General features: G+C 33.4%; 6 protein-coding genes, 1 long non-coding RNA gene and 1 other non-coding gene across 12 annotated transcripts; 5 read left to right on the top strand and 3 right to left on the bottom strand.

Moving 5' to 3' along the window:
* The first annotated feature begins 8232 nt into the window (after positions 1–8232).
* On the top strand, positions 8233–8305 carry TRNAM-CAU (transfer RNA methionine (anticodon CAU)). Its single transcript has one exon. It is a non-coding gene; the product is annotated as a tRNA-Met (tRNA).
* A 562-nt stretch (positions 8306–8867) lies between these two features.
* LOC137928967 (piggyBac transposable element-derived protein 3-like) lies at positions 8868–10202 on the bottom strand. Its single transcript, XM_068771974.1, has 2 exons — positions 10160–10202; positions 8868–9859 (listed from the first exon to the last, which is right to left on the bottom strand). Exons 1-2 carry the CDS (start codon positions 10200–10202, stop codon positions 8868–8870), a joined length of 1035 nt encoding a protein of 344 aa, XP_068628075.1.
* Positions 10203–15372: 5170 nt separating this feature from the next.
* LOC137928747 (paired mesoderm homeobox protein 2A-like) lies at positions 15373–56310 on the top strand. Of its 2 annotated transcripts, XM_068771701.1 has the most exons (4): positions 15373–15601; positions 26903–27099; positions 50414–50624; positions 55753–56310. In XM_068771701.1, the coding sequence occupies exons 1-4, from the start codon at positions 15373–15375 to the stop codon at positions 55956–55958; spliced, it is 843 nt and encodes a 280-aa protein (XP_068627802.1). In that variant the 3' UTR covers positions 55959–56310. The 2 variants fall into 2 exon arrangements, 1 of the variants encoding a protein (XP_068627802.1); XR_011108662.1 differs by lacking the exons at positions 15373–15601; positions 26903–27099; positions 50414–50624 and adding an exon at positions 53901–53998 and having other exon boundaries at positions 55753–55836.
* A 5215-nt stretch (positions 56311–61525) lies between these two features.
* Positions 61526–63167, top strand: Mp20 (Muscle protein 20). The gene is made up of 4 exons (XM_068771523.1): positions 61526–61633; positions 61753–61964; positions 62176–62296; positions 62646–63167. Exons 1-4 carry the CDS (start codon positions 61604–61606, stop codon positions 62835–62837), a joined length of 555 nt encoding a protein of 184 aa, XP_068627624.1. The 5' UTR covers positions 61526–61603; the 3' UTR covers positions 62838–63167.
* A 4429-nt stretch (positions 63168–67596) lies between these two features.
* LOC137928721 (uncharacterized) lies at positions 67597–81391 on the top strand. Of its 2 annotated transcripts, none has more exons than XR_011108660.1 (3): positions 67597–67738; positions 70842–70934; positions 81312–81391. It is a non-coding gene; the product is annotated as an uncharacterized lncRNA (long non-coding RNA). The 2 variants fall into 2 exon arrangements; XR_011108661.1 differs by lacking the exon at positions 67597–67738 and adding an exon at positions 68844–68930.
* An 80-nt stretch (positions 81392–81471) lies between these two features.
* On the top strand, positions 81472–89123 carry LOC137928719 (muscle LIM protein 1-like). Of its 3 annotated transcripts, none has more exons than XM_068771666.1 (11): positions 81472–81559; positions 82324–82457; positions 82854–83019; positions 84007–84130; positions 84535–84631; positions 84793–84877; positions 85536–85832; positions 86129–86261; positions 86618–86805; positions 86993–87146; positions 88311–89123. In XM_068771666.1, the coding sequence occupies exons 2-11, from the start codon at positions 82343–82345 to the stop codon at positions 88431–88433; spliced, it is 1482 nt and encodes a 493-aa protein (XP_068627767.1). In that variant the 5' UTR covers positions 81472–81559; positions 82324–82342; the 3' UTR covers positions 88434–89123. The 3 variants fall into 3 exon arrangements, with proteins under 3 accessions (XP_068627767.1, XP_068627769.1, XP_068627768.1); XM_068771667.1 differs by lacking the exon at positions 81472–81559 and adding an exon at positions 81696–81798; XM_068771668.1 differs by lacking the exons at positions 84007–84130; positions 84535–84631; positions 84793–84877; ... (3 more) ...; positions 86993–87146; positions 88311–89123 and adding an exon at positions 83225–83423.
* Positions 86887–87800, bottom strand: LOC137928720 (selenoprotein F). Its single transcript, XM_068771669.1, has one exon. It carries the CDS (start codon positions 87711–87713, stop codon positions 87207–87209), a length of 507 nt encoding a protein of 168 aa, XP_068627770.1. The 5' UTR covers positions 87714–87800; the 3' UTR covers positions 86887–87206.
* A 617-nt stretch (positions 89124–89740) lies between the features above and the next one.
* Positions 89741–98250, bottom strand: Xpc (DNA repair protein complementing XP-C cells homolog). Its single transcript, XM_068771665.1, has 10 exons — positions 97794–98250; positions 97606–97724; positions 96446–96716; positions 94768–96291; positions 94145–94416; positions 93400–93641; positions 92701–92926; positions 91966–92134; positions 91605–91759; positions 89741–90459 (listed from the first exon to the last, which is right to left on the bottom strand). Exons 1-10 carry the CDS (start codon positions 98158–98160, stop codon positions 90268–90270), a joined length of 3537 nt encoding a protein of 1178 aa, XP_068627766.1. The 5' UTR covers positions 98161–98250; the 3' UTR covers positions 89741–90267.
* Positions 98251–112928: the final 14678 nt, after the last annotated feature.

Here is a 112928-nt window from a genome sequence, read left to right as displayed (position 1 = left end):
CGTTATATTAATGTACGTTATATTAATGTTGGTTATCGAAAAATCCTCATACATATTTTCTAAGCATTTCTACACCCTATATTTCACCTATACGAATAGATCTTAAGGATTTTTTTAAGGTAACACAGGCTTAATCTTTCAGCAAAGTAGATAAATTTCATTGAAAAGATTTTTTTGCAATAATTTTTAAGTCCATAGAAAACGCACGTGTATCTCACACGTGTTTACGCTTCCTGTTCAACAACATGATAGGAAAGCTTATTCATGTAAAAAAACTTTATCAAATTATCGATTACTTCTCTTGTATTTAAATATACAGAGGAAATAGTATGAGTGTATAAATTTTTTATGTAACTTACAATAAAGAAAGTTTTGTAAAGACTCGATTTTGGCGGATTAAAATTTATTTCACTGTGACTACATTTTCTAAGGACCACAGTGATATTTTAATCAAATACAATTAAAAACAAATTAAATTGTACGAAACGCTAGAATAAACTATTTTACCATTTTGTATATAGCAGATAAGAAAACAGTTTCATTAAAAGGGCAAAAAGCAGCTAAAACTAAAATCATAACATAAAATAAATATGAAAAATTATTTTAAACTAAACTAAACCATTTGTCAAATGTGTACTTAATATTAAATTGTGGTCTACAAAAATGTGCTTTCGCTTCGCATTGAATATTTAAAAACTATTCTACGAATGCTGAACAGCTCCATCTTTATAATATTTAGTCAACTATAATATAAATTCAACGCTTAATATTACATATTCCATGACGTTTTAAATACTGCTCGTAAAAACAGATGGCGCTTTGCTTAATTTATTTTTGAAAGAAGTACCAAAATTAAAAATAATCTAAATAAAGGTTTAAATAATTTTCATTCAAATAATTAGTAAATAAAGAGCGCTATCTTATTAATTCAATATAATCTTAAAGGATTTATGATAATATTATCAATGAAATATTTCACTTTTACTCTTTAAATTACATAACGCCATCTAGAAGACAAGTTAGAAACTAATTAAAAAAGAACATGACTTTTTCGGAAATAAAATTTGTTACCGATTGTGCGGCGTGTAAAATTTAAATTAAAGGTAACGGGGATGGTCATCCAGAAATGTCAAACTTTTAAACTTTCTAAACAACAATCCTGATTTATCCGCATTTAAATAACCATTTTACAAAATAAAAACATGTAACCAAGTAGTTCTGCTTAAACATTATTGATTTAAAGTATTACTAGACGAATTTTGTTATGTTTTAGGATGATAAGCAGGATTTGGATACCATGAGAGATTTTATATTTTATGGCTTCTTCATTAATCACACTGCCATATTTCTTATGATTGTGACAATCAGAAGAAATATGGCAGTGTGATTAATTTACCATCATGTGAAATTCATGTTCAGTGCTCATTTTGGAGTATTGAAAGATTTGATCTTTAGATATTATTCATCATCATTTTAGTCGGAGGACGTTCACGGCTGAACATAAGCCATAGATTTCTAATGAGACCGATTGGAGGCGGCCTACAACTGGCGTCTTCCGACGACCTTTAAGAATGTGAAATATCATAATTTTAAAAATGTTAATATATACGCATGGCACCAAATGTCTATAAGAATATTGTAAAAGTTTTTGATCATCATCATTTTAGTCGTAATACGTCTACTGTTGGACATAGGCCTCTGTTATAGATATATAATAGGACCGATTGGAAGTGATCTGCATTTTTGGGCGACCGTGACAAATTCTGTCCACTTTGTGGGTGGACGGATCTCTTACGCTAAGCTTGCAGGTCCAAAGTATACACTTTAGAACCTCAAGGCGCCAGCGACCATCATACATGGTTACATAATAATATCAATCCAAAATTGACCGGTTGGAAGTGGCCTATATAGGCCGTTGTTCCTACCGGTGGTTGGCCTGCGTCCAACGTTATCCTTATTAAGGTCGTCTATCTACCTTGACAGTGGACATACTACGCTGCGCTTGCTGTTCCGTTGTCTCCACTCCAGAACTATAAGGCCTAAGGATCAAGTTTGTAATCATATTGTAATAATTTCAATCAAAATATAAAAGTAACTCAATTTAAAAGATATGTTTCCTTTGAAATATCTGAGTATACATCAACGCGATTTCGGCGGTTCGTAAGGTTTGTCTAAAATTTTCCAATTTGCACTCGAAAGTCCGATACGACACAGAGTGGGAAGCAAACAGAGACCGTGGCGAGGTCGAGAACTGGGAGGGGGTGTGCAAACCCGAACGTTCGAAAAAGCTGGCTCCGGGCACAGGGGGCGGCGCGCAAACACGCCGTCTCCGGGGATCCGCTCATTAGTCGTGCAAACACGCCGGCGGCCACTTTGACAAGCAGGACTCGCCTAAGACCGAGGTCCGTTCGCTTCACAAGCTCGCGACCGATCTTCCCCTTCGCCGCTTTAGCGTTAGCTACAAAGAGCGAACAGAACTGCACATGCTAAATAAAAGCGGTCCTGTTATTTATTGAACTTGGGCAAGTTGTACGAATTTTGTGGATTCCTACCAAGTGACTATTAAAGGTTATTTAAATGAGATTTCACGAAATTACCAACTTTATTACCATGTATGCTATAGAATTTTAACTGCTTGTTTTAATGTAACACAATTAAAACAACCAATAACTTATATACTCGTATCAGTTTTTCTGCCAAATTTCAAGACTAACCAAATTTTAAAAGCCCCATTAGTATTAAATGGAAATCAAATTTTTTAGAAAACGCTGGACGTAGGTAGTTTTCGACTGATCCTATTGGAAATGTATAGGAGAGGTTTATGTCGAGTATTAGATGTATATTACATAGTAGTAACATAGTACAAACATTGGTAATGCATTGTTAGTTACAAATGATCTGTCTTTGATTTTGTTTCATGTATATAAGGGGTCTTTCATGATTTAAGAGTTTTCCGTGAAGTTTGCATTATGGCGGCAAAATGCTCACAATCATAACGATGGCGGGACCGTCATCAATCATTGGCTCAGGTGCACTACTGTCTGAGCTTTCCCCGCTACCCTCTCCGCCCTACTTCACTGTCCTTAGAGTGTTGCTTGCTTCGTACTATACACGGTGACTGCAATTTTAAATAAAGACAATCTATTAAGGCAATTAAACTAATAGTTCATTTTAAATATAATTTTTAAATTATTGTTACAGAGTTATCTAATATTTTTCCGGGAGTTTAAAGTTAACGAAGTTTGTGATGGACGCTTTGCTTTTATTAAAAGAAGCTTTGGTAATGACGTTTTGGGATAAATGAGGCGTTCCTGTATTATTTATACGACTAATACTTTATGTTTACTTTTATATATATAAAAAAACTCATTTCATCTACAGTTCATTTTGAAAGAATGTTATTACTTTACAAGTATTAAGCTAGTTCACTTGATGCCTCAATTAATCCCTTTTACAAAGTTCAATGAAGATCGTAATGTTAAGTGTGAATTTATTTAAACCTATTATATTCTTTTGTGGAATTAATTTTCAATATCATTAAGCGGTAGTAATTGTATTGCAATTGAAAATTGCAACACAGAGGCACGCGAGCTGTCAAAAAGGAAGACGAAAGCCGGTTTTAATTACTTACAAAAATTAAACGAGAATTCTTCAAAAATGATGAAACGTTTATTTTAACGATCCCGGAGCAATACTAAATAAGTATATACATAGATGGTATTATCTCTGGCACTAAAAATTAACATAAAAAGAAAAAACTTTCCAATTAATTAAAAAAATAACTGAGACTTCTATCCATGCATTTGATTTTTAAATAAAAGTTGTGCGGCCACTTATAGATCGTTGAAAGTGCTCTATTCATGTCTAATTCTGTCACTTCCTTTCGCAAGGGTGACTACCAGTTCTTCAGATTTTTGTAAGGTCTCACACACATTTTAGCCTCTCCGCTAAAGCATTGTGTTAAAAATGGAGACAGATACTTTGAATGAATTTTGACTAAAATAAATGTTATATATATATAATTTATTTTTTAAAATGAAACGCCTTTGTTTTAGTTTATTGGTAATTATTTTAACGGATGTCGTATGTCGTATTTAAAGACCAACAACGTGTATATAGTAATCATCTACCGTGAAAGAATTTCTATATATTCGTTAATTAAAAACAGCGAACAACCGTGGGGCACAGCAGAGATGCGCGCGGCATGTGGCCTCGAAGGGCGCAAATTGAATTAGCAAGGGCGAGAGACCGGCACACGCACGCCGCCATAACCGCCGCATTATCAGATTAGATGGCTCCGCTGCATCTCGCAACGATGCATTACTTCATTAATTGCTGTTATCATAACAACACATTAATGTTTCTCTTATTCTTAATTAATATTTCACAGATTTTTTTAAAAAAATAATTCTTTGTTAGATTGAATAATTTAAAAATTTATCATCTGCCAGAATATGAACATTGTACTTTTGTGAAAAAAAAGTTTGTATATTAAAGTGGAGATAAATTTACAATTTTTAGAAATAACACATTTTAGGTTATTTTTAAAACGATTAATATATTCATAAATTCAAACACTCGGTAGTGTAAGGGATAAATGAACCAGAAAGATTCCAACCTTCCAACATTTACATCATTTGACACATAGGACGTCCACTGCTGAACAGAAGCATCCCTCGTAGATTTCCAGTAGGACCGGTCAGCAACTGCATGCACCAAGCGTTTTCTGACAGAGTCAACAAGATCGTCTGTCCATTTTGTGGGTGAACATTCTACGCTATGCTTGTGGCTCTGTGGTCATCAAACTAGAATCTTAAGGCCCCAGCGGCTATCTGTTTTGTTCGCATTGTGATACACTGCCCGTTGCCAATCCGCTGGCCTCAGACGATTATTTTAATTCGGAAATATCTTGTCCAACGGCAGCCTCTGGATAGAACCTTCGCTGTGTTCACCGGGATGCCTCCTAAACGATGTAATTATTGGGAAGATTTTATAAGGAGTTTATGTAATACAAACACAGTCTTTAGCAACTCGCTGTTAGTAGCTTAGGGTACAGTTAAACGAAATTAAAAAGATGATAAGCTGAGAGCGTCTATAATTCACGGAGTATAATCAACTCTAAACCTATTTCAACTGCAAAACACGAGCCTCTCCATAGATTCCCGCTTCCGACGTCCTAAGCTGGGTTCGCCGGTCCGCCATTTTCATTCTAGTCAAAAAAGGACGGATGACAAAGTTATTAAACTAAGCTATGCTGCGAACAAAAAAAAAACTGTGGCTGACGGATACTTAGATACTTACTACTACATTAATAAGAGATAGAGAGTGAGCCCTTACTAAATATATTTGAGAATTCTAAATCTGATGGTAATACGGTCGTCTGACACATGTGAACTTCCTCCGCTGTGCTTGCCAGTCTGTGGTCTCCGTTCTAGAACTGCAAGTCCACAGCGGCCATATCTTCTGTGCTTTGACTTACACAATGACATTTCAACTTGCCAATCGTCTACGGACCTTGCATTCTTTATTCGATCTTGTAGAAAAGCCCTGAGCATAGCCATCTACATGGCTCGTTAAGCGACTGTGACTGCTATAGTATTATTTACTATAGCATAAATAATAACAAAATACCTTCAGTAAGCAGATAACCAAAACCGTAGTAATCGATACTGAAGTTCTTTTAGCAGATAATAAATTGTGGTTCTGAAAGTATAACGCCAGAAGATTAGTACGGAAACTAGACGGTTATCTTTAGTAAAAGTGCTCACTTATAGCTGTAGAAATAAAGACTCATTTTGTTGCTGAGGCATGTACTTTCGTCTGTGTTATCCTCGGAAGCTAATAGCGTGGGCAAACTGAGATTGTATTCGGATCCCTTCTCGGCTCGCATGTGCTCCATGCTGCCGTCCCAAGCCGCATACACATAACACTAACACTGCACAGCTCTACTCGGGTAGAGCGCTATACTACTTGCAAACGTCTTTCGTCGAACGTCCCGAGCAACTTCTTTTATTTTAAAATTTTTAAGTTCACGGACCCTTACGCTCTGTGAGCTTGGCTCCGATGAAATTGTAAAAGCCCTCGGGCTAACAACAACAACGTCAACAGAGAATAAGTAAGTCTCGAGAGTCACCCAAAAAAGCTACTTAGACAGTTTCAAGTTTCATATCAAGCAGTTTTATTAAAGACAGTGCTAAAGCATTTTGTTAGGTTTTTTAATAATTTTATATGAAATACACCGACTTACATATGGCGATATTTAAGTTATAGACTCGTTTAATAAAATAAATTGTTTAATATCACACAGTAAAGAAATCTTACTCTAAACGGTACACGGAAGTTTACTGATGCGTTTATAGAGATAATCAGCTAATACATAACAATATTAACACAACTAACATAATTTAACTTTTAACTATATATATACTTATAAATTTCTTTTTTTACAATATATATTTGTTTTATTTAAACATTCAAGGGATCTAAGTATATTTTTAAAATCTTTCAATTATATGACTATTCATTAAACTATGACATATGTTTAAGATTATTTATTAACTTCCGACAATATTTAAAAATATTTAAATAACTAGGTAAAGACTGAGTCAAATCACAAAAAAGGGAAGCGACTCGAGTGCTACAAAGCTGTTTGATTGCAGGTTGCTAAGTGAAGTCATATTTCACCGCTGCGACTTGTTTTCGTTCGAAGTTGTTGTAGTGAATAAGGTATTTACTTTGCGACGGAGTTTTGTTTTTTCCTCTTGTTTTGATAATTTTTCTGTGCAAAGGTTAAATAAATTAAGTATAAAATAAGATATAAATAAACGACTTCTTTAAGACTTATTTCTGTTTATGAGGTGAAATAATTTTCGACTAGAATAATGTATAAAGTTATCATTTTATGTATGATCATTCTAGATGAGTTAGCAAAAGATATCGTGCCAATTCAAAATAAAATAGGTTTAAAATTAAAAAAGGTTCAACATAAAATTGATAACATCACTTATTGACGTCAAGAAAACTCAGACATCAGAAGAATAGACGAAAGAAACTAAACGGCACAGTTTAAACCATAAACGCAACTCAAGTGGGTTGGCGATCACGAAGTGGTGTTATGGTACGCAGAGGACGCTCCTGCCCCTCCTCTGGAATGGAATGCTAATTAGCAGTGAAAATCTTATATAATTAATGCACAAAGTGTGAATAATATCCTTTGAATTGAACCCTTGACCTACATCACAAGTTTCAGGCCTTTACTGCTGGGATACCACTGATCTAATTTTTTTAGAGAAGATAACGTACTTATTTAGTTAGCTTTCAAATAGCCTTGGGGCTGTTAGTTCAAGTCATTCCCAGGGTATGCTATCTTTTATGAAGTCATTTACTGTATAGTAGCCCCTAACACACAAATGTTACATGTTTAAATATATTTTTAAGCCTTTTTTCTTTTAATCTAGTGTAGTCTAGTGGCAACTCTGAATATTTTCTGGGATTCAATTGTAGCTACAATGCGCTTAAAAAGACTTATTAATTTGATGAAGTCGAATTTTAGGTATATAAAATCTGTTTTTGCATATGGTATTTACATTTTGTACTTTCTGAATATATTTTTTGCACATATATTATGTGTAATACATTTTCTTACATGTATAATGTGTTGGAAGTATGGGCATATAATCTTTCTTAAGGTTTGTTTGCTTTCCATAACGTGGTTGTAAAACATTAAACATTCAATGAATTACATTAATATGAAAAAATATATTTAAGTTGTAATGGCCGTCGGTGTATATAAGCGAAAGTGTAACGATCTATCTATCGATATTTCTGGAATTATTAGATGCAGACACTTGAATTTTAGTAGGAATATTTCTTTCGACGAATAGACGTCAGCAAAGAACGAAATTTACAAGAATTTACCAACAAGGTGGCTTGTGAATTGAAGAGTAAATAAAACGCACGTTTTAGAACATTAAAAAAACAAAACATTTTTTTGTTAAAAATTATTAAAAATGGTCGCGCAGCACGAACTAGTTAGTTATATATTAACTAGCTCCACCCGCACAATTATATTTCTCATATTTCACATATGACGGCTTTATTTTTCAATGTTTTAAAGTTAGTTAAATGAAATTAAATGTTATGTGTAAAAAGTTATTATTAAATAACATAATTATTATATTAAAAATCTAGTGCATATAATAATTATTTAGAAATTTTGTCACTAACAGCATAGCCTCGGTAGCGCAGTAGGCAGCGCGTAAGTCTCATAATCTTAAGGTCGTGAGTTCGATCCTCACCCGGGGCAAATTTTTTTATTTAGTTGAAATTAAATCTTAACTTGTTAAAATATAATTTTATTTAGAACAACATTGAAATAAGACAAGACAATATACACAAAGTAAGATATACGTCTTTTTGTACGAATACTTAATCGATGCATTAAATATTAACCTATGAAAATTTTCAATTTAATTTAAAAGAAATATAGAATGATACATCGTGTTTTTGATATAGAGTCAAAAGTGATATTTTTCTTTTAGATTTATGTCACAATATCATATAAATTTGTTTAACCTCCTCAGTCCCGAGTATATTTTTGTTCGTATTTTTTGTAAAAAGTGGTAACCATGGACAATATATATATTTCTAGATTTGTTAAGACCCAAGGAAAATAAAAATTATGCGGAAAATGCTCTTCCAATATGTCGCCATACGGCGACATCAGGTCTCAATGCTTTAAAAAGTTGAAAAAACTCCATATATTTTCCGAAATCTTTTATTCAAAAAGTAATTACTGTAAGCAACTGAAATAAAAAACAATGTTATTGGTTGGGACAAAGAATCGTTACTTTCATTCGTGGTAGTTTTTATAGCAGTTTCTCCCCGAAATCTCCCATAAAAATGGAACAACCTGGAGGTAATCGGGCGGACAGGCGCATTATTACTTTACCACCTATATCTAAAGATTGGAATCTATCATCTTCAATTACGCTGTCCCCTTTACCTTCGTAAAGAAAAAAATCAAGTCGCAATCCTTTAGGACAGGCTAAGACAAAATTTTTCAACCCCACTGGATTGAGTTTTCCTTTTATCATCTGCCTTGCCTGATGTTTCCCATAAAAAGGTATCATCTGCTCGTCAATGCAAACATCTGCCGACGGGGAATTCAGAAGACACCCATTGCGAACACAAGAAATCAAGGGCTGGACCTTCCAGAACTTGGTGCTACTTTTTATTTCCTCCGGAATTTCGAAATCATTTAGAAGTTTCAATGAGGCCCTCAGTTTGAAGTACCGATCTCTAGTTATTCTGTCTGCAATTGCTGGAATTCTGGACTTCTGATCCCAATACATCCTGATCCTAGGAAATCGAAGGTATGACATCATGATAGTTACACCAAAGAATGTTCTGATTTCTTTATCAGATGTGTTCAAATTAGTGCCCGTCTTACTAAGGTACGTTTGGTTACTATGAAATGCAATTTGTTCGTAAATGTCGCTCGTTAAATACTTTGCCACATAGTCGTGAGGAGGCAAATTGATTGCCACAGTGTTCGGTAATTCGAATCGTGGGGCTGGTGGCAATGGATCGAAATTATCTGATGACTTCCAAAATACACGTCTTTCGGAAGTACTTGCTGTGGAAGGGACATGACTCGATGTCGACTGATGAGAGCGAACCATTGTAGAAAGGCTGTTATCCTCTTCCTCATTTTCTTCTTCATCTTCCTCGTCATCTTCTTCAGTAATTTCGGGAACATAGGCCGGATCATCCGCGATATCCTCATCACCAAAATCATAGTCTAAATCAGAGTCCTCCCCAGTGATTACGTCGTATAGGGCATCCTCCAGTTCCTTATCTGGAAAAAGTATATTATCTAAGATCCAAATAAATAAAAATTTCGTGGAAATATAACCAAAATATCTAAATTAGGGGGAAAAAAGGAGGTACGAAATTATATGGCAAAAATGTACTTTTTTACAGGTTAAAACCCAGAGTCTCCAAAAGGCGACATACACGTTTCTATGTGTGCGTGTAACAGGAATGAACAAGTTCGTTTGTTTTTTTTCGCGCAATAGTTAGTCTAACTATTGAGAAATATGATAACTAATTTGATTTCAATATGAAACATAAAATAATGTACACAGTTTGCACTTACCTTGGCCGGAATCGTCAATTATGAATTTTTTTCGCGCACTCATTTTCAATCACTTGCATAAAATTAGCGGTGCAATTTTATGACAAAACTTATAAATGAGCGGTAGCGGCATATATCGGAGAGCAAGAAACTACTACAACGTACTGCCGCTGCTTCAAAATACAAGGCTTTTACCTACCTTTCCTCGATGGCGTTGTATGTCGCCTTATGGCGACGTTTGGACTGAGGAGGTTAAAGAAGAAGTTTTATAGTGTTAACGCTGTGCTACGAGTGTAACGAATCTTCTGAGCTTTCTTCTGAGATGTACCATGAGGTTCTCTTTCTTTGATGCTCGTGAGCCGAAGCCAAGACTTGTTAAGGCAACTCTCAATTTAGATTTAAATAAAAAACATATAAATAATTACCTTATTTTAGACGTCCAAAGGATTCTTAAATATTTTGAGATGTTTACAGAGTGATTGGTTTTAGGCGTAATTGCCGTAAATGACTGTTCGTATAGCCCTTTTTTTGTCTTCTAATATAATAAATAACGTAATGATGATCTGGTAAGAAAAAGCTATTTCAAAACTGTGATCACTACCTATTTAAATTAATTATTGTTTACGAATTATTCCTGCGGACTTTGTACTTCCAGAAATTGTAGGCCTGTTCAATTCTAATAGAAAAAATAAATTAAGGTTGCATATTCAAAACTGATCATTTTATACAAGGTGATTGGAAATAGGTGCGTACGTTTTAAAGCTTTTTACATACAAATGAGCTATACTTTCGCTTCTTTAAAGCTTTCACATCTATTTCCAGTCACTCTGTATAAAATCTTTAACGCTTTTACAACAGCAATTCACCTGTATAATCGGAATTAAGGTATATTAACGGTGAACGTCACGTTTTCTGAAACCGCCCGTCTCCGTGTGTCACGTCTTGTGATTAAATGATGTTGACTACTAATAGTACTATTGATTAACTATTTGTACTAAGAGTATTTTATAAATGGCTTTCTTATACGATATTTGTTCGCGTAATTGGAATAATTTTATATAAAGTCATATATCTATAGATATTATTAAAAAAAGTGTTGCAGCATAATGAATAATAAATAAGGCATGCGACATCGCGAGCGGCGTAGGAGCGTCGCCGCCGCTCCCGCGGGACGGCCGCAGTAATTCCGATATTGTGAATATTATACGCGCTGTTTTCTCACGTACCCTTTATGCATTTGCCCCCCGTGGCTTACGCGTGCACTTCCATCGAAATTATTTCTTTTATTTTTTTCAGTTTAATGTCGTTTCTAGTAGTCTTCATATTTTTTCACACACCCCGATAGGCGTCTAAAGACCATCATCGCCATCACCATCATCATGTCAGCTGGTAGGCGCCCACTGCAATGAATAGGTCTCCTCCAATATCGCCACAATGACCAGTCTTGTCCTACCCGCATCCAAAACCTTTACGCGACCTTGAATAGGAGGTCAGTTCATTTAGTGGGGCCTATCCACACTGCATCTACCGACTTGTTGGGACCGAAAGATTCTAGATCGGCGAAAAAGCCTTCGGTTGCACTGCCACTTTACACGATCAACTCTTTGGTATACGACAGAAACGTCAGTTTTGCGTTCTCCTTCATTTCTGATTCGATCTCGCAGCTGAACTCCAAGCATAGCCCTCTCTATATCTATGTATGTATTATTAAGAATAGTTAACTTTTAAATATATGATTAATTGGTGTTATTTACAATACTTATTACATGAAAATTTTTTACCTAAAGTATTTTGATCTTTGAAAATGGACTCTCATATATTATGAATTAAATTATATGGATCTGGATGAATGGATAAGAGATAAATAAATAATCAAATGTATTTTTAATATCAATTTTGCTAACTTTTTCTCTAAATGAAAACGTATAATATCGAGGAGCAATCGTTTTTTTTTTCGTGTGAGATTGCAATTCATTAAATTATCTACTAAATATCCTGCTAGCATTAGGTTTTTTTTATAGATCTTGTCAAGGCTAAAAATTATATAAGGAATTTTGTAATGTAATTCTCTTACTTTGTGCTTTCATTGTCTTAATTTGTATCTCTTACCTATTTTTTTTCACTACTTACGGTACCATCAACAGAAACGCCTCGCTCTACCATAGTCTAGAAAGACGACCAATTACAAAAAGTACGTACCATGAGCAAATGTCTTTTATCATACCAAAAATCCAAAAAATGTCTTTAAAATATTCATTTAGTTTGTACAGTATTATTTATATTAACTATACAATTTAGATGGTCAATGCGTATTTTTGACACCTCAATGTACTAACGTGATTCGTTTAGAGCCCTATGGACAATAAAGTGCTTTTGCTTACGATTTATATAAATTTTGAAATGAATGGTACGTAGGCGATGCTAAGTAGAAGTGCGTAAGTCGTGAGTTCTTCTACATTATAGCATTCTATCAATATTAATAAATGAGTACGGGTGTCTGATGGCCGGTTTATGTTATTAAATATGATTATTTCAAAAAGTAACATACGGAGCGATGGAGGGTGATTGGCATCAGAAGGAAATTAATTTTTAAGCCAAGATGTTGCTGTCGGGTTGCATCATGAGTTTGCTATCGAGACATTTTTTAAGAATAATCATTCTTACGTAACTGCTCGTCAACAATTTTGTTAACACTTCGGTATTTGATGGATAAGTGATGGACCAGTTCCATGGTACAGATATTCCCCGCAACTGCCTATTAATACCCCACGGTCAGTGCTCAGTCGATCTTTAAAGACTCTCGAAAACAAAGAAGTCGACCCGAATTGAACAATACGGAAAATAGCAGCTTCACTGAGATAACCCCAAGATTAATATATGATACTTCCAAAAAAAGATTTAAAGTTCTATCCTTTTATAATGCAAGAACTAAGAGAATTTGACTTTGTTTCAGGCAAAAACAATTGTCAAACAATGTTGGAGCGTTTCCGCATTTCCCATTTTGCTGTGACGAGGCTCAGTTTCTCTTAAACGACCATGCCAACAAGCAAAATTGCCGTTACTGGTCCAAGAACCTGCAACCGTTGAAAAAAACAATTGCATTGCCACAGGATAAATGTTTGATGCGCATTAATCCAATGGATTAATGCGCTATAATTATTGCGCTTTATGGGACTACTAGAGAGAATTTATAACAACAATCCCGAACTCGTATATTAAAAAAAAAATCATCTAAAAACCAGGTAAATTAAACCAAGCGTACTGCAGCGTGTAGCGCAGAACACAAGGTTCTGTTCTGAACAGTGTGCGGAAGTCAACAGAAGATATTTGGATTTGGACACTTTAAAAAATAAATTTTGCATTCATGTTTTATTATTAAATGCATTTATTCAAATCAAATAAATCTGCCATAAGACATCCTGTGCGTTGGTAAATTCATGTATGTTTTACCACTAATTGATCTTTGTGTAAATTAGATGAAATCATTAAAAAAACTTCCGTTGTATAGAATGCATGATTTAAAATTATCTGTGTGGAGCCCCAAAACATAAAAATTGTTAATAGTTTTATGTGGACATTTAATGGCTCGCTTTTGGGATCTTCATATATTTTTAAATGAGACATATTAGTACAAGGTGGTATAATCGTTTTCTATGAAGATGGGTCATTTCTAATAGAAGGCGAAGTAATTTGTGATACAAATATTAATTAGCTGTCATAATGATTTCATATATGTTTCGATAAATTTATTATAATTATTCAATAGTTATTACTTATGAGCATATGAAGAAAGATTAAAGTCTACGGCTAATGCGTGCGCCTAACTAGTGATGACTTACGGCATTGAAACCTGGTCTGCCACTTGCTGCCCTGCCTTATTGGTATTATATATTATATACTCAAGGTCTTCATGGCTTCTCATGGCTTTACTAGCTATGGAGAGGGCTATGATCAGGATTTTTACGAGGTTTTGTTCTTTAAATGAGTAGACCCATGAACAAACGAAAGACAAACAAAATTACAAATTGAAGTAGCATTGGTTAGGCCAGATAACGCGCAGAATAGAAGGCCACTGGAGCCTGCTTCCAGGGTTTGCAGGCCGCTTCCAACAGATCCTATGGGAAATTTGCTAGGGTGGCCTATGTCCAACAGTCTACTGTTACCTACGGCGTTAATCATAATAATCATAGATATGTCTGTGGATAATTATGTGAATAGTATAAAGATTTTAAAAGTTTATGAAATTACCGTTTGTATAATAACTTTATTTGTCATTCTAATTTTTTTTAAACACAGTTATTTCGTTGTTGATGCACTCGATATGCTGTCGGTATTAACGTACGTAAGATGACGAAAATAAATAGTAATTCGTTAGTTTAATGTACTGCACAGAAATTAATGAGGCATGCACGCGATGTTCAATTATAAATATAATGATGATTGTGATGACTGCAAGAGTACTTAGTCGCGTTTGCACTAAGTAACAAAATTCAAAGCCAAGAGTTGTATCAAGTTTTTAGTGTATCCAATTCTTAATTATTACAAGTTTTTACAAATAAACAAATCCTATTTTTAACTCAGTGTGTTACTTACTTATACTATATTCGATTATAATTTTTTTATCCATGGAACTGGCTGCACCTGAATAAATAAAGTTTTGTTTAAAATGTTTAGTTTATCAATTGTGGTTAGTATTGTTGTATACTCTAGTATTTAAATTTTTGTTTATGTAAACGAAAAACATTAAATAATTTCAATGAGTGCATATCGGGTGCAATAGTAATTGCGATTAAATAGCAACATCCATTCATTAAGCGGGTACCTGGATCGTTAATTACAAGTTTTTTTTTTATTTTCCTCAATGACAAAGGAACTGTCGGCGAAAAGAAAAGTAGACAAGTGTCGTGACACGCATCCCCGAGCGAGCGAGCTAGCGAACGAGCGGCCAATGGCAGTGGCGCGCCGAGGAGAACTCGCGGCCATTGGGCTTCCAGGGGGTGAGCGAACCGCCCCGCCCTCCAGCCTCGCCCTTATTGAATTAGGCTTATCATTCGATTTCGAGTGGGGCAAGCGCACGGACCTCCGCGGTCGAAACTCTCCGATATCGTCTCCAATCGGCGTAATTCGATAGCGTCACCGCTGATCTAATTACGCGAATGTGAGCTTCTACGAGTAGTTCTCGGAAGCCGACGGTGTGGATGTTAGGTAGTGCGTCGCCAAGATAATCACTGAAGATGGAGTACGGGTACTTGAGCGGCGCCGGTGGCGGCTTCGACGGTGGCTGTCTAGGTTCGGGCGGTGGTGAGCTGGCTTGGGGCGAGTTGGCGTCGTGCGGGCAGATGTCTCAGGCTGCCTACCGCTACCAGGGCATGCGCTACCAGCCTCCGCCGCCACAGTGCGCGCGCCCACAGGATGCTGCCATCAGGAACCATCATATATTCCCGCCGGCGATGAATCTGCAACGTAAGTATTTATTGTTGCATAAAAGTAAAAAATACACGTGCTGATTTCTGTCCATTGATGACTCGCGCTGAACTCGATATGAATAGGTGTTGCTGCTATCAAGGTAGATTAAAGTTGTTTCAAAGAAAATGTACGGACAACTCATTAAGGTGGAGTGTGTGGTATTAGTAATATTATCGGAGGAATACCAGCATAACTAACGTTAAAAAAAACTGATGAAAACATTCTATTCTTTTTCTCTGTCGTTTAAAACGTACGCGTTTCCTTATATGAAGAATAATTTTTATCTTATAAAATATTGTTGCGCATTGTGCTTTTTTCGTAGCATGTAAACTTAATACGCGTAGACATCAAAATACGCCGCGGCCGTAGCGCTACGGAGATGTCGTTTATAAGCCCATTCGACATTTGTAGATATTAGCGCAAATTGATATTGTCCCAAAAAGTTAAAAAGAAATTAAAATATGTTTTTTTACGTAATATGAAAACAGTGAACTTGAACTTATAAAAGGCAATGCTATACTATTTATTTTATAAAGAGATATGAGGTACACCATTTAACGGTGACAATTTTACTTGCAAGATCAATTATAAGTAAAATAAGTACTATATAAGTTTTAATATTACAAAGCAAAAACAAAACTTAATATAATCTGGTTATAATAACGTACAGATAAAAATTATACACATGCGTACCTAAAATGTAATTAAAACGTATTGTTAGTTATTACAAAGTTAAAAATAAAAATATATTTTTATTAGTAACAATACCTCATGTTGAAATGTAGCAGCATATGCATGGTTTTTTACAAGAAAAATATAAAAAAAGCTATGGTGAAACAAGCTAATTTTAGCTTTAAATATACAGACGGCTGTATAACTAATTAAACTATCTATTAGTCCGTTATTTTAACGAATTTGTTGCCTTGTCAATACTTGATTTTATTCATTTATATATTTTTATAGCCTGTTTCGGATACGGTTATTTCTAAAATCATTATTTTCAATTCGACTTCTGTACACGTTTATTTTATTATTTTTGACATTATTATAAACAGCCACTATAATACGGTAAATTGTAAAAAAGTTACAATTAAGTTTCATAACATTTTACAGGAAAAACAAATTCATTAACTTTATTCTTCGTTATTGTTTCTGTTCTATTAGAAATCTACAGCCGAGGAGTGACTAACAGTGAACATCCTACAGCGGAAATCATAATAATTATTTTTCGCATAGTAGCGGACGTAGATTTTTTAAAATGTAAATTTTAACCTATTAAACTAACTTTTTTATTACAACTATTAATGCATATGAATTATTGTTTGATTTAAGAGCACAGATTGTAATAAATATTTAAAAATGCACATTTTTTAAGCATCATGATTTTTAATATATTTGCAAAATGAATAGGTATAAATATAAAGAGATTAAAAGAAAACTGATTGAAAAGAAACAACATCCTTAGAAACTCGAATATAAACAATACTTTATTAACAGGAAAAAAACCTAAAACGTGATATTTAAATATAGGTATAAATTATATACACAAAATACAAAAAAAAATTTAAAGGAGAACCTAAAAATTTGTACCCAGCAGCTTGCTACGCACGCTCCTTTCTTGCAAATATTGAAACCGGATCCGTTTTTACCGTTAGACGCCTACATTTTAAACAATCTTTTTTTTTATTTTCATCACGCTAATGTTGTGTTTCCTACTTTCTGTAAGTTCTAGGATAGGCGTATGTTTTAATAGGAATCTGACTCCTTAAATTATATGTTTAATCTTTGCAGGTCTCGAGTTAAGAACCTTCGTGGTTTTGTTCGTAAAACGTATTTAAGTTTTTATAATAATTACGTCAATTTTCTGCGCGCAAAATAATAAAAAATGGTTTAAATGCATCGTTAATTTTGTATAATAAAAAGCGTTATATGTTCATAATATTGGATTCTAGAAGCTTGGAGTTCTAAGATTAACTAAATTAACTCTCATTAATCTGATTAATTTTAAAACAAAATATTTTAAAGCGCCAAGAAATTCGACTTATTTATATGCTGGAAAACTAAAAGTGGTTGCAGTAAGAGTTATATAATTATTATTTATTTTATTTATTACAGTAACTTTTTTAGATAAAATAATAAAAAAAGAAACAAAGAATTATTAGTGTTTTAGTCAGTTTACTGATACATGCAGGGTTGTAGTTATAGGTGTAAAAGCTATGAAGGGGTGAACCTGTAGCTCATTGTTAGTAAAGGGCTTTAAAAATTTTACACCTATTTTCAATATCAGTGAACTCTGAAATGTGTTACATTAGTTTATTCTTCCTATTGGAATGAGCCTGGCCAATAACTGCTGGCTGTACAAAGTCTGTGGGAATAGATAATAAACAAGTAATTAATTTTGACATGTATGTCCTTACTAGATTATTATTTCGTTATTCACTATTTTTGAAGCCGTTGACTTTTGGATACGAAGGTATCGTACTTTCATTGACAGCTAATGAAATATGCATTCCTACTTTAAACCTTTAACATGCATAACCAATTAATCTGAATGCAATTATATTTATAATAAAAATCCCTTCGAAAATCAACGGCACTCTTTCTGCAGATTCCGTGTTATTAAAATTTTCTTGCAAGTTTTAAATAATTTAAATTTAATACTTCAGTATTGTAATCAGAACGTCTATTTTGTGAAATGATAATTAATGTTAATTGATAATCAATGTGATAATTGATAGATTTTTTTTATTTTATTGTTAATTGTAAACATTTGTGTTGTTTTTTTTGTTGTTAAATATACCGAGTTGAGAGCAAAATTTTTAATCTTAGTCAAATGTGCTTAATCCATAAAAAATGAGAGAATTTCAACGTTTAAATAGTTAGTTTAAGATCTTTTTAAAAATCAATATGGTACAAGATATTTAAAGGCAACGGAAGCAATTGAAAGTCTTAAACAATTATCGTTTTCTTACGGAACGCCAAAGTGAAATCGTTTTCATTTAGAGCGAGCGCTGGGATAGGAGGTTGCGGCGGTCATGGAACAAAGAGCGGTGTAGAGGCATAGCTGGGCGGAGTGCTGAGGGGAGAGGGAACGGCCTCGCCGCGTGAGCGATTGCGCCTCTAATTGGCAGCGGCGTTCGCGAGAATCTTAAGGGGAGGACACGGACTCGAGTCTCTGCGCCTTGCAGTTCTTGTGTATATAATAGTGATGGGGTCATTTCTACCACGACATCGATGTATCGATTAATAATATTCATTTATATTTTTAATTTACTTCGTATTAATTATTGGTCTGTATAAATAGATTAATTATATTTGAGGTATATGGACCCATAATATTCATAATGTAGTTGTTTTCGTATTCGATTTTATTAAATTATTGGCATGGTTTTATTAAAAATTAAAGGATATACTTAATTAGACCGAAATGCTCATGTAACGTTATATATTTTTTTGATTATTTCGCGTAAATGATTGCAAAAGCAAAAAATAGTTAAAATAGTCGAAAAATTTGAACTGTATATTTATCGATTGATATATTACATATTGATTGCTCATTTATTGTGAATAAATGTACCGTAAACTCTTTTTAAAAATCAACGGTATAATAAACAACGTAATGATAATATAGTAAGAAAAAGCGTTTTCAAAATTTAGACTACTATATCTTATAATTATTACTTGTTTACTATCTGTCTTTGTTTTGTATTGCCAGAAGACACTGGCTACTCGCAGTCCAAAAGTAGTTTTTTGCTGACAAAGGAGCATATACATTCAACCCCTTAAAGCATTTACACTTACAACCAATCATCATGTATAGCCGATGAATCTTCAGCTGTGAGGCGCTTTTTTATAATTTTTTGTGCCCTAAATTGTGCGATAATATTATGTTGTTTACGTACTTATTAACGTTTTTTTCTCTGACCTACACTTTTTAAATTTGTAGTATTTCCAAGATATATTAATACTAATGAATTAAAAGTATTCCAAAACAAAAAAAGTTATTAAAATGTCATTTGAATTTCAAGCAAAAAAAGTTACATAGTAGTAAATTTAAAGGATCAGAACATCGATATACTTACTGCCGACTGTGTTAGCAAGGCGTCCGCTTCCCCCCAGTCGTGCCCCCTCCCTGTGCGACGTCCATGCAATACAATAACTTACCTAAGGCGGTATCTCACGTAATCTCGAGTAAGCCCGGATTATGGCCGTTAATCATGCGGAAATTAATTACAAGTTTGCGTATTAATTGTTGTACAATTACAAGAATTCCTGGCCTGGGTGATATTAAGATGTTCCAAGATTTGCGACAAATTGAATAAATTAAGGTTGGCGAGGTTTTGTAAGTCAAGGTCTGGAAATTTATTGCTGTTGTAACGGAACGGCAATATTTCCTAATTCTATCTATTCGTACAAATAAGTCGAACATTACGCATGTTTAGTTTCGTAAATTGTAATGTTCCTTGAATAGATGACTTTGTTTACAAGATTAAATCGATATAAGTAAAGAATGTTTTAATTAATTTATAACTGGTATATTGAATTATTTACTGACTTATTAGTAATTCTAGGTAAGATTAAACTTTCGTACAGATTTAAAAAAATTTAAAACATTCTTTAATCTAAAGCGGAACGTTTTCAAGAGTATAATTTTTAAAATGGTGTTTTTAAACTCATAATTTTAATTGAAATATATTTTATTTTTTAGGTGTATGTTACTTTATAACATTGATATAGGATCGACTATGAAATAATATTTATTGAAGAATTATAATAAATCTAACATAATGTACTACGTTTCAATTTATTACATATCATCACTATAGAAGTTGACTTATTCGGAAAGAAATGAAGTAGTTATAAAAATATTAACTTTTTCGATCAATGTAAATAGTGAACGTACTTGATTTTGTATAGGACGCGTAACGGAGAGGGAAAACACAAATAGTTCCGGAATCCTAAACCAATAACGCCATTTCTATGCTCATGTCGCCTTCGCATGCAAGTGGACGGGTTAATTCGATTTGTAGGCAGGATCGGGGGCAATATTTTATCGCATCATGTGATCTATTCTGTCCCAGCAAAGTATAGTATGGTGGAGTGGGCCATAAAAAAGGTAATATCTCACAGTTGAACAGCGCCGTGAGCTGTGATCGTAACTTCTACAATGTTACAGCTCCACATTCGAATGGAGAATTGACGTTTATTTCATTTTTTGGTTAAAGAAAGTTTTTTCTTACCTAGCTGAAAATAGAGGACAATATTACTTTCAGTTGATACAACTTGAAAATCCCTTTTAATGGTAAAGGTTTTTTTTCTTTTCTTGTTTATTTACAAATTACAGCTATACAAATTCCTAACTATACTCAGTTTTGTAGCAAAAATGGGCGCTCTAAACTAAGTAACATGCAACTGAGTAATAAAAGTCAGTTATCTTAATGAATACGTTACATTATTATAACTAACGACAAACAATAGTAAACTATGTACCTACATTATACACACGTATGTAATTTCATCACCGTAATCATTTTAGTTGTGTGACGTCTACTGCTGAACACACACCACCTAGATTTTCAAAAGTAGGATGCGGCCTTCATCCAGCGTCTTTTAACTGCCTTAAGTAAGGTCGTCTGACTGCCTTTTCCTGTGATGCGCTTGTTGGCTGTTGGTCTGCACTCCAGAACCCTTCAGATCCAAAAAAAGAATTTTTTCATCATACATTTAGGTTCAATGAATTATTTCTTATTAGCGTAATTTTGTACGTAACACACTTAAGAAATACTTATTGTATTTCTTAAGAGTGTTTTTCAGAATTTTTCGGAACAGTTTCGATGTTTCGTTACAGGACTACGGAAGTCTATTTTGTGATGACTGAAATGATTTGGTTAATGCAAGGCGAAATAGATTTTCTTGTTAATGATAAATTTTGAGCTGTCATTCCTAACTTTGACCAAATTATATTCAAGCAAACTTTTTAGGCTATGTTATATAATATGCTTTTTAGAACTGTTACTATTTGGTGTGTGCATTTGCATTAGACGTCAAGGAATATGTAGAAGCGCTTCTGATACTTCTGATAGATTTAGTTTGTCTTTTAGTAGAGTACTAACTACCGAATTAATTCATCTGTTAAAATAACTTCTAAATAAACATTAATGGCAATAAATTTGTTTAATTAATAGCGTGGTTGTTTTTGAGTAAAATTGAATGAAGTATAATGCAAGTCACAATAAAACCTATTCCATTATCCTTATTTTTACGAGTACCTAGAGCTCGCCGCTGGTACAATTTAACTCCAACATCCGAATGCTCGTGTTTTACGGCAGCCATTACGTAAATTTACCCACATGTTTATTCGCAAATATAAAATATATTGGCAATGTGCACTACGCTTATAAGCTTTTTATATTCGTGCGAGTTCGTATACACTATCGGTAATGGTATGCCGGATGTAAAAAATTTACAGCGACATAAACAATACTTTTTATAAAATATTACATCGAATGTTATTTAACTTAAAGTTTACAAAAATTAACTTGAAATACGAAGTAACAGTTTCAATAATGATAAAAGTCGAATGAATTGTACGTTCTCCTAATTAAATTTAAAAAGAGCTCCAGAGATATTTTTGGATTTTGTTCGTGTCAAACCTTGGTCAATTTTTAATGTTTTTTTTTAATTTTGAACAAATTGAAAAAAAAAATAATAATATTGAAATGTTATATAAATATATAATCTCGAGCATACTATTGAATACAATTTAAATGCGTTAAATCAAATACACGTATGAATAATTTGTTATAAATATTAGCGTTTAAATAAATTAGTACACGTAACTAAAATTATACTGTAGCTCTCTTCGTTTTTATATACATCGTTAGAAAATGGGACACATGACATTGTTTTATAGTTTTTGTGTCGAAATTGTAATACGACCAGAGCGTTCTGGAGGTAAACGATGTCTTCCTACTAGTATCGTAATGTAGAAATGCAAAATCTTACAAGCGCGTCCGCATTTTATCACTTTTAGACAGTTTTTTTTTCTTAAGAATGATTGCTTTCTCTCAATTTATTCGTGGTAATTCGATTTTATTATACGCCTTTTGTGTTTACCGAGCAGTGCTTACTGTTGAGGCAATCACTGCGATAATAACGAGTGTACACGAAAATGTGTCGAGGAGTAATAAAATCATCATCATAATTTCCGCTGTAAGACGTCCATCGCTGATCACAGGCTGCCAGAGACTTCTAATGAGCATGGTTAGAAGCGCCTTGCATTCAGTGTCTTCCGTCGACTTTAAGCATGAAGTCTGTTCACCTTGTAGGTGTTGACGGTGTGACATTTTACGTTGCGCTTATTAGTAACTTAGAACTTTAAGGCCCAACGGCTATAAGTTTTTCGCGATATGTGGCCTGCCCATTGCCAATTTAACTTGCCAATCTGCTGAGTTATGTCATTTATTTGCGTTCGTCCTCCGGAAGTCCTCATTCCAGATTCGATGTCCTAATCATTTATCTGTATGATAACTTGTAACTATTTTTAATACAGAGAGGCAGAGTAGCTTTAATATGTTATTTATATTTTTGTAAATACATAACAATTTACATCTAAATTAGAAGAAATCAGTGAAATTTTATTTATCGTTCTTACTTTAATACTTTACGTTATAACTAAATCAGTATTAAATAACTGATTTAGTTATAACAGATGTTAGAATATATTTTGGTCGTGTACTTGGAGCTGAAGTGAGTCGATGTACGCAAAGTGTTGGTCCATTAATCTACGCGTAACCCTTGCCGCGGCGTGGGAGGCGCAATATGCCGCGATGACGCGCCGACAACGTTTGCATTATGGATGCCGGGGAAGTTTTCGCGTGACGCGAGAAAAATGAACCGAGGCCCACCTAGATGGATGGCGAAACAATTTACTACGATTTTCAGCCGCGCCGAAAGTCCCCGGTTGTAGCGCAAGCCTTTCAAGTCTTTGCCTTTTATATTTTACTTTGGTTGCTATTTATGCCTTTTTTGGCTGAAAAGATCTTTTACATGCATAAATAAATCGAAGTTGGTAGCATGGCATATACTCAATACTTCGACGGATCTCGTGCTATCAAAAGTTACTGGCTTGTCGCAGTATAATAGAAAAAAATATATAAAACTTATAGCAGAGTGATTATTTCATTTATCAATTTAATTCTTTTAATAACAAACAAAACCAGGTTTTTTATTTTGTACACAACAAGAATATACGTGTTTTCGTTTCAGTACTTCTTAACAAATGTTTTTGTTTTGGTCGATGTGAAATGTTTGACATATATATATATATTCACTGTGTGGTTTCTACTGAAGAAAATAGTTTTTTTTTTTTAATTACTTGCGCGCATTTATACGGACATTTCATTTGACAATACATTTTGATTAAACAGAATATCCACAATTTAAAAATATTAATGCTTTGGGTTGGTTATATCTAAAGATTCGGCGCAAACATTTCCTGAACGCGCCGTCACATCACTCAGTAATTAAGACTAGGAGGCGAGGCGCCTACAGGGGGCCACGGATCATATCACCTGCGAATTAATCGGCCTCTGACGATTAATTAACGCCACGTGCTCCCGCTTGTGCCTTATTTACCAACACACCGGTTTACATACAGCGTTTGCCGCGATCGAAAGATAAATCGAATGTAAGCGCTGTTTGTTATACTCTATTACTCTTACTGTATAACACATATATTATCGTATAATTATTATAAATTCTTTTAACACTACTTAAATAAACAGTAAGTGATAAGTTGAAAAGGATAGTTAATTAAAACATTTACTAGCAAAAATTGAATTGCCATAACATATATAAAATAAATTTTTAAAGTGGTCAAGCTATTCTTAGGGTCCGATGAAAGAGAAGTTTTAATATTATTTTCTCTGTGTACTCGTACATTAGGTTCTAAGGCTTTAAGTATCTGAAGTGGAGACCACGGACTAACAAGCGCAGTGGTCAGAAGACCCTGAAACACTGGATGGTCAAAATGGTCAAAACAAATTGTCGTATTTTAAATATATCGGGAGGTCTAGGTCAAGCAGTGAAAGTCCTACAGCTGAAATTATGATGATTCGTAACAAGAAAGTTATTCTTGCACCATGTGGTTCATCTACAAGGTGAAAGGGTTAACCTCTTCCTACCGGTCTTATTAAAATGCTTTGGTGGAGAACTATGCCCAGCTGTGGACACCCTATGGCTAAAATGATGGTGATTAGTTTCTTATTTATTATTAAAGATCACGGTCAACACTAGGTCCTATCATCGAACATATCTAACAATGATCTCAGTTACATCTACACAGTGGACCAATTGGTTAGACAGAATCCGATTCGATTTTATATAAAAACAGAGGGAAAAAGTGAAACATGTTTTATAAGACACCTACACAATCCTTTTTCGTGTGCTCAGCCAGTAGTCAAATTACTAATTCATGGTTTTTTGTTTGTGTTACAAATACTATACTATTGAGTTGGATGAATTCGAGAGGTATTAAATGTCAGCAGTAATTCTGAAAATGTTTGCAGTAAACTTATTTATTTGTCACACTTCGACAAAACGGTTCCACCCGCTCCGTTAGATATTAATGGTATTATTTGTATCTGGCTTATAAAGGAAAAAATAAACATAATAAATATATATAAAAAATACAGAAGCAGACTGATATAATTCATCGATTTCGGTTAATGATGCCAGAATCCAAAGCGATCCTTCGCACAGGGTTCGATAAAATTATACGGCCGTAATAACAATGAGCGCGCCATCCGCATGACCCACGAACTGCAAACTCAAATTAAACATCATAAGAACAGAAACATCTTGCCAAGATCCTCTTCATTAGGTCCCGCAAATTGCATGGGGCGTAGGGGAGTCGAGGGGGGGGGTCGCCAGCCTCCCCGCCGTCCCCATCTCGTGTCTCTCCCATCTATTAATAATGCAAATGAGACCGCAGCGTGGCCAAGAAGCGAGTCTCGCTTAATTCCGGTTCATTTGAGGTAATTGTCGTTGCTATCTGCGGTCTGCGGTCCGGACCGGGCCACGCTACGTCCGGACATCTAATGCTTATAAAGCTAAGCTTAATGGAGATACTCATGACTGTAATGAAACCAGTATTTTCCCGTTGTGTGTTTTAGTTAGTTATTCTAGTTCACGAACCAATGGTTAGCGATAACTTTAATTATATAACTAGCTGAAATTTAATCTTACTCGTTAATGATAACGTTTTATTTGTGTACAAATGAATAATAACAATACAAAATAGCAATAGTAATTTTTTTATGGGCTTATAATACGTAAAGAAAATGTTTAAGTTTTATTATTATAATGACTACTAGGACATTTATGTTATAGATTATATATACTTATATAACTTCGGGATATATAATTTTATGCAACGTTATAAAAATATGCTACTTTGTCGATATATGAAAATGTACAGTTAAACAAGTTTCAAATATTTACCAAGACAATTACTAAGGGATTTTTTTTATTCAAAATTTGTAATAAGCGAAGTATTAAGAGGACAATCAATTGTACAAAGGCACATCTGAGGCGTAGCTCACGGCTACGATCGATACTTGCTCTCTGCCGCATTTCAACGCTACTTTTCCGTAGCGTAAAGAAATTCATTTATTTCTTAATGCTAGTTTTAGTTATATTTCATTACCTCCTGGTTTTAACTGCAAATAGTTAAAATAATTATAATGTACTTTAATTTATAGATCCTACAAGTGCGATTTTAACTATTTACTGTGCTATTACAACAAAAATTACGATTTTACAATGCATTACAAGAAATCGTATTGAAACAGCTTTCGAATATTAAAATTTTGTGTTTTATTAGCGGAAATCGTCGAACCCTGTATTGTTAGAACCATAAAATTTTAAAAAAAAACCTTTGTACAGTATTTGATAAAAAAGCGGCTAATTAAAACGACTTTGTTTACACACGAAGATAAATAAGAGGCGTAGGTATAAAACTCATTTTATTGCAGGCCTGTAGGTACATAAGCGGCGAGGGTGCGACATGCCGGAAGGGAGGTAAAAATGGCCGCTCGGAGAAACCTGCGTTATTCTACGTTCAACGTTTACTCGTGCTTATATATTAATTAATTTAATAATAACATTTTTGTATACCTTATTTAAATTATTACATACTATTAACAGATAAGCTTGTATTTCCTTAATAGTGATAGTTTATTGTTAAAATTAATAGTTTTTTTTTAACTCTGAATTAATATCACCTATTTTTTGCAGCTGGACTTCCGTACAAGATGTACGGAGGCAATGAGGGGTCGTTGACAGAAAAAAGGAAGCAACGGCGTATACGTACCACGTTTACATCAGCTCAGTTGAAAGAGTTGGAGCGTGCTTTTCAAGAGACGCACTATCCGGATATTTACACGAGGGAAGAAATCGCAATGAAGATTGACCTCACAGAAGCGAGGGTGCAGGTGTGTTTTTTATTTTAAATAATCGTAGCTATTTCAAATGTATATAAGTCGCAGCACACCAGTGATATATAGGATATGCTATTAAAAAAATGTCGGTTCAATTTCACTTTTTGTTTACGGGGTCGAAACAGAAATATACAAACCGTACAAACAAAAGTAATCGACATGGCCGAGCGTATTGGTAAGTTAAAGTGACAGTGGGCACATAGCTACAAAACAATAAATTGCTTTGACGTTAAGGTTTTCCTTAAGATCGTTGGACAACGCTGGATGCAGAACGCTTTTAGCCGGTCTTTTTGGAAATTAATAAAGGAGGCTTAAGTTGCAGCAGTGAACTTCCTACGGCTGTAATGATGTTGATTGGTGTACTTTATAACTAATTTTTTTAAACTCACTAATTTTTATAGAAAATATATATATTATCATGATGAATAATTAATAATTACATTACATTTTGTTGTTGTTAATTTGGTAATTGAATTATATGAACAAGAGAATAATTCACACAGACCATATATTTTTTAATTAATTTGGGACCAGTAGGAAATGTACTTAACTAAAAATATATTTGAGTTTTATTTAAAATACGTGTATTAAATCACATATTTTACTCTTTCTATTAATGTCATGGTCACGAACCTCAATGACACGTAGAATAGGATTAGAATTCCTTACTAATATGTTGTGAGCTCTAAGAGATGTCTGTTTTTATTGCATTTTCGTAGTCAAATTAACGTCCTGTAATTTGGCAACGGATGGCACGAAGCCGCCAAAAAATGTTCAGCGGATAACACTGGTAATTACATAAAAGGTGCTCATTTTTATGTTAACCGTGTGTGCGACGTGCGCTTGTAAATGTTTAATACGATCTCGGTACGGGGGCGTCGTCGAACCGAAGTTAGAACTGATCACGTATAGAACTCAGGAGTGACTCGGCCGTGACTCGATGTCGCTTATTTAATATTCTGAAAGACGCGACCCGCGGTAATATGAAATTCCCTGTTTGTTACATTAAAATTTGTCACGTGTGCTATGAATTATTGAAATCTTGATATAAAATATATTGGTAATTTTTGTTATATTTTTGGTTCAGATTTAGATTCAATAAATGTTTTTGAGAAAAATACTCTCATTTCGATTATTAGATTATTTTGAATGTAATTACGTTGCAAAAACGTATGTTAAATAAAAAACATAAAAAATATTTGATTAAATCAGGAATGAGGAGATCTGGAGAGACGGGTGAAAGTAATCGGTATAACCTAAAGGATTAGCTAGTTGAAGTAGCAATGGGTAGGCCACATAAAGCACAGAGCAGTTGACCGCTGAGGCCTTGAGGCTTTGGTGTAGAGGCCACGGACCTGTTAGTGCAGCGTAGAAAGTCCACGCATAAGCTTGACGGACGACCCTATTAAACTCGTTGGGCGCCGGAAGATGCTAAACGGTAGTCGCTTTCAAGCGGTCCTATTGTAAATCTATGAAAAAAGTCTAAGTCCAACAGTGCATGTCCTACGGCTGCAATGATTATGACGATCATGATTTAAAACATAACTCAAGAAAGTTACCAATATTTAAGAACTTTAAAAAATATGGCATTAAGTCTGTCGTTACATAAATTGTAAAAAGAGTAAATAACATAGATGACTTCCGTGGGTCTATATGTATATTAAAAATTCGAAAAAGAAATTAATACATAAAAGAGAATATGGCAACATAGCCACTCCGCATGGCAACAAACGCTCATTACATTAAAAAGTGTATCGGAACGGCGCGAGCCCGCCATAAATATCAAGGGCGGTCGCGTAATTCAGGCGCGCGCGACTACGATAATTAAAACTCGCCTGGAAAATGCGAATTCACATATTACAATTAAAATTGGGCAAAAGCCCGCGGTGGATATTGTATTTATTCAGCTTGTTTGGTATATGCAGGGAAAAGACATGTTCATTGCTTTGTTGCTATAGCTGCTGATATTATTGGCTTTTTTACATAAAAGATATTCATCGCCGTTATATATATCACTTATAATAATAATAATAATAAATCTTTAATTCAGACCATATTTTCAGTCCATATTTATGTTAGTACAATATTCTTACACTATGTTAGTTGTTTACAAACATACAAACATACAGAACAGCACATGGGTTAGTAATAAGATAAACTTAGCCTATGTTAGTATTAAAATTAAGTATAAAAGAAAACTTACATACTAAATACACATACGCTTATTGGCGAGTGTATGTGCACCATTCCAGCAGGCCCAGAGAGGGCTGTCTAACTTATACGCCAATGTGCTGAGGAGGGTGTTAGTGCTCTCCGCCGCCCGTCTCATCATCGACGCTACACGCTTGCGGATGATCGCGTAGAAGTCGTCCACCCTCGCCTCCGCAAACATGGCAGATGCACTACAGTAGCGCGGCTTGCCCAGCACCGCCCTCAGCACATTGTTGTACTGCACGCGAAGGGCTCTGACGGTCCGCTGCTTATAGTCCGCCCACAGACTGCACGTGTAAAAAGTCTGACAGTATGCTCTAAACAGTGACAACTTTACCTGTTTATTACATCGCGCAAATCTGCGAGCCAACATATTGCCCCGGACCGACAACGCCCGCCGTTCCCTCTCTATGTCGCCGTCGTCCTTGAGGTGCTCGTCAACTATGTGCCCGAGGTACCTGAACTCAGCCACCTGTTTCAGGGGGGATCCACAAAGCATGAAAGTAGGTTTAAAGTTCGAAGGTTTATTATTCCCCCTAAAAACAAGGATCTCGCTCTTTTTCGCGTTGTAGCTGAGTCCATTCACCCCGGCATACTCCTCACATATTTTCAACAGTTTTCGGAGGCCACTGACTGAGGGGCTCAGCAGGACCATGTCATCAGCATAGCTGATGTTGTTTATAAAAACTCCATCAATCGAGCATCCGACACCCGCCCTACTGAGCCTCTCTATCAGCTGGTTGACGTAGAGGTTGAAAAGCCTCGGCGACGTCAGCCCTCCCTGCCTTACTCCACAATTCAGTTTGTACGGGTCGCTCATTGCGTCTCCCCACCTCACTACATTTAATTGATTGCCATACCAGTACTGAAGAAGTGATAGCAGTTCCGGCCTTAAGTTGGTCTCGGTTCTAAGCTTGTGCCATAGAATTTTATATGACACCAAGTCAAATGCTTTGGACAGATCCAAAAAGCACGCATAAACCGGAGTTTTTCTGTCTGTGTAGTAGCGGACAGTTTGCTTGAGACACTGTATTGCGCTCTCAGTTGACAACTCGGGTTTAAAACCAAATTGCGCGTCATTGATCTTCGCGGATTTACTTAATTGCGTATCAAGCAAACTGTCCAGAACCTTAGCTACTATCGTCGCGAGGGATATGGGCCTGTAATTGGATCTGTCTGCTGCATCACCCGTCCTATTTTTTACCAAAGGTACCACCACTGTCTTCATCATTGCTTCCGGCAAGTAACTATGGTCAATACTGATATTGTAGAGCATGGCTAGGACCCCGGATAGGTGCACCCCAGCATAACGTAGATGCTCAACACTCAGGCCATCGTGTCCCGGAGATCTACCACGCTTCATACGCTTTACAGCACTACTAACCTCGCTTGCTGAGAAGCGTACCCGATCCTCCCTTACATCCACGATGTCCCGAGCTACGTCCTCGAATTGATGAGATGTACTCGGTGACTCAACTTTAAGATGAGACATAAACATATTAGCTATATTTCGGCATCCACTCGTGCCTCCCACCTCAACGGGAAGGCTCGCCCGAACATTTAATTTATTTGTCTGTCTTATAAAAGACGCATATTAAGTTAAAAAGGTATTCAAATAGTGATGTTTTTTTTACCTCAGATCAGATATTCTGTATTGAGTTAGCTTTTCAAGCGGTTTATAATGGAAGTGATTAGCTTCTGGTAGTTACTGGGACCCCTGCTCCTACTCAGAAATATTTTAATCTAAAAAGTTTTAAAAATATTGACACTACTAACCGACAGATTTTAAATATTTTGAATGAGTACTAAATTACAATGCAGTATATTTTAATTCGTTCGTGTCATAAGTATATCCTTTTTTAAATTTATATATAGTAGCCAATTATAACTGTATTAATCTGATCTTATAGGTGACCTCAATGTTAGAAAAGTAATAAATAAATTAATTGAAGGGCATTGATTCGTCTAGTAACGTTTCAATTCGCAAGATATAAAACCTATTTTAATAATTAAACTTTTTGGTACTAAGACCAAATATTAAATCTATATGGATGCATAAATATGAGTATATGGATATTGGCTTTTTGGTGACAGGATTAATTTTTAGTTTTACGACAATTACAACTATTTTTGATGTACAATCAATAAAATATAATGCCGTAAAAAATTAAATCAAAACTTGAATAACGCACTAACAGAAATTCGCAAAAAACAATTCGACAGCACTTGAGCTATATTACTCGTCGATCGGCCACCTGCAACCTCGCAAAGCAAAAGGAATCACTTGAAAAATGACCAGCTGTTTTGCACTGAACGTATTTTTTCCGTGCCCACGTTGTCATAGGGATGGGGCAATTTAATCCATCAAGCTGCGTTGCACGGTAGTGTCTGACTCAATAAATTCTATATAATCGCAGACGATTTTGGTTTTATTGTTGTACCAGAACCACGGGAGAGATTAGAACGCCGTAAAAGAATGATAACATTCATTCTTTTTACGGACGAACTTATGTTTCTATATTTATAAAGTAAAATTATAATTTAACATCGTAGTTTAATGAATTTATCATAAAAGATATAAAGCATAGAGATATAAAGCATAGATTTTTTTAACATATGACTAAAACCGATCCATATCGTCGTAGCAAAAAAAAAAAATTAAAAGTAAAGTTAATAATTGCCGTGAAATATTATAAAATCTTATATATCTTTTGGTTGATTACTACTAATCGGGTCACATAAAGCGCGCAGACTTTTGGCGCTGGATTATGGAGGGAAGTCCACGGACCACGGGCAATCGCAGCGTAAACTGACCACTAATACGGTGAACAGATGACCTTGTCAAGGTTATTAAAGATTTTGGATGCACAAACAGGTACAGGAAGCGGTTTTTAAATTGACTCCAGTACCGTACGCACAACTACAAAAAATAAATAAAATGATTAAATATAAGGTTTGATTGTCACAGGACATAGTGTAATTGCTTAAGATTTTGGTTTATTCTATAACACCAAAATTACACCTACTTTAGTACTGTTTATTAAAATTGAAGGTACAACCAGTCTTTTAGACCGTTATAACGATAAAGATCAAGGTACAGACTATTAAAAACATTTTAGGCAACAGTAATGTAAAAAAAATTGAAGGGCTTCGATAACATAGTAATCTCATGATTTTTATACATTTTCTATATGTATGTAGAACTAATTTATCAATTAATTTTCTGACTAATTAATATCTTGCTTTTTATATGAATAAGGTTATACAAAAAATTTGAAGCGAGTAGCGAAAACTGATCAGAGAGACACTATTACAGCGGCAAAGTTCTTTTTTGTTGGAATTTTGTTTTTGAAGGAATTTTTTTTGCAAATAATTACGGCTGGATAATTAGTAAAAGTAGTTCTGGAAATTATGGCGCAGTTAAAAGGAGTAGTAGTACAGCTATCAATATAAGTATATAGTATAGTACTAAAGCTATCAATTGTCACAAGTGAGTGTGTGGCTGAAGACAGTCGTTATGATGAGGCTGAGGATGCCATTTTATGAAAGCAGTTTTAGGTACTATTAATATTAAATTTGCCGGGTAATCTCATTAGTGATGGTTGTGTTTTAAACATATATTCTGGGCGTATGCTGTTTGCTTATTTATTTACAATTCCTTACAAAATAGTCTCGTTACATAGTAAGATACCTGTTGTACTAATCATACAACTGCACAATAAAGATTGACGGGCGGCCGTAAGGGAGACGTCAGCAAATTTCTATTCATTTTCTGATCTTATACCTCTAGCTCCATCCACAGGGGACGTAGGAGGTTAAAATCGTTACTTGTGTTCAAACACTTGTGTAATGATGTAATGATATTTATGCGGCTCAATAAATCAAAAAACATAAATCAACTTACTGTCAATTAAAAGGCAGTAAATAATAAGCATCGTGCCAAAGTCGCGTCGGTCACACGGTGGGAACATAGGATTTTCATCCAAAAGATTCACACTTTGGAATAAACGTTCGCAACTTTATTAAGCGACTTAGTTCTATTTTATGTCGTTGGTCCATCCACGCTGTGTTTACCAGTTCGTGGTCGCAAATCGAGAAATGTTCGGTTCGATCGATGGCAGTCGGCCGGCAATCGATTTATTAGGTCATATATATATATAAACGAATAGACAGATGAATTCTATTTTTTAGTGAAATACATATTGTTGTCTTATGTTTAGGGATATTAATAAGTCAGGAGATAATGTATGACAGATATAATGTATTACATATACAATGTCATCCCCTTAAGTTTGTGTCGCGCGCAGGTGTGGGTCGCGTGCCGCCACGTGCCACACACGCGCGCACCAATGTTCACTTCGTGTTTGATTGGATGCACTTGCCACAATTATCTGCTGCTTGAGTTTTACTAGGGTATAACGTTAGTCAATGTTCTTTTATTGGGGTTATTTATCGTCTCATTCTCTCGAATTGTTTTTACTACAATCAGTGTAAATAATAATGGTCGTACATTCAGGTATATAATGACCGATATGTTTAATATTTATACAGTATTATTGAATGCAGACGTATAATTTATATTTATATATTTTTTAAATAAATTGAACGAGTCTTTGGAACCTTTGTAGAATATCGTGTTTTACATGACAGTCAACTTATTGATTATCTTGTCGATTTGTACTTCAAAAGTTATAGCGAGTTATTTAGAGAGATTCCTTTGTCGTCTGGCCGTCTATAATAAATTCCATTTTTAAAAGAAGTTATTGAATATTTTACTTTTTTCGATAACATTCAAAAAACTGAAAACGGTAAAAGATGAGAACTATATATTACTAGTAATATAAACATATTGAAGACAAGTTCGCTCAATCATATCTGTGGCGCAATTTGAATTCAGCGAGTTATGTAATATGCTATATGCGTTTTATATAGCACGAAATTACAGATTATATAAGAAAAAGATTTTTAAATGAAGCAAAAATCTTAAAAATGGTTACTGCTGTAAATATTAGAATTATTAGTAATTATCGTAGAAACTGTAGGTGTAACATTTGTTGTAGGTGTAATCCGATTTTTGAAAATGGTTTTTTTACTGTATTATCATTACATACTTTATTGATTATTTGTGAAATTGTTTTTGGATAGAGTGTACCGTGAAGTAATTAACAACTAATGAGCTATACATTCATCTCTTTAAAACTTTTACATCTATAATCAATCATACTAAATGTTTGTACTATAAGAAATGATAGACTCAGAATACTTTTGTACTATATAAAGTATTATCTGAATAAAAAATATATCTTTATTGACGTCTAACGTCAACTGAAAATATACGTACAATATACCTTTTCTAAATGTTGTTATGAATAGTTAGTTCGTATATTCGCACACTGTCAAGAAGTTATTAACCGAATGAAATTAACAGAACACAAATGCATTTTCACTACTAAATCGTATGAGTGTTTATGAGAGAAAATTGTCACATCAACGTTTAATCTGCACGACTAATCGGACTGTAGGGCGTGACATTTGATATGGTGTGATAAATTTGGCACCAAAGACTCCACGCTATGGGAAGTAGTAGGAGAGACGGCCGATTGAGCGCACGCACCGTGTCGTGCATGTCCCACGGGATACTACTGGTACCTACCGTCCAAAGATCAAACGATAATTCGCTGTGAGAAATCGATTAACTTCGTTTGTATTTTCTCACATTAATACCGACCCTAAGCTTATATCAATTTGGTTGTTTTCTTTATAAAACCAAAAATATCTCCCTAATTTATATTTTCTTTCTCCGTTATCCCAATCATTAGTGTAATATGCTATAAATTTAAAATAAACTCTCATTCTTTAGTTATGTGCTATATAATAGTGTTACAAATCGCAGTAAGCACTTAAGATGATTAAAAAGTGATGTCGAAATTGGTATAGGGCTCCGAGAGCACTGCGCGGTGGTTTTCGTAGACGGCAGGATATTGTGAATAAAGGAAAAACGTTCACACCAAATTATAAATGATAAGAAAAAAAAAATAATTTGGAAGCAATATATGTATTTTCGCAATACATACTGTATTACAATTAAATAAAAATAAAAGTATTACAAAAAAGATTTTTTTTAATTACAAAAAATATTTTAGTATTTCGTTGATTTGGAATTTCCGTTTGATATATATATTTTTTCTCTTATGAACCAATACTATTGATTTTGCATACATTGTTAAAGTTCAAAACAGTTCATTAACTAAATGATTTTAAGCCAGTATAAATTCATACTATTACATTCTAATTAAGAGGAAATATAGTCACTTAAAGAGTGGTGTGTTCCGAGCTTGCTATGTAAGTTATGGGAACATAACACAAAAAAGGAAATTATCGGTTCTTAAGTATATACTTGAAGCGACAGTGATCATTAGATGTGGTTATAAAGAGTATAGCTTTACTTGAAAAGTAGATATATCAATACTTATAAATACGTACGAAACGGTTTAAACTTTTTTTATCTCAGGCTTTTATTTTAAAAAAAATCATGTATTCCGTACGTCATCTTAAGACATGACAGCGATAATATGGTGTTGTATACCTTTATATCCCTGCAATTTTATTTGCTGCGAGACCCTTAGTCGCATCTCTATTTTAGTCGGCAGTAATAGATGTAGTGTAGTTACCTATTACCGGCATGCTAAAGATAAGTACTATATATAGTACACTACAAGCTTCTTATTTTAAATTAAATCTGAATAAAATATTTTATTTTTTTTAGAATATATGCATTAAATCTTCTACGTCAATGCATACACTCTCACGCAATTATTTTTCATTTAACCCTGCACAAGTGCTGTCCCACGAGACATGCGATCAAGTATGCCGACGCCCCCAAAAACAGAACTACTATTTGAATGTGAGAAAGTTACTCTGAGCAATTTCGGTCGTGTTGACGCTGTGTCTAGGGATTTGTAATTTTCATTTTCGCAAGATAAAAACGTAGGGTTTTATTATACTCTCTGATTAATGATATTTACTTGACATAAATAATTTCTGAGAATATTCGTGGGGATAATAAAAATATTGTTTCTTCGCGGATGATATTTAAAAATAACATCTGATTTGAAGATCATTTCTCTAATAATCTGAAAACTTATTTTCTTATAGAAAATTCTATAAAACACAGTTAATAATTAAAAAAAAATTAATAGCGGTAATAATTTAAAGAAAATAGGGTATAATGTCAATAGTTGTTTTTGTTGGGATTCAAAATTAAATAACAGATTATTTTGTTATAATTGAATTTAATTATTATGTTAAAGAGCTATTAAATGTTTACGTAATTTAAATTTTTTTTATTATTAACTTGTTTAAAATATTGATTTAAAAATTTTATCATCTCAAATATGACTAATAAATTACAAAAAAGTAGAAACGATTCTGTTAGTACCGAATATAAACAACATATAAGAGCATTCCTTTTTAGACGAGTACATTTATTTCACGGGGGAGCATAGGCGACCTGTCAAAAACTATGAGACAAATCGAATATATGGATATCATAACTGTAGCGCTCCACCGTCCCACACGACGCCAAACGCCGAGTCACAATTTATGAAACGCTTTAATGATACTGCGATGATATTGTTATTACATCAACTTCTCCAAAAACGATATGAAAACCAAATCAAGAATATTACCATGAGTAGTTGTTTAGAAAAATAATATTTATTGAAAACTAAGTTATGTATTAATGTTTTTATAACAGTCACATGCATATACTGTGATTGGTTATAAGTGAAAGCTTTTAGGGATGAATGTATAGCTCATTGGCAGCCAAAAGCCTTAATGTTTTTACACCTATTTCACCAACTAATCTGTATAAGGTAATTACTATGAAATATACCGTACTGTACTGTTTCGAAGATGTGTGTTATGTGATGTTAGCCCTAAGGCTTTTACAGCTTGGTCGGATATGAGTTACCGCAGCGGAAGAGTCCGTGAACTATACTCTATAAAATATGTTATATGATCTATTTTTTATCGGAACGCGACAGGCCAATAACTTGTGACTGTACAGGAACTTAAGGGACAGACCGTAAACACTCATAAAGTTTTAACATGTTGTAATTTGAATTTGGAGAACGCTTTTGTACTTAATTTATTTATTATTTCTGAACCCATTTATTTTGGATTTTGATTCATACGTATTATTCAAATGGTCTATACCTTTTATATTTATACACTTATAACTAATTCACAATGCCAATAAACATGATTATTTTATCGTATGTATACTTTAAAAACAATAATAAAAACATAAAAGTAAAGAATACATCCTGATAAAACGAGGGCAGTCAGGGGCAGTCCCGCATTCGTTCGACACAAAACGATTCTCGTGCAAGCCATTTAACAGCAAGACACAAGTGCCGATATTGTGCATGCGTTAAATATATTTCACTTTAGTTCCCCGCATCACATTTATAATACATCGCGGCTCATTTAATGCTCACTCCGATAATAAAGACTAACATTTAGCGTTAGTAAATCAAAATGTACCTCACACATCTGTTATATGAAATCCAATAGCTTTATGATTACAGTGATTCTAAAACAAGTTATTACCAAAAAAACTTAAAATTTCTTTTCATAAATAAAACGTTATAATTTACGACACAATTTAAATTGATGTATATAAAAATTAACTATATCGTCGGTCCATCTAACGAGGAGGTTACCTACACCGCGTCTACCAGCTTCTGGTTGCGACCACCGAGATTTTTTAGCCACAAAGGTTGTACGAGTAATATGCCCCGCCTACTGCCACTTCAGACAATCAATTCTTCGAGCTATGCCGATGGATGCGAGCAGCACAAAACCTTTAGGGAAAGCCTGTTCCTTGCAGTGGGCATCTGTCGATGAAGATGATATATATAATGAAGTGATATATAAGTTTAATCGTTTACGTTTAGTTTTAAATTAAAAGTACATAAAAAGAATTTACGTTATATGGGAAAAAAATAAGTGAAGTACAAAGGGCATATTTTTTAACAAAAAGCAATTTCTTCCGGCCATCAAAAACGGAAGGTCTTGGAAATAAATGCACATACATACATGTCAAACATTGCCTTTAATACAAAGTATCTATTTTACCTACATCTTGATAATAATCACACACCATTATAATAAACAAACTGTTCGGTTAAAACACAAAATATTTATTATACACAATGATAAGTAAACTTTCCTAGCCTTTTGAATTGGCAGTGATTAAGTTTTTCTCTTTCATTCTACAATTTTTCTATCTTTCTCTTCTTTCCTTTTTCATTCATTCATCTTCAATCACTGGAGTTAGCCTATTTATTTACAATATATCACAGATTTTATTTTAGTTCTTTCACTTATACATATGTGTATCGCAGTTTGTTTAATATCACAATTACAATATTTTATTTTTTTGCATTATATTTGTTTTCTACAATATTTTAATTCTGATTGTATTTTATTTTCACACTATTTTGCTTACTTATTTCTATTTATTGTTACTTTAATTATCTTCCTGCAGAATCTGAGGAAGGATTCTCTTCCTTCCTTGTCTGTCATGATGGAGGCGATAGTCGCCTCCTCAATCCTTTTCCTCAGCCGGCATTCGCTGACCAGTCGAATGCGGGACAGTCGGCGATCAGATGGATCACGGTCTGGCCCACGCTCGGTTCACAGAAGCACGAGGGATCCTCCTTGAGCTTAAACCAGAAAATCTCCTGTGCCCCGTGAAGAGCTGGACCAAGATCGCGTCTACCTCCATACTGCGGAGCGCGCTGTAGACGGCTTCCGGTCGGTGCTATCGTTCCTTCAATTTACCTCCTTTTCCATTCGTAAAGCGTTCCCGGCCTAAGATGTCGCTTGACGAATGAGATAGGGCATTCGTCGTAGTCCGGTCTTCTTTTGCACTTCAGGGCCGCGTCCTTGGCAAGTTGGTCCGCCCTCTCATTCCCCTTAATTTCCGCGTGGGCTTTCACCCAGTATAACCTTACGTCTAGCAGCTATAATTTACAAGACTGAACCATTGGCTGAAAAGGCCCAAAGTATCAATGAGCAAAAGTAGCAATAGTTACAACGAACAATTAAACGAATACTGTCGTAAGTATATAATTTTATCGTTACATTAGGAAGTAAGATTTAATATTTATTACAGTACACAATAAACCACCTGCGTTTATACATACGTTTTCATAGTTGACTTTAAATAAATATTTATAATAACTAAAAAATAAATTAAAATTTAAACAAATTATGGGTAAACAACTATTAGTAATGTTTTAATTATAAATTATACTTTTTTTCGTAATCTATTTTGACGATTTCAGATTTTTAGACATTCTCTTCATCTGATAGATGCCCATCGCAAGGCACAGGTCTGCTCCAAAAATTGCCACAATTAGCGGTCTTGCGCTTCCTGAATCCAGCGACTCCCGCTACCTTAACTATGACACCAGCCCACATATAGTGGGGCCCACCTTCTCCGCGTCTACAAGCTTGTGGTGGCCACTCTGGAACCTATTGACTCCAACGACCATCGATCATACCAGCGATGTCTCCACCTACTGGCATTTTAGACGACCAATTCTTTGAACTCGTCGGTGACTTTGGTTCTTCGGCGGATTCAGAGCACAAGCAAAGTTCATTTTCTCGTTCACCTATTAAAACCATAATTAATTAATTAAAAATTGTTACAAAGATCAAAGAAATAAAAGAAGGTTTAAATATTTCCTGTACTCTCTGAGCACGCGACTAAATAATTTCGTACCATCTGTCGATCTCTATCGCCTATTTGTCGCGTCACGTGCCTGTGATCTTGTGATAACGAGCCATTGTATTGCGGAAGCATCCAGCGGACCAATCACGGTGATGCGTCAAAATTGATTCAAATCTGTTCCATTTTTAATTGAACTACCGCATAGAGATGTGTCAGATGAATCTAGCCGATTGATTAATCGGTTTGTTAACAAGTCATATTCAATTAAAATCGATTGAAAAGCTCTCTAAATTTGGAAATATTACCAAATAGTTTAAATAGCATATTGTATGAAGAGTTATTGGGGACTTGAAAGTTCTTTGGACATGCTGATTGGACCATGCTAATTAGTATACAGCGCTATGACAAAGTTCTTAACTGCACGATATTAGGATTACGATTATTATCAGGTTATGAAGACGATGTAAAGAAAATTGAATTAATATGATTACCTACTCATAATAAATGGGCGCTTTCGATAACATTAAAGAAATATATTAAATAGATGGTACAACGTAGCAGACTACTATTATGTATTTTTTAATTTCAGTGTTGTTTTAAAAATGACGCTTATATTTTTAACATCATTTTTATCAGAGTAGGGTAGTGCAATACAGAGGAGGTAATGGAGCGCAAACGCTGGTATTGTCGCATCTGTTCGGGTCGTCGCTAGTAGCCGTAACTTTTTGTCGTGTCAGATTGCCATCATTAGAAATTCATTGACTCGGTGTAATAAATAACAGCTAGCAAGTTAATCTAATATTTTTTTCATCTTGTGTTCATATGCGATGACAAGATAAAATAGCAGACTTTTATTTTTATGTTTATTATTCATCAATATTATGAAAAGAGGTAAGTTCGAACAGTGGTGAATGTAACACTGCATAGATGTTTTAGTGACGAAACTTTCGTTTGTGGTATTATTTCTATGAAGTAGTCTCTAATATCTCCAAAAAAACAAAGTTTATGTTGCGAATTAAAGCCAAATACTTATTTACTTATATAAAACAGAATTCTCTATAAATATATCATTATAGTTCGAATACCATTACAAGATTTCTATTGGCAAAACCGCAAGTATTAATGTATAAACAACCCAAAAATAATTAATTCATACTGTTGACAGCCGACAAAGTCCAAATCAAACACGCAGTGGCGATGACACACCTGTCGTGTGCTAAACGCCGTCAAATTACGACATACGGACTAAATAAACTATGCATTCATCTCTTTATTATGATGTGTTAATCCCGGATTATCAGCAAATGTTAACACATGTTACTAGTTAGTAAAAAAATGTGAAAGCGTTTAATACATCTTAACAACCCTTTTAAAGACATCATAAAATCAACTTTAAGGTTATACATGCAAGTTATATTTCCGAAAGGCGGTATCGTTATTCCAAAATTGGGTGGATTATTGAAGGGTAGCTAATATTATTCCGGGGCGTTTGGTGTTGCCTTTTCATCCGCTAAGTATAAACAGGGGGGTGTGTTCGTGTTTGATCGCGCTCGACCGCTTCATCGGCGATTGATTAACTTTGTATTACTTGGTAACTAGCTCGATTGCTTTAAAAACATTGGAAATATTCCGAGTATGAAAAATAAATTTACTTTTTTTAACTTTCATGATATATTTATTACTTTAGACGTTGTACCGTAGGTGAGTAATGAATAAAAAGTTCAATCTTGACTAAAAGTTAGTTAGTTTTATTTATTTATTGACTTATTCAACCTTTTTACAATTTGTGTGATGGCGGATTTCGTGCCTAATGGGCGTTCTCTTACAGTAAATCCAAGATGGTGTGGAGGTAGTTTGTAGAAAGGTGTATAAATATTAAACAAATTTTAGATAATTACATAAATATATATTTTATGCTATGTGTAGATGATTCTTCTATTCTTCTATCTTATTATCTAATTAGTAATAAATAGATTATGGTTTGAGTCGAGGAATTGCAAGTATTACTCACCCAGAATTATTACCTTTTTTAGTAACCATTAATAGTGGGTTCTTATGTTTGTGTATGTATGTATATGTTAATAAATGTAGTATATATGTATATTTATACGTATATGTATATGTAGTATCAAAATACTACATATATACATTCTCAAAAGAAACAACGGCTGATGGCAAGCGGTATTAGAAAGCGTTAGTTTTCAAGTAATTAATGTGAGAACAATAGTACTGAGCAGATCGAGCATTGCCTAATATAAACCAAATGAAAGGTGAATCTAGTTTTGTTCTTTCATAGGATATTTTTCGTAATAAAAACCCCCGTCGGCTTAAAAGTAGTTATTGAAAGATTATCATTAATTTAATTTTTGCCTTTACCCTAATCAAAATATACCTCAGCAATAAAATTGCGCTTTTTAATATAAATCTCTTATATATTTGTTGATGTTTATTATAAATATAAAAAAAACATTTTTTTATTTAAAAAATTTGGATATGATCGGTTGATGAATTCATTCATTCGATTCACATTCGTTTGTCACACCTCTTTTGATTAATATTTTCATATATAGTATAGTTCAGAGTTTTAAATATAGCGTACGTTCTTCTTTGTAAGCTCTATCTCCCGAGCTAGTTAATGCTGTGTTACGCAATCATTTATCACTAGTCGTTTACGGCTGCTATATAATATACATTTTATGAAGATTAATAATCAAAAAGAAAATGTTACTAAACGTCGCATTTATTGAGCGTGTAAAGTGGCGGGGTATGTTTGTAGTGGAGCCGCGGAGAGGATCAAAGTGACGTCGCAGGAGCCAAGCGGCCCCGGCCCGAGGCGAGCCGTGCTTGCGTCAATATTTGCCCGCCACGGCCCAGCTAATGAATACAATTAGATCATTCCACGCGGCCTCACGCTCTCACCGTACGCCTCGCTGCCTTTCTGTGATGTGACAAGATGTCGCTTTTCTTGTCCATGTATGTCTAAATCAACAAACAAAACAAAACTATTACATATTGTGATTTTTTACTAAGAGGTCTCATAACTTTTCTAGTTTCTATCACCATGATTCAAGTGATCACTCTTATATATGTTACATCAATTTATTTTTTCCTTTAGATTGCGACAGTATTGTATCGTACCATACGTACATTAATTGACAGGAAATGCAGAATACACACCTTTAAGACTTTCACATGTATATCTTTAGTAATCAATCACTGTATATCTGTAAGCAAATTATTAACTCTGTAATATTTATTTAATTTTCAATAAAGGTTGCAAAAATGCAGTGGTCTCTTTATCACGCGATAATATAAAAAAAAAATATTATAATCATTTCAGCCGAAGGATGATTGATTTTGAATTTGAAATCCGCAATCTGATTTGATTTGATTTGATTAAAACAATGATGATTCATGTGGTTGGTGTGTTTAATTTAGGATGTCGAACAATGTGTCGATTTTATCAAACGGTTAATTAAAAATTACTTAAATAACTTCGAAGTGCTCCTTCTTTTATCCCATCAAGGTTTAGTTTTATCGATATATAAAAAAGAAATATTTTTATTTGGGTCTTTTGTAACTGAATTTTATAATATATGTTCGAATAGATATAAGTAAAATTTAAACGTTTCCCTTTTCCGTAAGCTTTCATTGTACTAAGACTTTTTAAAACTTTTTCTATTCTAATGACATTTTTATTGTAGCATCCAAGAACTACTTGTTTTTGGGATATTATAACGTATATCAGGCTATTAACTCACCGCTATGTGATAATAGCTTTGAAACTACGGTAGTTTGGGAAGGCGTTTCTGTAGTTTTAACCAAAGGCGTCAAAAAAGACCTTTGTGTGTCCAGTAAGAGACCGGCATCTTATATAGGATTTCCCCAGGAGAAAACAAAATTGACTATTTAGTCAGATCACAAATGTAGCGCTTATCTGATATAATTAGTATTTATGTATACACTTAGCTGCTATTTGTCATTTGTTGTATTCGTCGAATTGGTCCGCGGCGTGGCTACGTGCCCGCTGCGAGCATATTTGCTGTTTGCCCGCCGCGCAGCGCCACATGGCGGCGTTTGTTTATTTTAATACTCAAGCATTGTTGCTCCGTGTTTGCAGAGGGAACTGTATTAAACTACCCCTGTGGATTTGTTCAAGGTAGACGGTAGACGTGCCGCGGGATCTAATGTTTTGGTCAAATTGTTTATATACGTAACTTAATCCTGTTATAGTTTCTTTGTTTTCGTGTCATTTATTTTTATTAGTTTATTTATTTATTTGTTTTCCTTGATGGTTAATAGTGATCACTTGTGAACGTTATAAGAAGCATGCCAGAAGAGCTTAAATTTCTAGATATTCGAAGCTATTGCAACTCCCTTTTAAATGCATCCTTAAAATATGAAACTACGAGGGTTCTACACGCATCTTAATCCAAATAAAGGCCTCAACGAACTACGTAGGGATCTTTTTTGTGATCTCTTTCACAAATGCCCTATAATATAGTGGAGCAATTGTGTTTAAAAAAGACTTTATTATGAAGGATAATTTTTGTTGTTATTGACAGATATTTTTAAAATTTATTAAAGAATAATTCAGAGGTATTGATTGAAAAATTTAAAAAAACGAATCCGCTATGTTGTGGTACGAAAATAACTTCGTACCATTTGTATTAGCATTTTTGTGCAATGAATTATATTCTAATTCGCTACAAATTTTATGTACTTGGCATCGACGTTGAGTGATCCCATTACACTGTCGTGATCATGAAAATGTGCAAAGAAATAAATTACCCGCGTTGAATCGTTTTCTAAGTCTGTGTATTCATCGTGCAAACATTTTGTAAAAGCTGGTAAAATCTTTACTTATAGATCTATTTATATTACGAGAACATTAAATTTTCGTTTGCTATTAATATCAATTCATGAGTTTTAGATATTTACATATATTATTTAAATTGAATATTTGTTATGAAAAATAATTATCCTGGTTTTTACATTTTCATAAATTAATTGGTGATAATTCCACTTGTATTAAAAGTGGACTATTACAAAAACAATCACTTTAAATAATTAACAATAATACATCATTTAATTTGGAAAATCCCTTATCTAACAGTTATCGTTATCCAGTAGGGAGTATAGGTCAGAGGTGGCATCTGCAGAGCGTGTGCATCTCTTGGTTAATTACATTTGACGACCCCCTCTCCCGGCCCGCCTCAACACCCGTTCGCGCCCTCCAGCGCCCGTCCGTCCAATTCGGTTCATTTGCAAAGTGCATTTCGATGCTGTGCTCGATTGTTCCGACCCGAGCTTAATTGCCCGATGCCGGCCCGTTATTTATTATTGACATTCGCTTGTATATTTACCAGTGTTTATCGAACGCCATTCATTTGCGATTCCGCTAAAATAGATCGTTAAATCGGCACAATATCTGGATGCTCGTAAAAATGGAACCACAATTGTGTAGTACGCTAATAAAGACATATTCTGTTGTTCAAAAATAGACGAGTATGTTTGTTTTTGAACATTAATTTACTGATCCTTGGGGTTTACAATTAATCAAGAAGCTGTTGATGTTTAGCGTCAATTATTCTGATGGAGAACACCTTTAAGCGTTAAGAAGTTCTTTCGTCTTGAGTCAAGAATGTTTTAAAATAAAATTCATGTAGTCAATAATAATCTAATCTGTTCAGTTATGTTTCGTGTATTTAAATAAAATTTCCATACACACTTTAACGTTAACTTTGATGCATATTATTATTTTTAATTTAAACGATTAAAAAATATTTGGTATTTGATATCATATTTCATTTTGGCAGTAAAAGAGTTAAACATATGGAACTACAATCATAAGTACCGGAGGCAGAGAGTCAAACTAGGTAAGTCCAGCTAAGAGAAATAGGTCAATAATAGAATTCAACTCGGTCAGGCAGCGTTCGAAAGACTACAAAACATCTTCTGTTCCAATATCCCTCAATGCATAAAGGTGAAAATTTACGATCAACATGTGTTACCGGTGATAACTTATGGCACTTGGTATTTTACTGGCTTCTATGGTCACTGGCGGTCGCTCAACTAGCCATGGTGAAAGCTATGCTCGGACCCGTAGAAGAACCGGTAAGCGTACACCACCTTGTGATGGTCGTTGTAAGATAGGCTATGCAAGTCCGCTTAAAATCTATACTATTGAAAATATATGGAATAGACTTTGAGAGATTGTCCAGCGGACGACGTCCTGCGGATGAAAATATGATGATGATCTATTTCTAATCTGAATAAAGGCACCACAACTTTTCGCATTAAATTTATGTAGGCGGACGTTATAAAAAATGTATTTGCATTGCGAACACGACGCGAGTACGATAAACATCGGTAGGAATCCGTACAAACAAATCGACGGACGTTTATTTACGTCGAACGCACGCTCGGTTCGATGTAAGTTCGCATTCGGTTCGGCATCGGATCGCTCCTCATTTGTATTGCCTTTACATTATTTGTTTGTTTGCGGATGCCTCGTACGTTGAGCTTTGATTTTTTTCGATTCCGATATAATGCGGGAGGCGTGGCGCCCGGGGCCAGCGACTCCGCTCTCTGCTCGTGCCAATCAGACGAGACGTTCGTTCGTTAGGCGAGCCACGACGCTTGGTTAAACTGGGCACGTACGTGGGACCTTTCCACTCGAAAGCTCTGATTTTCTCTTAGATTCTACGTTAAAGTTTTGCACTCTTTACATGACTTTTATGTATCGAATACTATAAACAATTGTGTTCGTAATAATTTCAAAGATTTGCAGAAATTTTACTCTTGAAATAAAAAGAAATTAAAACTGGATTTTAAGGAATTACGTCGCGGTTTTTTTTGTCCTTGTCGTTTCGAACGTTTAGCTACGTTCTTGATCATGGCAGGGCTGAGGTGTTGAGCGACTTTATTGCATAATCATTTCGATATACCTTTAAAAATGTTATACGCGCACTGTTTTTCACAAACATTTAAAGAAGAAAAGCCTTGGTCGAGGATTCAACGAGTTGCCTCCTTTGTCTTCTTTTTTCTCAGTGCTTCCATTATTGTAAGGCTCGTCAGCACTCGCACAGAGTCCGCCCATCAGGTTGGTGATCGCCTCGTTGGTCTCTTTTCGTCTACTTTTTCAACGACAAACAACTTGTCGAGATTCTCTGGTTGCCTCCGACCTATGGGGCCGAAGTAACCCAAAATCCGCTTATAGCAGATAGGGAGAGCCTGGTCTTTATTCGAAGCTGAACGATAAAAGATCTGTTGGTTCACTTGGTAGTTCATGGTATGCATAGCATCTTTCGCCAGCATCGCATTTCAAAAGCGACTATCTTGCTTCAGTCTGTCGTACGGATTGTCCAGGATTGAGATGCGTATAAGTATTGGGAATATCAGAGTTTTACGAGTCTCATTTGTACGGTGTTGGAGACTCTTCTGTTCTGCCATATTCTGGTCAACTTACGCATTTGTGTTCTTCTTTGTATCTCCTTATGGCACTCTTCCTGATCGCTGACCATTGACGCCTGATATGGGATATCTCTTGCGTACTGTATACCTGAGAGCGCTTCGGCGAGATTAAGTGAGATGATTTCCATACCATGGTTAAACCAGTTTTGCTTAAAAGCGACCAGCTCCCAGCATCTTCAGACAATCTCAACAAGTCGTCTGTCCACTTAAACCTATCAAAATTTAATTTAATTTCTTGGAAACAGATGGGAATACTATACATAATATAACGAGACCTTTAGAAATATTTCATTAATAGCTTCAAAATAAGTATCCACGACATGATTTGTGGAATTTAGAAATTGATTGCAGTAATTGATGATAATGGTTTTGTACGCTTCGTTGAAGGGCCGTCTATTAAAAACGTGCGTTATACTGAAATAGTACTAGCCCTACAGTAGACTAACGATCTGCGTGTGACAGCGGCCAGTATGATGAATGCTAGAGCTAGTATCGTTCTGCGTCACGACGACATGCGACTATGCGGCAATACAGTCCACACGATGATTGATACTGTGTTTCATTGCCAAATGTCTCATAAACGTACATACTGGCTAATACAGGATAATCCTATAATAGCAACCGATCGAGCAGTGGTTCGGTCTTCTCGGGCACCTTCGAATGGTAATGTAAAAATCCGATTCGAGTGACAGGTTAAGCCAAAGTCCTGTCCCGGTATCCCATGCGCCCAGTCATGCCGTAAACATTCGATCTTGTAGGCTATATAGTTGATGTAAATAATAATTAATGTAACGGCCCAAGCCGAGGTACCAGAACTGACTTAAGAGGTTTGAATTAAGTACTATGGTACCTCGAATTTTGTGGAGCTGTGGATACGTATTAGCATTGGTCACAATAAAAACGTTGTTGCTCAGTAATTTCATTTCTAAAAATGGCTTTTTTATTAAAGTAATTAAAAGGAATTTCTTGATCATTTTTATATAGGGTATTAATTTAAATTATTTGTCCATATTATTTAGTATTATTATCCTCGATCTAATGCAATTAATGCAAATAAAAGTTATGATATCTCTGTATAAAATTCTACGTTCTGCAATTATTTACTCTGTGTTTATTTTTCTAGTTTAAATCAACCATATTTCCGCATATAAAAATGCATGTCACTTTCTAAATTTACATGGCGTTGACGTATTACTCTGTGTAGTAATAAAACATTTGAATTGTTCTTAGAGCTGCTGAAGTTCATTAACGTTTGTCACAATCACTGCCAAGGAGAGTATGTGGGCTTGTGGGAGGTACACTCTTATATTATGCGCGTCACTAATAATGTATTTGTTTGCTCTACGAAAATATATATTACATGTATGTCTAAAAAGTGTTAATAATGAAATAGCTTTTACAAAACAATGTAACCTCTGTTTAAAAATTAATGCTTGTTGGTGGTTTTCGGTTTGTAAGATTTTATGAATTGATTTGAAACACGCAATTATGATTAAAAAGACTTACAAAATAAATTAAACGGAGCCTCCTATTCTAAAACAAGATTTATCAATAATTCCAAGGTATTTTTATGTATCGAATACTAATATATATATTCATTGTGTTGTAGTATATAAAGTAATTGACACAAATATTGAGAATGTGTGAGGGATAATATATTTATGAATTAATAATATAATCATCCACCTAATCAGTATTGGGGTGGATCTTGGACTTTTCTTATGCTAGAAGACTAGATCCCTATTAGTTGAAAAATTATACAAGACCAAAACAATCAATATGTTAATATCATCCGTCGAGAACAATTACAAAAGATTGTGAGGTTCTCTTACGAAGTGTTCTCGTTAATAACGAAAGTCGTATGGCGGAACTTCTCACGTTTTCTAAGCTCTCACGGTCATGATATATGTTTTATGAATATAACTTTAACATGTAAGTTATATGAAAAAGTTTAAAAGCGAGCAAACATCATCAGCGTACAATGGGCTGGGCAAACAGAGCACGCGTATGATTGTGTCGGCGCAGCGCGACTATGCGGACTCGTTTTTTACTCGCAGCGTCCCCAATCAGCGCCAGTGGCAGTTGCAATTATCTCCTGTGACAAATCGAATTACGATCAATTCGGATTTGCGCGCATTCGTACGAATATAAAACGGTTTGCATTAAAATTTGGCGTTCGATGCATGGGATGCCTTCCCATTAGTCGGGTTGAGCGTTAACTTTGTTTGTTTATCCTGCACGGAGTTCGCAATGACGTTTTCATTGCAACCATTTCCAAACCCCCACTGCATTTTTTCATATTATTTTCGTTTAGTCGGTTATGAAGTTTAATTTTTTTTTAACTGTGTAGACTTTATAAGTATGATGAATATGAACATATGCTATGATATAAATAATTTAATATGATTGTTACAATAATCGATATTGTTTTACTTACAAATATCATTATCATCATCATTTCACGACGATAGACGATAGACGCCTACTGCAACGGACAGTCCTCTCTCAAAGATCACCACGATGACCGGTCCTTCGCTGCCTACATCCAGTGACTTTTCGCGTCTATTTGGTCGGTCCTCGTAGAGGGGAGCGGCCACTCGAACACCTTTCGTGTCTACATGTGAATATATCAATAAATAAAAAGAGTTTCAATATATTTCCATTTTTTTTTTGGTTTTTAAACAATGGTTAGAACCTTGTCAATAGATTTATCGATAAAATCAAGTTATTTCAGAGTACACAATACAAAAAAAGACTCATGATAAATTCCTCATAAAAATATACCAAAAATATTTATATTAAGTTTATAAAAGTATAAAATATAATTTATAATAATAACTCATAATAGTAGTCTCACATTTTTTTTGTTATTTTCAGGTTTGGTTCCAGAATAGACGTGCAAAGTTCCGCAAGCAGGAACGCCTTGCACAGCAGAAAGCTGGGGAAACGCCGGTGAAGGCAGAAGGGAAGCGAGACAAGCCCGGTTCACCAGCGTCGCCTCATCAGACTCCACCAGCGCCGCCGCAACCCGCGCACCACACGCTGCCGCATCTGTCCCCTCCAGACCTTAAACCAATTACTTCCGCAGGTAATCTATTTTCATAACATAGTTATTTTTCATTTCTCTAACCACAATAAAACTTCTCTCCTGGCTACACGGAAAAAAAACTGCTTGTTGTTGGTTACAAAAAAGTTTATACTTTTTTGGGAAATATTTGAATGTTTAATCTAAACGCGACTACAATACGTTTAATTTGATGTGGCTATGCTTTGGTATCTCATTCTGGCCTCCTTGGTAAGCTGACTATTCGAGTCATGCAGAGTGCTATGTTTGGGATTTCACCACGATTTCGAATCAGGAAAGATGAGATCCGTTAACGAATCAAAGTAAAAGATATGTCTCAGCGGTTTGAAGAAGTTGAAGTTGCAGTGGGCACGGCATACAGCGCCTAGAACAGACGGCCGCTCGGATGTTAAGGTTCTGTAGTTCCCACGGACTGGCAAGCGCTACGTAGGATCTCCTCGCACAAAGTAGATAGAAGAGATCATCGGCCCTGAGGCCTATGTCCAGCGGTGTACGTCATACGGCAAAAGTTATAATTATATTCGTCACCTTACGAGTACTTTATTTTAAACACATCAAGAAGTAAGTAGATGTAGTATAAATTTGTAACATTTTGACGTAGCTTTTTTGAACATAAAAATTACGAATGAATAAAATTAGATTCGTATTTGCCAAATCGTTTTTAAAGAATTATGATGCTTTTCTCTGTAAGATATTTATATAGCACTGAGATAGACTCATCGCTTATGAACTCACGAAAAAATAATTAAAAATATTGAAGGCTAAATTTAATACGTTCTATCCTGTAATTGAAGAATAAACAGTTTTAAGAAATGTCGTTGATTACGTTAAGCTTCTTGACAAGCAACACGTTACGAATAAACACTTTTAAAACGTATAACAGAAGTGGTGATAGTTTAATTTTTTCGTGGCTGGAGTGTTATTGCGTCCCGTGCGAGCACACGGACCAACTGTGAAATAATATTTATTTTTGCTACAGCAATTTGGCAACGGGCGGTCGCGTGGTCTATGAAATGAAATGATGGTTTTTCATACCGCACATGGGTTCTTGTTTAAACAACGCGTGATCACATGATTAGGATTGTAAATCTTTTCGGTTTTAATTTAATTTGTGGTTCATTTTATTTAACCTGTTGTTAAATATTATAATCTGACTGATCCACGCAGTTAATTGTTATTGGCCATTTAAAATTTCATAGACATACATTAATTTTAATTATTTATATAAGTAACGTTAAAATTTTGACAACGGTAATCAATGTTAATCAATGGGAAGAAAGTGTTTACAATAAAAATTTGTCTTATCAAATTGTCACGATTGTAAAAATTTATACAATTATGCGCGTTTGTTAAAAAAAACTAAAGGTGCCTGGTTTCTTAAAGAGTCAAAAATGTAGATTCATCCTTATGTAAATAAAATAGTTGATAAATATCATCATGAATTAACCTAATGATTACTGAATATATATATTAATTACTAACGTGTTTAATTATTCTTTATACAATTGAGTGCTCTTAAAATACTAGTCTTTCATTGTAAAATATTCATTTATATATACTTATTATTATCTAAACATGATCATTTGATTAGTGACCACTTATGAACTTAATCAGAATAATGCCAGAAGAACCCAATTTGGTAGTAACTGGAATCAACTTAAAATAAAACTATCAGAGTTCTAAACGCATCCTGCTCTGATAAGAGCCCACGATGTTCTCATTTCTTAAGATCATTGTTACAAGTATTTTGATAATAATATCATCAATATCAAAAAGAGACTTTATATTAAAAGCGTAAACAGTTGCCTAATGTTGTTGCAATGTTTTCTGACTAGACTATGTAATTGTCAAAGTGAAGGATATAAAACCATACTGGCGAGTCATAAATCCTGCCACCAACGCTGCTTTAAATAAATTTTGCGATTTTTATGGTTTGCAAAAGATATATAGACATTAATTTGTTTTCAATTAGACATTTGAAAACAGAAGCAAGCAAAGATAATAAGATTTTTTTATACAGTTAGCAACTCTTGATGCGGATGGAAATAGTTTCGGCGCTGTTCATGTTTATAATTGTCAAATTTTTAATAGGGGATACTTCAAAAGTCTTAAATGTTACTAAAGTTTTCCTCGGACTTTCTCGTACTGTTATTGCCAAATGTTGTAAACCACTCTAAAAAGTCTGAATTATGAGATGGCTAAACGTCGCGTATAATGTACGCGTATGGATGATATGTTAGTTTTGTATGTTACTTGGGTTATTCCAATAACGTTTTTAGCGCATTTCATCCATTTCAATATATTAAAAAAAAACGGGAAACGTTTATAAGAACAATTAAAAATATTTTGCTTTGTACATCCCTGTATATCAAAGTATCGTTTTTACACGGTTTCCTAATGTTTGACTAATGTACAAATCGTAAGGTTTATACTTTAGTTAGGTATGATGAACACAAAAACCATAAATGACGAAGGTTAAATAATTGGTTAATGGATAAAGACAAAGAACAAAGAAATGAAAAATCTAACATTTTTCATTTCTTTTCAGGAATTTACTGTATTGAAAAAAAAACGATCATTTACACTTTTAAATTTACAAATCTTTTACTTTCTTGACTCCTGTTTTCCTGACCTTCCGAGTTTACCGGATCTTTTATGCTCATTGACGATCACGACTTGAATCATTAAATTAGTATTTTTACTGAAGCAGTTAATATTTTGAATTAGAATAATAAACCTCAGTGTTATTGCTAAAATTTTCCATTGTTCGCATTACCGCATAATAATCACAATTTGTAACGTAACGGCGTCTATGTAATGCAGTTATCGTGAGTTTGTTCTTGTTTTATATTGTTTTTTTAAAGAAATAAGACACAAACAAATGAATATGAATGTAAGCAGACCATTAAAATAACTGCAAATGTTAGAAAACTTTAATTCATGCAATATAAGCAATTGCTTATTATTATAAGCAATTGCTTATACTATATTGCATGAATATCATTTTTATTTTTATTACAGTCGAATAAATAACGCTTTCAAGGAAAATTTATTTTAATCGTAATCTGACATCATGAAATATTTTTAGAAGCCATGACTTCAAAAGCTCAGCGATGTGGCGTGTAGAACATGGAATAATAGACGCGTGAGTCATTTATTCCGATGGCTGGCTAATCCCGAAGTATCGCTTCGCGTGCCGCGTGGCCAAACAACAAGGCTGCTTTCGTCAAAGTTAATTTGTGTTCCCGATATAGATTTTAAAAATAGTGAACACTTCAATGATGCGTGTGCATACAATTCAGTGTATTTTTGGCGTAAAACAATTCAGGTCAAGTACGTGAGCTTTCAATGAAACTTTCATGTCTCCTGTTAAAAAGGTTTGACTGCGATTTATGGTTTAATATTATTTTTAAAAAAATTTACGTTTTTTTTCAATCCTCTCTTTCCTTCTCGTTTCTAATTTAGTTTTGAATTAATTCATGGCACACATGAAAAGCCGTTGTGATCATTAGAGAATTTCACATTAAATATTCCATGGCGAAATCTTTTTCCATACCGGCAGTATAAGACGTGTGAAATCCCTCCCTTTTTTTTTAAAACGGTTAACATTATTTTTTGACAATTGAACATTTATTTATTATTCCTTTCTTCTTTTTTCTCCAAGGCAAGTACGAATTTTATCCAAGTTGATTTGAAGTTTTTTGGTGTTTTATTTTTAATTATAATGATTTTAACGTATTTGTTATTAGTATAGTGTATATAAAGGTATGTATGTATGTAGATATTTATGTAAGCAGTACATGTGTATGTATTTTTCTTATAATAAAAATAATATACTCAATATTATTTATTCATAATAAACTATCCAATTATATAGTTTTCGTCGGAAACCCTACGTTTGTCCGTTTTATGTTTTTATACCATAGTTGACTGTAAGAAATTTCGTTGAATGATAAGCCTATGTATAACGATGTTTTTCTTTCTGTTACGTGAACAATACGATAGAGAGATGTAGGGTATTCAATTAAATTAAATTAATGTTTAACATTCCTATTGCGATTTTCTAACGATTTCATTCCATGATACGATTATTATATATACAAGCTCTGTCAGCATGCATATCTTATAAAATATACAAGCTTTTCGTAATTATTTTCAAGAAATAACAAAATATTAAATCTTAAATTATTAGTTGACTAATTATTGGACGTTATTGCCATGGCAATGAACATATAGTTCAATGCGGTGAACATTTTAATTTAAGTTGATATTTGATAGCAAGATCTAGCAAAAAGTCTTGCATATCATTTCTAAGCAAAAATTAAGAAAGTTTGGCTCGGAGGTAATAACCTTTTACTATAGATTACATATATTCATTCAGATTTCTACCAGTTTAGGTCTCTTTTCATTTAAACAGTGTCGGAGTATCATCAAAAGTAGACTCCCAAAACTAATTGTCACTTTTTTTAAAATTGGAAAACCAATTTTTTAAAAGTAATGGTATTATGTTGCTACCTATACAAGATTCCTAGAAGTTATAGAACAAAACGTACGTAACGTATACTTTCTGCAAGGAATAGACTTCACATAAAGAGCACCACGGTAATCGGTTTTGCGGTGTTTATAAGTCAAATGTAAATAAACTTTGAAGAAATACGTATTGAAATGCGAAGGAACTTTTTCCACACCTATTATATAATTGGTATAGGTAAATGTCGGAGAGACGGCAGGTTCCGTGGCCGGGTAATGCGGACTTGCGGTCGCGTTAATAACATTAGAGTGGCCGCCGCCGCTGCCGCCAGATTTTCACATCGGCTCATTTGCGCTAATTGTGCGCGCGATTGTCACTCAGGCTTGAATAAACAACGGAGCCGCGCGGCAAGGATTAGGTGATTAGCCCTAATTGCGTTACCACGATTATTTCCCGTACGCTCGTCCGGCTGCAGCCTGATTTCGTATTCCGGCAGATTTATATGCACCGGTTTCGGTCAAGTTTAACTCGGAAATCTATTTGAGCTCATTTTACAAAGCGCATTTATTCTGCAAGCGGTACAGAGAAAATTATTAAACGAAATGTCTTTCATTTAAAATATGAAACTCGTATTAAAAATAATGTAATTATTATTTACAGCGAATAAGCTTTGTGAGGAATTGAATGGAGTGGGCAGCGGAGGAGGTATGCCGCCCGTAAGTGGAGCCGGTGGCGGAAAATGGGCCGGCGGATGTGGCCTACTGCGTCAACCCTCCGGCTTTCCCCTACTCGGAGTGGCGCCTCCCAACTACCTATTGTCCGACCATCTTGGAACTCTCGCTAAAACAAACAACCATCTTTTCTAATGGACGTAGCATCGCCTCACCTCGGCTCAGCCACCTAATGAGGTCGATCCACCAATCACCGATTTAAATGTACTAAACTCACATAGTTACTCGTCCTTGTATTTTATGTGACAACATACGCGGTAAGTGAACTTTAAAAGTGAATTGAGTGTAGAACAAATAAACTGATTGGACTATCGGACGGAGAAGTTAAGTGCGGAACTAATTGTGTCCATTATAAGTAGTTAAATGCAATGTTAAGCGTTGCAAACGAAGTTTTAGATGTAATTTCATTAAGAAAATGGCTGATTTACCACTCTATGAAGACATTATATAAGTAAATAATTGTAGCTAAGACTTATTATAAAGTGATAATTCCGAAATATAAGGATAAAATGAAAAACTGTTAATGACATGTTTATTTCCAAAATTTAGTTGTTTTTCGATATATTGTAGATGAAGCTTATAAAATTGTTAATTAAGTATTTCTTAACATACTAAAACAACGCGTTGTGTGATAATTAATAAACTTTGTAAATAAATTTGTATACGTTACTAGAATTTGCTTAAAGGAAAGGATTTGTTTTTCGTTTATATTAAACCTTAACATTCTATTGTACACATCTAGTCATTATCATTTTAAATGATTAAAATTTTATTTAAATCGATTTTTTTTGAGATTACAATTTAGTTTTTAATAGAACAAAGGTTTATTTATAATAAAAGTTTTATAACATTGTTCAGAATTATAGGGCAAGTGCGAACTGGAGTTGGAATAATGTTGTAAATATGTGATGTAATTTAAGTCATTGTACATATGTATTATTTGTCACAAAATTTTACCATGGGTGTATGTAATATTATTGACGAATACGTGAAGGGTGTTTTAATAAAGAGAATAACGAAAATGGTTTACGATTTTTTAATAAAAATTAAACAACCTCAAACCGAAAATTATAATCCCATAATTATTTTGCAACTTACACAATTTCAGTGACGAATTTAAAGATTATTGTTCATTCAGATAATTTTCAAATTAACGACTGAGTAAAATTATTGTATAATTTTTCAAATAATGACAATTTGCTACAGTTTAATTACATTTACATTAGTTAACATTAACAACAATAGAAGATAGGTTATAAAAAGTAAGCTTAAGTAAGATTCGGTTGATTTTAAGAAGAGTAAAAGTTTAACATGGATAAATATTTTCTATAAAAAAAAAAAAACAAAAACTAAAGCAAGATTATAACACAAAAGTTTTACTTAAAAGCTTTTTAGCAATTGTTCCCTTTCTTTATTAATCTTAAATACACAAGCAGTACTTACATCATGTTATATTATTAAAAACCTTTAGATATTCTAGACACCCATCGACATTTAATGTATTAGATGCATAATATAATTCTAATTTAAGGGTTTTAAAGTCAAGTAAAGTAAACTTTATCGAGCAATGGTAGAGGACTGAGACTTGCGATCATAAGTCGCGGGTTTGATTGAAGTAGCGTCGTTTGCGTACCATAATACACTGCAATCGCCAACTTTCCTACCACGCATGGCGATTGTGGTACACAATCAATCACAATCTATCTTGGGAGAGGCCAATGACTAGCAGGAGGCATCTATGGGCTAAAAATTCATAAAACATTAGCGGATCCAGAGGGGCTGATAAAATACATGTTTATGCACTATTTCAGTGATAGTTTAAAATTTTATAGGTATTTTTACTTCTTCGGACTTCAGTCTAAATTCGGACGTCAGTGTAATTAATGTTTACTGTTATAGACGTTAGAGCGAATCACGTCACTCCACACGTTAGCACGCACTCTAAGCATGAGAGATCGTGCTATGTTGATTATATTCAGAATTATATTGTAATTCTATTAAGAAAAATACTTTTTTTTTAATATTTGTCAAAATTCTAATTTCACCTAAACGTACTTTCTTCCCGGCTATTATTAATTTCTTCAATGTAGATTTAATAAATATTACTATTATTTATAAAAGTATAAGGATATCTCTACGACATCGAATCAGGAATTAGGATAACCACAGACGAACAAAAGTACGGCTACTTTCGTTCCTGTATTAATGTCGATACAAATACTAGTTGATTGGTAAGAAAAAGTAGGAGTGGGCTAGCCACATAGCGCGCCGATTAGAGTCGTCGAAAAACGCTGGGCACTGCCCACCAGTCCTATTAGAAATCCATGGAGAGATCCACGTCCACCAGTGGACGATCTTAGGCTGAAATGATGACGGTATATTTTAATGTCATCGGTTGGAGAGTTTTTACTATTCATATTAGTTACAGAGACCAGTAAATAAAAAAAGAATATTCAATTACATTATTAGCGATAATCCAAATTCTAATCTTTCAATTATATATACAGGATGCGAAATAGCTCAGAATTACTAACATTAATTCTGGCTAATTTGTAAACATAAATCGACTAAAATAGGTTTGAACCTATGTGTTGATGGTTTGAGACTAACACAGGGTGAAGCAAGAATAACAAATATAATTAGCTAAACGTATGGTGGATTTTTAGTTTTCTAATTTTTTGGTAGAAGACACATAAAATATCATACTAAACGAAAGATGTTGAAAATGTTTCACCTGATGTTATGTAATCAAACTATGTATTCTTTACATAGGTGACTTACTTCGGCTCTCGGTCAGGAAGATTAACGCCAAAAATCTACTCGGTTAAGTAAGTCAACAATTGTAACAGGTAGCATTGCCTTATTAATTTTTAACTCGCTGCGTTTGATGCTTAAATTTAGTAGGGTATATATAAAATGAATAGTAGTATTACAATTGTAATTTATGAACTTGATTTCCGTGTCGCTCCATCTCTGAAATTAATATCGCACGTTAAATCTCGTAGAGATTTGATTTATAATTATATATGTGTGACATTGGCATGTCAGTTCTTAGCACGTGTAGTATGTTTTTAATAGCCACAAAATATTTCTGTACGGAGTGCTTGGTGTAAAAACTTTAAAGTGTTGAATGTATAGGTCTATAACAAAAAATAAATGGTTTCAGAAATAACAAGCAACCTAATGATATATATAATATATAGTAATAAAAAGCGTTGGATTACTATATATTAAAATTCAGTATTGTTTACTTAATTATTGACTTATTACATTTCAACAGAGAAAATAAATTAATAATTATGAAAAATATTAATTGATGAAATTTGACAATAATCACCTTATACGGGGTAATTGGAAATAGGTGTAAAATGTGTAAGTTTTCCATAAAAAAATGAGCAAGCAATTAGTTTACCCCTTTAAAGCTCTTACCACTATTAATTAAAATTAAATAAAATACAATAGCTAAAAATTTAAGTAATTCATTTTAATTTAACGCAATTTTAATTCATGATGTTAAAATGGAGCGTAAATGACATAGAAAATATTTTCAACTTCGTATACTTATACCGTAACTTCATATTGCACAAAGCCATCCAGTACGTGTGAATATTGGCGACAATGAAAACTCAACGGGATTTCAGAACGCCCGGTGGGCGGTTCGAAGGTCGTACTGGCGCATGGACGTTTGTACGATGCGTTGTCAAAGATCTAATCATTGTTATACATACAGTTTTAGTTTTAAACATATTATTGTGGTACGATTGTTAAAAAAGTAATAAATAATAGACATATTATTTATGTTCCTTTTAGAGAGTAAGGTCATCTAAAATCATTAAAACAAATTCTTAACATAATAGAAGCCTTCTACAAAATATTTCTAAAAGAAATAATCATCAAATTTTAAAAAGGCTTCTTTAACAAAATGGTTACCACTTTATAAAATTGTTCTTTTCTAGTTATGATAATATTAGGTTATTTTAGTATCCGACCCAGCCCAGCGGAATAGCGGAGTGACAGTGGATAAGCCATATAACGCTTAGAACAGATAGCTGCTGCCTGCCTTGTTTTGGAGTGGACACCACGGACCGGCAAGGCCAGCGTGGGATGTTCGCTCACAACGTGAACAGATGGCTTTGTTAAGGTCGTCGTGAAATTGAATATGGGAAGGCTTATGTCCAGCAGTGAACTTATAATGATGACGAATGACATATGGATAATAATAACCCATGAAAATAACAATCATTAAATATATTCTATATCATATCAAGAAATATATTCTAAATATTATTTTGTTCTAATATATATATATATATATATATATAGACAGAACGATTTAACGGTGAATAAAATTAAATGAAACTAATTTTATACATTCAATGCTAAATATTTTTAATTAAAACGACACTATGGTCAAACTGGCACATTATGGACTGAAAAAAGGTATAATTTCTGTATAGTAAATATGTTTATAATCTGTTATAATTATTATATTTAATGTAACTCATAATTGATAAAATAAATTATTTGTAGATATTTGTTATGATGAAACAGCATTAACTTTCTAAAAGACTGACAAGTTTTCTGTTTAAAACCATTCAAAATATGGAATATTAGAAATCATTGTATTATACTTAACTTAATTACGAATGTATAACCTAAATAATATGATACAGCAGTAAATATATTATAGTTTTTATTTCTTTATACACTTAAAATCTGTAATTATAATAAACATACTTGTATTTCGTTTTGTTTGGGCTAAACTACTAACATAATGGTACCTAAAATATAAATCATTTCAAAGCACAGAATTAAAAGCGGTTTATGATATAACATCCGATGATAAATAAACGAACTTAAAAGCGTCATTACACTATTTTTGATACGGTGTAGAAAGATACTATTTTTAGATAACGCGCAAAAATGTGCTCTTTTTATTTCATCTATTTCTTATAGTTGTTTGTTGTATGTATTAAACACGGAATTTGATAAAGCCTAAATTTTAGTTTAAACTTAAAAAATTACGAAAAATAGTTATTGAATATATAAAGTTAGATAGTACATAATCAAGTAATAAATAAAAAGAAAATTATTATCCTCCTTATACTTTTCTTATCAATTAAAAACCACAATAAGAGGAAATAATAAAACAGCTGAATTCTGGTTTTTGTGCTTTAGATTATCTAACATTTTTAATAGTATGTTACTATTGTCACAGATGCTGGATTGTAATAAAATATATTTTATACGACAAAATATTAATGGGCTAGGATTAAATTTATAAGATTAAAAGCAATTCCTATTGTCTTGGCAGATTACTAGAAATTATTTACTTTTACATGGTTTTCATTCAAAATGTGTAAGATGGGAACAATATACTTATTGTTTAATGGCATACTTTGATGCCGTGGTTATTTTTCAATGGAAATGCCGTATACTTGTAAGGTCATCAAGTAATTTAAATTGAACATACTGAATATGCATTGATAATGTGCTATTCTATATATGCATAGATGTATTCCTGGTGGAATGAACATTCCCGCATTAGCAATTTCTTCAACCGATCGCTATAATACCTTCAAATAAGGTTGTTGAGTCAGGAACTTATTTTGTAATAGTCCAGTCATCGGGTGGCGCAACGTCTGCGTTAGAGTTTTCCAGAAGGGCGCAGCCTGAGCGCGCTCTATAAATACGTGGCTCCGGCTTTCAGGAGTTCAGTCTAGCCGTGCAATCCGTGGCGAAACCATCCCTGACAAGACACAAAATATTCATCACGCAACATGTCTCTGGAACGTCAAGTCCGTGCCAAGGTAAGAACATTTAAAAATATCTCCTTTCAGTATCGCTAACGACGTGAACGTGTAGCAACATTTTACATCAGTTGCAGAAACATATTTCAACAGTTACTCAAATCTAAAATGAATTTCAGCTCGCTGCAAAGCGCAACCCTGAACAAGAGAAGGAAGCCCAGGAGTGGATCGAAACCGTCTTAGGTGCTAAATTCCCTCCTGGTGAATTGTTTGAGGATGTTCTTAAGGATGGAACTGTTCTCTGCCAACTCATCAACAAGCTGAAACCTGGCTCTGTGGCCAAGATCAACACCTCTGGTGGTCAGTTTAAGATGATGGAGAACATCACTAAGTGAGTATATATTTGTAACATCGTGGTTTTGTTACAAGAAAATTTTGAATATGTATTTAAAATGTACACATATCTAATTTGTGATTACTTTTTTAACTTAACCAAAACATAAAAATTTCAGTTTTAACTGTGTATTTACCTCTTAACTAAATAAATGATTGAAAAAATACATATAAAAGTACAGATTACATTGTATCAATTCATGTTGCAGCTTCCAAGCGGCTATAAAAGCGTACGGTGTTCCGGACATCGATGTATTCCAGACTGTGGACTTGTATGAGAAAAAGGATATCGCCCAAGTGGTCAGCACACTGTTCGCTCTTGGCCGTGAGGTAAGCCATTGTTATGAAATATTTAAAAAAAACATACGGTATAAATATTTCTGAATAATAATGTAACTTATATATTAAAACAAATTAATACTTATAAGTCACCCTCTCTTACAATATAAGCTTTCACAGAAATCACGATTATCATTACTGAAATGAGGTGTATGTTTGCTTTGAAAATCACCTACGCGAAGATTGGAAATGTTGAAACCGTGCCAATCTTAACAATGTTTTACGACTTTTGTGCAAACATTATTTCATTCGCCTTAAATAACCATGGAGACGGACTTACGGGGAGGCAGACTCATTATCATGTACAGATTTGTGAAAAAATAAATTGTTTTTATTTTAGACCTACAGGCACCCTGAATGGAATGGACCTTACCTTGGCCCCAAGCCTGCTGAAGAATGCAAGCGCGATTTCTCGGAGGAGGTCCTGAAGGCCGGACAGACCGTGATTGGATTGCAAGCCGGCTCCAACAAGGGTGCTACCCAAGCAGGCCAGAACCTCGGCGCTGGCCGCAAGATCTTGCTCGGCAAGTGAGCTGTAAGCAATAACATCGCTTAACGTGATATTATTTATAAGATTTTTGTACAAAACTGAGTGTTATGGACGCTATTGTAAGACTGCTATCCTCGTGAATATCTTCTAGTCATGCGTGAGCTGAAGTACTAATAAAAATAATATCTAATGTACCAAAGGTATATGCTGTTCCATGTAGCGTCTAATATTGTGTATAAGTGATAAGTAATATTTTTTTTATTTATACCCTTATGATTATAAGTCATTTTATTATTGATATTATAATAAAATTGAACTTGTACTTTTTTACCTCCTTTCATTTATAAAAAAATAAACTATATTTTTTATGTACTACGTCTTTAATTTAATGAAATTTTTTAACCTTCGAACACAAATCCATTTTTTTATTATTACAGTAACTAAAGGATCACAAATATTTATTATCGAAAAACTTTCCCATTTTTTTAAAGCTTATTATAAATTACATAATAGTCTTTACCTTTTCATCCTTAGCACAAATATGTTGGTATTACAATATTTAATTATATTTTAAAATATTTTTATAATAAAAAGTAATCATTTTCGCCTTCATAAAAATTGAATAGTTCTATTGTATCTTATAAATAATTACAAGTCCACTAAAATGAGTGACGTCGGCAGAAAAAAAAATGACCATTTGTCACTGTATATAAGTAGTGCATATGGCGGCAATTTGTCAATGGCTTCTTCAAAATAATTGTTTAACAATGATTTTTTCACGATTAAGAAATAATGTCCTATCGCGAAGACACCTTCAAAGAATTTTTTGATAGATACTTATGTATAATTTATTTTACAAATGAATAGATAGTACTTTTAGTTTCTTTTGTAAAAATTCAACACATAGACGTTACTAGTTTTGATTTTTTAAAGTTATATGTACAGATATTCAAAAAATGTATGTATTTTATATTCAGACATTCAAAAGTCGCATAGTCCTGAGTACAAAACTAGCTATAGACTATTCGAACGACGCAGGGACAATAAGACAGCTTACAAAGCAATTCGCAGCGAATCAAGATCAAGCCATCTTCTATGGCGAAGACGGTTAAGAATGTATTATGGTAGGAAAATGGAGTTTCGCCTGCCACTTCTTCTTCCAACGTTTCCTCTTTTCGTAATGGTAGAAATATTAGCCAGACAATAGCAACCGACCAAGTCGAGGTTCAAGGTTCGCCCGAACAGCAAGTCGGAAAGTTAGACGTGTTTGATCGACCAAGCCACGCGGTTGCACGCAGAAAAATATTAATGATAATTATTAAAACGAACGCAAATGATAGAACTAAATGGTATTTGTTAATTTTATAAATGTATTAGCTGTACCCGTCCACTCTGCGTGGTGTAAAATATTAAATTCTGTTAGTTAGGTGCAAGTTGCTGTAGCAAGCTGCTGTAGCAATTTTTTTAAAACATTCAAAGTAATTTTTAATACACCAAAAAATAAGTCATCAGTTTTATATCCATAAGAGTGAGATTGAAATTATTTTTTTTAAGAAAGCTCATTCAACGCCATTATAAATGGAATTTCAAATAATCCGTTTATAGTTAACCAGCGATCGAAATTTTCTTACAAAATTTCACATCTCTGAGCCTTATAGTTCCAGAAATAGCAGTTAGGTAGAAATCTCTTCTATATAACTCCTGATATTGAGTATTGGTAAGAGGCCTCCACAGTTGCCTTACACAAGGTAACCGACGCATAGCTTATTTCTGACATTAGCTAAAAATGCGCAACTAGTACTTTTTAAGTTTGAAGGCTTGAGTAAGTTCATTAAATTGTTGAGACTGCTACACTAGACTGCATTATAAACCTATTATTTTAATATACACAGATAAACACGTTTATCTAATGATTATATAATAAAAAATACAGTATAGACAACTCAAAAATTATAAACTGTAGTAATCAGTAATCATCATTTCAGCTGTAAAACGACCACGGCTGGATATGGCTATCCCTATACTTTTCCAATAGGACAGGTTAGAAGAGCCTTTTTTTGTTATTAGGATCTATGTTCTACAAATATTAGCAGCCGTGCCTTTGTTTTTACATTTAATATTTCCGATTTTTTGACGTTTTTGCATGTTACAGTGTTTACTAAGTATCTTGATCTATTTTAACTAGGCCCTAACAATGTTCAGTATTCAAAATTACGTTTCGTGGGACCACTTCCTCATTCCTGCTCCATATGTTATCCTCGGGTTGTACGCCAGTATTTGTGTGGTGGTTGCCGTATTCGCCACATGGATGAATCTTGCGATCGCACTTTAAGTACCGTCCATTCATTACCGGCAGGAGCTCGTGAGACGTGATATTGTTACCATTGTATAATGGTCACTGTTATACAAAACGAGGGTGTCTTTTGTTCGATGGACAACGATGATCCCCTCGCTCTTTAGCCCCTAGCGTCTTTAGCCCTTACGTACTTGGGCCGTACCCGTCCCTGTAGCCTTTGCTAATCAGAACTTGTTTATCGGCTTGGGTGTGACTTAGGTACAGGGTGATTCTCTGTTTCGGGATATTCTCCTCAGATTAAGAACGCCTACCCAGGGAAATAACCACCTCCATGGACGAATATATGCCCTGCTACACCTCCTTTAGGGCATACGCCACGTTTATCGGAATCCTGTGGGTACACAACAGCTCGTCCTTCGTCTGAAAAAAAATATATACTCGGTCGTACCTCAGCAGAAAGAAGTTGTAGCGGTCAATAAGGGCAACAGGTGCACGTCGTTTACTTTAGTAATCTCTTTCGCCCGGGTTTTTTTGGTGCCATTACCAGAGCACCGAAGTGGTTCATCAGAGCTTCGTCGACAAGGAGTTCGTCGCACTCACCTTTTAGATCGTTCATGACCTATGATGTCTTTCTTCTGCTTGAAGCACCGTTAATCCATCTACCTGCTGCTATACCGAGGCCCCTCGACGCGGCGCCCGACGAAAGATCATTTTCTACTACTACTCCTAATCTTCTTACTACTCATCTTACTACTTCACCGGTATTGTTGTTGTAAATGACTGCATTGTGTTTCTTTAGTTTAGATCCCAACAGTCCCTCGAACCCCCTCTTATAGGTTTCCATTATAGCTTTGTAAATGTAAATATTAGCCTCCTTAGTAGCCCGAGTGACTGCTACAAACTCAAGGAAGCTGTTCTCCGTGTCAAATTCTGCGCAGGACGCCTCCTAATACCTCGGAGGGTCAACTATGGCCGTCGCCGCCTTTGCCGGTCAATGTCCAAAAGGTTTTTCGGGGACTTTGAGATGTTTTTGCGGCGAGCTTTTGTTTCGGAAACACTCTCAATACCATTGGGGAGATACACACGTTTAGATTTCATAGACAATGACTTTAATGATGGGAGGGCTTTTGCCTCTTGTTTAAGGTGTTCTTGCAATCACTTTGGCCACGAACACTGGGTCTCTTCCCTGGGAGACCCGCGAGTGTGGATTAGTTAAAGCCTGGTTTTCGCATTTTGAAATGTTTTAGGTCTTTGCCTCGGTTCTCATATAAGACCATTTCATGTTTTGGAGTCGCCTCTACGCAACCCAACTAGTCCTACTTCTCCACCCTATCGCACCCAACCGCCATCAAGTCCACGCTAATCACTCTGGGTTCGTCTTCTCCTTCATTTATTGCTAGCTGTTCGCGAATCGTGACACAGGGTCACTCCATATTCCGAAGAAAACCAAGACTTTCCTGTATGTCTTACTAGCTTACAGGGCTGGTCTAACATCTGGGTCATCGTCAAGGAAGAGGTCTGCACAGCATCTTCCAACTGTCACTCTTAAGGGTGGACGTCCTACAAAGCAATTACAATCCTTGATCTCCACTCCAGAACCTTAACGTTCCAGTGATCATCTATTCTGCGCACAATGTGGCCTGCTACTTAAATTTGCCAATCTGCTGGGCTACACGTTTGCCTCCGTAGATCTACGGATTTTGTTATTCCTGATTCTATCAAGTAAGGAAATTCCTAGGGTAGTCCTCTAAGTGGCTCCTTGAGCATCTGTGAGCGTGCCAATGAGGCTTATGATCAAAACAAGGGGTACTAGTGTCATAGGGTAAGTGTAGTCTGACCAAGTTGATCTAAATTGGCCATCATTAATAGTTAAGATGGAAAAGACTGAATGATCAAAATGCTTCTGAAGTGAACATAAAATAGATTTGATACTGTCAGATCGTTCAGATCAGTGTCTGATGGGCTTTGCGCTTTAGAGTGAGTATTTAGGCCACGGGTTCAACTGCCATGATAAATCAGTCGGGATAATTTAAATCGGACGCCTAATGATTATGACTGCATTTTAATATTAAATAAATGAATAAATCGTTATTATTTTTACTAGATACCACACTATAAATATTATTATATAAATAACTCTCATTAACAAAGATATGACATTGGAAATTAAATTAGAGATTTTCTTTCTAATGTATTAATAATAAAATTTTCTCACAGTTGTAGTATCGATTTCAAAAACGTGTATCTACAAAAGCTTCCCGCCATCTGTCGACCGTAAAAGTCAATGAAAAAGTCCGAGGTAACGGCTAACGAAAATAACGACCAACCGAACGTCGTTACAATTTGCACACGAACGTGTCTTAGAATAGTCTAACGCCGTTATTTAAAACGTTAAAGTAGGTTACACTCGCCGTTTCTTGATTTCAGCGTTAGGTTAATAATAGATTGGTACATTTTGAAGCCTGTAAACTTCAGTCACCGACAAGCGTTGGAGCCTTTCACACTTCTATAATAATTACAAGATGGCGCAAGCTTTTATTCAAGATAAAATATTTTGCGGCGAACCCGTTAGATGGAGTTATTTAAGATACTATCATTTCAACAATCCCCACAAGATGGAACCACTAAAAACTAAACTAAACTAAAGGTTAGTATCATTGATTACATCTAGGTATGATAATTAAATTAATTTTTTTTAACTCTAAACAGTTTCTAATATTTCCTGTTGTTACGAGAAATAGTTGGGTTTTATTAACTTTTATATGTTCATTACTTATATACATTTTTGATACATATTTATTAGTAATATGTTTAATATAAATTAAAATATAATTTTGGTTCATAAAATACATCTAAATATTTTCTAGCAGAAAACGCTTATGTAATATAGAGCCATAAAGTTTAGAGGCATAATTTTATTGACGAATATATTCTGTTTACTGTTCTAATTTTACACCGTCATATCTGACAAATGTTTCGTAAGCGATTTTATTCCGAGACCTATTAATAAATTATATTGCTATTGCCGCTGGATATCGGCAACAGGAACTCTTGGTCGGTTTCTGTTAAATTTAGATGTGATTGGGGAACGATGAATGCGGCGACTTGCTTGTGGCCAACTGCTTTTCGACCTTAATTAATAAATTAATATATGTTTCTGGTGACTTTAGATCTGCATTCGCTATTATAATTCATTAACTAAAATTATGTTTATTATAATTAGTAAAAATCGTTGTAATTTAAATTTATCTTGAATTTAATTACAAAAATTTCTACTTAGTTTACAAAAACATATTTCTTTATAAATAATTCAGTCATGGTATCGTTGGATAAATTTGGTGCAGATTAATACGTCAATAGGTCATCATTCGTGATTGACTCAGTAAAGTATTTAAATATGTTCACATTTTGAGCAGAAGCCAAAGTATTTTCCATTTCAATAAAATAAATGCTATTTTTAGCTTTAGTACCAACCAATAAGGTTAATGAGTTAGATTTGGAAGTCTAGAACTTTCTTACGCTATCTTAATTCCTTTACATATATTTATAAGTTCAGTAGTAATAGAATATATAATACATATCACTTACACTGTCTCTCCCACCCACTTTTAAGATAAATGTAAAAGCTCGATACATCTTCGAAATTAGTTTCTTCAAGGAGCAACCAGATGTGTATTCATTTTATAAGAACTAATATCATTATGTATGTCTGATATCGGAGATAATTTTAATTTGTTTTATGACCGACGGCACATAAATGTCAGCCAAATTTGGATGCATATGAACATAGTCATCGGGTTACATTGCAGACGTCCAAAATAGATATGGATAAAAATAAGGTAAGACGTAATGATTCATCATTAGATTACATTAAAGAGCCATTATTTTTTAGGAGACCCGATTTTCAGAAATAACAACACAAGTTATTATTATATGGTTATTATCTGTGGTATATTTGAACAATGTATATCCTAGCTGTCATATATTTTTGAGATGCCAAATAGTTGCAGAGAAGGTCAATTTAAGGTTTATCGGGATATCTCAATGTAAATAATTACAAATTACAAAATTCTACACAAACGATACTTTCTCCATTTCAGCTCATTTATTTACTACTATACATTAGACATTTACATTGTATTTGATGCCATGAGATCCTTGAAAATCAACCTTTATGCGGATATCTTTATTTGATAGCGAGAATAATGTACTTAACCTGAAAATAAATCGACGACTCGATTAAAACCATCATTATCTGATAAATAAAAGAAAAACTGAAAAACCTTTAATATTTTAAATTTAATCATCTAATATTAAAACAATAAATGCCAAATAACAACAGCGACTGCTAAATAGCGCAGAAGAGCATCGTCATAATTATTAGCTATTTTAACGAATGAGTTAATAAATTCAAAAACTTTATATATTACAAGCGAAAATAGACGTTGTATGTTATTAAAAGAATATAAAGCGATGTTATCTTTGTATTGAAAGTCTAAAACTTAATTGCAGCTAAGAAGGTATTTATCATTTAGCCTGATCACAATCATCATTATAGCAAATAATGTCCGAGGCTTAAAGACCTCTCCCATAGATCTCTAACAAGGCTGAATGGAAGTGGCTTTCATCCAAAGTCTATCGGACAGCTTAACCTGGACGTCTGTCCACCTTGTGGTATTGATAGATTTAGAATATTTTTAACGATTACATATCCACCGCATAATGCATAGCAGTCAGGAAGCTGTGTTTTTAAACCAAAAAATAAATGAATAAATCACTAAAAAGTAAACACAGCTATTGGTTTTGTGACGAAAATAATGTTAACATTACATGTGTTGTGGTAAGGGGATAGATTGGGGATTATCTTTATAAGGTATAAAGTATCCCGCTGTCTGCAGTAATTTTGTTATAAAAGTTTATTTGAGAGAATTTTGCAATTTCTTTTTTGTATTTTCAATACTACAAATATAAGTATTGTTTCAATAAACACATAAAATCAAATACTTCTACACATATTAATAAATTTTCAAAATTTGTTAGAGTAGTAAAGATAATCTACACAGTTTATAAACCGTAGCCCAGTTGACCTATTCGTGTAGATGTGTTTCGCTGTTGCAATGTCTTATTCAGAAATAGCCCGGCCTGTTTTCCGGTATCTACATTTAAAATAAAGGCATTTAAACTATGAAAAATTTTAACCGAGATCATCTTTGAGTTATTGTGTTTTCCACCGAAGATGTAGGCATGCTTTTCTATGATCCACTAATAAAAACCTGTCCTGTAACAGAAGGAGAACATATTTTACAAATAAAGCCGTAACAGATTTACATTCAATGTTTACTGTCAACGGTTCTGCAAGTGGCCCGAACAATCTTTTGTACATCTTCTTTTTTTAAAAAAGAAAACAGTCTATTTTGTTAATTGGCGTAGTTATTTCTATATTATTCACAATTTCTTTGGTAGCATTTTACTAAAACATGGAATTGTACCTTTAATCTTGTTCTAAAATATATACATAATCCATAGATGAATTACTTTTTTTTACTGAGTATTAAAGATTTCTAACGAAATTAACAACTTATGTAGATATATGTCCTTTCTTTGACCGTTTTAAAAGAAAAAATATTTTCGTGGAAGTTTCTAGGCATCTTATATTTTTTGCAGCAGTTTGTTTGATGCTCTTCTTGGCACGAACTGCCGTCCAAACATTGTTTCAAGTTTGTATTTCAATGACAAATGTCGAATTTCAGATGACGCACGTGCTGAACATCCTAGTCTTCAACGATACCATCTAGAAAGGCAGCCAGGTTTTCACTGTCAACGAACTCTGCTTAAAAAGTTAGGTAAATATAATTATCACCCACCGTATATTATCAAATTATTAGTTACATAATTTTCTCAAAAACTTACGCCGAAGAACGACAGACAAAATATAATCAATTCTTGTATTCTTCTTTCTGCAACCGGTCTGAGAATAAATAAACACATGAAAGTAAAGCATTTGTAAAATTATAGCTAATCGTATAACTGCTAATAATATTTTAGAAAAAAATATATGTAAAATATTTGCTTTATTGATGAATACGGTGACAAAGATCTTCATCTATTCCTGTTATGTAAAAGTAGGATTGCAGAGATTTTAATGTATGGAATAGAAATGGTTATCGCTCATTAGCAATGTTGTTTAAAGACATCAAAACACATGCATTATCTAAAATAGAAATGACACCCACCACAATCCGATCTTAGTTATTTTTATATGTATTCACGATCTCTACATTAATCTGAAATTTAAAATGTTGCAAGGCATACGTTTCATATTCTACTTACAACAAAATGTCTTCGTTATATATGTGTTTTTATTACGATACATTGTGTGTTATAATACATCTGTAAATTACATCAGCGCTGCATAAATTGCAACGAAAGTCACAATAAAACTCCAGATTCATTATTTTGGCTTAAAACCAAAATGTATTTTTTCCGAAATTAAGGCATAGTATTTAACTATAGAATTGTTTAACAGGAAATTTGTTTTCCCACATATACGAGTATCATTAACATGTATCAAACGAACAGTTGGCTATGAAATTGGAAAAATTCATTCATTGCAAACAAAATTGCTCAATCGCATAATTTTATGATATTCATCTGTAGCTGGCCACCCTGAGTAGGCCATTTATAACTAATTATATTTTATGGAGTTATGTTAAAGACAGAGTACAATACTAAACCATTCAGATCGCGTTTTACAACAAAATCTCTAAAGCGATTTTGCCGAAATTTGATTGAAACTTAATATATAAAATTCTCGTGTCACGGTGTGCTTGATTGAACTACTCCGAAACGGCTCGACCGATTTTCGTGAATCTTAGCGTGCATATCGGCTAGGGTGGAGAATCGGACAACATCTATTTTTCATCCCCCTAAATGTTAAGGGTAGTCCACCTCTAATTTTTTTTATTTTATAGACAATTTTTTTTTTATGATCAGCTAAATTTTATATAAAAATTTTCATTTGTATGTGTGCAGGAAATGGACACTTAAATCAATTTAATTCAAATAATTGACGATAATTTTCGTATAAATTCATAGTTGTATATTAATTTGAAAAACTAAGTTTTTACTGAAAATAATGTGTATGTGAAATTTTTCACTAAATATACAACAATGGGTGAATGTATAGCTAAATAGACAAATATTACGAAATCCATACAAAGCTTTTACTACTTATTTTCAATCACTATGTTTAAAATGATCACTTTAAGTAATGTAAAATGGTTCCTTTTTTATTGGGATGCGACACAATACCTTCTGGCAGTATAAAGTTTGAAGATATATATAGATACTAAACAATAATTTATAAGTATTAATCAAATTTTAAAATTTTTAAGTCTTGGGATATTATAATTACGTTATTTATTATTCATAAAATCATCATTTATTGGATAGGAGGATAGATCTTACATTATTTAATAGCTAATGAGGTATACATTCACCGCCTTAAAGATTTGACAATCATTATTCACCCTGTGTCCATGAATATGTTTGCCTCACTCTATATAGGTTCATGTAGAGTGAGGCAAACATATTTAAATTCACCTTGATTATTAATACACGTGGTACGACTACAAAAGTTATTTGTACTTGTCCGCTTGCAAGCGTGGCCTAAGTCTTCCTCCATGTAACATTGATATCTAAGTTTTGAAGAATGCTAGTGTAGGTATAACAAAACTTCAACATACAACAACAAGAGGTCAATATATAACTTGTTCATCTTATTGATTCTTCATTATCTTCAAAGTATACATTAATTACCTACATTTCACAAAACCGATCATCGTATAAATTTTGAAGTTCTCAGAAATCGACTTCAACGATTCACTCCACTCTTTGGTGTATGAAAATAGTTATGGAGCCCTAAATCTGTTACGGAAACAACGTCGCCTGTCACCGGAAACATACCATGATTATATCGTCCTTTTAAATTGTACACGGTCAAAAGATGGTTAGCACGGTTTGATTTCTATTTTGAAAATTTTGTATGTTGATATTTATTATAGTTATCTGGAATTTCTCAAGACATATATGAACTTAATAAAGTAACAAGATAATAGTTCTTTTTATTTAAATTCGATATGTTTATCTCTAAGGTTTAATACCCCTTTTAGATAAACGTATCAAAAAACCCATATAACTCTTTAAGCAAACGTTTGAACAGAATTTTCAATAAATTTATAAAAGCGTAGATGTTTCATATTGTGTTTAACTATTATTTATTTTCATGTTTTTAATATTCATGGATGCCAGTGAAAATTGCATGTAGAAACAAGTAGATTGGATCCATATTTACAAAGATCATGTACTTAGGTATCTAGTATAACTGCCTAGATAGCTTCTTCCAGCAAAAACTACTTAACCGAGCAAAGTTTTTATATATGCATTAACAATTTATTTAAGAAGTGAACATAATGTAAAAAAAACTGAAAATATGAAGTGAGTTACATTGTGTTTGAGCTCGCTTCAAAAATCTTTTTGATTTTATGAAAGGAATGTTAAGGAATTTTCAAGACAGAAACATTTATTTCTCGAAGCGTGATTCTTTAAGATTTACACATTTACTACACGGTTGGTGACCAACATAATTGATTAACCGTGTTGACAAGTTGTCACTCTGTTATGGTAACGGCAGTACAAGGCACAACAACGTTCATTTTCATGACATCGTTAATATGCATTGTAGAAAGTAATAAAGGTAAAAATTTCACTATCAAATATGAGAAGTTAATGGAGTTGAATACAAAATCGAAATATTAAGTTTGAAGTACTGATCCACCGTACCATTTATGCCAGTTGTTACACCTGGTCATCCGTTGTTATATTTACGGAGTATTTATAAATAGATCTAGTTTCTATATTTTTACCTAGAGCTTCAGGCGCGCTTAGCAACGTGCGTACAAACACGAATACAGTAGACATGTAATTTTAGAACTATGTTTCATACAACGCTGCATGCTGTGTTAAAGTAACGTCCGTCCAGTTATCAGGACTATAAAACTGAATGTTGCAGATGATAGCAGTATTATTCATCTACTTTATAGTCTAGTTTATAGTACGAGGCTATACAGGCTGTTTGGTTTTAGTTCTAAAAGTTTTAAATGGGTGAAAAAGAAAGCTTGTTTGCTCTCTATTAGTGTATGATGTGATGTACGCTTTCCAAAAATCAATAGTTTCAGAAATAATAAATAACGTTATAATAATTATAAGGATTATATAATATTAAAAGTATTTATTGTTTACCATCCCTTATTGCATTACAATAAATATATAAAAATTCAGAATGAGATTTTATGTTATTCTAAATAGATGTAAAAGCATTGAAGCTTTTTGTAGAGAAAAGAGTTATACTTTCCTCCCTTTTACACCTGTCACTAACAAACCCGTATAACAAATATATTAGTCTCGTGTTTCAACATTAGTCTTAGAATAAATTAAAATTTAGAATTGCAGGAGTTGCATTCGATTTGATTTTTTTTGTTAATTAAATGTCTAATAAAAATGTAATCAATGGCGAATCATACTTCTACAAATAAAAGGTCTGAATATACACCGTTAAAGATCCGTTGGGAGTGCGCAAAACACAGGTAACAAAATAGAGTATTTCTAGTTTTTCGTTATCGTTTTGGTATCACTAAAATAAGTGAGTGAAATTTTGATATAGCGTGGGCAGTCACCCACGGCAGCGTGAGTAATTCACGACCGCTTTGCTCTTCGCAATGAGCAACTCGCCAGTTGCGACGCGCCGAGGCTGTTCATGTTATTTTAGCACTAGCCCACGTACTCTTCCATGGAGATCGAACGCACCTGCGGATTCGTTTCTAAACACCTGAGCGTTTTATATCCCTTATTCAAAACATTCCACCGCTACGAAGTAAATTTCGTGTCTGGTTTTTTAATAATGTACTCTATAAATACATACCATCGTGGATACACGCTTGTTTTTCGATTTATGATCCGTTACTCTTAATTTTGGTACAGTAATATTATAAATGATCAACAAAAAATGACGGTACTTCTTATTCATTTTAATTAATTATTTACCAAAATAGCAGATATAGGTAAATGGCACACTGTTAATATACTGAATTTTGTTATCGTCAACCCAAATAGAGTATATATTATTGACGACAACTAGTTACCATGTTAGTTGGAACATTATGCTTTCTACAAAATCAATAGAAGACAAAATTTTTAGTTTAAGATAATAACGTAACTGGTGTTAATGATCGGTTTACCGATAAGTTGAAAATGGGAAAAATATTGACAAGATAAAAAAATAATATTTTTGTATTTGTAAGATAGAAGGCTTCACAATATGTATACACTTGTAGACGTCTATTACTTATATGTTTTTTTCTAAACCTTATTGAAAAATCTGAAAATGTTACAAAATAGGATTTTTTTGAGGCAAGGCTTGACATTCGCATTCGACTAATATTACAAATAAAATTAATACAATCATTTTAGTATATTAAGTTACATGCTGTTAAAAATTGTCGGTTTCAAATATTCAAATTTTGACTTGTAATTATAAATTCAATAGTTTTTTTTTTTTTCAATTAAAGACAACAATTATGTTTTAATTCAATATAGATTCATTTCGTTCCTCTGCAGAAATTGCTCAAAGAATCGATGAAATGTAACGTTATGATTTTCTTTAGCTTTAAGAGATAGCTTAGTGTTCAAATAATTTTTAATTAGTAATACATATAACAAAATTCAACAAAAAAGTAACTGCATACGTACGGAATTTTATAGTACAAAGGGGGGTAGTAAAGCTAAAGATCATTTAAATTAATATTTATGGTGGTCTACTAGTACCAATTAGAAGCTACTTTGCACTTTGGTTAAACTAACATGAACGATAGAGAAGGGCGGTGGACAAGTTTGAATAGGTGCCAGCTCTGAATTCTCACTAGACATTTTTCTGAGACACTTTCACGGTAATCAAATTTTTATCGCCTGTAATAAAGTTCAATGCAAAACTATCAACGCTCTGATATTGCTTATTTTTAATAAGATGATTGAAGTCGGCTATAATATCTGTATAACAGTCATATATTCGATTCAATATTTGTGTTTGTAAATACTTATTCTAAAAGAGTAAAAATTTATGATTTATCCGTATTAATATTACTTTTTTTTTACTAGTTATTGGTCGCCATTATATATAATGGCGATATATAGTCTGTCTGTTGTCACATCACATCTATGAACATATGTTCGCTTACATTATAACATCTAAAAAGGCGTCTCTCGATTAATATTTTACTCGTTAAAGTTACGTAGCGTATTTGTGTACAAATAAGGAAACTGGTCGCACATGACCGAGTGACTTGGTACAAAATTCCTTTGTTAATTTGCAATTGTGAAGTTCTTTAAGTTATTGTAGGCATGAATATATTTTTTAGCTATAAACTATATCTGTATCATATACTTTTGTTAACAGCTTTGACAGATACTTTGAATAATTAAATGCATTACTTGTTGGAGTTTATTATTAGTGAAATTAAAAAAAATATATTAACTTAATGTTCCAGGCCATTTCCAAACTGCGCCTCCAACTTATCCTATTGATGAAATGTAAAAACTGATTAATGGGGGAGGTTTTGTCTAGCAGTGGACATCCGATACCTGAAATGATGATGCTGATGAATGTGTTATTCTGAGTAGGTGTTTACTTTAATCATGTTGAAATTTAAATTATTGCAAGCGATCTAAAATGTAGGCGAATTAAACATGGTAATTCAGTTAAACATTAGTAAGTCGATCACTAAAATTAAATTAATTTTATAATTGCTAAAATTGATTAATCTCATATAACTCTATCGTCCTATATCATGTCTTGCACATAAATAATTTGCACAATAAAATGCAATGATGAATTATAACAACTTGTAAACGTCGTAGGATGGTGCTTCTAATTAATTGTTCGCAGTTATAGTTATTGGTTATTTTGGCCCACTGCAACATAAGGTTTAATACATTCACTTGTAAATATATATTGGGGGCGAAATAAATAATTGTTAAATATAATTAGGAATAACCACGAGATTTGTATGCCCTCTTGTGTATCAAACTACAATATTTTTGTGCAAAAATTCCTGACGCATGTTAACATTTATCCGCGAAAAAAAGCTTCCAAGCTAGTGTTAAAGGAATATAAATCGATAATGCATATTGTTGGATTAAAGATCATATAGGAGACAAACATGCATGGAATTAGTATCATGCTGATCCACCTGATCAATTAAAGATTTGTAACATGATAAAATTATGTTTATTGGGTTTTTGAGCAGATTGTTCTCAACAGAATCAACATTTTGAACCAGGCAGTAATATATGGAGAACAAAGAAGCCAATAATTCCATGCATATAAATATTTAAACGTGTTTTGAACATGCCTAGTATTTGAGAGAAAAAATTTCTTTCATATAAAAAATATATTTAATTTTGTATAATAAAGATTTATTATATATATAAAACGAAACCAGGGATTTTTCCATTAGAGAAAACAAACATGCTCTGCAGAATGCACGCACTGGTTTATTTTTATATAAAAATATTAATAGATAGGCAGGTGCGGTGGAGTTGGCAAACGCCGCGGCTATAATGTGACATGCTCCTGGACTAATTGTGTACGTAAGAGAGCGTATATTTTGTTGTTTATTTTTGTATCGATGAGTGCACGCCCTGCGCGTCACCAGTCGGCGGCGAATCACCAGCGACCATCTGTATGTTATGTACTATTACCACAACAACCTGTCCGTCTCTTACAGACCATTGGTCATTGCCGACTCGCTATTATGATTACCGAACCTTGCCAAAATACTGACTCAAGCTTATTTAAAATCGGACTATGACTAATTACTTTGACATCAGTCCATCATACATTAGTAATGAATATTTTCGGATTTAGGCACGAGATAAATCGATCGAATTTGTATGTATGCAGCAAGTCAATTTATTGTTTGTATAACAGCAGGTGACTGAACTAATTCTTAAAATCGAATATGGTCAATAGTTCAACGATGTCATTTTGTACGTTCAATTTATTTTTAATGTTTCATTGTCACATGTCAATTAATTATAAAATTTTTAAAGTCCTAATTACTCTATAAAAATATCTGAGAATTCGAATCAGGAATGAGATCCGTAAATGAAAGAAAATAATCGATATAGCTCAGCAAGTTATCAAGATGAAGTGCCAATGGACCACATAGCGCGCAGAATAGATGGTCCCTGTAACCTTATACTTTCTGGAGTGGAGACCACGGACCGCAAGCGCAGCGTGGGACGTCCTCCTACAAGGTGGATAGATATACTTTTTAAGGTTGTCGGAAGACACTAGATGCAGGCCGCTTACAACCGGTTTAACTGTAAATTTATTAGAGAAGCCTAAGTCCATATACGTCCTACGGTTGAATCGAAAAAAAAACTAAGGATTTTATTACTTTATTTTCATAATAACCTTTATACACTTATTCCAGAAATGACTAAAGAACTTCCTATCTCAAAAATATAACACAGTATTAATTATGAGCTGTTCAACTATGACGCTAACACAACCAATAAAGTTTTCCTACATAGCATGTCTGGAATGTCTCATTAGCATTATATAACTTATCTAAAACGACCGAGTGGCGTGGGGTTTTTATTTCGAGTACAACTATAACAATTAGTACAAACAACAACAAAATCTGGCGATAAACGCACATCGTATTCGCTTTGTTTTATCCTTTTAGCAATAGTTAATTACCTACCAAATTTTACTTTTCGACTTAACATCTTGAGACGTATAATAGCTGATTCTGGTAGCTTAGTTGCACTAATAAACCAAAACACGGTAACACCAGAACATAACAAAAAGAAAACAATAATGACAAACGCAACGATATCTATTAAAATATTTCCTGAAAACCTTAGTTATTATGGTTCATTCCAATAATTGAAATTCCACTAGTATATACATGTGAATCATCGTAAATAAGGGTGATCACTAGTCAACACGCAAATCGCTTGTTAATTTTCGATGCTTATTTTTTATTTTTTGCATATTTTTTCAAAAACAAAACTACGGATTACGTCATCGTAAGTTTTCGTGTATGATGAGAGTGGCACATTCTTGGTTAATAGTTACAAAAACTTATAAAGTTTTTTTTTTAAAAACTGCAATTTGTAATAATGTTTTTATGTGGAAATTCTAACTTATTCATCATTATCATCCATCATTTTAGTCGTAGGATATCTATTACTGAAAATAAGTTTCCACCATACATTTTCCAAAGATTTGATTGGAAGCAGCCAGAATCCAGCGACCCTAACAGCTCGTCTGCCCATGTTGTCCTGTGTCCTATTTTATCAACAGATGAATATTGATAACAGACAATACAATTTGTAATTGCATTGTATGCTTCGATCTATTATGTCCTATTCCTTGCCTTTAATAAATAACTATACACATTTTTATACAATCAAATACTTTCGATTTAACTTTCAACGTAAACACAAATTTACAAACTAAACGGAACTGTAGACTATATTTCACAATTGTTTATAAATTTAGACTATTAATTATAACACTGTTTGATATGGAAACCTTCACAGTAAAATTATGTACGTACCACGTAGTAGGACGATATGTACAAATTAATAAAAGACATAAACATATATTGTACAGACAGGAGAAGCTTAAAATAAAACATTTATCTGTTGCTAGTAAATGGCTATGTTTGGTAATTAAATTTTTATTTTATTGATTTATTCGATAAGACGTAAAAATTATACGTTACAGTTATAGATAACTTTTTAATAACAAATGAAGTTTGTTGAAACTTTTTCGGCTTTCGTAGTTTCGTAATTTCAGAATTTAAATAAGGTATCAATAGCAATGACAACCCATTGGCCATGCATCCACATGGGGTCTAGGTCAGTGATTCCCAAAGTGGTCTATATCGGCCCCTAGGGGTCTATGACAACCTGCAAGGGGTCTACGTGAGCGAAAAAAATTTGGGGTAAAAAATGGGGTCCATGAAATGAAAATGTGGACTCCCTTCGATAGTGGATATACACTTTTTTACATTTTTAATTTCCTTTCCATCGTCATACCTAGTGGAAAGGGGGTTCACCGCTGTTACTAATCTCCTAACGAAAAAAAGAAACAGACTGGACATCATTAGCTGAGGATTTAAGATTAAACCTTACAAAATTGATGCCAAATGTTGATAATTTATTATTAAAGCATCAGGTTCATCCTTCTCACTAAAAATATTGACTTATTGCTTATGTTATTTCATTTAAAGTTTATTTTATGTTTATTTAATGTGACGTATATTTTACATAACAGATACAAAATTTTATTTTGGGTAGTTTTAATTTAAATTCAATTAATAAATGTATAAATAAACATGTGTTTTTACTTTAAGTTTTTAACACTAAACTTCACTACAGTTAGAAATTTACAGGAAATCAATATCAGGTAAGTAGGGGGTCTACCCAACACGACAAAACATGGCAAGGGGTTTACGACACAAATTAGTTTGGGGAACTCTGGTCTAGGTTAAAAACAAGTAATAAAAAATTTCATCACTATTTTTGCTAACTTTTCATAAATAAATATTTATGGTATCTTTTAATCCAAATATTTTTTGAATATAAACACGATAATGTCTTTAAATTGGATACTTTCATTTGATTAAATTAAGAGTACCACCAATAAGCCGTTATAAAATTAACATTAATAACAACTTTGAAATCATTAGACAGTGAGCTAATAATAATATGATATCAAACCAATATATAAATTATTCAACTTTTTCATGTTGATTCAAGACAATAAATTAAATATTAATTGTACTCAAACAACAGCAGAAATGACTAGATAAGAATCAGATAAACATTAATGAATAAATAATAGCAGTTTTGATCCATGTCACGGATGAAAAATTTATTGAAAACTAATCATCATCATGTCAGCAAATAGATGCGCGCTCCAAGGCCTGTGCCTAAAAACAAAAAGTAAATCAAAAGTAAGCAGTATTAAAGTAAAGGTATTAATTAAAATAGTTAGTGTATATTGTGAATCACTTTAATCTTACAGACAGCTTAATAAACAGCAATTCGGTAGAATGATACCTGATATGACGTAAACTTGATTCCAGAATCCAGACAAAGATCCGACGAGGCGAGGATTCGGGGGTTCGGGCGAGCTGGTGTTGTAGGCGGCGAGGGCGGCGAGGACGGCGAGGGCTGCTCCCCTCCACTAGGGCCGTGTGCAACGCGCGTATACACTACGGTGGTGCTCTGGCCTCGCGCACCATTCGACCTCCGCGCACCGCAGTCCAGGCAACTCCGCCCTGCACTGTACACGCGTCCGGGAGCACGACTCTCGTAGCGATTCGACGAACAGGTGGTGAAAGTGATATCAATTACTTTATCATAACAAAATCGCGAGTGAATCTATGGCTTCTTCCAAATGCGGGTCTATTTATAGAAGTGCAACACAGTTCCAGTGGCGTGTCGGCGGTAACTTTACCTGGACGGCCCAAATTAGGCGCGCTCGAGTTACTGCCCACACGCCGCCCGCCCAAACCGAGAACTTTCGAAATTCTCGTAGCATTCGGAAGGAGCCAGCGTTCCTAACACGACGTTCGTATAATGTGCTTATTAAGAAATAGTGTTCGGATGCATCTAGTGTTGCAGGCAACTTATATTTCGGCCAACGAATGTATTACGTCAGACATTTATACAATATGATCTTAAACCGTGTGCATTTATACGTTGTATTGAGAAGTATTTAGTTCGCGGTGGACATAAGCAAGTGTTCGATAACGATTTAAATTTGACAATAACGATCTTGAGTGATTGTGCCTAAATTTTCTAGTTGCCTACAATTAGTAAATAGTTTTTACAATTTGTATTTTTTTATCGTAAGAACGGGTCATCAATAAAAAAATCATCGAGAGTAAAATTAAACATTACTAAAAGATAAACTGTTAATATAGTGTAATAATATATAAATATATGTATATAAATAGACATATATAAATATGTATATATTTATATGTATATATATATAAATATATATATATATATTTATTTATATAATAACATATAATAATAGATATAAAAAAATGCGTAATGTAAACTTATGTTTATATCCTTTTCTTCCAGGATAAGTTAAGCGAGCACAATGCCTTTCAAACCAGCAGAAAATCCGAAGTGTCCGAAATGCGGCAAATCCGTCTACGCGGCGGAAGAACGTGTCGCTGGAGGCCTCAAATGGCACAAGATGTGCTTCAAGTGCGGTCAGTATCTACATAATATTAAGCATCATAATTAGTCCGAGACCTGGACAAAATGGAACATTAAATTAGGTGATGATAAGATGAACTATAATCATTATATCAATCTTGTGAGAAGTATTTTAAATTATTATTATTATTATATATATATATATATATATATATATATATATATATATATATATATATATATATATATATATATATATATATATATATAAAGATTTAACGGTGTAAATACTACAATTTATTTTTACTATTAAACCTTAGTAAAATTCAATAATATTATTGTAGCAAAGTATCCATACGTGACAAATATTTAATTTACGATCACATCGTACGGATGAGGAAGTGTATATACATATATATCCAACAAATTAAAGAAGGTTGATCTTTTAGGTCTGTGCCAGAAGTTGCTAGACTCTACTAACTGCTCAGAGCACGAAGGAGAACTGTACTGCAAGGTTTGCCACGCGCGCAAGTTTGGACCTAAGGGCTACGGCTTCGGCGGCGGCGCTGGTTGCTTATCCATGGACACCGGCGACCACCTGAAGGGCGAGAACGCGTAAGTACCAGGTCTCTGTGCACTCCCGCCGCCCGCGCCACTGAGGGTCTTTCCTTATCTATGGTCGTCACGACCGGCCTCCGGGCCCGTACGTAACAAAATTAACAGCGTGTACATAAACTCATAGACAGTAGAGAGCGCGCTCGGCTGTACATTACGCGTCGCCTGACACGTGCATGACCAGTCTCCGTTTATGTCGCAACAGGAATTGAGCGCAAGGAGCCATCCGGCGGAGCTTGCGGCGCGCCGACATGCATCTCGGCCGAACAGCGACGCCCCGCGAACGCCCACTGTACTTTAAATTACTTTAGTTAGGATTATTTATTCGCTATCGCTTAATTTATTTTGTTTATCGGTCTTATATTTATAATTTATATAAAATAAATAAAAGAGTCGACCACCAATACTGAGTAGTTGTATTGATGAGTCGGGGCGCGAGCGAGCCGGTGCGGGGCAACCGCTCGAGGCCGCAGCCCGCGCCGGCTCACGAGTGCTCTAGCTCTGACACTCCTCCCTCCCTCCCCCGACGTCCCCCGGGGCAAACGTACGCATCGGAACAACGGTGAGAGAATCATACATATAGCCACTGCACGGCTTCGACAAGCTTTCGACGCACCTTCACGCATGAGACAAGTCGTGAGAATGTTTTCTATCGTAACTTTCTGCATTACTGATATACGCTAACAACCAGCTAATGCTTACCTGAGCTTTTATCGGAGCTAATACATGTGATGGGATAAGGAAAGCGCCCTCTATGTCGATGTGTAGTTAGTCTGGCGAGGCAATTTGCGCCGATGCGGAGCGGGCGGCTGGGAGCCTTACCTTCTCCCATTACGGCGGAGGTGCGCTGCCGACATTCGCTTTGCCGCCATCGTGTGGGTCATTTAAGGGTAGTCGGAGAGTTCCGATGCCCAAGAGCTTTTAACCTTATGTCGTTGCTCGACCTGTTCACTGGCGGCCAATGAATGATGAGAGCCATATGTGCAGGGGCGTAAGGACCAATGGAGCCTGTTTAGAACCACGTGTAATAGCGAAGGCCCCGCCCGGAGAGGGCTGCCCGCGCTGCGGCGGCTACGTCTACGCCGCTGAGCAAATGTTAGCTCGCGGACGGGTGAGTCTTATACCCTAATATTTCTTTCAAAATTGTTACAAATAAATTATTTGTAGGCTACCACGAGTGGATACCCAAAGTAAATTAAATACGGAATTATGTTTTTGTAATCGTTTACATATCCGTAGTTTTAAAATAGAACAAAAATGATAACATTATTAATATCGTAGGGATATCACAAAAACTGCTTCAAATGCTTAGTATGCCACAAGATCCTTGATTCCATGACGCATTGTGATGGACCAGATAACGAGATATATTGTATTTAAATGTTGGCTTACCCAAGTGAGCGGAACCCATACGTAGAACAGTTTGTGCAATAACTTCGAGTCTCATTGTATTAATAGTTTGCACCTACGTTAGTCCTTGCATGCTTCGTCCTTCATTGTTCACTGTATGTCCAGGCGTGGCACAAGGAGTGCTTCAAATGCGGCGACTGCTTAAAACGACTGGATTCCACCAACTGTTGCGAGGGACCGGATAAAGATATTTACTGCAAAGGTTCGTTTCTTGTCGTATTTTTACAAAAACTTACACGTATTAAAGAAAACATACCGTATTGTGTTCATCAGAGACGTTTTAAAGACTTTTAAGCCCATTCTTAAAATTCTTCCAAGCATCTAATGTTTTGCGAGGTTTTAATGTATAATTTTTTCCTATAGTATGTTATGCGAAGAAGTTTGGTCCTAAAGGATATGGTTACGGAAAGGGTGCGGGTGTTCTTCAAAGCGACCCTTATGCCAATGGGTAAGAACTAATTAACAATAACAATATTTCTTTTAATTTTTGTAGGTTTTAAATTTTCGGTCGGAAATTTAACTATTTAATTTTTAATTATATTCTGCAGAAGTTCTTTATTATTACTAAATTTTTGAAAAATGTATGAAAGCCTTATTCTATTCAATATCAATTTGTTTTACATGTATGGATTTAAAAATAAAAGTGCAGAAGTCTACTGTCCTATCATATTCAATTTATTGTGTCTAAGTTCTCAGATTACATGATTGGATTATTTTTATACATATAGTCTCTTTCATAAAAACGGCTTATTATACAAACAGCCAATGGCAGGGCGCCAGTTCTAAAATAGAACGCGTTCTCTGCTCTTGCACGAACTAATTTTAAATGTAGTCGACAAATCGCTATATTGCAGAGTTAAAAGTGTTTTAGGTGTTATCATTGCATATTTGATTTTTGAACAACAATTATATGTAAAAACAGTTGATACAATTAGAGCACAACAATTATTATTTTAAATCACTTTAGAATCTATGACTCGTTATTCGAATATCTTTTCAATTTTATAAGAATGCTGCCAATCGAGAGTATTCGATATAACGGCCAAATATAACAAAACGTTTAACCGAAACGTTAAATTTATGATAATATTTCATGTTGATTGTAGCGATCAAGCTCCGAAGACAACGGTAATTGATACCGCTGCCATTAAGGCTCCACCTGGCAAGGGTTGTCCAAGATGCGGCGGAGTCGTTTTCGCTGCAGAACAGGTGTTGGCCAAGGGCCGTGAATGGCATCGCAAGTGCTTCAAATGCCGCGATTGTTCCAAGACACTTGACTCGATTATCGCCTGCGACGGTCCAGACTCTGATGTGTACTGCAAGACTTGCTACGGCAAAAAGTGGGGACCCCATGGCTATGGGTTCGCTTGTGGTTCAGGATTCTTACAAACTGATGGTTTAACGTAAGTGAATATTTTTAAACAAATAAAATTTAAAGTTCAAGACTAATATAAAAAACTTGATTTTAAACAAAAAAAATGATCAATAAAATATTAATATAATGTATTTTCAATCATACATTAAAGAAATTATTACACTATAGTTCATATTGAGAACATATGGTCCAAGATTTACCTCAATATGACACAGTTGTATAAAGGATTGTTGTTAAGATAAATCATTGACCAAGATTACAAACAAAAAAATAAAAAGTTTAAAATATATAATTTAATTTTATTGTTTTAATAATATTTAACAGTGAGGAAGAGATCTCAGCTAATCGTCCATACTATAATCCTGACACTACTAGCATCAAAGCACCTAAAGGACAAGGTTGCCCACGATGCGGTGGCATGGTGTTTGCTGCTGAACAACAACTTGCGAAGGGAACCGTAAGTAGCAGTATATTAATTTTGTTATTGGAGATAAACAGCTCCTATTTAATTAAAACTAAGTACTTCCAAAACAATGCAGATTAAAATAAAAATTTAATTATTAAATCAGTATTTTATATGGGCATACATATTTTATAGATATGTAAATGTTTGTAAATAGTTAAGATTTAGTTAAATATATAAAATATATTTCTGTAAAATACAAATGCAAAAATTTAAAATTCATGAAATGAAAATTTGTCTCTTAATTGTTTGTTAAAACTTAATGATATGTTATTCATAACTTCACTATTGTAAATTTTATAACTTCAGATAACAAGTTTTAAGGAAATAATGGTCAATATTTGTTTTAGATGTGGCACAAGAAGTGCTTTAACTGTGCTGAGTGTCATCGTCCATTAGACTCCATGTTAGCTTGTGATGGACCTGATAAGGAAATCCATTGCCGCGCATGCTATGCTAAGCTATTTGGACCCAGAGGGTTTGGTTATGGCCATGCACCAACATTAGTGTCAACAGATGCTGAACCTACTATTACATAGTAAGTGTAGAAAAAAAAATACTTATTCATATTTAATTCAAAAAACATAATTATTAATATTTTGTGATTTAAAGAAATGAAACAAAACCAGATTGTGTTTATTATGCTTAAAAAAATAATGTTTCTTTATGACATAATCATATAAAAAAAGGAAATTCACAGTTCCATGTACTCATATTTCTTATAGCACTGAACAGCTTCCATTCACTGGACAAAAAGCAGCTAAGGGCAAGGGTTGTCCACGCTGTGGTTTCCCTGTCTATGCTGCAGAACAAATGCACTCCAAGAATGGCACATGGCACAGACGATGCTTCTCATGTGCAGACTGTCACAAATCTCTGGTAAGTTTTTATTGCATTTCATTATTATTTAGTAAACTATGATAATAAATGTTAACAACATTAGATTTGGTTTGTTTTTAAATAACTGCGATCTTCATCTTCTTCTTTTTCAAGATGGGTATTTAAAAATTCCTCTACAGAATCTGTATTCCATTTCTCAATAGCAACAGTATCTCTAACAATCCCATCTTTATCAAGAAGTTTGATAATAGGATCCAATCCACGAACGTATTTTATTTGTAAATTGGGGAACTTGGCTGGTCTATCACTCTTCACAAAAGCTTGAATTTGTGGATAAGATGGAAATTTGCAAGTACAAACTTCTAGAATGGCTCGCGCGTACTTTTTCTCGTTTGGTGCACTGTCGTCATTGTGGCAGCATTCTTTACAGTGATTTACCAGTTGATCTAAGCTAAAGTCCTTCAGTTGATCACAGGAAGAGCAAAGGAGGTTAGCTTTAATAAAGCCTAGAGAGGCACAATCTTCTGTAGAAAACTCACCTGCAGATTTTTTAACGTAAATTAGAGTAAAAAAGACAAAAGTGATATAAAGTACCGCAGTTCCCATTATTGAAATAAATTAAAACTTTACTTATAATCTCCTTAAACTTTTAATGTTATTTTGATATCAAGTTGAGCAAATCCACTTGACATAGTGACATTTTAATGATAGTACATACATCATACTGGTTGTGTTGCCATGACATAAAAATAAAAAATAGTTTATGATCAAAATTATTGTATTTACTAATTATTTTTTTATTGTATTACAAAATATATAACGTAATTATTACCTCTTTGTAATTACAATTTAGAATCGAGATCTACAAATGATCATATTATAAACATACAGAATCACATATCAATTCGATAAAATTGTATTTCAAGCTTTGATTCATATTTTTGCCTTTATATATATAATTTTTCATGATGATTAATTTTATGGGTCATAACCAGATTCACAATTTCGATAAATTAAAAATTCCATGTCATTGTGCGCAGCACACAGCGTTTATCACTCTAGTTAGGTAGACTCAGCATGTTGTATTTTAATTAGGTACGAACAATCTTAAGGATTTACTTTGTACGTCACACGTAGTTCTGAAAGAATGTATTATCTTATACAATCTTCTAGTTTACTTATTGTGAATGTATTATTTTTAAGGATTCTACCAACCTGAACGACGGCCCCAACGGTGAAATTTACTGTCGTAGCTGCTACGGACGTAACTTCGGACCTAAAGGAGTCGGTTTCGGAATGGGCGCAGGCACATTGACCATGGCTTAAAAGACTATTAAGCTGAATTTTATAGAAAACAAATACAAATTGCATACAAGGAATCTTACTGTATATTAAACTGGTTTTAATTATAGTTGATCCAAAGCGGAACTAGGAAGGGGGAAAAGATAATAATAAGTTCAAATATTTTATGATAGAATAGTATAAATTAAAGGTTACATTCCTTTCACAATAGATATAAAACTGCGATGAATGTGTCTGAGCCCTTAGTTTATAAATTCATCATAAAATATGTAGATTAAGATACATTGACTATACAGATATGTTATAGGTAATATTTATAAACGTTACGTCGTAATAAAAAAAATAAAAAAAATATGGCATTGTGATTACCTACCTTCTATAGTATCACTTTGTGATATGGAGGTAGGATTAAAAACTATCCTGTAAACACGGATAAAGATTGCATTTAATTGCGATCGCTTCGACCGACCAGGTCTGATGCTGATGCTGAAGATCTGAAGTTGATATACATATTTTTATACACCAAAGATTTTGTATATACTTTAATCATTTCATTTATTCAAACAGCAATAAGTTGTGCTAGAGTTAACTTTATAAGTTTTAAGGCTTTTGCTATAACTTGCTAAACAAATTATATATAAATTACATGGGCTTATTGCAGATCTTGTGGCAGTATTCTTCATTACTTTCATAATAAATAAATAAACACATGAATATTTTTTATTTAAAGATCCTTAATGAAATAAAATAAGCAACAAAAAATTGAATAATTTTTAATCAGAACATAACATACAAAATTAATAAAATGCAACATTAACATTAAATGGCAACTGAATGAAAAATAACACATTTAATCACAGGACAAATACACTGGCGGATAAAACAAATTTTCAAAAAAAGAATCAACATTGATCACAAACCATGATTTAATTTAGTATTTAAAAACATTAACCATTATTTTTTACTATATACTGCACATAATGATAATTTTATCGTTATTTAAATAACGGCAGTATCTTAATAGGAAATCCCATTTCCAAAAGATGTAGTACTTATGGACAGCAATATTAAAAAATATGAATAAAATCAATACTATAAATTAAACGTAAGGCGGAATAGATGGCTTTTATTATAACAAAATAACCTTATTTCTAAAAGTTGAAACATTAAAAGTGAATGTTGTGACTTATTAATCTTCACAAAATATTACTTTATTTAAAAATGTGATTACATCACTAAAATTACGAAAAATACAACTAATTTTAAGTATTTACTTTTATTTAAGGAATATTTGGACAAAAGTAAGCCGAGAAATGATATTTAATAGTAAAATAAAATTTGATGGTAAAAAAAAATTAATAATATAATATGATTGATTTATGTATAAGCCAGTTTTCTGAAATGATAATAGTCCTATTTAAAAGGAGCACATTATTATAACGGTGGTATTATAATATTGTTTGTTACAGGTATTTACTTTTTATTTTCTCTTCAAGTAATGATGGTATATAATGATTGTAAACTTGGGATAATACAAAATAAAAATATTTATTATTCTCTAAGTATAAATTAGATATTCATGATTTTTGAATATTTTCTTGTGTGGTATTGAAAATTCTCAGTTATAACAATACACAAGAAAATGTACAGGTCATAAACCTGTGATTATATGGGCTTCATTTATATGGGGAATGTTATTATTGCACAAACTTAAAATAATTCTTAGTTGGCATAATGGGTTAACCATTATCACCTTACATTTGTCCAAATTAATAAAGGCTTTAAAAAAACATTGTATGTTGCTAGACTTAATTATGTAAAATATTCATACCTCTTATTAAGATCTAACTATCCTTTCCTATTTTGTTTTCTTTACAACGAGACGTGGACCTTTCGGTTTTTTTTTATCTTGGGAAGTGCTCGGATCGTCAAAGCCATACTTTAATTTGAGTCTTTCTCGTATAAGTAATCCTTTTATAAGTTTTTTCCAATTTCCATATACCCTTGTATCTATCTTTTCCCGCTCCTTGCGTTCCTGCTCTTCTTGATCCTATAAATAAAAAAAAACGATACTGTTCATAGAGATGTTAAGTGTATTACTTCCCATATATTTTTACAAATTTGAAAATATTGTGTGTATAAAAATAACAAGGATTTTCTGCTGTTTTGTAAAAAAAATAGTGCTATTACAATATTATACTGTTTCCTTATATTTTTTTGACTTTTTTTTACTACGTAAATATATTTTTGAATTACATTTTTTTCTTCCACACTACTTACTATAATGCATGTGACATCCATACTTAACTATACATGGCATATACTAACTTCCCTACTTATTTATAAAATTATGACTTTTGTAAAGCTTAATTGTGCTATACTTGTTCATAACTAATTAATATTTGTAGAAATCTGTCCCACATTACCTATGTGACGTTTTGCCACATACATACACATAGGTAATGTGGGTTTTGTAAGTCGTGCGACAGAGATAACGCTCTACGAAGCCGAATTAGCCGATTGTCTCTTTCCATAGGTCGATGTGTAATATTTATCGCCGGGTATTGTATATTCATTTTTGCTCCGGGATACTACTACTGATTATTTATACTACATTACCAATAAATTTACAAAAAAATAATTCTACATTATAAAATTAATTCTACATTAACATTAAACATTTATAGTAAATTTTTGTTTATGAAAAATTTTGATTTTTGACTATGGCATTCAGTTTGGTTTCGGGCGACATGGTCTGCCTGTCAGGACGCGAGATGCTGCAGTTTCTAACAAAGACGTCTCTAACTAATAACATATTTCGCAAGCAGCAAGAACAAGTGGTTGTATTTTTTACATCGGATAGGATATGCTCATCACCATATCCGGGGTGTATCTACATTAGCCTTCCCCTTTTTTAATTTCCGAAGATACTTACAAACGCCTAGATGCTGCAGATGCGTCGAGAAGCTTCTTTCCGTGATCGATCTGAGTTTAAAGGGGAGTGAAGGGGCTTCCTCTATATATAATATATAAGACATACATAGGTCTGGCGGAAATGACCTGACTTTGGCGGTAAGGCCTTCCGTCTGGAGTATCGCCATCCAGTCAGATATCCATTATCCCAGATTTTTTTTTTTAATTTTAAACTACATTGAATGTTCAAATAGAATTAATAATAAATGATAGTTATAATACCTTCACCCAGGCGTCCTTGAGAATTTCTTCAAACTCTTTACAGACTACAAACCCCTCGAACACTGGATGTGTCCACCCTCCATTGAAGTCGAAACCGGTCATAGCCGGCGCACAATCTATGTTTAACTTCTTCGCTACTCTATTTAAGCCAGGCACTAAAAAAAAGATTAAATCCATCAATTCATGCGAGTGATATAACCTGGAATTATCTACAAAAAATGAAGAAAATCCTTGTCGAAATGGTAATTTCCTTGCTACATGTTATAGGGATATTTTTTGTGGACATATTACATTGAATAAATGTTTCAAGTGACAATGGAAATATATTGATTTAGTAAAGAGTTGGGTTGATGAAACTTACGTTTTATGTGGACTGTGCCTTTAGGAAGCATACAATCTTTAAATAGTTCCACATTCCCATAAGCATTCCTCGGCACAATTCCGTTTTCCGCGACTGGAGGTTCATAATCCTGTATTTGCCAAGGACCAAATATTTCTAGCGGCTTATCAGTAATTAACTTGTTGGAAAGCTAAAAAGATTTGAATAGAAAAAGAGATTAATGAATTGTTAATTTGAATACCAAATTAATTTCAATAATATTCTTTTATTATAATGATAAACTGTGCAAAGAACAATGTTATGAATAATAAAACAAATTGCTACTTGCACCTGACTACCTACACACTGTTTAGGACTGTATGTATAGGTACATCCCGAATATTATATAAAAATATTTAGCCTAATAATCATCACCATTATGATTCCTGTTGCAGATAGGAGTTTTAATTATTTTCGCGAAAATAAAGACTCATAACTACATAATATGACAGCTTGGCAGGCGGGTTGGCCATTGCAGTGTGTATATAAAAATCATAAAACACTTAATTATTTAAAAGTAAGTTATACACATTTGATTTGATCATTGTGATGATTCTGTTAGTCCGATGTATTAAGAGTTAGGCTTTGTTACTATCTTAATTGCTCCGCAATAAATAAACAGCATTTTAAATGACTAAAAATAAAGTGTCTAAATCTATTTTATAGTAAGAATCTTAATGATGAAGTAGGAAATATAATTTAAAACTATTTACTCACTCTGTCCCATTTTGGCCTCGCTTTAACAATTTTGTATGGCTTTTCACCCAGTTTAACAACTTTAGCATCCTTTAACCACGTGTCCCGTGATTTACAGACGTACACGCATTCTCGCGCATAAACTGGCTCTCCTCTAACGAATCCCAGCGTAGATGCATCTGGAGGATATATAGCTTCATACTTCAGAAGGTGACGCTTTAGTGCATACAGTGGATGATTTTTGTACCTATATAAATAATAATTAAAACAGGTTGTGTTTATAAAAAAAATAAATACTTAGAAAATAAAATGCGCGAGTTTTACACTAATTAATAAACTATATTGATTCTTTTCTAAGCACTTGGAAACTATTGATAACCTTCAACTACTACTGTTTTAATAATATATAAATAGTTAAATTTAAATATTACATCAAATAATTATTTTAATCTAATATGTAAAAACAATAATACAAAAATTAATCATAACAATTAACATTTTCTAGATGCAGGACATTCACAACCAGCTAGATATTCCTCCATAAATTTCCTATATGACTGTTTGGAAGCGGCCTCTCTCCAAAATCTCTTTACAACCTTAAGAAGGTTGTCTGTCCAAGTTGTGGGTGAACATACTACACAGCGTTTATCCATTCATGATCTCTCTATGTGCTATGACACTACTATTAAAATATACAAATCTATTTCTTTTTTAACTTACTCTGAAATTGTTTTAGGTAATGGTGCTTCCAATTGCATTCTATCTAATCGCTCATCTTCTTCTCTGTCTCTAGCATTTTTAGGTCCTAGCCATGGTTGCACTGCTGTATTCCACCAAGCATTTTCAACTCTTTGCTTGCGAGTGACAGTATTCCATTGGGGAACATATCTTCTTGTCAAGTCTTTTAAATAATTGTTATTGTCCCAACCAACAATATAGGTAACAGGGTGGGTTGCCCTTGCCTGTGCCAAAAAGAGGTGTGTAAGCTAGTTCAAATTATAAATGACAATAAAAAATAAATATCTAACCTATCAATTTATGGATGTAAAAATTATTGAAAATAAAAATTATGAATCATTTTTTGATGGTTACAATTATAGCCATTCAACTTTGCTATAATTGCAAAAAAAAAAAATATATACACAGAGAAAGTGTACAAAGTGAGACGGATTAGAATTTTATTTATTATAAAATCTATTTGTTTCTTTTGATACAAAAAGATCAATTGTAAATTTTTCTACAATGGGCCCAACAATCTTAATTTAAATTTTTAACATCAGGGGCATAGTCACTTTATTGGACATGTGATTAAGCAACCAAAGAACTTGGTGGTCTCCCAAACATGCAAGTCAACTATTTTAAGGCCCCGAGAAAAAGAAATTAAGAAAAAGTTATAAATCCCATTAATCATGGTAAATATTAATAGTAATTTGAATATATAACTTACAGTCAAATAGTTACTTACATAAATTTCATTAACACAATGCATCTTGTTTCGAATAATATCTACTGCAACCCATTCTTCAAGTTCCTCAACATAAACTTCACACCAAACATCTATTCTTTTTGCAGTAGCGTCATCGTCCTGCGATAAAACACGTCGATCTATTCTGCGGCTGGTAGTAGGTTTAGAACTTGATTTAACAGGTTTAAAATCATCATCACTGCATGACTCACGAGTTTTTTTCTCAACCACTGGTAAATAATCACTATCTTCATCGGAATCTTGTTCTTTGCCTGAAATCATTATTAATAAGTAATTATAATAATGTTTGTAACAGATTTTAGTTTTGAATCCTTGCTTGAGAATTTTTGTTATTATTTCTTAATAAATGATAATTTTTTTTCTAGTGTGGAGAGGTTGAATACACCTTCTAGTCAGCTACAAGATTTATTAGATTGTTTCTTTTTAGTACATCTACTAAAATTAACCATAAAACAACAACAAAAAACTATCCCTTGTCTCTTACCTCAAAAAGTATTTTGGTAATAGTATCAATAATTATAGTTATTCATTAAAACTCATTGCACTTTAAAAATTTTAACTGAAATGTTTATAATATTTTGTATATAATAAATAATACAAACCCTTTACTAATTTTGTTTTGGATTCTGTCTTAGCTTCTTTTATTCTAGATTTCACCAGATGAATTAAGTCTTTGGTTACGTCATTTTTAGGCCTGTTTTTTTGTTTTAAAAGATCTCTATGACTTACTCTTTTTTCCTCTGATTTCTTTAATTCATTAGCTTTATTTGCCATTTTTCTTGGTTTTACAGAGTGAGAATTAGTATCTACATCATCGAAATATTTGCTTGTATTAGCATTTCTAACAGGTGTGCTCCTTGCCCTTGTTTTTGATATCTTCTCTGACATTTCTTTCTTTACTGTATCATTAGAACCACGTGAGTTACTAGTTAAAGCTCTTTTTCTTAATATTCGTTTTTGGCTTATGGGAATTTCTTTTTCAGCAAAAAACTCACTGGCTGTAATCGTTTCTTTTTCACTGGGAGTGACAACTATTTTAGGTGGATTTATTGTTACATCATTTAATGTGATACCCGGTTTATCTACATTAATATTCTTATGAGAGTTTGTTGTGCCTTTTTTGCTTCTACTTGATGCTTTGTTTTTTGTTACATTGGATTTATTTGAATTAGTTACATCAGAATGTACCTGTAATTCACTAATTGAATGTTTATTTTGCTGAGAAGCAGAAGTACTCTTTTTTGTTTTAATTTGATTAGTAACATTTTTATCACAGTCTGCTTTAGAGGCTTTTTTTGCTCTTTTTGGTGGTGATACTCCCTCATCTGACAGTTCTTCAGGTTTTTTAATATTTTTCTTATTCTCTTTTACAGTTGCGCTTCTTGTTGATCGTTTTCTTACCGTCATCCCGTCGTCATTGCCGTCTAATTGAACAATATCTTCAAAATCGCTATCTGAACTGCAATCTACATTGCCATCTAGCTGAGGTATATCAGTTTTAATCTTTTTGGAGACAGGTTTTGTTATTTTTTCATCTTTTTTAATGGTTTCATTAGTATTTTTCTTTTCTTGTATATTCTTCGTTGATAGTGAATGTAGCTCACATGCTGGGGGTCTTATAGGGACCGTTACAAAATTTAACATAATTCTGCATTGCAACCCAATAGCTCTGAGCAATGCAACAAAGATATATACAATGTACTTTTTAGATGAAACAGTTCTATTTTTAATTTGTTGAAGTAACATTTCCTTTAGTTTTGGTGCTTTAGGTCTAAATTTACCTTCATGTTTATCTTGTTCCAATGATAATTTATTGTTAAACCATAAAGTTATTTCGTACAAATACTTCATGTCCACTCTTTCACCAGGATAACACTCTTTAGATGGCATCAAAGACAATGCTGTGGACATGACTTCTTGGTCATTTATGATGGTGCTAATGTAATTACCATGGCCCAACCAACAAAGTACATGAACTTTGTGCATATACACTTGATATTCTTTTTTTACTCTATTCATTCTTCTTTTCATCATCATTTCAATGTCTACTTTTTTAGTTTTACGTGTTACACAATCTGGTATATCCACTATTAGTTGTAGTCCTTGTTGGGGTATGGATTTTGTTTCTGAAAATTTTAAAATCCTTTTTGTTAATAAAGAAATAGGCAAAATTTAAACACTTATTTTATCAGAAAAAATTGCAAATTTTCATACGAAAAAAGGACCTAAATGCATGACTACTGTGAATATGTGTAATACTATAATAAAAAATAGTCATACCATTGACTTCTTCCCAATCATCCTGCTCTGAGTCACTCTGATCCCGAAGGTTTTTCTTTTTGTTCTTCTTTGTTTGTTTAGGAATTTTCTCAATCTCTTCACCTTGTGCAAGTAAATCTTTAACATCTGATTCATGTTCATCTTGTTTAGAAGAAGAATACTTAAGAATGGAATTTTTAGCTTCCTCAATTTTTATTTTGTGTTGTTCAAGTTCCAAAAATGTTTTCTTAGCAATTTCTTCACTGGAAATTTTTTCATTGGCTAACCATACCTGTAGAACGAATGTTTTTATCATCAATCAGAGGAAACTAAGCTTATAGTGTTTATTACCAGGGAATTCACTTTTCAAGTCCACAGCAATGACACAACTTTTTACACAAGGATGTGTCAGTATGTCACACCCAGAAGAATTGACTTCATCTTATTTATAATTTTCTTTACTCATGACAAAAATGTTTTCATTTATTTATATTTAGTGTACAATTTGTGATTCTATGTAGCTGTCATTTTAATTTACTGTCAAATGAAATAGGTGACATTGATTTAATAATCATTAATATTTCTTTCAATAATTTTGATGGATACTTATAAAAATATATTATGAATAAAATAAAAGGATTAAAATATAAAAAAATGAACTGTAATACTAAAAAAATTAGGTAGGCTTCCCCATATTTTACTCATGTTGAGACACGCATTGATGACTTATATCTTTACACAGTAATGCATGCACTCTACTTGTCCCAAAACACAACAAATTTCAAGAATGTTTTCCTACATTCTGTCCTTAAGCACTACTTTTTAATTGGTGATATCTTTATGCAGTACCTAGTTAACAGGTTAATAATGTAAGGTATTGATATTCATAACCACATACATTTACACTTAAAATTTTATTGTATGCCTTATGATTATAAGGTTTACAGACTTAAAATTTCAGCCACATGGATATTGAGATGTGTTAATAAAAATGTATATTTTCAAACCATAGCTGTTATATTATAAATTTCCACCATGCAAAGTGAGCAAATGGCAGCTGGTACTTCATAAAAATAATTAAGCCACATTACTTAAATGTTATTAAATTAAGTTGTCTGTATACTTTTCGTATTAGCAATACTCAATTTAGAATAAACTTAAAACTAAAAAAATGTACTAACATCTTTATACTCAGTGCTGGTATTGTCATCGTCTACTTCAGGCTGTATAGCTTTTGGAAGTATTTCAGCTTTTGGAAGTTTATCTACTTTTGGTTGAGAAGAATCATCGTCGCTGCTATCTACAAAAGATATGTCACAAATAAAACAAGACATAATAAAAACCCTATCTCATTCATTACCATGCTTACCACTCTCTGATAAGTTAAGTATTGATGGCAATAATTTATCGGCCTCTGTTAAATCTTTGACAGAAAAATTTGATGCCGGCAAATTATCGTCTTCATCTTCGATACTGTTTTGTTTATTAATCTTATTAATGAAAGCTTTTGCGAATTGTGGTTTTTTCTTTCGAATAGTTTTAGACTTGTTCTTCGATTTTTCATAAAATTCATCTCCAGATGAAGGGCATGCTTCTTCTTGTGCATCTTCATCAGAACTAGACGCTGGTGATATCTCAGCTTCACTACCGGAGTCACTAAAATCTCCTCCTAAGTCTTCACTGTCATCCTCGTCTTTGTAAACCGTTTTAATAACTTTTTTTCTAGTGGTTGGCATTTTTAATAGTTTGCCAATCTAACACTTATCTAGTTTTTATCAAAATATTGTGAAATCTTTTTGAACAACATGCGCGGGTATAAAATATAAGCAATTGTCATTGTCAAACTGACGCTAGGATAATCATTTTATTGAAGCGATTGTCGAATTTTTAGCCGGTTCTAAAATGTGAATGTTATAAGGTAGTAAAAAGATGTATAACCCAGTGGTATTACAGAATATTGAAGAAAACGATGTTAATTATGTTTTACTATCCGTTTACAGTTGTAGAAATTTATTATTATCGTTTTTGTCGTTATTGCCTTTAGTAAAAGTAACATTATTATGGAAATAGAAAAAGTACTGAGAAACACAGTTAAAGTAAAAAAAGATTTAGCACTCTTTTATTCATGTGTAGATTAATTTTTGTTTATTTTAGATAAACGTATTATTTACTAATGTAGTCATGGGTACTAAATAAAAATTATTAAAATGCTGTTGTCAAAATTAATCAGTAATTAAAAAAAAATTGTGATCAAGATATTTGTGTTGCTTCACGCTGTTTGCTGATATAACACACGATCATTTCAAAGAGAAATTTGTTAATACGACTAAAGATACTAATTTATTAATAGCCGCGCCGTAGTTACGTTATATTGTGAAATTCAATTACTTAGGGTTTTTAATGTAATCATAAGATGATAATGAAAAATTCCACTATTACTTCACATAATGACTTATTGTATCGTTATCAACATTCGCATAAGTTAGAGTTCTTTCACAACGACTTTTACCATTAATCTTCTATTACAGGCTTATTACTATGTCCTCTCTACTTTATTCATTTTATATATTTTTGGGCACTTGAAAAGTATAAATCTCATTTCTGATCCGATCGTCCTCACTAAAGTAGTATAAATTGATACTATTTCTTATATAGTTATATTCCTGATTCGGCACAGTCACTGTCTTGACGTTATTCAAGATATTTCAGAAGTTCGTTATAGCGATGGTTCACTCGGCTGCCTTGTAAAGATTCCTGGACTGATCAGGTTTCGATTGTCTTTTGTGTAGTCCACAAAAATTGTCATGTAATCATTTAATTTATTTTTGCACTTGGAAATTTATCTATTAACGTTTTCGATGATTTTAATTTTACATGACCAACTCATTCTTTCAATTTCGATTTGCTAAAAGGTTTTATAATTTACGGTAATGGAAGGTTTTTGTGTTTGTTTAAAGAATGGTAAATGGTTTGAATCAATCTTGTTAAGTGCTTTTGAACTGAGCTTTATTGCCTGTATAGCGATGTAGAGTGGATGACTGTACATTGCGACCGTGCTTTGCTTATTACGGCATTAATGATATTTACTGAAAAGTTTTCCCTTTACATATAGCTTCTACGTATTCAAAATTTTTATTATTATTACCAATCATATAATAAATAGTAATAATATATATTTTTTCGATCTAATTAAGATTAAAAATAAATTTTAAAAACATTTTCACCAACACAATTTTCATTAAACGAATGAATGAATTAATTAATTTGGTGATGATCATACTTTAATTTACAGATATTTTTTACATTTATTTATCATTATAAATTACTATCCGGGTAATATCTATCCCGGCTTTTAATTTGTGCTAAAAAGGTAAATTAAATAATAAAAAAAAAACAAAAGTTGAATGACTAAATTTATGCCAAAATATAACAATGGGGGCACTGGGGTGATGAGTGGTGTAAAGAAGCAGAAAAATATGTTACAGTTAACTTCTTGTTTTTTTATTATATCAATAACATAAGCTGTGCTATTCCATCATCTGTTCCAAATTTATATTAATCCGCAAAACTAGGCTGCATGTATAGAGCATAAACACACATAAATAACTTCAACTGTTTGCTGCCTTATTGTTAACTTTAATTACATTTTGAATTAATTTTGTAATTAAAACGGAAGCTAGGGCGCGCCGCTTGAAGTTTAAGTGGCTGGAAACGGATCGACCCTGAGCGGGCGGCAAGCGCGGGCGGAGGGGCATTTAGATGCAATCTCTAAGTGGATTAATTAATACTGAGGTGTTATCTAGTAATATCATTTATTCATTTTATAAATATTATATTATACATCGTTATAATTATACACGAAGTTATTGTATATTGGTGTAAAAGCTTTAAAGTAGTCAATACATAGAACATTTGCTTTCAATTAATCCATGGTAGGTACGCCCTGTCGAATAATTTGCTGACTAATCAGCTATACACTCACCCCTTTAAAGATTTTATACCTTTAACCCTATAATATAATTGTAAATATTTTTGGTCACTGTTCAATTATTAAAACGAAGCTTCTAAAGCTTGATGACTTTTGTTCTCTAATTAAAATTGACTGAAAATACTCTTAACATTTATAAAAAACAAATTACATCCGGGAAAAAGTAAATGTGCAAAAGCAAATTTACTATGACAACCATAGTCTTATTTTGTCTCTATGATGAAACATTATTTCTGTTTATCGAACATAGCTTCGTTGATTATTCTGCCCGTGCCGAATTTGTAAGTGGTATTGATATGTTGTTAAATGTTTCATGAGGTGTGCAGGCATCACCTGGCCTTATGAAGAATAACGTATTCAGAACGCTTTTCAAAACAACACTCTGTCGTCACTACATTATGCATGAAGCACTCCATTCGCTGATCCGCTCAGGACTGCCGTTCGCGGCTCGTTAAGCGCTTACATTACGTACAAACATTGATTTTGAAAAATTTATATAATTTGCAAGCTTTGACATTTACGGGCCAATTTCATTTTATTTTAATGGGTTAAATACCTAATTCGCTTTATGACCACTTCCACTATTCCACTCAAATGGATTAGTAAAAAATGAAGCTTCAATAATGATTTCGTAGAATAATAATGTTTAGAGTGAAATTTTAAACTAGGCAACTAGGGTGGAAACCACGAATCGGCAAGCGCAGCGTAGGTCGTCCACCCGCAAGGTAGGTAGATGATCTTGTCCTGGTGACCGACCGATGATCACTAATCATGAGTTTTAGTGGGCAGGAGATCGCTTGGTTTTCTTTACGGTTGAGAATCTAAATAGGTTCTACACCATTGTCTTCGGGTATCCATCAAAGATTTTCTCCCTCTTTTTTTCTTTTTAAGCAGTAAGACGGAGAAGATGTCATGAACAACAGTGATATTCTCTATCAATAGTGTTGTCCTAGTTAAATTCATGAAATACAAGACATTTAAATTTCGAACATAATATAGTATATCTAATTAGTATGATAGTTTTACGAGACCTTTAAGCTTTATTAACAATGTCCGTGCATCACTTTTGGTCGTAAAATAAAAGGCAACAGTCAAATTAAACACTTAACCGTTGCCTATTATTCTTATCAAAAAAGACTTCCAACTGTAAAATACTATACTTATAATAATTAGTCATCATTATCATCTTCATTTCAGCGATATACGCCTTCTGCAAGACTTGGGCCTTCCTCAAAGATCTTCACGTTGACCGGTGGTCACCCGATGCCCACAGTCTGCGACTTTCAGCGATCATGACTATGTCGCTGGTACATCTAGTGAGAGACCGTTGTCACTAGAGAATTTTTTGGCCCTAACGGCCACTGGTTGCTTGACACAAATACAACCCGCACATCGTTTTAGTATTGAAACGTAATTTAAAAAGTGTTTCCAATAGCATTAGCGGTGGGAAGTCGCACAAATAAACTTACAGTCAGAATAAAAAAAAATATGCGACACCTCTACGATGTTAAGCGGGAGTGGTATACATTACCGGAGTGGAAAAGTTAAAAAGCTTAAATGTATCCCGAGCGCGGCTAAAAGTGTCTGACAAAAGTTCGACTTCCATTTTAAAAAGCTCCATTACAAAACATCGAGATTCGCTTCCGCCACGCCGGTGACGATGGCTAGGGTAGATGGAATTAAATTCGGTAAACTTTTCAATTCATTTTGTATGAAATCGACCACGGCTTTGGGAATGAAACTTTGACATTGACGGTTCGACACGATGTTGGTAGCGGTACGTAGTTTTGCTCAATTTTGGTGGACGGCAGCCATTAGTGGCTTATGATTGTGCCTATTAATGCTGATGCTCGACGTTAGATTTGAATTTGTTAGTTGTATCTACTGCGGCTTGTTTCATTGATACTAGAAGTATTTTCACGCAACATGAAAGAGATTACTACTCTAAGTCAAATCTGACTAATATGTGACTTTATGAGTATATTCATAACAATACTCTTTACATTGGTAAAAATGTAAAAATTAAAATAAATTATGAAACAATATCATAAGTTGCAGGGGGCAACGCCCACAGAAAGAATGGCTGCTGGGTTCCGAAGGCTTTGGAGTGGAAGCCACGGACCAGCAAACGCTGAGTAGGACGTCCATCCATAAGATGCATAGACGACCTAGTTAAAGTTGTCGCGAGATGCTGGATGCATGACGCTTCATCTGACGTCTTACGACTGAAATGAAGATCATAAATTACAGTCGTATCTAGTGAGTTTAAGTGTAAAAAAAAACCATCGAAATGGCTACGGTGAACTGAAACAAATTAACAAAAAAAAAAAAAACACATTGGTTTTATTTTATATTTCTTGTTTAATCCTGATTTGAATACTATTCACATCCTAAGTTTTAACTCCCAGTTTTATGAGCAATAATCACCTCGTTATTACTAATCATATGATTATAACTAATGTTTACAAGAAAAAATATTTTTTAAAATTAAAGTATCAAGTATGAAACCAATAGTATCAAAAACGGTCGGTTCTCGTACAAAAATTCACACACAGGTTTCTACACAGAGCAAAGTAAGTTGAATTTGAGAAGAGTTGTAAGGCTTTGGCTCTGAGATAGTGCTTTTAGACCTTAACCCCGAGGGTGATGCAGCGAGTCCGTGGAGCTTCTTAAAATGTTTTCACTTATGTATATATGGGAATACATTACCCCCGGCTCGGTTACTTGAGCGCACACTTACTTTTAACACAAAATTGAGGTGACGTAAAGCTTTCACTCGTCTCCTGTGTATGCTAAATTACATTTTATTTGAAATCCGAAAGATCCACTACTATGTACAAACAAATTACCGCGCCCGCCAAGAAAAACGTTTGAAATTAACTTTAAAAATGTTATGAAATGATTGTAAATTTATAAATTATCGTATGTGTGTATTTGTTTTTAATAAGACGGGGACGTCAACTTACGAGGTGGGCAGACCATCTTGTTAAGGTTGTGGGAAGAAGCTGAATGCAGACCGTTTCCTACCGGACCTTTGGGAAATCTCTAGAGTAGGTTTATGTCCAGTAGTGGACGGATGTGGACGACGACGATGATTTGGTTTTTTAAGTGAAGTTAAAGTTTGTTTACATACTTTTGTTTGTTTGTTAAAAATTGGCTCAAACTCCTTTTTAGTTGTTTAATAAATAATATTAAAGTGAAAACTTTATTTTAAATTAGAAGTAACCTTAAAAAATGTTATTAAAAAACTAATAATAATATTTTACAATGTTACACCCTAGTGACAGTAAGATGGATTAATTAATTACACATTTACTTCACTAAGATAAACACTATTCACTTTTACATTAGTTTTTAGCGACTCGTTAAAACTATCGCTTAATATTTTTTAATGTAACATGTTATACATAAACGCAACTTAAGATATTAAAAATAAAACCCAATATGGCTGAACGTTAATGTAATTGATGAATAAAATGATAATACAAAATGAAGAGAGCATTACGTATCTCGTGTTCGTCATTACTAATAATCACTTAGCTTAATTACGGCTTTAATTACCGCCGATCTGGCCGGTTCAAATTACGTACTCTAAAACGCATTAGCGCTTGACAGCTGGAGATTATCCGTCTAAGAGACGACGGCCGTCCGAGTTCGCTGTGAAACCAGCGTACTAATGAAATTTAATGAGTCTTAATCGCTGACAACTTAATGAAGGAACCATTCAGACGACGTTAACTAAATTCGGTCAAAAACAAACAAGCGGCATGGCTGTTTCAAGAAACTCCTCCATTCAATTACAAAATCTATAGCGGACTTTTCTTTGTGTGCCATAGTCTGTATCTTCTCTATATGTAAGCTTTTAATGCGATTGCGTCGCTAAAAGGTTTTGCCATGTACAACACAGAGTGCCGAACATTGTATTACTAATATATAATGTTTATGGATGCATTTTTTAGAATATTTATGTTTAAACAATTATTATTCAATCAAAATCAAAAATATTATTCTTTGTTATACAATTTCAATGAAATTGTATGTTGTGTATGTTTTTAAATTTTATTATGAGAAAAATCATTTCCCTATAACCTATTGCGTTTTTAGTCTTGATATTCATGTTTAATGAATATATTATTGTCTATCGACTAATTACATCATAGTAAATCAGAGAGACTCGTCCGTACTTTCTAAAGGGTTTAGTTCAGCTGGTCAATGTGAACACAGCTTTATACCTTAATCCGTTATTAAGCTGATACAGGTCACCTAGACAGACGTTTAGACAGATGTGAAGAACCATATAAGAATAAATTACTAAAAACTAAAAATTCATATCAGTTTAGAATTGAAAATTTTTGAGCAAGGCGAACAAAAAAAAAGAAATTAATTGTCCTTAATTTTAAAGAGAGAAGTGAATGCTAAAGACCTTTTTCACGCAGTGGTTCGAATATGGAGCTCTCAAAGGATTTCGTTAACTTTACGTCCTTTCTGGTAAATGTTCATTAAATTTTTATGACTAATCATATTATCATTTTACTTAGCATTAGTGGTATTTAGAAATGACAATAGCGTGTTGTGAGTTTCTTGTTAACTGATTAGAGGCGGGCGAGTGGTGTCATCTCGGAACGTTCCAATTACCGCGAGTTGAGGAGGGACGCGGCTGTAGCAGAGGGGAGTGCGCCGGGGTGCGAATGATCCATTTCGAAAACTAATTTAGAGTTGGCAACTAAACAAAGAGCACTCCTCGCAGATAATAATTAACGCCTGTGGTAAAGTTCTACTAAGTCTGCCGGTTGAGCCACGCTATGGCATTGGCAAACTTAATTAAATATATTTTTTCCGGTGTGTGCATAATTAAGTTTTAATTCTTTTAATTATAAGCTAAAGATAACTTTTTTAATTAAATATCGGACTGTTGCGTTGTGTCTGTAATTAATGTTTTGATTAAGTTTTTTTATTTAATAATTTGTTTTTATGATTACGTCGGAAGATTGAGTAGCTGGTACGATTCTATTATTTAAATTTTCTCGTTTATATAATGATATATCATAATGTATTCATTATGCCAGTATATGCAATTAATAAAAAGATACAGTATTTTTAAATGTTTAAAGGGTAATTAAAAACTGGGAATTTCATTAGCAACAGCCTCAATGTACAGATCCAAAACTCCTGCTTCGTGACTAATGAAGCTATCGTAATAATAACTTTGCCTTTTGTAGGATAGACTTCTTAGTTGAGACATTAAACATATGTGAGACCATTTTTTATCTAAATCCATATTTCTGAATGTCCTATATATACGTCATTAGCGGTCAGACGTTTGTACTCCTATTTAATGATATTGCTGAAAGCTAATTTTTGTTAATTCTGGAAGCCAAGTTTCGTTGTTATTAAATGAATTAGGCCAAGTTAACAACATTTTCACCGTCCTTTCAATAAAGAAAAATTTTAAATTGTAATATTTTAGTGACAATGCAAGCACTTTAGGATGTACTACAGAAATCATGTCCATCCATAGGGTGGATAGAATACCTGGTTAAGATTGTAGGAATACGCTGGATGCTGATCGATTTTAACCGTTCCTACGAGAAATTTATGAAGCGAGTGTCTAACCAGCGTCCTAAGGCTTAAATGACGGGGACGTTGACAGAAAACAGGTTATCTGATATTACTATTGTTATTCAGAACAATTTAAATAGACAAGGAGAATAGACGTGAACTCCATAAGATAAATCTCACATTTAATTATAATATTTGTGTAAATAACTGTAACTGTATAATTTAGCTTATTTTAGCCTATGAGATGTAATATCTAAATTTCAAATTTTCTTTTAGATGTAAATCATGGTGAAGTGATCCAACTTTTAGTTAAAGTGACTTGTAGTGCAACGTTTTACATAAGAAACTAACGATGCACAGAACCAACATGTGCAGAGCTGTCGGCTAGGTATGCGCTGATAGCTGTATTAAAAAAATTTAGTTGTAGCACCTCGAATTTAACTAAACTGTAATCGCCATACCAATGGTTAATGATAACAATGACGAGTGCGTCTACGTGGAAACAAAAATTCATTGTACACGTGTCGTCAACTAGACTTAGACGCGTTATTTTACTCTCAGGTTATGGTTCCTGTTTATGACTTACAATGTTTTTGGATTTCTATTGAACATGTAATTATATTGTTTTGATTCTTGTTCAATTATGGCATTACATGCTGTTGAGAACGGAACACCTGTCAATAAAGAGATCTATACCACACATTTTGACAAACAAGTAAAAAAACATTAATTATTAAGTTTACTATTGTATACGGCTTCTAATTTTATGTCCTTTTCTCTTGATTACAAAAAAACCGCTTAAACAGCGTCTGGACAATAAAACATAATAATTTAATAAACATTCATCTAGCTGAAACGCGTCAGAGCTTGGTATGCTTTGTAATAATAATAGTCACTCATAGATGCGCTGTAAATCTTAATTTTTTTATATTTTTTTTCAGTCTTGAACCTTGTACGTCTGTGATTAAAACCTTGTACTTAAATGATGTTTATTACAGTAACGCCAGGAATGTTTTTGGTTTAATCATCAATCGGACGCTATTCGTGGACACTTGGGAAAGGAATCGCGTCATGTCAGGGTAAATGTCTGAGTGTTTGCTCTGTCGCGGCCGTTGTCCAGATAAAAGCTTTTACATTGCACGAAAAAGCACTCACACCGAATATTGATTTGTTACTTTGCCGCTCCTAAAACGGGAGAATGGTACATCTTAACAATAATATATGATTATATTAAAGTAATTTTGTAAACACATTATTACACTTTACAGACAGTGCATCGTGGTATATTATACGATATTGATATTGCTATTAGCTGATGGTGATATTGCTTCAATTAAACAATAAAGATAAGTAAATAACTTCTTGCAACCGAAGATGTCTCCAGGACTTCGAGGTCATGCGAGAAATGTTCCCGAAAGAAGTCATGATGAAGAGAGGTGAAATTGAGTGGCCATCACGAAATCCAAATTTGTAGCCTAGTGATTTTATTTATAGAGACATCTCTAGAGTAGTTTTCTATAGATTTCTGAAAACACTCAATTATGGCGAAATATTTGAGAAGAAATGGTGGTGGTAGCTGTAGCTTAAACTTGCAGGCGTGTTTTCGAAAATCTTCGATGTCATTTGGAAGAATGTTTCCAAAGATCTGATAGACACCTTGACAATATATTCAAAATAAATACATTCTTTACTTTGTTTAATACAAATATATATTCGACAAAATACAAATTGTTTTCTTTATATTACTATTAGTGTTCAGACATGATTACCATTTAACTTGCTAAAGCAAAATTTCGTTTGGCTATTTAGGTTTATAATGAACTTAAAATTAAAACAAAACATAAATAAAAAATAAACATTTCACTTTTTTTATATTAAATTGTTTTTTGTTTTAACTTATACTATGTACATAATACGAGTATATAAGAAATCGCAAAATGGTATAAGACCGCTAATCGTACTTCTGTTTTATTATAGCGTTGCTTTTATTTCATGTTTATATATTATTCACATTAGAAGTAAAGTGTTAAAAAATAAATATATTAAATTCTTAAATACAAAATATTATTCAAAGTTGTTCAATTGCAATATGCACTTACATTTTTAGTTTTTACGCAGTTTCTCTTTTTATAAGGAAAATAAGGAAAACAACAATGGTTGAACTAAGGTGTTTTATAAGGGCTTTACAGATTTTTAAAACAATAATATCTATCCCACAAGACATACAGGTAGATAGACATCATGTTTTTCCGAAATCGAATCTAAACGTTCTGTATATGTAATAAAAGAACACTAAGATAATAAGATTTGCTCCGTCATGTGGTCTTCACGAATATGAGTAAGTAATGGTGCGTTTTTGGTAAAATTATTATGAGAACAAAAGATAATTGATCTTCGACCAGAATAATTACTTTAATATATTTATAAAAACATAGTTTTTTTATTTAAACAAATTGTTATTGTTAAAGGTCACGTCGAACTGAACTGGGTGATCGGTAAATTCTAATTAACTACTTGATTAAATACGACACAAAAAGTTGTATTCTTAATTAGTATTTTTTACTAAAGATTCGTTGTACGAATTCTAAAAACATTCTGCTTTTATTATTCATTAAATTAAATGTTTTATTATGTTCACAATAACAAAACATAAAATGAAAATCTTGCACTGGCTTTGTTATGTTATTTAAATATTATTCAATGTCATGTAATGTAATAAATCATATAATTTCGGAGTACCTTTCATACGCTGATACGAGACGTGATAGACTTTAACTATGTAAATTTTTATAATAATTAAAAGGTTATGTTTATGGTAACAAGTCGGTGCGTAACGCCCTAGAAACGCTTTAATTAAATGAGGATTTAAGGTTTTTCTTTATTAATACTGCGGAGCACTAATTACTTGGTACCTTCATTTAGTCGCTGCGACCCCCTTAGATACAATCACAGGGACGTATTTTAATACAAAACTGTAAATATTAACTCAATAGATACGCATGAAAATTATTATTAAAATCGTCCTAAAATCATATTTACTGATCTTATTTTATTTCAATAAACTGACATTAGTATTTGATACTGTTTTTTTTAAGTAAAAATCGGCGTAAACAAGCTTGTCAATTTATATTACTACGTAATGTAAGTAACATTATTAAGTTGCCAAAATGAAAATTCTTAGTAAACATTTAATTGATCCAGTTTAAGAAGATTATTTTCCAATTAAACACAAAAATAAATTTTTATTAAACTAAGACTTCTGAGTATATATCACGGATCAATCTTAGTCAGGTATGAAGACAGCTATTGTAAATATTAAAGCAGACCAATACGGAGAAATGTGTCATATATCTGCCAACAGATTATACTTTGATAAAAAATAAATAAAGTAAAGTAGTAAAAAAAGTTCAATTATTTATGAGCTCTTAATTCGTCGTAGTATACAAGTAAAATGACTTGTAGATATTTTAATGAAATATTTTATTGAATGGTATCGACGTCAGATAAACCATGCCATCGATTTTTTTAATTTTAAAATTGATTCTTCATTTAGATGTAATCGTATAAATGTTGTTTTAAAAATGTCAAAAGCACACCTTTGAAATGATGTGTTCTTCTCTGGTCTCAGGCATTTATCATCCGAACAGGTGGTAGACTCAATATTAAGTCAATAAGAAATGCAATCCAACGTACGTTGAATTCCATTAAAAAAGTACATATATCTCCTAACAATAATGATATCACAAACGTTTATTATTATGTATGTTTGATAAGATTACTACTCTCCTTTTAAGGAAATCTTTCTGGTCGTAACAACAATTTATATGATTTTTTTAAAAATTTTAAGAAAAACTGGTGTATGGCCAGTTATCTTTTAACTATTGGCTTTGAATCACAATGAAGAAAGATAATTGTTCAATGTAGATACTGAGCTATATCGAAGAGAATAATATGAAAAAAAACATAGTTAACGGTATTGTATTAACCACTCGCAGCCTCGTTTTCAATATTCAAATCGCATTGGTACTAATCAAATAAACTTTATGGTACAGTTCATCTCCCACGAGGTACCTGCGACGTACGAAGTAAACCCAACACAAAGGCCTAGCTGATATTTGTAGAGCACGTCATTAACAACGGCAGTTTAATTGGAGGCCTGAATGCGGCTCTGGCAGGCAATTACAGAACCTATTACTTATTAACTTTCAACCGCCCTTAATGGTTTCCGTATTACAACTTAAACCGAACGGCTCTGGAAATATGCAATGTTCTCATTTATAGTGGGTTAACGTAATTAAATTATTTACTTCTTGGGATTAATATCAAAGTAATATTTAACATTGCAAAGTTTTTTTAATACTGCAAATGTTTGTTTTTAACATGCCATGCAGGTGTGACCGTTTAATTTATATTAATATTTATTAAATTACTAAGTCATAATTTTTTTTCTTTGTCTTATGATATTGACGTCTTTGCCTTAACACGTCACGGATTTTATTTAAAATTTTAGAAACTTTAAAATGCAATTAATAATATATATGTAAAAGGTTGTAATTTCTATGATATTTATGTTAACCATCCTGTCAACCAACTAATGCTACTATAATCGGAGATGTATGTTTTAATATTAATTTAACCTATTTTATGTAAGATGAAAAAATATTATTTACATTTTTCAAAAGAAAATATTGCAAAAAGTAAAAAAAAATAACTATTCAAATTAATCTTTTCATGACAAACACCTTAGTAAGAACGACAACGTAGGTACTAAAGTAATAAATATGACTATAAAGGTTGCGATCAAGGCGTAAGCGTCTCATAAATCGCGCCGTAATTCCTGACTCCTGACTCTAGTGCAATACGTGGTGGCTTAGGTCGCGGCTCATTACCTGGGACATTTATTAATTCACCACGGTCGTCCGAAGCTCGTTTAAGTAAGCCTATGACTTGTTTTCTGTTATTTGTGAAATGTTCAACTATTGTTGTAACATTAGAAATGGTTCTTATGTCATATAAGAAAAAATTATCGAGTTTGAAATTTATGGTCTCATGTTATAAGCTCGAAGAAAAATTGTTCGTCTGAAGTGGCAGTACGGTTGTTAGGGCCGAAATGTTCGCGATTGAAAACCACAAACACTCCATCTAATAACCTTCACAAGATCGTCTTGTGGGTCGACATTCTACGTTACGCTTGGCGGTCTGTGCCTCCACATTAGAGCTTTGAAGCTCCAGCGGCTGTCTCTTCTACGCACCATGAAGCTTGCCCACTAACGAACCTAATGAATAATGATTATTAAACATTTTAAATAAATGTTAGTAAGAAATAATTAAAGTACTGAGAAATGTTGCAATGGTGCTCAGGGTACAACCCGGAGTACGCGACAATAATGTTTTACAAGTTCATGTTGCACAACTCCGTAAGTGGCTACAATAAAGCTCTCGCTACATTTAGCTTCCGCTAGTACGCCGTTTGCGAGATAACGAGACCCAGTGCCCGCCGCACACATAATTTATACCGTCCGAGCTCGTTAAAAACTTATAAAGACGCGCATTGTTAGTGGGGCCAATATTCGCGGTTATCCGAGGATATACGACCGGTCTAACGACTCCTTGCCAGTTTCGTGTGAACGATTGCGCAAACGATGCTACAGCTATGAAACTGATACTTAGTAGTCCACGGCGCCGTCTTCCTTTTATTGCACGGCTGTGCGTCAGTTATGCTTTTTAATAAGGATAACACTGACAGTCTTATGGGCTCGTTTGCAACATCCTATTAGCTTAACAAACCTCTATTTGCTTATAAATGTGCAAGAAACGTGAATTACATAATAGTTTGGCATTATATATAAAAACTTCTTTCTAATTATTATTCTACAACATCTTAGCATCAAGTTCATCGGATCTTTAATTTTATAGCAACTAAATCATGTTCATAAAAATCGAACGTAAAGTAGTTAAATTTCTTCTACTCTGTTTAAAATCAAAATTTTAACATTGAAATTTTGTAACAGCTGCAAATGTAAAATAATAACAGTTTGATACAACAGAATGATGAAAGGGTAATGGAAAATCCGCGGAGTGATTCAATCTGCCGCGAAGCTTTTAGGCCGACTAGTCGAGTGCTTCATTTTACACTTAGTTTATATGCAAGCAATTACTGACCCGAGCAATATGTGAACAATTTTTATTACCATGGAATAATAATAATACACTTCATAGTACATCTATGTAAGATGTTATGAAAATAAAATGTAATCAATACAATAATAACTCGAAAGTACAAGGGGCGGACTTATCACATTCCGCGATTTCTTTCTTTGGATGCAGTGGCAAAAATATGGAATCTAACAGAAGGGTGTCCATTGATGCAAAAAATAAGAATTGTACAAGTGATTAGTTATAGGTGCAAAAGCAAGAACGTATAGCTGATTTGCTGTTAATTAATATGTGGTACTCCCTATCCAAAAATATTTGATTTCAGTAATAAAAGTAATAATAAAAAAGTAAAAAATAACGTAATAATAATATAGTAAGAAAGTATGCCCTTAAAATATGGATTACTATATAATATATACTATAAAATTATTTTTTGTTTACTATCTGTCCCTGCATATTTTGTACTGGCAGATGTAATAAGCGTGTCGCATTCCAAGCGAAAAGAAAATAGAATTTAATATTTTTAGAGTAATCACTTTAAAGCTTTTATACTTTTAACCAATCAGCCTGTGTAAAGTATGATGATGTACCTATTAATGTAATATTCACTAAAAATTTTTAATAAAAAATACATTATAATATTCATAGACTGAAATTTTAAAAGCAAAATAAAAATGTATAAATAGATAATAGAATGTTCACGGATTCAACAATGGAATTATAACAGCTAGCGTAAAAACACTCGTCTAACCTGTAAGTATTCAAGTACAGACAAATAACGTAAAATTTTGGTAATGAAAG

Source organism: Battus philenor, unplaced genomic scaffold (assembly GCF_028537555.1).
Source record: "Battus philenor isolate CCGP_79_NKW_IND1 unplaced genomic scaffold, ilBatPhil1.0.hap1 SCAF_4, whole genome shotgun sequence".
Taxonomy (NCBI): domain Eukaryota; kingdom Metazoa; phylum Arthropoda; class Insecta; order Lepidoptera; family Papilionidae; genus Battus; species Battus philenor.
This window is presented reverse-complemented; position numbering and strand designations above follow the sequence as displayed.

What these genes read in the sequence shown, in the direction of transcription:
- LOC137928967 (XM_068771974.1), bottom strand. Translation starts at nt 10,202, where the DNA reads ATGAGTGCGCGAAAAAAATTCATAATTGACGATTCCGGCCAAG. An exon ending in AATTGACGATTCCGGCCAAG is followed by an intron (nt 9,860 to 10,159) that starts GTAAGTGCAAAC and finishes TACTTTTTCCAG; the next exon opens with ATAAGGAACTGGAGGATGCC.
- LOC137928747 (XM_068771701.1), top strand. Translation starts at nt 15,373, where the DNA reads ATGGAGTACGGGTACTTGAGCGGCGCCGGTGGCGGCTTCGACGGTGGC. An exon ending in TCACAGAAGCGAGGGTGCAG is followed by an intron (nt 27,100 to 50,413) that starts GTGTGTTTTTTA and finishes TGTTATTTTCAG; the next exon opens with GTTTGGTTCCAGAATAGACG. An exon ending in TAAACCAATTACTTCCGCAG is followed by an intron (nt 50,625 to 55,752) that starts GTAATCTATTTT and finishes TATTATTTACAG; the next exon opens with CGAATAAGCTTTGTGAGGAA.
- Mp20 (XM_068771523.1), top strand. Translation starts at nt 61,604, where the DNA reads ATGTCTCTGGAACGTCAAGTCCGTGCCAAG. An exon ending in ATGATGGAGAACATCACTAA is followed by an intron (nt 61,965 to 62,175) that starts GTGAGTATATAT and finishes TTCATGTTGCAG; the next exon opens with CTTCCAAGCGGCTATAAAAG. An exon ending in TGTTCGCTCTTGGCCGTGAG is followed by an intron (nt 62,297 to 62,645) that starts GTAAGCCATTGT and finishes TTTTTATTTTAG; the next exon opens with ACCTACAGGCACCCTGAATG.
- LOC137928719 (XM_068771666.1), top strand. Translation starts at nt 82,343, where the DNA reads ATGCCTTTCAAACCAGCAGAAAATCCGAAGTGTCCGAAATGCGGCAAA. An exon ending in CACCTGAAGGGCGAGAACGC is followed by an intron (nt 83,020 to 84,006) that starts GTAAGTACCAGG and finishes CCATATGTGCAG; the next exon opens with GGGCGTAAGGACCAATGGAG. An exon ending in AGCGACCCTTATGCCAATGG is followed by an intron (nt 84,878 to 85,535) that starts GTAAGAACTAAT and finishes TGTTGATTGTAG; the next exon opens with CGATCAAGCTCCGAAGACAA.
- LOC137928720 (XM_068771669.1), bottom strand. Translation starts at nt 87,713, where the DNA reads ATGGGAACTGCGGTACTTTATATCACTTTTGTCTTTTTTACTCTAATT.
- Xpc (XM_068771665.1), bottom strand. Translation starts at nt 98,160, where the DNA reads ATGCCAACCACTAGAAAAAAAGTTATTAAAACGGTTTACAAAGACGAG. An exon ending in CAAAACAAAATTAGTAAAGG is followed by an intron (nt 94,417 to 94,767) that starts GTTTGTATTATT and finishes TAATGATTTCAG; the next exon opens with GCAAAGAACAAGATTCCGAT. An exon ending in TCAAGGACGCCTGGGTGAAG is followed by an intron (nt 90,460 to 91,604) that starts GTATTATAACTA and finishes TTTTATTTATAG; the next exon opens with GATCAAGAAGAGCAGGAACG.